Genomic DNA, 144,179 nt, shown 5'->3' with positions numbered 1-144,179 from the left:
AAGTGACACTAATACAATTATAGATCTGACCGTGATCAGTTTTGATCACTTCCAGATACTATAAAAGTACAAATGCTGATTAGCGATACGCTAATCAGCGAATAACGGACTGCGGTGCGGTGGGCTGGGCGCTAACTGATCGCTAACTACCTAACCAAGGGACCTAAACTATACCTAAAACCTAACGGTCAATAACAGTGAAAAAAAAAAGTGACAGTTTGCACTGATCACTTTTTTCTTTTCACTTGTGATTGACAGGGGTGATCAAAGGGGTGATCAAAGGGTTAATTGGGGTTCAGGGGGGTGATCAGGGGCTATAGTGTAGTGTTTGGTGTACTCACTGTGTAGCCTGCTCCTCTGCTGGATCCAACCGACGAAAAGAACCAGCAGAGGAGCAGGCAGCCATATAACAGATCATATTTACAAATATGATCTGCTATCTGGCACTTTGATTGGATTTTTAAAAAATCAGCAACCTGCCAGCCACGATCATTGGCTGGCAGGTTGCTGACAAAATACTTCTGTGCGAAATGCCGGCGCGAACTGCGCATGCGCGCGCGCATAGTCGCGTCATCTCGCGTCTCGCGAGATGACGCGTATATGCGTGACTGTGCGCAGCGCTGCCACCTCCGGAACGCACATGTGCGTTAGGCGGTCCGGAGGTGGTTAAAGAGGGCAATGCTCCTGACATATGACATCGACACTACACAACCTGGCAATATGCCAATAACCCTGTGAAAAAGGCAAAGGGAGTCGCCATAGCGATTTAAAGGTCTTTGCCTCACTGGGTGCTGGACTGCACTGTCGATCCTGAGGCCAGGTAGTTGAACCTCTCACTACTTATTGGTGGATGTGAATTCACCTTTCTTAATGTCTACGCCCCCAACCAGAACCAGGCCTCCTTTATCCTGGATCTGGTTGATAAAGCCCTTCCCCTGATCTGTGGAACGGTCATTCTCTGTGGTGACCTTAAGCTCGCACTTGACCCTACACTTGACAACTCAACCGGACATGCTTCCCTTTCCTACTCCACTATTAAAAAAGTCAACCGGGCACTGCTCCAATTACTACTCCACGACCCATGGTGCCTCCAGCATCCAACAGATAAAGATTATACTTTTTACTATGCCCCCCCCCCACTCTGCCTATAGCCACATAGACTACATTCTCCTCCAACAATCGGCTCTATCGTGGTTGGACACACAAATTGGCAATATTCTATGGTCGGATCACGCTCCCATTTTTTGCTCCTGCCATTTCTCACAAAGACTAAGTGGAACTGGTGCTTGAATGAGTCTCTCCTTCTTGACACGGTGTGCTCTGCAGATCTCACCAGCACTGTATCGAATTTTCTGTCTGATCATAGTGCGGAAACCACTCCTCTCCTAATGAAGTGGGATGCCTTGAAGTGCGTCCTGGGAGGAATCTTTATCAAACATGTCTCCCGCCTCAAGAAGGAGGAAGCTCATTCCCTCAAGCTTGCACTGCAAAAAGTCACCTCTCTAGAACTTGCCCATAAGCGCACTCTCTTTGCCGACTCTTTGTGATCTCCAAAACACACGCTTAAAAGCCAAACGTCTTCTAGAAGTGTCTTACAAACGCATGATCCAAGTATGTTGTAGCAAGTTCTACGAATACGGAAACAAGAGTGGACGCATGTTGGCAAGGGCAAAATGGCTGTTTCACACATCCCAGATATCAAAAACCCCACAGACCATATGGTACACACCACCACAGATATTGCGTCTTCCTTACACTCCTTTTATTCGGAGCTCTACAACTTGCCCCGAGCCCCTCTAACACAAGCAGACCATACACCTAAACCCCCCTCCCAGCTCCCCAAACTATCTGCTACAGAATCCGCCAACTTAGAGACACCATTTAAAGAAGTCGAGCTCCAAATGGTTTTCAAATCATTACCAGGGGGCAAGAGCCCAGACCCTGATGGACTTACAGCCAGGTTCTATAAGTCCCTGGCGACTTCCCTTTCCCCTTTTTTTACTTCAGGTTTTTAATGCGGTGTCCCCTAATCTCCCTTTCCCGGCGCAGACCACTGAGGCCCATATCACAGTTATCCAAAAGCCTGGTAAGGACCCGCACTTATGTGCTAGCTATCACCCTGAATGTTGATCTTAAAATATATGCCAAGCTATTGGCTAACAGACTAAACGCTCTTCTGCCCTCGATTATTTGCCCTGACCAGGTGGGGTTCGTGCCGGGGCGGGAGGCTTGGGATAACACCCTTAAAACTTTGGACATCATCCACCACGCAAAAGTAAATAAAACCCCCCTCATTATTTTATCCCTGGATGCTGAGAAGGCCTTTGACCTCATATCCTGGCACTCTATACACACCGTTCTCTCTCACCTAGGCATAGGTCCGTGTTTTCTGTAAAAAATCCTCAGTCTATATCAGCACCCCTCGGCGTTAAAGTTAGTGGCACTCTTTCACCTTCCTTCTCCATCCATAACAGGACATGCCAAGGCTGCCCGTTGTCTCCCCTGTTTTATATTTTGGTCATGGAGCACCTTATGTCTTCCATCCGAGCATCTCGGAATTAAAGATTGGAGACAGAGAATACAAGTGTGCGGCCTTCGCAGACAATCTTTTGATCTATATCATTAACCCTCACATCTCCCTACTATCTCTGCTCCATGAAACCAGTGACCTGGTTTCATCTCTCAAAACCTCCTTCCCTTTTTCTTGGCCGTCCAATGGTATAACATATCTAGGAATAAAAATCACTGCAGACCTGACACAGCTCTTTAGATTAAATTTTACCCCTCTACTCCAATAATTCCAGAAGGACCTGGAAGCCTGGCTGCTGACGGGACTTCTCCTGGTTTGGCAGGATTAGTATTCTGAAAATGACCCTGTTACCAAAATTACTTTATCTCCTACAGACCATCCCCCTTCGTATTCCATCCACTTTCTGGTCTCAAATTCGCCGGTGTTTCACACAATTTGTGTGGTCACCTAGTAAACCACGAATAAAATAGGAAACAATGACCCGTTCCAAGGAGACGGGGTGGGGGTCGGGGTCTCCCGGACTGTCAATTATACTATCATGCCACCATCTTTTCCCAGCTGTTGGACTTGACTCGCACTGACACTTCCCGGTCCTGGGTCCATATTGCCCGATACTCCTCCCCCTGCTCTATAGCAGTCCTTCCACGGCTATTAGGCGTACCTCACCCCACTCCCTCTATGCTATCTTTTACACACTCACAATTGCAAATTTGGCATCCATTAGTTGACATGCTTCTCTAATTGATCCTAAGGGCCCCTTAGTTCCAATACCACCCTCGCTTCCCCCCGGGGCATTCGTCCCAGTCCTTTCTCCAGGGCACGAAGACTCGCCCATTGAGATTCCATCAAGCCCTTTCTGGGTCCTCGCTGAAACCCCTATCCCAATTGCTAGGGACCCCTACCCCATCAACTCGTAACTCTTGAGTACCTACAACTTAAGAATTTTCATTCCGCCATATGTAAGACCCACGCACTGACCCGATCTCTCACAACATTCAAATACCCCTCACCCCTCAGTGGTCTTTAGACCAATATCGACTATATACAAACTGCTGATCCAGCAATGCTCCTCACACCCATCTCCGTTTTGTCAGGCCTTACACCATCTCAATGGAATATAAGTTTTCTTCTAACTCACAAAGCACTGATTCTATCCAGATGGTAAAGAGTACCTGCATTGCTTCATAAATGGCTCTCCACGTGTCAGACAGATGCTGGAGATGTCAGACGGAGGAGGGCACGAAGATACACATCTGGTGGCATTGTACTACTCTGCGTCCCTTTTGGAATTCTGTACAAAAGACAGTTAGAGAAGCAACAGTCATCCCTATCCAGGACACACCTGAAGCCCTCCTATTGTTCGTACTTGACCTGAATGTCCCTGCCTATAAGAATTCACTCCTGAAATATATGATCCAAGCAGCAAAGGCAGTCATACCATGACACTGGAAATGTACCTCCCCTCCTTCGTTAGAAGAATGGTTTGAAGAGATTGCTCTATATCAGAGAATGGAGGATCTAATTAGTGTGACACCTCTAGACGCTTCAAGATATCTGAGGACATTCCGTTCCTCAGAAACCTTCCGACACATACAAATGTGATCTCCACATATCTAGCTAGTGTTACCCGCTCACCGTCCCTTCTCTCCCCCCTCCCACCGTCTAATGTCTTCTCTGCGTTTAAATGTATATTTTTTGTTTTGTTATATTGTTGGTTTCCACACTGTAGCGTGAATTATTATATTGAGCACTAGTTGCGTCATGTGCTCCAAACCACTGCATGAACACATGGTTGTATCAAATGATACTGTAAGAAAATGTTGTACTTAAACATTTATAAACTTTATTCCATTTTATCACCTTTTTCTTTCTTACTTTTATTCATTAACCAACATTGCACCTTACACACCAACAGGGAATCACAAGCTTCGCTCTGTCCAATCCTGCAACCGCAGGTGCACACACCCATTTATATCCTCCACAGCTCCATTCATAAAATCACACTCCGCTCTCCGCCCCAGACAAATTCACGTCCTTCTTAGTCCTACCACACAGGTAGGTGGCTACTTTCACTTCCTATCATGGGGAGCCCTTTCGCAAAATGTATTAACCTATTCTACAATACACGGTGTCAGGTCGAACTCGACATTTAATCCTTTTGGTTGAATTGTGTCTAGCTCATAGAGCCACTTAACTTCTCGGCGATCCATCTATGTCACAATCTTTCCCCCGCCAGTTACTCTTTACTACCTCTATTCCCACGAATTTTAACCCCTTTGGGTTCTTTTGATGGACCTTTTTATAATGCAAAGACACCCCGTGTGTTTCTAGGCCCTTTTTTATATTTCTTATTTGTTCCTGCACTCAAATGTTTTGCTTCCTAGTTGTCCGGCCGACATACTGGAGGCCACACGGGCACTCCAGCATGTAGACTACTCCTGACGTTTCACATGTTATTTCCCCCACTATCCCAAAATCCTTATCCCTTGTCTTGGTATGCACTATAGACACCGATCTTCCTTCCTTGTCCTTATTTCTATTCTTATATGGGAGGCAAAAACCACACCATGTGAACGTGTCTCATCCTTTCTTATTATTATTCACAGGAATGCAGAGGGAATATAGAGAGGATTACAATAGAGGGGAAAATAAGTACAGAATTATAATAAAATGGAAGTAGCCCCAGGCAAACAAAATTTTCCCCACCAAGGAATAAAAGGAATACAAATGAACGAAAAGGTGGAAAGGAAGGAAGAAGAGATATTATTAAGAGGAACGCCACAAAAACGGGGGCATATAGAGAAAAGAGGGGGGGAGCAAAACCCAGAACAAGAAAAAAGGGTATTAGGGAGAGGCTTTAAGTTTGCTCCTACTAAAGGATTGAACAAATTTGAGGCGTTCCTAGACGTTCACAAATATATAAGGAAACTCAACCTGGCTAAGTATTTTGTGAGTAATCAGACACTGGCATTCAAGAATATACTGTAGAGCAGGAAAGTGGGGTTATCCACACACAACTACATGAAAGATCAAAATTATGTGTGAAAAATATAAATAATGAGTGCATAGAGGCATTTAAGAGAGGAGTACTAAAAGAAATAGAGAATATAAATGCGAAACCGAGGATATACAATTTAACAAAGGAGGAGAAAATGGCACTGGAAAAATTGGAGAAAAATCGCGATATAGTGATAAAACCAATGGATAAGGAAAGAGGGCTGGTGATAATGGATACATCGAAGTATGAGGCGGAGCTTCAGAGACAACTAGGAGATAGGGAGACTTATCTTCCATTAAACAATAACCCAGTAGTAAAATATAATTCAGATCTAGGTGAGCGGTTTCAAAAAGGTTTTAAAGAGGGAGTCATCAATAAAAAAGAATATCAATATTTAACCATCAAGTCCCCAGTGACACCTGTAATTTACCATCTACCCAAAATTCACAAAAGCCTCATAGACCCCAGGGAGACCTATAGTCTCTGTGATCAATTCCCTAACCAAAATATATTGATTTTTTTCTACAACGGTATGTAGTGGAAATACCGTCCTATTTAAAATATACAGGGAGCATCATTGAATTAGTGAATGGGTTGGGACCTTGTGTGATGACGTTTGGTTGGCAACAATAGACGTCACCTCCTTATATACAGTCATCCCGAAGGAGCTGGGCTTAAGTGCAGTAAGGGAGGAATTGAATGGAGATCCGAACATGTCCACATTGCAAGGTAGCTTTATTGTTGATTGCATAGAGTATTGCCTGACCCATAATTATTTCTGTGTCAGTGGGGGCTTCTATTTGCAGAGGATCGGGACGGCGAGGGGGGCGAAATTCGCCCCCCAGTTTCGCATACATTTTCATGGGAGCTTGGGAAAAGAACTACGTTAACCCAATCCTCTCCAAGTATACAAAAGTGGGGACTTTGAAAATATGGCGAAAGTACATTGACGATTATTGGCCCTATACTTATCTGAATTGGTGCAGCCAGCGTCAGTGCTACATAAAATGACTTAGGCTACTTTCACACCTGCGTTCAGGTGTCCGCTCGTGAGCTCCGTTTGAAGGGGCTCACAAGCGGCCCTGAACGCAGCCGCCTGGCCCTAATGCATTCTCAGTGGAGGCGGATCCACTGAGAATGCATCCGTCTGCCAGCGCTCAGCCTCCGCTCCGTTCAGTGAGCGGACACCTGAACGCTGCAAGCAGCGTTCGGATGTCCGCCTGGCCGTGCGGAGGCGAGCGGATCCGTTCCGACTTATAATGGAAGTCAATGGGGACGGATCCGCTTAAAGATGACACCATATGGCTCAATCTTCAAGCGGATCCGTCCCCCATTGACTTTCAATGTAAAGTCTGAACGGATCTGCTCAGGCTACTTTCACACTTAGAAAATTTTTCTAAGTTATAATGCAGACGGATCCGTTCTGAACGGAGTCACCGTCTGCATTAATATGAGCGGATCCGTTCAGAACGCCTAAGGGTGCTGACGCACAGAGCTTTTTTGGACAATTTTTATACTGTGTTTTGAGTCAAAGTGGGTTGGAATGGAATGAGTAATGTTAAGCCTTTGGCACAAAAAACGGCCACAAAAACTTTCCAGCACCCTTACACTCTTTTTAGGATGCTTGCAATTAGCTGCCTGAGTTGGGTCCAGCTGCCTTAACTCCCAATGATGTCTAAATGAATGTCTTATCACTAGGGGAAGCTGTGAGAGGTCACCTGCAGCTACATAGAAGATTTGGGATTACGTATCATTGAAATATACATAAAATAATGGATAACTTTGTAAATATTTTGGGGGACATTTACTAGTCTATGTCCACTGCCACTTGATGTGCCTAAGTTATGTAGAACTGCTGGCCGGAAAAGTCACAGATTCGTCTGCGACCAAATCTGCGACAAAAGTATGCCAAAAGTGCCTTACTACTCATAATTAATTACCCCCTTTATTTTTTTGCATTTATGCCAAATGCTAGATTCAGAATTCTGCTGGTGTTAAGGTTGCCAACTGGCAAACTGGAATTACAGGAAGGAGGTTGATGATGTATTTGATTTTTTTTGCAGGCAAATACAATTGCCAGTAATTTTCAGTGGCCAAGGAGGTATGAGAAACCTTCTTGCTACTAAAAATTATATCTCACAGTGCTAGCCACTAGTGTTTAGCGAATCGAGGTTCGGATCATAGATGTAAAATGTATTGCCTGTGCAAAATTCTACATTTTTAAAAACATTTCAAATTCAGAATCCAAAGTCGGATTTAGAACAGGCTGGTACTAAACCTGATTTTGGATTGCTAATTTGAAATGTTTTTAAAGATGTTGAACCGAATACCGAATTTATTCACGAAAGTCTTGCAAGACTTCAGATGAAACAAAGTTTGCCTCAACGGAGGTAATACATTTTAATGCTGTACAGAGACAGGTCTCCGTACAGCATTAGAACAAAGTGTTAGAACGAATCGACTTTGGATCTATGATCTGAAGTTTGATTCGCGCAACACTACTAATTCATTAGTGATGATTCGCTCAACTACACTCATTAGTGATAATTTGGCGGTGTAAATGTGCCCACAATTACCTGATGAGTGAACGAAATAGGATCGTTGGTGAAGTCACATTAATCATTGTTTGCTATCAGTAGAACATGCTGTTTAAACAGCCTCCCCTGCCAGCAAACAATAATTATGCATGTAAAAATAGTGGTCTTCACTGAAGATCAGGCAATTGTCAGGAAGGAATGTTTCCCTCTCGACAATCGTCTGCTCCATTGGGCCATGTACTCAATACTAATGCTAACAGATTGTTAGGTACAACAAGACCCGGCTCATACCTGTATGTGCTATACAAACCTGAGATATTCCAGGTTGAAGCAGCCTCTTACCCCATGCAGGGTGTGGCTGGCTGCTTTGGCAGCCCAAAGCCTTATACAGGACTCTGAGACCCAGCCCTCAGGTTGTTGTCATAGGTGAACTGCATAGGTGAATAGTGCAAAACAGACAGTTCCAATGCAGTACAATACAGTATTTATTGTACTACTTTGTAAAACGGATCAGCTCCTCAAAAGTTGAAGTTTCCTAGTGGGACAAAAATAAAACGCAAAAACAAAAGTTTTATTAAAATAATGTTACAAGGAAAAAAGCACCCCTTTCCCCTTATCGAGCAATTCACTATTGAAAAAAAATGAAGGAAAAAATAGATATATTAGGTATCGTCTCCTTCATAAAGTTGGCTCTATAAAAATATCATATAATCTACCCTGTGAGGTGAATGCTGTAAAAAAAAAAAAAAAAAAAACTGCCAGAACAGGCATTTTTTGGGGTCAAGTGATCAAAATGGTATCAATGAAAACATCTCATCCCACAAAAAACAAGCCCCAACACTAGACCATTGCTAGAAAAAAATGATTCAACCTCCCAATGCTGTAAAGGGTTTTAGGGAATTTAGTGTACATTTGTAATTGTGTTCAGAATGAAATCTTACAAGGACTTTTTAAAGAACCAAATGCAACTAAAATGACATCAGTTGTTTTTGTAATACAGTATTAAATGTTTTTTTTTGTGATTTCTTCATTGACACAATTATTCAACCCCTTAAAGACTACCACTCTTAAGAACAGAGGTTCATTCAAGTGTTTTCGATCAGGTATTGAAAACACCTGTGGATGTCAAGGAGCAGCAATCAAGCATAATAAGCACCAATTAGGCAGATTTAAAAGGACTGTGATACTCAGCTCCTTCTAGACATTTACTGGTGTGTTTACTAACATGGTGAAGTCAAGAGAATGGTCCAGGAAGACAAGAGAAGAGGTGATTTCTCTTCACAGGAAGGGCAATGGCTATAAGAAGATTGCAAAGATGTTAAACATACCAAGAGACACCATAGGAAGTATCATTCGCAAATTCAAGGCAAAGGGCACTGTTGAAACGCTACCTGGTCGTGGCAGAGAAAAGATGCTGACTTCGACTGCTGTGCGCTACCTGAAGCGCAAAGTGGAGAAAAGTCCCTGTGTGACTGCTGAGGAACTGAAAAAAATTGTCAGATGTGGGTACTGCCGTTTCAGCTCAGACAATAAGGCACACACTGCATAATGAAGGCCTCCATGCCAGAACTCCCAGACGCACACCCTTGCTGTCTCCAAAGAATAAGAAGAGTCAACTGCAGTATGCCAAAAGTCATGTGGACAAACCCACAAAAGTTTTGGGATAGTGTTCTGTGGACTGATGAAACAAAATTTGAACTGTTTGGGCCCATGGATCAACGCTATGTTTGGAGGAGGAAGAACAAGGCCTATGAAGAAAAGAGCATCTTGCCTACTGTGAAGCATGGCGGGGGGTCAATCATGCTTTGGGGCTGTTTTGCTTCTACAGGTACAGGGAAGTTTCAGCGTGTGCAAGGTACCATGAATTCTCTTCAGTACCAGGAGATATTGGATGAAAATGTGATGCAGTCCGTCACAAACCTGAGGCTTGGGAGACGTTGGACCTTTCAACAGGACAATGATCCCAAGCATACCTCCAAGTCCACAAGAGCATGGTTGCAGATTAAAGGCTGGAACATTTTGAAGTGGCCATCGCAGTCACCAGACTTAAATCCGATTGAGAACCTCCTGCGGGACTTAAAGAGGACCTTTCACCGATCCTGACATTGTGAACTAAGTATACAGACATGGAAAGCGGCGCCCGGGGATCTCACTGCACTTACTATTATCCCTGGGCGCCGCTCCGTTCTCCTGCTATGCCCTCCGGTATCTCCGGTCACAAAGTTATGGTAGGCGGAGATTTCGGTCACTAAGTTATGGTGGGCGGAGTCTGCCCTTGTTCTGATCTAGCGCTGGCCAATCGCATTGCAGAGCTCACAGCCTGGGAGAAAATAACCTCCCAGGCTGTGAGCTCTGCGCTGCGATTGGCCAGCGCTATAGCAGAACAAGGGCAGACCCCCCCACCATAACTTAGTGACCGAAATCTCCGCCTACCATAACTTAGTTACCGAAGATACCGGAGGGCATATCGGCAGAACGGAGCGGTGCCCAGGGATAATAGTAAGTGCAGTGAGATCCCCGGGCGCCGCTCTCCATGTCTGTATACTTAGTTCACAATGTCAGGATCAGTGAAAGGTCCTCTTTAAAGAAAGCAGTTGCAGCGCGCAAGCCTAAGAATGTGACTGAACTGGAGGCTTTTGCCCATGAAGAATGGGCGAAGATACCCGTAGATCGCTGCAAGACACTTGTGTCAAGCTATGCTTCATGTTTAAAAGCTGTTATAACTGGAAAAGGATGTTGTACTAAGATTGAATGTCACTTGGGGGTTGAATAAAACTGATAATGATGTGAGCACAGAAAATACATTTGTGGTTATTTCATTATACATGTTATGTTATATTTGTCTGACTTACAAGTGCCTCTTTGATTTAATTGTAAACAAGATGACTGAAATAATCAAAATCAATGTCAAACTGGCCAAAACACTCAATTTCAGTGGGGGTTGAATAATTTTGAACAGAACTGTATATCTATAGGGTGACACAAAAACTTTTTTTTTTTTTTTTAAATGCTTTTATTGTGTAACATTAAAACAATCAATAAACATATTAGGGTATCACTGCGTCCGTAACGACCTGCTCTATAAATATCACATAATTTATCAAGTCAGTGGAATGCTGTAAAAAATAATGCCAGAACAGCCATTTTTTGGTCACCTCACTTACAAAAAGCATATTGAACGATCAAGAAGATGTATATACCCCAAAATGGTCTAAATGTAAACGTCACCTCATCCCTCATCCCTGACACAAGACCATCGCTGGAATGTTAGAGGCATGAATGATTGTGTGAAGTGCACTCTGGTCCTGCAATGACATTCCCCTGATAATGTGTCCCCAGCAGATGTATTTATAAATTTTTGACTTTGCGCAAAACCTGGATAGAATGGGGATATCAGTCTACTTACACACATTCCTGTGGTCTGTTTTGATTTGAAGGACAGTAGATTTCTGTCTTAACCTGTTCGGGACACATAACGTACCGGTACGGCATGAGCTCCCGGTACTTAAGAACACATGACGTACCAGTACGTCATGTGTAGGTTCAATCACCGCTGCCCAGCGGGCGGTGATCGGAACAAGGTGCCTGCTCAAATCATTGAGCAGGCACCCGGGGACAATGCGCCTGTCAATTCAGACCTGCGGTTTGCGGCTTTTACAGGTGGCGGCAGGCGGCGGTGCCATCGGGTCCCCGTGCAGCTGTAGGGGGGACCTGATGGCATGGAAGGCAGCGCGATGCCTTCCTTAGGCATCGGCGCTGCCTTCCTGTGACGAGCCTGTGAGATCCAGCCCCCTGGATCTCAGAGGCCGGAAGCTGTATGAGTAATACACATTGTATTACTCATAAAGCTAATGCATTCCAATAAAGAAGTATTTGAATGTATTGTAAAGGGGATTAGCTCCCAAAAGTGGGACAAAAAATAAAGGGAAAAAAAAGTTGACAATCAAAAAAGTACAACAGCAAGTGATCAAAAAGGCGTGTGCCCACCAAAATAGTACCAATCTAACCGTCACCTCATCCCGCAAAACATGAGCCCTTACCTAAGAAAATCACCCAAAAAATAAAAAAAACTATGGCTCAGAATATGGAGACACTAAAACATCTTTTTTTTTGTTTTAAAAAAGCTGTTATTGTGTAAAACTTAAGTTAAAAAAAGTATACATATTAGGTATCGGCGCGTCTGTAATAACCTGCTCTATAAATATATCACATGACCTCATGACCTAACCCCTCAGGTGAATACCGTAAAAAAAAAGTGTAAAAAAAAATATATATATATATTTTTGGTCACCTTACATCACAAAAAGTGTAATAGCAAGCGATCAAAAAGTCATACGCACCCCAAAATTGTGCCAATCAAACCGTCATCTCATCCCGCAAAATTCATACCCTACCCAAGATAATCGCCCAAACACTAATAAAAAAACTATGGCTCTCAGACTACGGAAACACTAAAACATGATTTTTTTTTGTTTCAAAAATGAAATCATTGTGTAAAACTTACATAAGTAAAAAAAAGTATATATATTGCCACATCTGTAATAACATGCTCTATAAAAATATCACATGACCTAACACTGGAGGTGAATACCGTAAAAAATGCCTTTTTTTTGTCACCTTACATCACAAAAAGTGTAATAGTAAGCAATCAAAAAGTCATACGCACCCCAAAATAGTGCCAATCAAACCGTCATCTGATCCCGCAAAAATCATACCCTACCCAAGATAATCGCCCAAAAACTGAAAATAGTATGGCTCTCAGACTATGGAGACACTAAAACATGATTTTCTTTGTTTAAAAATCATTGTGTAAAACTTAGATAAATAAAACAATTGTATACATATTAGGTATCGCCGCGTCCGTGAAAACCTGGTCTATAAAAATACCAAATGATCTTACCTGTCATACGCACCCCAAAATAGTGCCAATCAAACCGTAATCTGATCCCGCAAAAATCATACCCTACCCAAGATAATCGCCCAAAAACTGAAAATAGTATGGCTCTCAGACTATGGAGACACTAAAACATGATTTTCTTTGTTTAAAAATCATTGTGTAAAACTTAGATAAATAAAACAATTGTATACATATTAGGTATCGCCGCGTCCGTGAAAACCTGGTCTATAAAAATACCAAATGATCTTACCTGTCAGATGAATGTTGTAAATAGCAAAAAATAAAAACTGTGCTAAAACAGCTATTTCTTGTTACCTTGCCTCAGAAAAAGTGTAATATAGAGCAACAAAAAATCATATGTACCCTAAACTAGTACCAACAAAACTGCCACCCTATCCCGTAGTTTCTAAAATGGGGTCACTTTTTGGGAGTTTCTACTCTAGGGGTGCATCAGGGGGGCTTCAAATGGGACATGGTGTCAAAAAACCAGTCCAGAAAAATCTGCCTTTCAAAAACCGTATGGCATTCCTTTCCTTCTGTGCCCTGCCGTGTGACTGTACAGCAGTTTACGACCACATATGGGGTGTTTCTGCAAACTACAGAATCAGGTCCATAAATATAGAATTTTGTTTGGCTGTTAACCCTTGCTTTGTAACTGGAAAAAAATTATTAAAATAGAAAATCTGCCAAAAAAGTGAAATTTTGAAATTGTATCTCTATTTTCCATTAATTCTTGTGGAACACCTAAAGGGGTAACAAAGTTTGTAAAATCAGTTTTGAATACCTTGAGCGGTATAGTTTCTTAGATGGGGTCACTTTAATGGAGTTTCTACTCTAGGGGTGCATCAGGGGGGCTTCAAATGGAACATAGTGTCCAAAAGAACTGTCTAGCAAAATCTGCCTTTCAAAAACCGTATGGCATTCCTTTCCTTCTGTGCCCTGCCGTGTGACTGTACAGCAGTTTACGACCACATATGGGTTGTTTCTGTAAACTACAGAATCAGAGCCATAAATATTGAGTTTTGTTTGGCTGTTAACCCTTGCTTTGTAACTGGAAAAAAAATATTAAAATGGAAAATCTGCCAAAAAAAGTGAAATTTTGAAATGTTATCTCTATTTTCCATTAATTCTTGTGGAACACCTAAAGGGTTAACAAAGTTTGTCAAATCAGTTTTGAATACCTTGAGGGGTGTAGTTTCTAGAATGGGGTCATTTTTGGGTGGTTTCTATTATGTAAGCCTCACAAAGTGACTTCAGACCTGAACTGGTCCTTGAAAAGTGGGTTTTTGAAAATTTCTTAAAACTTTCTAGATTTGCTTCTAAACCTCGAAGCCTTGTAACATCCCCACAAAATAAAATGTCATTCTCAAAATGATCCAAACATGAAGTTGACATATGGGGAATGTAAGTAACTATTTTTGTAGGTATTACTATGTATTATAGAAGTAGAGAAATTGAAACTTGTAAATTTGCCATTTTTTACAAATTTTTGGTAAATTTGGTATTTTTTTTATAAATAAAAATTTATTTTTTTTACTTTATTTTACCAGTGTCATGAAGTACAATATGTGCCGAAAAAACTATCTCAGAATGGCCTGGATAGGTCAAAGCATTTTAAAGTTATCACCACATAAAGTGACACTGTTCAGATTTGCAAAAAATGGCCTGGTCCTTAAGGTGAAAATGAGCTCGGTCTTTAAGGTGTTAACCTTCCTGGCGGTATGATTATGTCAGGAATTTTCTACCAAAAGTGGTACCATTTTTTGCATGAAATTTGGTGTTATGTATTGTAGGCTTGCAATTTTTAGTAATTACTTACTTAAACCTGACCAAACAAGACTTTAGTAGACATCCCAGATGTGATAAAGTTTCAAACACCAAACCATGAATTATAATCTAATAAATAATATAATTTTATTTAATAATGTAATAAAAAATAATGACATTTGTCAAACAAAGAAAATTCAATAAACATCCTGAGTGTGATAAAATTTAAAACTTGGGACTGCGCAAAGTCCGACGTCACAATCAGGACAATGGAGCCTGGTTTCTTTTCAGACTTTCTTTCTATTGCCATCTCTCTTTGGGCAGCAAACCACGCACATCCTGGTAGGTGCTGCCTTTTTTGCGGTTGGCGGGATGTAGTCCTTAAAGTGACGACCAGTCAGGTGTTCTGGGTTGACAACGTCAACAGCACGACGTCCAGGTCTGTTCACAGCTACTGATGGCTTCTGGTGGTTGACAAAAATCCGCTCAACCACCTTCTATATAAACTCAGAATGAACAAGAGGCTTGTCACTCTTTGCTCTGTGCAGGATATATGCATTCCAAAGGCATTATTCCAGAAGATGCCTGAATATCTTCTTATAATATTTTTTTTGCTGTTTGCGCATAGCCGGATAAAATGTTATTGTCTGATCGGCTCTGTCAACACCTCCCATGGTGTTATTATAGTCTATCACGACTTGCGGCTTTAGCACATCTTTCCTACCTTTTGTGTGGACCATGGCAGTAGAGGTATTGTGCACAGTACTCATGAGACACACGTCCTCCTTGTCTCGCCATCGCATTGCCATCATCTTACCCTTCTGCCAGGCAACCTCCGGTTTTGAGTTTTTTCTTGGCAAACCGATGTGACATAGATGGCATGTCACGTCGGTTAGGCCTAACGGTACCATATGCATCAGTCTTGTTTTGTACAAAAACCTCATACAGTTCCAGAGACGTGTAGAAATTGTCCGTGGTCACACAATATCCCTGGTTCAGCAATGGCTCCAGCAGTGTAAGGACAGATTATGTGGCCATCCCATAGCCGCTGTACCTGGGGTTCAACTTCGTGCCTTTACCGGTGTAAATGACCGAATTCCAGATGTACCCAGTAGATGACTCGCAGAGCATGTAGGATTTGTTGCCAAACTGCGCTCTTTTGGATGCAATGTACTGTATCCAGCTTAGGCTTCCCTTGTAGGCCATCAAACTTTCATCTACACTGATGTCCCTTTCTGGAATGTAGGTCCGCTGGAAATTGGTCACAATAATTTGCCATACCTCCCAGATTTTTTTTGTTTGGGCGCAGGATGCATTCTTCATTGTTCGTGAAGTGGATATACTTCATGATGAGGTAAAACCGGTAATCTGACATCACGGTGCCAAAAAATGGAGTGGCCAGTAACTTATTGGTGGTCCAGTACCATTTCTGGAGCGGTTTCCCCATCACCCCCTGAAGAATGATGAGTCCCAGAAACTGCCACATGTCCTCTTTGGTCACCGGTTCCCACTTTCTGCTTCTGGAAAACGTGGCATGCAGCATAACGAATTGCTACTCTTGGTAGCGATTTGTCTCCGTGACAATTTTTTTTCAATTACCTCCTCAGTGAGAAATAATTGCAGGTATGCCAGAGGGTTATATATATACTGAACTGAGTATGCCTTATTATTTGGAAGTTAAGATATAACTTTTATTTATTTCTAATAAATGAGACACTAAAGTAAAGTGAATTACTGCACTAGTTGGGAGGGAAGACAGGTTCTATAGTCACATGAATGGCCTAGTATGGTTCCTTGTATACAGGTGGAGGGGGGGGGGGTAGCCTAGTGATGAGGCAAGTAACTCTCTCTAAGTGCTCACCCTGTGTCACCTAGTCTATGGGCAGGAAATCCTTAATGGCTGTAATCGGTGCACTCGTCCTAAAAAGGACGACCCACAGCCTCTGGAACCTCTGGGCCTGTGCTAGAGTTCCCTAAACTCTTACCTCCCTAGTAGATCTTTTTTGTACCATCATCCGACGCATTTCGCCAAGTGAAGAATTGGCTCTTCAGGGACATGGATAAATTGGAGCACCATGGGCAGTGGTAGTGCTGCGTTTGTATGTTGCGGCAGTGGCAATGTGTTCATTCACTGGAGTCTCTTTAAATGTAAATTAGAATAGAAAAAGTGACTTTTAAAAATACCTTTAATTACGATAAAGAGGATATAGGTATGTATATACCAACATTGTGTACTACAGTTATACAATAATTTCTTTTAAAGGGGAGTAGTGGCCCCCAAAAGAAAAAACATTCATTGCTGACGGGATACACAACACAGGTTCAGGAAAAAGGACCAAGGTCTAGTGAGAGGCAGGGTAAACACACTTACCCTAAATGCACTATAGACTGCTTAGCCCAGGGTGACCACCTGATGGTGGAGGCTCCCTGTCCCCGAACCTAATGCTATCCAGTCCCTAAGAAAACCCTAATCAGGGAAATGATATCCACAGAAAATACATAGAGAGTGGATGGTGGGCAAGAGGAATGGACGCCACCAGCACTCTCTAGACTAATAAACGAACCCTGACGCGTTTCGCCTGAGACTCGTCAGGCTCATCAGGAGGTGAGTATATTATCAGGATGAATAAAACACATATGGTAAATAAATATGATGCATAAGTGATACTTAGCTAAGAGGCCAGATGTCAAAGTCGCAGGTTTTTGGGTCACCAGAAAAAGGGAACAGATCCCACTAGTGATACCTATGAAAATACATGAATAGAGAACAACTACTGGGGGGGACAGGGGGGTGAACACTCATCTCCCGTGCCACCAGGACCACAGAGTCGTACACAGACAATTCATCCCAGCAACCCCCTTATCAAGGTGTAGCTACCAATGTCTCTATACCTGCCTCAAACTCCACTTTTCCATCTTCCTCCTCCTCCTCGTCTTCTTCTTTTTTAGCCAAAGGCCAGGCCTCTTACCAGCTAAGGGACCGCAACAGGAACAACTGACAGACCAACTACAGGTAATTAACCTTTCAGACCATAATTTGACTCCTGCTGAGACGAGTCTCCTACAGAAGGGTCTATCTTTTGTGCCAAGGACAAAATACGACACTTTTACGTGGGTGAAGGATTAGAATTTATTTAGTAGAAAGTTGAAATGGCACAAATTTTTTAGAAACTGTAATAAAAAAACGTGCCTTGACCTGGGAATCAACCCAAAGGACTTCCCTGACTTCCAAAATCGAATGGAACTCTTGGAAGAGGGCACAAGAACACCCGGAAAAGGTCCCTTTACGGAACTACGATCACGGAGTACCAGGCTGCCACCTTTGGCTAACACTGAACATATCAACATTTTCTTGCACCTGGTTATTTCAGATATTGAACAGATACAAAGTGATTCCCACCACTCTAATTTGTCTGTGTCGGAGTTCCAGGCACAAAGAAATCTGGAGAGTAATAAAAATGTGATCATTAAACAATCAGATAAAGGTGGCAACTTGGTACTTCTTGACCATCACAAGTACCAACAGATGTGCCTGACTCTATTGAATGATATAAATAGCTACAAAAAAATCTCCTCCGATCCTACCGAGACTTTCCTTGAAGACTTGACCAGAATTCTTGGTCAGGGCTTACAGCAAGGCATTGTCAATAAAACTGAATTTGACTATCTACTTCCCAAAGCCCCTCAAACAGCCACCTTTTACTGTTTACCAAAAATACACAAGGGGGTACATCCCCTTAGGGGTCGTCCAATTGTATCCGGCATTGATTCCCTAACACATCACAGTGGAATCTATTTGGACAAGGTACTTCGTGATTTTGTCCTGACTCTACCATCTTTCACTAGGGATATAATGGACTTTCTTCGCAAGATAGAAACCCTAACAGTCAACCCCAATAGTATCCTGGCGAGCAAAGACGTGGAATCGCTTTACACGTCCATTCCACACGATCGAGGAATTGGAGCTGTAAATTACTTCTTCAATACCAGAGGAACTCATTTTTCCCAACATAACGATTTCATTCTACGGCTGTTGGAATACACCCTAACTCACAATTTCTTCCTGTTCAATGGCTCTTTCTACCAACAGCTCAGGGGGACGGCAATGGGGAACTCATGTGCCCCTCCCTTTGCCAACCTCCTCCTGGGCTGGTGGGAGGATAAATATGTCTTCCCAGATCAGCACCATTGGTGGAACGAGAATATCACCTTTTGGACTCGTTACATCGACGATGTGTTTCTGATCTGGGAGGGAAGCCTGCCCGCTTTTCACAAGTTTATTAACACCATAAACCAAAATGATATCGGGCTGATCTTCACTTATGAGACCCAAATGGAACAAATCACGTTCCTGGACGTGGTAGTGAAAAAAATAGAGGGGACTTTAAGTACTTCGGTCTACCGAAAACCGACAGCCACCAACAGTATCCTTCACTGGGAGAGTCACCATCCCACTGCCGTAAAGAGGGGGATCCCCAGGGGACAGTACCTGCTGGTCCGCAGAAACTGTTCCTCGGGAGGTAGTTTTTATCTTGAATCAAGAAAACTTAAAAACAGACTGAGAGAGGGGGGCTATCCTTTGACCATCTTAAGGGAGTCCTTCCAATTCGCAGAGTCGAAGAAAAGGGAGGACCTTTTAATAGCAAGGCTTAGGGACAATTCAGACAAGGGTCTGATACGCCTAATCTCGACCTTCGACTCTGGGAATAAGGAAGTAGTATCCATCCTGAAAAGACACTGGCCAATACTCACGATGGACCCTGATTTAACGTAGGTGATTAGGGAATACCCCCAAGTGACTTACCGTAAATGAAGGAGCTTACGGGATCGTCTAGTCCACAGTCACTACGAGGGCCCCAAAAAAGAGGGCACCTGGCTAGACCGCAAGCCTTTGGGCGTCTTCAAATGTGGATTGTGCAAGTCCTGCAACTTTATCAACACGTCAAAATCAATAACCTGTTCTGTTATGCAACGTTCCTTTGTCATCCGGGACTTTGCAAACTGTAGAACAAAAGGCGTAGTCTACATCTGCCAATGGAGTTGCCCTATGGATTACATTGGCAAGACTAAAAGAGAGTTCCGCAGAAGGGTCTGCGAGCATTTAAAGAATATTAAAATGATATAAAAAAAATGTTTTTAAGGTACTCCTGTGGCCCACCATTTTAACAATTGCCATATGGGCGACGTGGGCTCTGCTCGCTTCTCTGTCTTGGAGGTGGTCCCCCTACCTGAGAGAAGAGGTGACTGGGAAAAGAAGATCCTTAAAAAAGAATCTTCATGGATTTACCGTTTCCAGTCCCAGTCCCCCTTGGTCTAAATGAAAGACTTAATTTTGCATGCTTCATCTAGAATTCCCTATTTGCCTAAATACCTACTGTCCCTCAGTAATAATTTTAATGTTATTGGTATGCGACCCATTAATTTGGCCTAATTGATGCGAGAAGCATCTTGATCTTGGGTGAACAATTATCAGTTCCTCACATCCCTATTTAACCTGGTATCCTCTCCTCTCTCTTATCAATATTATGGAGATGACCTAGGTGACCACTACCTTCTTTATCTTTAATTATCATTTGAAAAACCTTTTTTGTGTGATGGCGTCCTATTGCCTCTGGCTTTGTTTGTTTGGGGCCACTATTTTATATTCCATAAATGCCGCATTGAACCGTTCGATATATCTAATCTAGGCTCCGATGTGTTTTTATCCCTGATGCATCCTGCCTCCTGTCCGGCATTCTCTTGGAACTGCTATCTTTGTTGTTGCGTTCCACTAGCAACTTCCGGTGTCGGCATCGAGCCCCATGCGGCTCACGATGCGTGTCACGACACCGGAAGTCACATAGACAGGAAGTCTTGTGCGCTCCAGAGTGCGGTCCGGATGCCGGAAGTGGGTTACCGGCATCCGGATGTGTACACCTGAGGGAACGCTGAGTATAAATAGCCGGCGCCCTCACCGCCAGAGTTAGCTTGGCCCCTACTACCTGTTTTTTGTGGTAAATCCACCAGCCTCTCTAATTGTAAGTAAGTCCTGTTTATCTTGCTGGCGCCCAGATGTATCTTTGTGCGATTGTAGCTTCTGCAGCATGTTGGCTTCCCACTGATATGTTCTCTATTCATGTATTTTCATAGGTATCACTAGTGGGATCTGTTCCCTTTTTCTGGTGACCCAAAAACCTGCGTCTTTGACATCTGGCCTCTTAGCTAAGTATCACTTATGCATCATATTTCTTTACCATATGTGTTTTATTCATCCTGATAATATACTCGCCTCCTGCTGAGCCTGTTGAGTCTCAGGCGAAACACGTTGGGGTTCGTTTATTAGTCTAGAGAGTGCTGGTGGCGTCCATTCCTCTGGACCACCATCCACTCTATGTATTTTTTGTGAATATCATATATCATTTCCCTGATTAGGGTTGTTTTAGGGACTGGGTAGCATTAGGTTCAGGGACAGGGAGCCTCCACCATCAGGGGGTCACCCTGGGCTAAGCAGTCTATAGGGCATTTAGGGTAAGTGTTTCTACCCTGCCTCTCACTAGACCTTGGTCCTTTTTCCTGAAACTGTGTTGTGTATCCCATCACCAATGAATGTTTTTTCTTTTGGGGGCCACTACTATCCTTTAAAAGAAATTGTTGTATAACTGTAGTACACAATGTTGGTATATACATACCTATACCCACTTTATCGTAATTAAAGGTATTTTTTAAAGTCACTTTTTCTATTCTAATTTACTCTAAAAACTATTGTGACAAGATATCCCGGAAAAAATCCTAATCTTTTGTAGTAATTCTCTTTAAATGTAACTTTTTGGGCAGATTTTCCATTTTAATAATTTTTTACCAGTTTTAAAGCACAGGTTAACAGCCACACACAATATTTATGGCCCTGATTCTGTAGTTTGCAGAAACACCCCATATGTGGTCGTGAACGGGCACACGGCAGGGCGCAGAAGGAAAGGAATGCCATACAGTTTTTGAAAGGCAGATTTTACTGGACTGTTTTTTTGACACCATGTCCCATTTGAATCCCCCCTGATGCACCCCTAGAGTAGAAACTCCAAAAAAGTGACCCCATTTTAGAAACTATGGGATAGGGTGGAAGTTTTGTTGGTACTATTTTAGGGTACATATGATTTTTGGTTGCTCTATATTACACTTTTTGTGAGGCAAGGTAACAAGAAATAGTTTTGGCACCGTTTTTAATTTTTGTTATTTACAACATTCATCTGACAGGTTAGATCATGTGGTATTTTTATAGAGCAGGTTGTCACTGACGCGACAATACCAAATTTGTTTCAGCTTTACATAACAAAGCATTTTTATTAAATGATTCTTTAGTGTCTCCACATTCTGAAAGCCATAGTTTTATTTATTTTTGGGGTGACTGTCTTGTGTAGGGGCTCATTTTTTTCGCGTATGAGATGACGGTTTGATTGGAACTATTTTGGGTGCATATGACTTTTTGATCGCTTGCTTTTTTTACACCGTTTTTATTTTTTACGGTATTCACTTGAGGGGTTAGGTCATGTGATATTTTTATAGATCAGCTTATTATGGACGCGGAGATACCTAATATGTATACTTTTTTTTATTTATGTAAGTTTTACACAATGATTTCATTTTTATTGTTTTAGTGTCTCCATAGTCTGAGAGCCATAGTTTTTTTAGTTCTTGGGTAGGGTATGATTTTTGCAGGATGAGTTGACGGTTTGATTGTGGTGTGGTTTGATGGTGCGTATGACTTTTTGATCGCTTGGTATTACACTTTTTGTGATGTCATCTGACAAAAAATGGCTTTTTTTACACTGTTTTTATTTTAATTTTTTTACAGTGTTCACCTAAGGGGTTAGGTCATGTGATATTTTTATAGAGCAGTTTATTACGGACACGGAGATACCTAATATGTATACTTTTTTAAATTTACTGAAGTTTTACACAGTAACAGCATTTTTAGTGTCTCCATATTCTGAGCCATAGTTTTATTTTTTGGGGCTCTTTTTTTTCCGGGATGAGGTGACGGTTAGATTGGTACTATGTTGGTGGGCATACGTCTTTTTGATTGCTTGCTGTTGTACTTTTAGTGATGTAAGGTGACCAAAAATTGTTTATTTAGCAGTTTTTATTTTTTATTTTTTACGGTGTTCATCTGAGGTGTTAGGTCATGTGATATGTTTATCGAGCCGGTCGATACGGACGCGGCGATTCCTAATATGTCAAGTTTTTTTTTCACCTATTTTCTACACTTTTTTTTTTAACTTTATTTGGGGAAAATGACGTTTTTGTTTTTTTACTTGAAACTTTTAATTTTTGGGGTGGAAAACGTTATTTTTTCAACTTTTTTTCACTTTATTTTTTGTCCCACTTTTGGGGGTCTGATCCCCTTTACAATGCATTTGAATACTTCTGTATTGGAATGCATTGGCTGTATGAGTAATACAGTGTGTATTACTCATACAGCTTCCTACCTGTGAGATCCAGGGGGCTGGATCTCACAGGCTCTTCACCGGAAGGCAACCCCGATGCCTAAGGAAGGCATCGCGCTGCCTTCCCTGCTATCGGGTCCCCATTACAGCAGCATGGGGACCTGATAGCCACTGCACTCCTGCACTCGCCGCCCGAACCACCCGGAAACGCTGCAAACTGCAGATCTGAAATCACAGGACCCCCCCGCGCATTGTCCCAGGGTGCCTGCTGATTGATTTCAGTAGGCACCTAGTTCTGATCAGTGACATCATATGTCCTTAAGTACCAGGACGTCATGACGTACCGGTACGTCATATGTCCCCAACAGGTTAAAAAATGATTTTGGGAATTTTCTTGAAAATTGAAAAAATTGCTTCTAAAATTCTAACCCTTCTGATATCCTAAAGAAATAAAATTACATTTACAAAATTATGCCAAAATAAAGCAGACATATGGGGAATGTTTATTGATAACTATTTTATGAGGTATTATTTTCTGTCTTAAAGTAAAGAAATTCAAATTGAGAAAATTGTGAATTTTTCAAAATTTTGGGTAAATTTTGCATTCTTTTATCTTGCACAAGGAGTTTTTTTTTCCATTTACGTTCCTTTTTTTTTGCGTTCCGTATACGGAACCATTTATTTCAATGGATACGCAAAAAAAAGGAAGGTACTCTATATGCTTTTCCGTTTCCGTTTTTCTGTTCTGTTCAAGGATAGAACATGTTCTATTATTGTCTGCACAACGGACAAGGATAGCACTGTTGTATCAGGGGCCAGATGGGGGACGTCAACCGTATTTTTTGCGGACCGCAAAATACTGAAAAAGTACAATGTGTAAAAGCGTTCCAAAATGATTATCACATAAAGTGACGCATGTCAGATTTGCAAAAATCGTCCTGGGATTTAACATGAAAAGTGGTTCGGTAGTGAAGGGGTTAAAAAAACATACCAGTATGACAAACAAGTGCAAACTGTGCTCCTGCATAGGGCTACACGGTTTAGGGAAATAGGTAAAATAAGAGCTCATAAAAAGGAAAACTCAAAATACGATCCAAACATTTATGTCAAAATAACACCACTGTGTTAAGCCACACCCCTTTTTTATACATGTAAACTTGGCCCGTATTTTTTGTTGGGCAACCCTAGCTGGTTTTCTAATACCAGAGTTGGTATTGTGTTGTGTGATCTCAGTTTACTGTAACCAAGTTAGAGCTATAAACTGGTTAGGTAACATGTTGTTTTCAGGGGACTAAGTATTAACCTGTTGTCTGTTTCCAAGGGCAACCAACAGAATTTTTAAAGCTGCTTTTGATAAAATATAAAAATTTGATACTCAAGTTGGTGCATAAAGAAAACACCAAATTTTTTTTTTGAAAATGAAACTACACTGTAAGGCCTCTTGCACACAACCGTATGGCTTTTTTAGTATTTTGTGGTCTGCAAAAAACGGATCCGCAACAAATACGGATGACGTCCGTGCGCATTAAATTTTTTGTGGAACGGATTAGCTGGCCCCTGATAGAACAGTACTATCCTTGTCCGTTATGCGGACAATAATAGGACATGTTCTATCTTTGAACGGAACGGAAATACGGAAACGGAAGGCATACGGAGTACCTTCCGTTTTTTTGCAGATCTATTGAAATGAATGGTTCCGTGTACAGTCCGTATACGGGACGCAAAAAAAGGAACGTAAACTGAAAAAAATTGTTTGTGTGCAAGAGGCCTAAGTGTGTGAAGTTTTCTAATTGCATAACACACTATTGTGCAGTTTCTGTGGTCATTTGGATTGTTAACATGCTTTGAAATATCTGGCATTTTATTTGGGCAGAAACATTTAATTTATAATCACATCTTGTCAGAAGGAGCTTCTAATGTTACCAATATTAAAATGGAAAGAATTTGGAGCATTCCCCATTGGTAGTGTCCTGCCAGCAGCGGACTACTGTCATGGAAGCCATAAAGCTTTGTTTACTATGGCCTACGTTTAACAAGACAAGTGACTGTTCTAATCCAGGCAACCATTCTGAAGACCACCAACGTGTATATGTATCGCACAAGGCGATGTTGATAGGTCCCAGTGCCAGGTGAAGGGTTAACGTCAATCAAAGTCTTGTCCTTAAAGGACCCTGTTTTATGTGAATCCAATGCAGAATTTGACAAAGCGGCAAATTAAGCGTATTAACGTTTGTGTTCACATAGTTGGCAATATCTAGGATAGGCGCTAAGCAACTGGGAATGTTGTTATTAAAAGTTTGCCCTTTGTGCACAGGGGGAAACAACAAGAAACATGTATATGAGCACTGGAGAAACTGAACAAGACCTTATACCATTAGAAGCAGGAAAAAGTGTTAAGGAACCAAAAACTAGAGAGAGACACAACCCAAGCTTCTTGGATGAAAAGCAGCTGGCATAAAGTGGCTTTGCAGTCCAACAAGCCTCCATTTTTCAGTTTTCCAATGGGGTTTAGATTGTGAAAGATTAACTGATTGGTCAATGACTTGAAGGGAACCTGTCCCGGGATTTGATGTATAGAGCTGAGGATATGGGTTGCTAGATGGCCGCTAGCACATCTGCAATACCCAGTGCCCATAGCTCTGTGTGCTTTTATTGTGTAAAAAAACCCCGATTTGATCCATATGCAAATTAACCTGCACCATGTCACAAACATGACAATGAGTTCACTGTACTAAAATGGCCCCCACAGTCACCAGATCTCAACCCAATAGAGCATCTTTGGGATGTGGTGGAACGGGAGCTTCGTGCCCTGGATGTGCATCCCTCAAATCTCCATCAACTGCAAGATGCTGTCCTATCAATATGGGCCATCATTTCTAAAGAATGCTATCAGCACCTTGTTGAATCAATGCCACGTAGAATTAAGGCAGTTCTGAAGGCAAAAGGGGGTCCAACACCGTATTAGTATGGTGTTCCTAATAATTATTTAGGTAAATGTGTGTGTGTGTATATATATATATATATATATATATATATATATATATATAACACAAAGAAAGGACAGCAGCACTTGTAGATGAAGCCGGGTGCAAAATCCTCCTTAGGCTGTTCGGTCAAAATAGTTGTAGATTTCTCAAAGAAGAGGCAGCACTCCAGGATAAAAGTGAAAAGCGACCCGCTATTGAGAAATCTAATATATATATATATATATATATATATATATATATATAAAAATATATATATATACACATATAATTTCCATATACATATATATAGAAATCAATTTTAGTTAGGTAGTGTTAGCATAGATTTTTGCACACACATAATACCTGTGTGCGTGCATTCTGCACCTGCAGAGCGCTGATCAGAAACATCAATTTTTCTGATCGGTCTGCTCAGTTTACTGTGCAGATAATTTTTTTTTGTGTAGTTAGTTTTGTGTATATATATATACAGTACAGACCAAAAATTTGGACACACCTTCTCATTCAAAGAGTTTTCTTTATTTTCCTGACTATGAAAATTGTAGATTCACACTGAGGGCATCAAAACTATGAATTAACACATGTGGAATTATATACATAACAGAAAAGTGTGAAACAACTGAAAATATGTCATATTCTAGGTTCAAAGTAGCCACCTTTTGCTTTGATTACTGCTTTGCACACTCTTGGCATTCTCTTGATGAGCTTCAAGAGGTTGTCACCTGAAATGGTCTTCCAACAGTCTTGAAGGAGTTCCCAGAGGTGCTTAGCACTTGTTGGCCCTTTTGCATTCACTCTGCGGTCCAGCTCACCCCAAACCATCTCGATTGGGTTCAGGTCCGGTGACTGTGGAGGCCAGGTCATCTGGCGCAGCACCCCATCACTCTACTTCATGGTCAAATAGCCCTTACACAGCCTGGAGGTGTGTTTGGGGTCATTGTCCTGTTGAAAAATAAATGATGGTCCAACTAAACGCAAACCGGATGGAATAGCATGCCGCTGCAAGAGGCTGTGGTAGCCATGCTGGTTCAGTATGCCTTACATTTTGAATAAACAGTGTCACCAGCAAAGCACCCCCACACCATCACACCTCCTCCTCCATGCTTCACGGTGGGAACCAGGCATGTAGAGTCCATCCGTTCACCTTTTCTGCGTCGCACAAAGACACGGTGGTTGGAACCAAAGATCTCAAATTTGGACTCATCAGACCAAAGCACAGATTTCCACTGGTCTAATGTCCATTCCTTGTGTTCTTTAGCCCAAACAAGTCTCTTCTGCTTGTTGCCTGTCCTTAGCAGTGGTTTCCTAGCAGATATTCTACCATGAAGGCCTGATTCACACAGTCTCCTCTTAACAGTTGTTCTAGAGATGTGTCTGCTGCTAGAACTCTGTGTGGCATTGACCTGGTCTCTAATCTGAGCTGCTGTTAACCTGCGATTTCTGAGGCTGGTGACTCAGATGAACTTATCCTCCGCAGCAGAGGTGACTCTTGGTCCTCCTTTCCTGGGGCGGTTCGCATGTGAGCCAGTTTTTTTGTAGCGCTTGATGGTTTTTTGTGACTGCACTTGGGGACACTTTCAAACTTTTCCCAATTTTTCGGACTGACTTACATTTCTTAAAGTAATGATGGCCACTCGATTTTCTTTACTTAGCTGCTTTTTTTCTTGCCATAATACAAATTCTAACAGTCTATTCAGTAGGACTATCAGCTGTGTATCCACCTGACTTCTCCACAACGCAACTGATGGTCCCAACCACATTTATAAGGCAAGAAATCCCACTTATTATACCTGACAGGGCACACCTGTGAAGTGAAAACCATTTCAGGTGACTACCTCTTGAAGCTCATCAAGAGAATGCCAAGAGTGTGCAAAGCAGTAATCAAAGCAAAAGGTGGCTATTTTGAAGAACCTAGAATATGACATATTTTCAGTTGTTTCACACTTTTTTGTTATGTATATAATTCATTAATATATTGTGTTAATTCATAGTTTTGATGCCTTCAGTGTGAATCTACAATTTTCAGTCATGAAAATAAAGAAAACTCTTTGAATGAGAAGGTGTGTCCAAACTTTTGGTCTGTACTGTATATATATATATATATATATTTTATATATATATATATATATATATATATGTATGTATGTAGAAAAAAGTTGAAGAGCAGCAAACAAATCCAAACTGGTGCAATTCCTTGAAGCAGACCAAGGACCCGGTCCTATTAGATATGTGTAAAAAGGCCAAGGCAGCACTCAAATATCCGTGAAAAAAGGGTATTTTAATCACCCATGTGGTAACAGCAATGTTTCAGCTCACTCCATAGAGCCTTTGTCAAGCCATAATACATAGTGCAAAATCAAGTGCTTATATAGCATACATGATTAACAAAGTGATTACTTAATTATACATCAATCTTTACAAAAAGAATGTTAAAAACAATATATATCAAATGTGCATGATTAGCTCTCACTAAAAACAGGCAATAAGTCATAAAGTGCTATGTGCCAAAAATGTGTCCATAAATTCATATGATTACAGTACATAACATCATTATTCAATATCACAAATCAGGTGTACATAATCGTGTTGCTTAAAAACAGATAATTCATCCAATAGAAAGTTCTCACATGTAGCTTGAGACGGCAGGACCCGGTCGGCGTCCGGAATTGAGTAGTGCGAAAGGCGTGAAGAACTCCTCATCCCGCGAGACTATCTCTCACATAAAAGACATAGGCGCCCACATTCACGATGGTGACCTGGCACTGAACATCGACTGAGCATGCTCATTCCCAAAGTAGGGTGGAAACAGTCTGACACACACATCTCACATGACAAAGTCACATGACCGCCATTCAGTAATCATTAAAGAAATGGTGCAGTATGATTGGTCCGGTATGAATGGCGGTCATGTGACTTTGTCATGTGAGATGTGTGTGTCAGACTGTTTCCACCCTACTTTGGGAATGAGCATGCTCAGTCGATGTTCAGTGCCAGGTCACCATCTTGAATGTGGGCGCCTATGTCTTTTAAGTGAGAGATAGTCTTGCGGGATGAAGAGTTCTTCACGCCTGCGCACTACTCAATTCCGGACGCCGCCCGGGTCCTGCCGTCTCAAGCTACATGTAAGAACTTTCTATTGGATGAATTATCTGTTTTTAATCAACACGATTATGTACACCTGATTTGTGATATTGAATAATGATGTTATGCACTGTAATCATATGAATTTATGGACACATTTTTGGCACATAGCACTTTATAACTTATTGCCTGTTTTTAGTGAGATATAATCATGCACATTTGATATGTAGTTAAGGCTGCCGTGCAGCCTGTATTTGTGGGAGGGGCATAGGCCCCGCCCCCTGGCTACTTATGCTGAGGAGTGCAAGGGACGGGACGTGCAGCCAGGTACCTGTTACTTCCGGTCACGTCTGGTGTCTGCACGTCGGTCTGGTGGCTGTGTTCTGGTCGGTTATCTAACGTCTCTCACCATTCCAAGGATTCCTTACTTACAAGTAGGTGGCACGTCCGGAGTCCCATACGAGTTTGGTATGTGTCACGGGGGTTTGGCTGCAGGCACGTTCACACGTCTTCCATGTCATGCCCGCCGCACCAGTGGCATGTGGTTCCCCTTGGCACGTCCAGGTTGTCACACCCGTCTCCCGTTGCTCATTTGCTTGAAACGTTCAGGCGCTGTTCTGTGGGCCACCCCGGGACTCAGGTCTCTCCCTGGAACGTCCAGGTTGTCACTTTGTCTGTGTGTGGTACGTCTGCTTGAAGCGTTCAAGCTATGTTGCATTTGTCTCTTCTGTGGCATGTGGTCCTGCTCTGAACTCCAGGTTGTCACTTTGTTCATTGTGGGTCGCCTGTTTATTGTGGTACGTCTGCTTGAAGCGTTCAGGCATCGTTGCGTCCGCCACTCCGGTGGCATGTGGTCCTGCCTGGAACCCCAGGTTGTCACTTTGTTTATTGTGGTACGTCTGCCTGAAGCGTTCAGGCAATAGTACGTCCTCCACTCCGTGTCCTGCCTGGATCTCCAGGGTGTCTGTTATCTCATGTGGTACGTCCGCTTGAAGCGTTCAAGTGTTATTGTGTTGGTCACTCCGGGACAGCGGGTCCCGCCTGGAACGTCCAGGTGCCATACTCGTCTCCTGTTACACGTCTGCTTGAAACGTTCAGGCAAAGTATGTCTGCCACGCCGGTGGCACGTGGTCCTGCCTGGAACGTCCAGGTTGTCATATTTGTCTCCTGTGGCATGTCTGCTTGTAAACGTCGGTCAAATGTTACGTCCGCTACCCCGGTGGCACGTGGTCCTGCCTGGTACGTCCAGGTTGTCTGCCTCGTCTCTTGTTGCACGTCTGTCTGAAGCGTTCAGGCAATGTCGTGTGTCTGGTGTCCTGTCTAGCACGTCCACAGGGTCTTTTTTCACCAAGATTGGCGCACATCCACCCTTAGCGGCATGCACAACCCAGCAGCACGCCCGGGGGGGCATATCATCCTGGTTGGTGGCACTTCAGTCCTCAGCATTTTGCCTAAAACGTTTAGGCCATGTTTTTTCGTTTTCCCTCAGGGGTAGACGGTACAAGCCTGTCGCAACCAGGTTGGTAATATTCCGGTGCATTTAGATTTCATATTTGTTTTTATTTGTACGGCAGCACGTTGGGGGTCTCAGTGCCTTCGGCTTCCCGTTAACAAGGCATCCACCTTGGTCAGTGGTACGAGCCTCCAGTACGGTATCGGTACCATTTTCATCAAATTCTATAACCAGGTGAGTATCAATTCTGGTCCATCAGGCCGGCCTTAGGCCGGGGGCGGTCTTACTGATAGGGGTATAAAGGGGGGGGGGGGCCACCGGGATGTCCTAGGCACGCCTGGTGTCCACACGAGTAACAAGGGTTTTGTCCTCAGGCGATATCCAGGGCATAGAATTATCACAACACGGTCAACATGTCCCAGGCCTCAGACATCAATGACGCCTCGTCCATCTCCGGGTCTGTGGTTTCCGGTCTGGCTGGCCATGGATCCCTGAGGAACTGGACCATTCCGAAGCTCGTGGCAGAATTGAATAGAAGGGGCATCAGTCACCCGGCTTCGGCCAGGAAAGCCGAACTTTATAGGCTGCTGGTATCTAGCCCGGTTCCACCCAGTGAGCAGCTGGCAGTGCCTACCATCCAGTCATCACTGGCTCAGTTAAATGCCACTATGGGGAGTCTGGCTGCCTCAGTAGCGGACATCCAGCACAGGGTCATGGAGCTGGAGTCCAGGGCCGCCACCACTTCACAGGCGGTGGCACCCGTGACTGCGGTATCATGGCCATTGGCGGGTTCCCCAGGTATGTCCTCTACCCCGCCGGCCATTGTCCCAGCTCATTTTGTGGCCGAGAATATTAGAAAAGACATACTGGCAGGCAAAGAGGTTAACCTGGCATCTATCCTCATAGCATCGCACGATGCCAGCGAGCACAGAACAATTGATTGCGGGGAAGTGTCAGTGGTGATGAGGTCAAAAGATGCCCGGTTGAACCGCAAGTTATCTATACCAGAGTTTGTTCTCGCATTCAGCTTGTTCCGAGACGTCATCTGCTCGGCGCAGCCGAGTAGGAGGGAGGAGCTGGACGCTTATTTATATCAAGTCACTGATTTGGTTCCAGGGACATCGGGTGTTCCCAGGGGCCCGGCCCTCATGGACAAATTTGGCAGGCCTATTGTATATCTGGGCAAGAGCCAGATATGCAATAATTTCAACTTTGGTCACTGCATGTTCAGTGGGTGCAGGGCCCTTCATGTATGCATGGTCTGCTTTCGGGCACATCCCAGGTCTACCTGTCCCAAGAAATCTGCCAAGCAGGCATGACTGACCGACGTCAACGTGGATCTCCTGGAGGCGCTCCTGGAAGGTCATGACGACCGGCAGTTCGTGCATCATTTGATCTCTGGCCTGTCTCTAGGGTTCCACACGGGATTGGTGGCCCTGCCACATTCAAATTGGGAATGTGAGAACCTTCTCTCTGCCAGACAAGATCCTGAGGCGGTGCAAGCGGCATTATCCTTGGAGTTGGATAAAGGGTTCATCATCGGCCCATTCGACGCAATCCCCTTTGAAGTGTGGAGGGTCAACCCGATTGAAGTGGTGGCTAAAAAAGGCTGATCTACGATCTCTCGGCTCCTCATTCCTCGCATATCCCTAGTATCAACTCTCTCATACCATCAGAAGAGTTCAGCATGACATACTCCTCTATTGATGAGGCCATTCAGTTCATCCTCAAAGCAGGCAGGGGGGCCTGGTTGTCCAAAACTGATATTGCCGATGCCTTCAAGTTGCTCCCGATCCTCCCACAACTGTGGCAATATTATGGCATCAAATGGGCAGGCAAATACTACTTTGCCAATCGTCTAACCTTTGGCTCAAAAAGCAGCCCTTGGCTGTTTGACCGGCTGGCCCAGGCCCTGCACTGGATCCTGGTGGAGCATGGCCAGGCTCCGATGTGTATCCTCTACCAGGATGATTTCCTGCTGGTGGAATCCCCCTCCTGTCAGCCCTCCGGGTTATCCTCCCTGCTGGAGTTGTTTTCGGCACTGCAGGTTCCGGTCGCCGCGGGGAAGACGGTCGGTCCTTCCTCAACGATCACCTTCCTGGGGGTCATCCTGTTTTGTTTTAAAATTGTTTTTATTGGTTTTACAACAGTAGGACGTACAATCTTTGTTTGCCTTCAAAGGCGCAAATACAAGAATGCATCTGAGACAGTACTGTCGTATGATAAAGTGCAAAACACATAATAACAAACAATAAGGGGGGCGACAAAAAAATAGGAAGGTCTGAGGGGAGGAAAGGGTCGGAAGGGGGGGGAAGAGAAAAATCCCCATGTTACCACTTGGATGGACTATTACCAAATACTTGTTGTTGTGCTACCGTCAATGTTTGCGATAACCCTACAGCTGTACAGGTCAGATCGAGAAACCTCTATAGTCTTTCCAAGGTTTCCATATCGATTCAAATCTGTGTGGTGTTCGGGCCTCCCAGTGAGCTATCTGCTCCAGGCGGTACAACTGGTCACATCTAGTGACCCATTGTTTTAAAGGGGGAATCTCCGTCATTTTCCAATAAACTGCAATAAGTAATCTGGAGGCCGCCAGTAAAATTTGGCTCAACTTTCGCGTGTCTCTAGGGCACCTGAGATCCCCGAACACCCCAAAGAGGCAAACTTTCGGAGAGACCGGAAATGGTATCTTGCATATCTCAGACAAGACTCTACATATTTTCTGCCAATAGGGAGTAATCTTTGCACACTTCCACCATAAATGGCTATGATTGCCTATATCCTGTCCACATCTCCAGCAGTTTGGGCTGCATTCAGGGAACATGCGGTTAATTCTTTGTGGCGTATAATACCATTGAGTGAGTACCTTATAGCTATTCTCTTGTAGTTTGACACACCTGGACACTCCGTGAGGAGCCATTAATACACAATGCAATTCTTTCGCTGAAAACTGAATACTTAACTCACTCTCCCACTTAGATATGAAAGGAAACTTGTCTGGGCGGGATAGGGCGATTAGCAGGCTATACAATTTAGATATCTTACCCTTTGAGTCTTTTAATTGCAGAGCCATTTTTTCAAAAAGGGAGTTTTCTAAATGGGCACTTAAGTTTTTAAGATGGGATCTCATGGAGTGAAGAAAATGTGCTTTCTGGAAGTCCGATAGGCACGCTACTGTCGGGTGGTTTTTCAGATCTTCAAAAGTTGGGACATCATTATTTGGGCATAACGCCAAAACCGGAGTGGTAATAGCTTTGGCTCTGTCCGATACAGTTTCCCAAAACTGGGTCGAGGAGTGGCAGAGTACATCCCGAACCTGCATTAGAATGAGGTAATTAGACAGTAGATGCTGTGTCCATTTGGAATCTTTCCATATGTCCAAAGCGTATTTAGTGATGCTGCTACACGTTTGTAGTCTGGCGTGTTTTGGGGAATGATCCAAAAAAATGAGAGAGTGAAGCGGGAGATTTAGCATATTATCCTCTATATTCAAATCTAACCGCTCTGAATAAGGTCTCAACCACTCTAGGCATCTAAGTGCAATCACTGCTTTATGATATGTATACAGATCTGGGATACCCAAACCCCCATTCCTAGGGTGTTGCACCATGAGAGTGAGAGGTAGTCTAGCTCTCTTTCCACCCCAGAGGAACTTAGATAGAATTCCCTGCAGTTTTACAAAATAAGTTTTGGGGATCGGAATCGGCAATGCTTGTAGGTAGTATAGAACTGTGGGTAGCAGTATTGTTTTAATCAGTGTTCTTCGCCCGAACCAGGACACAAATGGTATATCCCAAGAACCCAGAAGATCCTCTAAACGTTTTGGCAGTGGTTGGAAGTTATCCCGAAACAAGTTTGAAAAGTTTGGGGTCAAAGTTATCCCCAAGAAAACTATGGATTCATTGGTCCACTGGAATGGGGTGGTTTTCTTTAATGAAGCCATAGTTTTCGCCTTCAGGGACACGTTTAGCACTGTGGATTTTGATAAATTCACTGAGAAGTTGGATAACAAGTGGTAAGTTTGAAGAGTAGACATAATTGCTGGAAAAGCTCGGACTGGGTTGGTGATGAGTAAGAGAACATCATCAGCGAAGGCGGCCGATTGGTGTATAACCGTACCCAATTTTATTCCTTCTATTTCAGCATTTTGTCTGAAAGATTGTAGAAGCGTTTCTATGACCAATACGAACAATAGGGGTGAAAGGGGGCATCCTTGGCGCGTTCCATTAGAGATCGCGAATACAGGGGACAAGGTACCATTCACCAGGATGCGTGCTGTTGGATTGCTGTACATTGCCATAACCCCCCGTATGAACATATCTGGGATCCTGGGGGTCATTCTGGATTCGGTAAAGTTGGATGCAAGACTCCCAGAGGAGAAATTACAACAGATCCGGTTGGCCATCCAGGAGGCGGCAAAATCCTGCTTCCTGACCAAGTCAAGTCTCCAATCATTGCTGGGCCGGCTGAACTTTGCCATGAGGGTCATGCCCCAGGGGCTCACCTTTGTGTCTCGGCTCTTGCTGCTCCTACCATCAGCCTTCGGTCTTCTCCCTTGTTGGAGATGTATCCAGTGGTGGCAGCAGCTCATGTATGGGGTCACGTTTGGTCAAACTCAAGGGTACTATTCATTACCGATAGTCAGGACTTGGTCGACATCGTCCGCAATGGCAGAGCCAAATCCCCAAAGATCATGTCTCTTATGCGTAGGCTGGTGTGGTTGTCCATGGTACACAACTTTTGCTTCGAGTGCTCTCACATTCAGGGTTCCAAGAATACGGCTGCTGATGCGCTATCCAGGTTTAACATCGATGTCTTCTTTCAGAACATGCTACTCGCAGACGTAACAGGGGCGGACGTTCTGGCATACAGCGACCTGGTGTGGGACTGACATCGTTGATCAGCAAAGCAAAGGACCTGTTGCATCGGAGCTTGTCTGAGAATACAATCAGGAACTACCGTACGGGCTGGAATTTGTTTAGGAAATTTGCCGAGAGTCACCCACAGGGCGATGTGGATGACGTGTCATTTATCATGGCCTTCATCGCACATTGCCATGCCAACCTCGGACTCGCTCACAATACCATCCGCCTGTATCTAGCGGGAGTGCAACATCAGTTCACATTGGACAATCCGGCCTGGATTTCGTTCTTTACATCACAAGCCATCAAGGCCACGCTCTGGGGAATTGAGAAATCCGGTGCAAGCAGGCCGGTGGTCCGGCAACCCATGTCCGGCTCCTTATTTAGGCAATTGTCCCTGGCTCTGGATAGTGATCCTTTTGGGCCATTAATTAGCACAATCATCAAGGCCGCCCTTTATCTAGGGTTTTACGGGTTCCTTCGTCCAGGGGAATTCACCACCTCCGTCCGCAACGGCCGTCATCTCCAGAGGCAGCACTTGTCCTGGCACCACGATCTGTTTGTGCTGAGCATTCCATCTACCAAGACCTCCCAGACAGGGCCTCCAACCCTGATGTCTTTCTACCCCTCACACAAAAGCCTGGTGCCCGGTCAAGGTGCTGCGTCAGTTATCTGTGGCCCTGCAGGCGGCGGCAGCTGACAGCCCCCTACTTCCCTTCAATGGAGGGCCGTTATCCACGCCTCAATTCATGTCACATGTGCGTTCTTTAGTGGCCGGGTTAGGTCACGACCCCAAGGGCATCTCGGGAAATTCCTGGAGGTCATCATGTTTCGCTAGGTATGTCCCGAATCCCCAATCCGAAATCCGTGATGCTTTCTGTTCTCTTGCCCTGTAATGATATAATAAAGTATCTATGGTACGATTGTGTCTCCTTTTTGGCCCCTTTTAGGCCTATCCTCGTTACAGTCTTCCGGCATTCACCAGCCAGAGGTTGGCGCTAGCTCCTTCATCCAGGGACCGTCGCCCTGACCACAAGTAGTTAAGGCTGCCGTGCAGCCTGTATTTGTGGGAGGGGCATAGGCCCCGCCCCCTGGCTACTTATGCTGAGGAGTGCAAGGGACGGGACGTGCAGCCAGGTACCCCTCCCTCCCTTCCCCTTTTATTAGCTCTTCCCTTAGGCTAGGCCCCCTTTTAGGCCTATCCTCGTTACAGGCTTCCGGCATTCACCAGCCAGAGGTTGGCGCTAGCTCCTTCATCCAGGGACCGTCGCCCTGACCACAAATATTGTTTTTAACATTGTTTTTGTAAAGATTGATGTATAATTATGTAATCACTTTGTTAATCGTGTATGCTATATAAGCACTTGATTTTGCACTATGTATTATGGCTTGACAAAGGCTCCGTGGAATGAGCTGAAACGTTGCTGTTACCACATGGGTGATTAAAATACCCTTTTTTTCACGGATATTTGAGTGCTGCCTTGGCCTTTTTTACATACAGTCATGTGAAAAAATTAGGACACCCTTTGAAAGCATGTGGTTTTTTGTAACATTTTTAATAAAAGGTTATTTCATCTCCGTTTCAACAATACAGAGAGATTAAAGTAATCCAACTAAACAAAGAAAACTGAAGAAAAGTCTTTTCAAGATCTTCTGTAAATGTCATTCTACAAAAATGCCTATTCTAACTGAGGAAAAAGATAGGACACCCTCACATGTATTCCCTCTTAAATTGGCTCAGATCTCACACAGGTATATCACACCAGGTGCACATAATTAGTAGATCGTTACTCTGCATGTTGAATGAGGCTTGCCCTATTTAAACCTCAGACATTTAGTTTGGTGTGCTCCTGACTGTTGAAGTGAGAGTGAGCACCATGGTGAGAGCAAAAGAGCTGTCAGAGGACTTCAGAAAAAAGATTGTAGCAGCCTATGAGTCTGGGAAGGGATTTAAAAAGATCTCAAAAGATTTTGAAATCAGCCATTCCACTGTCCGGAAGATAGTCTACAAGTGGAGGGCTTTCAAAACAACTGCCAACATGCCCAGGACTGGTCGCCCCAGCAAGTTCACCCCAAGAGCAGACCGCAAGATGCTAAAAGAGGTCTCCAAAAACCCTAAAGTGTCATCTCGAGAACTACAGCAGGCTCTGGCTACTGTTGATGTAGAAGTACATGCCTCTACAATCAGAAAGAGACTGTACAAGTTTAACTTGCATGGGAGGTGTGCAAGGAGGAAACCTTTGCTTTCCAAGAGAAACATCGAGGCCAGACTGACATTTGCCAGAGATAAAGTTGACAAAGACCAGGACTTCTGGAATAATGTTCTTTGGACAGATGAGTCCAAAATTGAATTATTTGGACACAACAGCAGAGGACATGTTTGGCGTAAACCAAACACAGCATTCCAAGAAAAGAACCTCATACCAACTGTGAAGCATGGAGGTGGAAGTGTCATGGTTTGGGGCTGCTTTGCTGCAGCAGGACCTGGTCAGCTCACCATCATAGAATCCACGATGAATTCTACTGTGTATCAGAAGGTGCTTGAAGAACATGTGAGACCATCAGTTAGAAAATTAAAGCTGAAGCGGAACTGGACCATGCAACATGACAATGACCCAAAACATACTAGTAAATCAACCAAAGATTGGCTGAAAAAGAAGAAATGGAGAGTCGTGGAATGGCCAAGTCAAAGTCCAGATTTGAATCCCATTGAGATGCTGTGGGGTGACTTGAAAAGGGCTGTACGTGCAAGAAACCCCTCAAACATCTCACAGCTGAAAAAGTTCTGCATTGAGGAGTGGGGTAAAATTTCCTCAGACCGATGTCGAAGACTGGTAGATGGCTACAAGAACCGTCTCACTGCAGTTATTTCAGCCAAAGGAGGTAACACTCGCTATTAGGGGCAAGGGTGTCCTATCTTTTTCCTCAGTTAGAATAGGCATTTTTGTAGAATGACATTTACAGAAGATCTTGAAAAGACTTTTCTTCAGTTTTCTTTGTTTAGTCGGATTACTTTAATCTCTCTGTATTGTTGAAACGGAGATGAAATAACCTTTTATTTAAAATGTTACAAAAAACCACATGCTTTCAAAGGGTGTCCTAATTTTTTCACATGACTGTATATATATATATATATATATTCCAGAAAATGAGCGGCACTCCGGTAGGTTAAGAACAAATGATTCCTTTAATCACCCATACGGTGCATACTCCTTAGCACCGTATGGGTGATTAAAGGAATTGTTTGTTCTTAACCTAGCCGGAGTGCCGCTCATTTTCTGGATTATTCACTGGGGTAAGAAGTCTATTCCCTTGGAACGTGCACCCGATTTTTCTCACTGTTGCCAGTGCCGCCATTTTTCTTTGATATATATATATATATATATATATATATATACACAAACCGGATTCCAAAAAAGTTGGGACACTAAACAAATTGTGAATAAAAACTGAATGCAATGATGTGGAGATGGCAAATGTCAATATTTTATTTGTAATAGAACGTAGATGACAGATCAAAAGTTTAATTTGAGTATATGTATAATTTTAAAGGAAAAATACGTTGATTCAAATTTCCACGGTGTCACCAAATCCCAAAAAAGTTGGGACAAGTAGCAATAAGAGGCTGGGAAAAGTAAATTTGAGCATAGCGAAGAGCTGGAGCGAAGACCAATTAACACTAATTAGGTCAATTGGCAACATGATTGGGTATAAAAAGAGCTTCTCAGAGTGGCAGTGTCTCTCAGAAGCCAAGATGGGTAGAGGATCACCAATTCCCATAATGTTGCGCAGAAAGATAGTGGAGCAATATCAGAAAGGTGTTACCCAGCAAAAAATTGCAAAGACTTTGCATCTATCATCATCAACTGTGCATAACATCCTCTGAAGATTCTTGCATCTATCATCATCAACTGTGCATAACATCATCTGAAGATTCAGAGAATCTGGAACAATCTCTGTGCGTAAGGGTCAAGGCCGTAAAACCATACTGGATGCCCGTGATCTCCGGGCCCTTAAACGACACTGCACCACAAACAGGAATGCTACTGTAAAGGAAATAACAGAATGGGCTCAGGAATACTTCCAGAAACCATTGTCAGTGAACACAATCCACCGTGCCATCCGCCGTTGCCAGCTGAAACTCTACAGTGCAAAGAAGAAGCCATTTCTAAGCAAGATCCACAAGCTCAGGCGTTTTCACTGGGCCAGGGATCATTTAAAATGGAGTGTGGCAAAATGGAAGACTGTTCTGTGGTCAGACGAGTCACGAGTCGAAGTTCTTTTTGGAAATCTGGGACGCCATGTCATCCGGACCAAAGAGGACAAGGACAACCCAAGTTGTTATCAACGCTCAGTTCAGAAGCCTGCATCTCTGATGGTATTGGGTTGCATGAGTGCATGTGGCATGGGCAGCTTGCATGTCTGGAAAGGCACCATCAATGCAGAAAAATATATTCAGGTTCTAGAACAACATATGCTCCCATCCAGACGTCATCTCTTTCAGGGAAGACCCTGCATTTTTCAACAAGATAATACCAGACCACATTCTGCATCAATCACAACATCATGGCTACGTAGGAGAAGGATACGGGTACTGAAATGGCCAGTCTGCAGTACAGATCTTTCACCTATAGAGAACATTTGGTGCATCATAAAGAGGAAGGTGCAACAAAGAAGGCCCAAGACGATTGAACAGTTAGAGGCCTGTATTAGACAAGAATGGGAGAGCATTCCTATTTCTAAACTTGAGAAACTGGTCTCCTCGGTCCCCAGACGTCTGTTGAGTGTTGTAAGAAGAAGGGGAGATGCCACACAGTGGTGAAAATGGCCTTGTCCCAACTTTTTGGGGATTTGTTGACACCATGAAATTCTGATTCAACATATTTTTCCCTTAAAATGGTACATTTTCTCAGTTTAAACTTTTGTTCCGTGATTTATGTTCTATTCTGAACAAAATATTAGAAGTTGGCACCTCCACATCATTGCATTCAGTTTTTATTCACGATTTGTATAGTGTCCCAACTTTTTGGGAATCCGGTTTGTATATTACAGTATATATACTGTATAAAAAATCTCCATATACATATATATATAGAATTTAATTTTAGTTAGGTAGTTAGTGTAGATTTTTGCACACACGCAACATCTTTGTGTGTGCATCCTGCAATTTATTTATTTGTAAGTTTTTTTTTCTACTCCTTTTCTCTATATTTAAAATTTATTACAAGCACCTTCAGGTGTGAAAACACAACATACACAACCCTCACACTAAATAAAGGTTTACACATTTCACACGTCACACCCCAATAAAATAAAAATGGCCTGTCCGTCCCAACGAGTATACTCAGCTGAAGAGGCATACACCATGCTTGCCTCCGATACTGAGTCTGCCAGTGAGGGAGAAGAGAATGCCACTTTGCTCTACTCCTCTACCCCCTCATCATCTGCTTATGAGGGACCCTCTAGAAGGCGCCCCAGAACAACAGCTGAGGCAGTCCTCCAGAGTGAACCCTTATGGACCCCACCCCCTGACGATTATCAGCCCCAAATTCTGGATTTTGAGGGCAGCTCCGGAATACAGATAGACTGTGCGGGCTTCACTGAGCTAGATTTTTTCAAAATCTTCTTCTCTGAAGATTTTGTAAATTTAATAGTGACCCAAACCAATTTATACACCCAACAATTTATTGATCAGAACCCTACATTGGAATATGCTAGACCCCTAGGTTGGACCCCAGTAAGTGCAGCAGAGATGATGAAGTTTTGGGGATGCGTACTGCATTTGGGCATTGTAAAGAAGTCAAATGTTAGACAATATTGGAGTTCGGACATTTTCTATCAGACTCTAATTTACAGTAACACCATGACCCAGAAACGATTTGAGTCAATTCGGGAATTCCTACACTACAATGACAATGCACAGTGCCAACCCTAAAACAACCCGACATTTGATTGTCTGTTCAAGGTTAGTCCTGTCATTGACCACTTTAAAACCAGGTTTGCTGAGGTTTACAACCCAGATAAAAATGTCTTTGTAGATGAGTCCCTATTACTTTTCAAATGGAGGATTAGATTCTGCCAATACCTGCCTAGCAAACAGGCAAGGTATGGCATAAAGTTATACAAACTTTGTGAGTAACTCCCGGTACACCACAAGTGTGGGACTTACTGCACCCACTTCTGGATAACGGATATATGTGGATAACTATTATAGTTGCATACCCCTATTCATGTCCCTAACTGCCAGAGGTACTGTGGCTTGTGGCACAGTGCCCAAAAATCAGAGAGGCCTCCCTAGATACCTGGGAGGGCAACCACTGAGAATGGGCAAAAGTAGGGCTCTCCGCAATGAGAATATGCTGGTGGTTAAGTACAAGGACAAGAGGGACATCCTTGTACTAACCACCATTCACACGGACAACCACACCGGCCTACGCCCATATTTTTCATTTTTACTGGCAAGTGTGCGCCCATATTTTTCATTTTTACTGGCAAGTGTTTCCTAATTCTAGGAAAGATCTTTGAGGTCAAAGTGCTCACTATACACCTTGAAAGATTCCTTGAGGGGTGAAGTTTCCAAAATGGGGTCACTTTTTGTGGGTTTCCACTGTAGGGCCAACTCAGGGTGTCTTCATATGTGACATAGCTCCCAATTACCATTCCAGCTAAATCCGCTCTCCAAAAGCCATATGGTGCTCCTTCCACTCTGAAGCCTGCTGTGCACTCATACATCAGTTTTTGAGCACATATTGGGTGTTTCTGTAGACTCCAGATTCAGGGTAATAGATTTTGAGTTTTGTTTGGCTGTTAACCCTTAATGTGTTGCAGAAAAAAAAAGATTCTCACAAGCGGCCCCGAACGCATCCGTACTGCCCTAATGCATTATGAGTTGATGCGGATCCGCTCAGAATGCATCAGTCTGGCACCGTTTCTCCTCCGCTCCGCTCAGCAGGCGGACACCCGAATGGATCAGTCCAGACTTACAATGTAAGTCAATGGGGACGGATCCGTTTGAAGTTGACACACTATGGCTCAATTTCAAACGGATCGGTCCCCCATTGACTTTCAATGTAAAGTCTGGACGGATCTGTGCAGACACCAGACGGATCCGCTCTGAACGAAAGTGTGAAAGTAGCCTAATCCCAAAAATTACAGTCTCTGGCCATCAAGAAATAGTAACTATGATCTTTTTTTCCCAGTATTAGGTAGTTTCCCATTAAATTACTGTAATACTCCAGGTATAGATGAGTTTCAATGTGGTTTTTAGACTGAAGGGGTCATTGTTCTTTAAAGAATGATTTTTGCTTGATTCCAGTATATTCGGTTGCTTTCTGCCAGCTGAAACAATACCAACTGCTTGATTTTCCTCGACAGTTTGGAACACTTTCCTGTTTTGCTCAGAGAATTGGCACTGTCCCTTAATTCTCAAACCATATTTTGCCTGGAGACCCAGCAAAAGGATTAGAATAAAGAAGCGGCTATCTCTGATATAATAAAGTTGATAGAGAATCTCTGGAAAAATGCAAGTGTGATGCTGAGTGATTTAATCACAGCCAGGAACAGCCCCATTTTTTTTTTTACTCTTCTGATGACATAAGCGTCAGGATCAATTATATTGTAGAAGGGAAATGGAATAGCTCCTTTGTAAAGCATTTTAATAAAATGTAACCTGGGTGCCAGGAGGTTTTGTTCTTCTCTCAATATCATATCTGATTTTAGGCATTAAATATTCTTCATATAGGTTTTTGTGATGTGTAAATGCACAAGGACTAGGGATGAGCGAATTTTATATTTTGAAATTAATTTTCGTTTCGTTTTGTGGTATTTACTGAATTGCACTATGGATTCCATTACCACGGACCATAACGCAATTCCATGACAGAATGCCTTTAGAGGCATTCCGTTATTCATTCCGTCATAATAGAAGTCTATGGCCTGCATAACGGATGCATCCGGTTTCCATTATGCTGGAGTCCTCTAAAGGCATTTTGTTAGGCATTCCGTCATGGAATTGCGTTATGGTCCCTGGTAACAGAATCTGTAATTCAATTCAGTAAATACCACAACACGAACCGTAAACGAATGTCAAAATATGAAATTCGCTTATCCCTAACAATGACTTTGTGAGATTGAGAAACCGTTTTTTAACATTTGAATACTGTTTGTGTGGACTAAGAAACAAGACTGTTATTTTGCTGTTTGGCCACAAGAGGCCGTTGTTTTCTCTCACAGCTAATATACTGCTGGATTTAAATAATTATGAGAGGTGGGGTTGAGAAGCTGGATAAGATGCAGGAAGCAGAGGAGCAGCAGACATCTTAGAAGGAGCCAGACAGAACAACACTGTGAGCAAATCGAATCTGCTGGCATCCAAGTGTCCAGGCTGATCAAAGTCCAAGTCCCAGAGCCTGTCCGGAGGAAAAGGATCGCTTCCAGGAAGGCTATTAGGACCTTTGGAACAAAGCGCTATCTTCTCTGCAGGGCCTCATGTGTGCTAAAGAGCTGCTGTCCATGTTAAAAACATCATCAAATGAAAAACATACCCGGGTCAGTAAAATCATGCACGCATTACATTGTAGTATTGGCGCCTGAAATACCAGTGACTGAGATTAGACCTGCTGTTAGATAGTTAGTTAGAGTCTATATGTGTGACAGGCCGTAGAGGTTGTTGATTATTCACCACAAGGACTCACCACTTCAAGTTATAGTTCTCACCGGAGATCAGAAAAGAACTTTACCTTTACTCCAGCATTTTGATTCGGAGTAATACCAGGCACGTGCCACTGAATCATTTATGGGAAAGGATGGGGGAAATACTGTATAGACCGATAAGATTGTAAGCTCTTGTGCTGTACCGCAGGAAGCCTGTACCTCGCACCCCAAGCAATTGCTCCTGCCTTTAGGGTAATAATAGGTACGCAAGGCAGTGGTAGTGTCATGCCTTGCTCGGATGGTGTGCGGAGGTCTGTCAGATTGGCAGCACGTGTCTAACCTTTTGTTTGTTTTGGAATCATGCTGGATCCGCCTTCCTTCAGGTGCTCTGGGTGGGGTCATTGGCTTAAATTGCCTTCAATCCCAGAGGGCTGTGCGGGTTATACAATTCATTCTGGTCTTGGATTCAGGAAGGAAGGATTGTCTGTTCCAGCTCAGATAAGTTTTGTTTCTGTTTGTGTTGTTTGCGGTCTAGGCTATTTGTGTGTCTTCTGCCCCTTCTCCCCTTTCACCATCTCAGGGATTCTAGGGTGTTTTGCAGTCCAGGCACGAGGACACTTCATACCTACCATCAAGGTCTGAATGTGGGCTTAGCAGCATAGTGAGAGAAGTCAGGGATGTGCTAGGAGGTGACCTGTCCCCAGCATCTAGCCTAGACACTTGTGTATTTGGTTGTCTGTGTATCTGAGTTCCTGTCCGCCGTGACATTATAACCCACCCTACTGTGACTGCCATTACTCAGCGGTTTTGTGATGGCGTCAATTGATGCACTGGTTGACCGCATGCAGGGATTATCCCTAGAGGTTGCGGATCTGCGTAGTTTGGTCACACAGTGTCAGTGTTCTGGCATCAGGTGCACGTCAAATTGGTGGGGAGCCTAAGGTCGCTCTTCCCGGGAAAGTTACAGGGGGTGCGGATGATTTTATCCACTTTAAAGAGTCATGCAAACTGTATTTTCGACTGCGTCCATTTTCGTCAGGTGATGAAAATCAGAGGGTTGGTATCATCATGTCTCTGCTTAAAGGGGACGCGCAATCCTTGGCTTTTTCTCTGCTGCCCGGTTATCTGGCCCTCCGGTCGGTGGAGGAATTTTTCAAAGCCCTAGGATTGATTTACGATGACCCAGATTGGGTCTCGATGGCAGAATCTAAATTGCGTAACTTATTAAAGGGTGAACATACTGCAGAGGTTTACTGCGTAGAGTTTAGGAGATGGGCTACTGAGTCAGGTTATTTGAGAGGTTGAAAGATGCCTTGGCTTTTTATGAGTACCCGGATACTCTAGAGCAGGCATCCTCAAACTGCGGCCCTCCAGCTGTTGTAAAACTACAACTCCCACAATGCCGTGCTGTAGGCTGATACCTATAGGCTGTTCGGGCATGCTGGGAGTTGTAGTTTTGCAACAGCTGGAGGGCCGCAGTTTGAGGATGCCTGCTCTAGAGAATGCCATGTCTTTGGCTATATGGTTGGATAGACGTATCAGAGAGAGGTGTAAGTGTCCCTCCGCGCAAGGGATCCCTTCTGCGTGTGGTTTCGTCTCACCTGCTGCCCAGGGTGATATTACTTATAACTCTGGGGTAGGGGAGGAACCCATGCAGTTGGGTCAAATATCTTTTCGTTCTGATAGGAAAAACTTTAGGAGATTACATAAACTATGTTACTACTGTGGAAAAAGTGACCATTTTGTTTTTGCTTGTCCCTTTGTTAAACCGCATGATGATATGAAAGAAAAAAAAAACGTCCTGACTCTTGGTAGCGTGAATGGAGTAGTGGAACAAGTATGCAAGCTCCCTGTAATTCCCGTTTTCTCGCGCTAGACATAATTTCTGTGGAGGTATTCATTGACTGTGGTGCTGGGTTAAACCTCATTGACTTTCTTTTTCTTCAAAATCTGGGTCTAAGTACGTGCACTTTAGAAAGAGATTCCGGTGTTTGCAATAGATTCTTCACCTCTCTCTCAAAGGAGTCTCACTCATATTGCACATGGTATTCAGTTGAGGGTGGGTGATTCACATGTAGAGTTTATATCTTGTTTTGTCACGAGGGATTTGCCTGCTCCTATAGTCCGAGGTTTACTGTGGTTGACAAAACATAATCCAATTATTGATTGGCAAGCAAGACAAATTATTGGTTGGGGAGAATTTTGTTCGGAGAATTGTCTTGGCACATCTATCTCTGGGGTGTCCACTGCGGTTCTACCTCAATATCTCTCAGAGTTTGCGGATGTCTTTTCGGAGGGTGGGACCCAGGAATTGCCCCCTCATCGTGACTATGATTGTCCAGTTAATCTCATCCCAGGAGCTAAGTTGCCAAAGTCTGGCCTTTACAATCTTTCCCAACCTGAAAGAGAGGTCATGCGAAAGTATATCGCCGAGTGTTTGGCAAAAGGTCATATTAGGCCATCTAAGTCTCCGGTGGCAGTAGGTTTTTTCTTTGTCAAGAAAAAGGATGGATCACTGAGACCGTGCTTGGATTTTTGGGAATTGAACCGTATTACGGTCCGGGATCCGTATCCCCTTCCTTTGATCTCTGACCTTTTTGATCAGATTGTTGGTGCCAGGGTGTTCTCCAAGTTGGATTTGAGAGGGGCCTATAATCTGATCAGAATCAAGGAAGGGGATGAGTGGAAGACGTCCTTCAATACGCATGAGGGTCATTTTGAGAATCTGGTTATGCCTTTTGGGTTGACGAACACGCCAGCGGTATTTCAGCGATTCGTCAATGAAATTTTTTATCACTTGGTGGGGAGGTTCGTGGTAGTTTACTTAGATAACATTTTAATTTACTCTCCTGATCTGAAGACCCATCAGGATCATGTGAGGCAGGTTTTGACGATCCTTCAGGAGAATAAGTTATATGCCAAATTGGAAAAATGTGTGTTTTCTGTGCAGGAGCTTCCGTTTTTGGGATATCTGCTTTCCGACTCTGGTTTTTGTATGGACCTTGAAAAAGTCCGGGCGGTTCTGGAATGGGACCGACCAGAGAATCAGAAAGCTTTAATGCGGTTTTTGGGGTTTACTAACTATTATAGAAAATGTATTCTAAACTATTCCACCATTGTTAAATCTCTGACTGATATGACAAAGAAGGGCGCTGACGTCTCTGTTTGGTCGGAGGAGGCATTGCAGGCCTTTTCGACTATTAAGGAGTGTTTTGCGTCTGTTCCCATTCTGGTGCAGCCCAATGTGTCTCAACCATTCGTGGTGGAGGTGGATGCATCAGAAGTGGGTGTGGGAGCGGTACTGTCGCAGGGTTCTTCTGGCAAATGGGTCCCGTGTGCTTTCTTTTCCAAGAAACTCTCGGTTGCCGAGAGGAACTATGATGTGGGAGATAGAGAGTTGCTGGCTATAAAGTTGGCCTTTGAGGAATGGCGTCACTGGTTGGAGGGGGCTTCTCACCCCGTTACTGTTTATACGGATCATAAGAATTTGGCTTGCCTGCAATCTGCCAAGCATCTGAACCCTAGACAGGCCAGATGGTCACAGTTTTTACCAGGTTCAATTTTGTTGTTACTTTTCGTCCGGGGATCAAAAACATCAAGGCAGATGCGTTGTCTCACAGTTTTCCTGGGGGAGGTGATTCAGAGGATCCTGCTCCGATTTTGGCTGATGGGGTTGTGGTTTCCGCTCTGTATCCCGAATTGGAGATGGAGGTGTTGGGAGCCCAGGAGGGGGCTCCTGGTTCCTGTCCCCCAGGGAGGTTGTTTGTTCCCGAAGAACTGCGATACAAGGTTTTCAAGGAACATCACGATACTGTCCTTGCCGGACATCCTGGTGGTAAGTCCATCTGTGACCTTGTGTCTCAGAGGTTCTGGTGGCCCAGGTTACATAGGAGCATTGAGGATTACGTGGCAGCGTGTGAGATCTGTGCACGATCTAAGGTTGCTCATACTCGACCGGCTGGTTCACTCCTTCCTTTATCTATTCCGTCTCGTCCTTGGACGCACTTGTCCATGGACTTTATTACGGATCTGCCGAGCTCCTCGGGGAACACAGTAATTTTGGTGGTAGTTGATCGTTTTAGCAAGATGACTCATTTTATATCGTTAACTAGTCTGCCTAATGCCAAGACTCTTGTGCAAATTGTTGTTGACAATATCATGAGATTGCATGGTATTCCTTCGGATGTGGTTTCTGATAGGGGCACACAGTTTGTCTACAGGTTCTGGAGGGCGTTCTGCTCTTGGCTTGGCATTCAACTTTCGTTCTCTTCGGCTTTCCATCCGCAGTCGAATAGACAGACAAAGAGTACTAATCAGAACCTGGAGACCTACTTGAGGTGCTTTGTGGCGGAGAATCAGGAGGACTGGTCCTCATTCCTGCCCTTAGCGGAGTTTGCTTTGAATAACCGTAGACAGGAATCCACGGGTAAGTCGCCATTTTTTGGCGCATATGGTTTTCATCCTCAGTTTGGTACCTTTTCTGGGACTAGTTCCTCTGGGATGCTAGAGGAGGAAAGGTTTTCTTCTACAGGTCCTTCTAAAAAAATTAGCATATTGTGATAAAGTTCATTATTTTCTGTAATGTACTGATAAACATTAGAATTTCATATATTTTAGATTCATTACACACCAACTGAAGTAGTTCAAGCCTTTTATTGTTTTAATATTGATGATTTTGGCATACAGATCATGAAAACCCAAAATTCCTATCTAAAAAAATTAGCATATCATGAAAAAGTTCTCTAAACGAGCTATTAACCTAATCATCTGAATCAACTAATTAACTCTAAACACCTGCAAAAGATTCCTGAGGCTTTTAAAAACTCCCAGCCTGGTTCATTACTCAAAACCGAAATCATGGGTAAGACTGCCGACCTGACTGCTGTCCAGAAGGCCATCATTGACACCCTCCAGCAAGAGGGTACGACACAGAAATAAATTTCTGAACGAATAGGCTGTTCCCAGAGTGCTGTATCAAGGCACCTCAGTGGGAAGTCTATGGGAAGGAAAAAGTGTGGCAGAAAACGCTGCACAATGAGAAGAGGTGACCGGACCCTGAGGAAGATTGTGGAGAAGGACAGATTCCAGACCTTGTGGGACCTGCGGAAGCAGTGGACTGAGTCTGGAGTAGAAACATCCAGAGCCACCGTGTGCAGGAAATGGGCTACAGGTGCCGCATTCCCCAGGTCAAGCCACTTTTGAACCAGAAACAGCGGCAGAAGCGCCTGACCTGGGCTACAGAGAAGCAGCACTGGACTGTTGCTCAGTGGTCCAAAGTACTTTTTTCGGATGAAAGCAAATTTTGCATGTCATTCGGAAATCAAGGTGCCAGAGTCTGGAGGAAGAGTGGGGAGAGGGAAATGCCAAAATGCCTGAAGTCCAGTGTCAAGTACCCACAGTCAGTGATGGTCTGGGGTGCCATGTCAGCTGCTGGTGTTGGTCCACTGTGTTTTATCAAGGGCAGGGTCAATGCAGCTAGCTATCAGGAGATTTTGGAGCACTTCATGCTTCCATCTGCTGAAAAGCTTTATGGAGATGAAGATTTCATTTTTCAGCACGACCTGACACCTGCTCATAGTGCCAAAACCACTGGTAAATGGTTTACTGACCATGGTATTACTGTGCTCAATTGGCCTGCCAACTCTCCTGACCTGAACCCCATAGAGAATCTGTGGGATATTGGGAAGAGAAAGTTGAGAGACGCAAGACCCAACACTGTGGATGAGCTTAAGGACACTATCAAAGCATCCTGGGTCTCCATAACACCTCAGCAGTGCCACAGGCTGATTGCCTCCATGCCACGCCGCATTGAAGCAGTCATTTCTGCAAAAGGATTCCCGACCAAGTATTGAGTGCATTACTGAACATAATTATTTGAAGGTTGCCTTTTTTTGTATTAAAAACACTTTTCTTTTATTGGTCGGATGAAATATGCAAATTTTTTGAGATAGGAAATTTGGGTTTTCATGAGCTGTATGCCAAAATCATCAATATTAAAACAATAAAAGGCTTGAACTACTTCAGTTGGTGTGTAATGAATCTAAAATATATGAAAGTCTAATGTTTATCAGTACATTACAGAAAATAATGAACTTTATCACAATATGCAAATTTTTTTAGAAGGACCTGTACCTTATCCTCTATCTGGCGGAGGATACAAGTGAATTTGGAGACGATGGGTGAGAGATATAAGCGAATGGCTGACAGGAGACGTGTGACTGGTCCGGACCTGTGTGTGGGTGATCTGGTGTGGTTGTCCACTAAAAACATAAAATTGAGAGTGCCATCTTGGAAACTGGGTCCAAGATTTATCGGCCCGTACAAAATATCTGCGCTGATCAATCCAGTAGCGTTTCGACTGGATCTTCCGCAGACTTGGAGGATCCATGATGTGTTCCGTAGATCTTTAATGAAAAAAAATGTGAGACCAGTGGAACCATCGCCATTGCCCCCTCCTCCTGTTCTGGTCGATGGGAATTTAGAGTTCGAGATCTCCAGGATTCTTGATTCTAGAGTTCTTCGGGGTTCCCTTCAGTACCTGGTACACTGGAGGGGATACGGCCCCGAGGAGAGGATGTGGGTTCTGGCACTGGAGGTCAACGCCAGCCGACTGGTTAGGGCTTTTCACAGAGCCCACCCAGATAAGGTTGGTCCGGGGTGCCCGGAGGTCACCCGTAGAAGGGGGGTACTGTCATGCCCTGCTCGGATGGTGTGCGGAGGTCTGTCAGATTGGCAGCACATGTCTAACCTTTTGTTTGTTTTGGAATCATGCTGGATCCGCCTTCCTTCAGGTGCTCTGGGTGGGGTCATTGGCTTAAATTGCCTTCAATCCCAGAAGGCTGTGCGGGTTATACAATTCATTCTGGTCTTGGATTCAGGAAGGAAGGAATGTCTGTTCCAGCTCAGATAAGTTTCATTTCTGTTTGTGTTGTTTGCGGTCTAGGCTATTTGTGTGTCTTCTGCCCCTTCTCCCCTTTCACCATCTCAGGGATTCTAGGTGTTTTGCAGTCCAGGCACGAGGACACTTCATACCTACCATCAAGGTCTGAATGTGGGCTTAGCAGCATAGAAGTCAGGGATGTGCTAGGAGGTGACCTGTCCCCAGCATCTAGCCTAGACACTTGTGTATTTGGTTGTCTGTGTATCGGAGTTCCTGTCCGCCATGACAGGTAGTTGTGCCCGCAATAGGTACATTATCGAAATTGTTTTTTTGGCATCCATCTTAGGGCACCGTGCTGTGCAGCACAAGGGTCTCGGCCTCCGGGCTGAGTGTATGTAACCTCAGCTTATGTTTCTTGCATTTGGGATTGTGTTTAACCCCTTAAGGACTTAGGACGTACCAGTATGCCATGTTTGCCGAATCATTTAGCAGGCATCCTGTCACAACGCCGGGAAGGGGGGGGGTCACCCCCCCGCATCGGCGATCGCAGCAAACAGCAGGTCAATTCAGACCTGCGGTTTGCTGCATTTCCGGTCCATTCGGGTCTCCAGTGAACCGGAAAAGGACGGTGATCAGTGGTGTGATTACACACCACCAATCACAGTCCGAGCATTTGGGGGTGACGGTGCTGTCCTTGGTGCTGGCTGTGCTGTCCTTGGTGCTGATTGGTGTGGGGAGAAAGGCGGGAGATTCAAACTCCCGGCGTTCCTCTCTCCCCTCCTCTTCCTGCTGCACCTGCACCGTCCAGGACCGTTCTGCACCAGCTCCTGCAAACCACCGTTGGCACCCATCACCCTCCTGCACCCATCACACTCCAGGTAGGTTAGGGTCAGTGAGGGAGAGGCACGATTAGGCAGGGATAGAAGGGAGAGTTAGTTAGAAGGAAAGAAAAACTTTATCTGATTTATTGTCTCTGGTGGTTGGGGTCCACAGCACTTAGCTGTGAGACCCTAGACCCACCCAGGAGTGCTGCCACTTGCCCCCCCAGCCCCAAAATGTCATATGCACCCTCAATTAGTGCCAATAAAACCGCCATTTCATCCCGCAAAAAATGAGCCCCTACATTAGATAGTCGCCCAACAAAAAAAATAAAAATGTAGCTCCTAGGCTATGGAGATACTAAAATAAAAAAATTTTGTTCCTAAAATGATAATATAGTGTAAAATCTAAATAAATTTTAAAATGTAGACATATTAGGTATCGCCACGTCCGATGCCCTATAAAAATTATATTTGACCAAACCCCTCAGATGAACAGCGTTAAAAATATAAAATAAAAACGGTGCCAAAACACCAATTTTTTGCCAAAATTTCCATTTGAATCCTTTTTTTCTCGTAATAAAGCAAGGGTTAACAGCCAAACAAAACTAAATATTTATTGACCGGATTCTGTCGTTTGCAGAAACACCCCATAAGTGGTCGTAAATGGCAAAGGGAACGCCATATGGTTTCTGGAAGGCAGATTTTGATGGACTTATTGACTGGTTTGTCCCATTAGAAGCCCCCCTGATGTAGCCTAGACTAGAAACTCCCAAAAAGTGACCCCATCTAAGAAACTACACCCCTCAAGGTATTCAAAAGTTACTTTACAAACTTTGTTAACCATTTAGGTGTTCCACAAAACTAAATAGCGAATGTAGAAACAATTTTAGAATTTACATTTTTTGTTACCTTGCCTCAAAAAAGTGTAATATAGAGCAACCAAAAATCATATTTACCCTAAAATAGTCCCAAAACAACAACCACCTTATCCCGTAGTTTCCTAGATGCAGTCACTTTCATGGAGTGCTATTAACTCTTGTGGAACACCTAAAGGGTTAACAAAGTTTGTAAACCCAGTTTTGAATACCTTGAGGGGTGTACTTTCTTAGATGGAGTAACTTTTTTGGAATTTCTATTCTAGGGGTGCAACGGGGGGCTTGAAATGGGACATGGTATAAACAAAACCAGTCCTGCAAAATCTGCCTTGCAAAAACCATATGTCGTTCCCCTCCTTTTATGTCCTCCTGTTTGGCCAAACAGTAGTTTAGGACCACATATGGAGTGTTTCTGCAAACTACAGAGTCAGGGCAACCCATATTCAGTTTTGTTTGGCAGTTAAGCCTTGCTTTGTTCCTGGAAAAAATGGATTATATTGGAAAATTTTCCCAAAAATCAAAATTCTAAAATTTTATGTCCATTTGCCATGAAGTCTTGTGAAAGACCTATAGGGTTAACAAAAATTTTAAAATCTGTTTTGAATACCTTGAGGGGTGTAGTTTCTAAAATGGGGTCATTTTTGGGTGGTTTCTATTACGTAAGCCTCACAAAATGACTTCAGACCTGGACTGGCCCATAAAAAGTGGGATTTGGAAAAATTCTGAAAAATTTCTAAATTTGCTTCTAAACTTCTAAGCTATGTAACATCGCCAAAAAATAAAATGGCATTCCCAAAATGATACAAACATGTAGACATATGGGGAATGTAAAGTCATCACCATTTTTGGGGGTATTACTATGTATTATAGAAGTAAAGAAACTGAAACTTTGAAATTTGCTAATTTTTCCAAATTTTTGGTAAATTTGGTATTTTTTATGCAAAAAAGTAATTTTTTTTACCCAATTTTTGCAGTGTCATGAAGTACAATATGTGACGAAAAAACTATCTCAGAACGGCCTGGGTAAGTCAAAGCGTTTTAAAGTTATCAGCACTTAAAGTGACACTGGTCAGCAGGGGCGTAGCGTGGGGGGGGGCGTTGACCCGGGCACCAAATTGCAGGGGGCGCCCGGCAGCAGGCATTTTCTAAAGGAGGAAAGCAGGCATTTCCATTCTGCCTCATAGGTTCAGGACAGGTCTAGAATGTATTGGCTTCTTAGAGGGAATGATGTCATAAGATCATGTGACCGCTTCCTCCCGCCCCTTACAGACTGAGCCAGATGCAGGAAAAGGGCTGTAAGGAGAAGCAGAGCAGGGAGAGTGCAGGCCCTTACAGCAGGCTGTGGTCAGTGGTTTCTGGTGAGGGGGTTGGGGGCTGTATTTCTATGGAGATTGTAGTGGAGTATATGAGGGGTGTGAGAGCTGCTAGAAGCTTTTATAAAGTCACCCACAGTTACAGTGCTCACCATACAGTACATCCCCTTACATTAGGTATTTTAAAGGGAGTCTGTCATCAAAGTTTCACCTTTTTAACCCTTCCCATAGCTTTCTAGCAGCCTTACAGTTAATAAAAACGTTACCTTTATGAGCAATCCTGGACTTATAAAACCGGCAAAAAAACACTTAGTAGCATATGCAAATGAGGGCTCGCAAGTGCCCAGGGGCGGCGTTACCCTCGTAGGTGCCCAGCTAGCTCAGCCTTATTGTCGCTTCACCCCGCCCTGTCTTTCCCTCTGCTCGCCCATCCTTTCCCTCTGACCGCCCATCTACTTACTTCTTGTTTCGCCGAGATCCCGTGCCTGCGCACTAAGTCTGTCGGCCGGCGCATGCGCACTGCGATACCCATTCCTTGTACGGCATCACAGTAATTAATGGACTAAGTGCGCAGGTGCAGGATCTCGGCGAAGCAAGAAGTAAGTAGATGGGCGGTCAGAGGGAAAGAATGGGTGGGGGGAAGCGACAATAAGGCTGAGTTAGCTGGGGACCTACGAGGGTAACGCCGCCCCTGGGCACTTGCGAGCCCTCACTTGCATATACTACTAAGTTGTTTTTTGCCGGTTTTATAAGTCCAGGATTGCTCATAAAAGGTAATGTTTTTATTAACTGCAAGGCTGCAAGAAAGCTATGGGAAGGGTTAAAAAGGTGAAACTTTGATGACAGACTCCCTTTAACTCCATAAGGTGCTTTTGCCTCGTCTGTGCGCTCTCCACACTGTGGGTTTTGTCTCCTCTGTGCCCCCTCCACACAGTGGTAAAGATGAGCGAATTTCAGATTTTGAAATTTGTTTACACTTCGTTTGGTGGTAGAAGCAGAGTTGCAATATGGATTCCGTTACCACAGACCATAACGCAATTCTATGACGAAGAAAATGGGAATAAATGCTCCAGCACCGCGGTGGATGATATGAAAGTCCCGGTCTTTATTAACACCATAAAAAATCCAGGTGAGTACAGCAATCAATGACAAACACTGGTGGTCCCCGGTACCCCGGATCTACGCGTTTCGAACTATTGAGTTCTTAGTCATGATCCTAGGTGTCTCCCATGTTCCAAGCCTTAAAATACTATCCACCCGCCATCATCCCCTCCTAGTAAGGGAGGAGCATAATGGAACAGGGCGGGCAGCAGAATCGGCTGGGCCCATGGGAGACACCTGTGTAAACCCAATCACATGTTGCACAATCAAAATCCCAATAGTATTACATGGAAAAAAATATACATAAAATAAAACATCTCTCTATATTTAACTAACTAATATAAAATCCTCTGTAGGCCGTCTCTCCAAACATACTTGGCATAGTATTCTAATTCAACATGAGTTGTGAATGAATAGGTGTAATATTCAAAAGACAAAGATAAGGATAAACACAAGATCTCCGAGTCTCAGTCGGCGCACAAAAGCAATATTTTATCTTATTATAATGTCCCATTTGTATCACATATTGCTTTAGTTCCATACATTGATCTTTTAATTTCTTCATTCATCCGTTATACTGGAATATTTGGTTTTCTTCATTATACTCAAAAAACGCATTGTATGAACCGGGGTCAATCTTTGAACTGAAAGAAAGAACCGCTTTTACCGGACACAATATATTCAATGATTGATCCATATAACAAATCCACGGCGTATCATGTATCATGGAATAAATTGTTTGATAGATGTAAAACAAACATTTATATATATAAAATATAAAATATATATATATGGTGGTCAGAAGTTGCTACTAATCCCATCTCATTTTTAATGCAATTGAGTTTTTGTTTCCAAAAATTGAGACTTTGTATTCCAAATTCCTTTGATATATCAGATAGACCAAAGGAATTTGGAATACAAAGTCTCAATTTTTGGAAACAAAAACTCAATTGCATTAAAAATGAGATGGGATTAGTAGCAACTTCTGACCACCATATATATATATTTTATATTTTATATATATAAATGTTTGTTTTACATCTATCAAACAATTTATTCCATGATACATGATACGCCGTGGATTTGTTATATGGATCAATCATTGAATATATTGTGTCCGGTAAAAGCGGTTCTTTCTTTCAGTTCAAAGATTGACCCCGGTTCATACAATGCGTTTTTTGAGTATAATGAAGAAAACCAAATATTCCAGTATAACGGATGAATGAAGAAATTAAAAGATCAATGTATGGAACTAAAGCAATATGTGATACAAATGGGACATTATAATAAGATAAAATATTGCTTTTGTGCGCCGACTGAGACTCGGAGATCTTGTGTTTATCCTTATCTTTGTCTTTTGAATATTACACCTATTCATTCACAACTCATGTTGAATTAGAATACTATGCCAAGTATGTTTGGAGAGACGGCCTACAGAGGATTTTATATTAGTTAGTTAAATATAGAGAGATGTTTTATTTTATGTATATTTTTTTCCATGTAATACTATTGGGATTTTGATTGTGCAACATGTGATTGGGTTTACACAGGTGTCTCCCATGGGCCCAGCCGATTCTGCTGCCCGCCCTGTTCCATTATGCTCCTCCCTTACTAGGAGGGGATGATGGCGGGTGGATAGTATTTTAAGGCTTGGAACATGGGAGACACCTAGGATCATGACTAAGAACTCAATAGTTCGAAACGCGTAGATCCGGGGTACCGGGGACCACCAGTGTTTGTCATTGATTGCTGTACTCACCTGGATTTTTTATGGTGTTAATAAAGACCGGGACTTTCATATCATCCACCGCGGTGCTGGAGCATTTATTCCCATTTTCTTCTGCTTACAAGGGACTGGCTTGAGTCCGCCCCGTGCACCACTGTGCAGGACGATGAGGTGAGCTGGCTACAATCTTTCTTTATATTACGCAATTCTATGACGTAGAATGCATAACGGGATGCCTTTAGAGACATTCCGTTATTCCTTCCGTCATAATAAAAGTCTATGGACTGCATAACGGATCTGTCCCGTTTCCGTTATGCAGGGGAGTCCTCTCCTGCATAACGGAAACGGGACAGATCCGTTATGCAGCCCATAGACTTCTATTATGACGGAAGGAATAACGGAATGTCTCTAAAGGCATTCCGTTATGCATTCTACGTCATAGAATTGCGTTATGGTCTGTGGTAACGGAATCCATATTGCAACTCTGCTTCTACCACCAAACGAAGCACAAACAAATTTTATAACAAATTCGCTCATCCCTACACAGTAGTTTTGCCTCCTCTATGCCCCCTCCACACGGATTAGAATATATAATGGCCGCCTCTGTATTATTATAATATATAATAGCCCCCTATGTATTATTATAATATATAATAGCCCCCTATGTATTATTATAATATATATAATAGCCCCCTATGTATTATTATAATATATAATAGCCCCCTATGTATTATTATAATATATAATGGCCCCTCTGTAATATTAGTATATATGAGTGTGCATCAACTCTGGTCCTCCTATCTGTCTGGCTCTACCACAGTATTGGGGGGCAGCAGGATAACAGTGTTGAGGTACAAGGAGGGGAGGATGATAGTAAAGTGAGGAATCTAAAAATGCTTTCTGTGAAACTGTAGAGGCGCAGCTGAAAGGTGTCATGGCGGTCTTATCTCCGAATAAAGACGTTAAGGAAAGTCTACATCACAGGAGATGTCACTGGATGGATGAGGTATGTGGTGCTGTATTATACTGTATATTTTGTAGTGATGTATGTAATGTCCAAACACATATTTGTTTCATGGTAGGGTTCAGGGGGTGGATTGAGAATTTGGCCCACCCTGCTGCATCCTGGCCCCAGACTTCAGCTCACACTGTGCGTGTTCTGAATTCTGGGGCCTTATACCCATCTACTACATCATCTGTACTTAGAGAGTTACCACCATGTTATCTGTGGTGTTATATAGGACTGCTACATTATCTGTAAAAGGGGCGTGTCCACAGGTTGGGGGGGGGGCGCAATACATGGCTCGCCCTGGGTGCTGGCAACCCACGCTACACCACTGCTGGTCAGATTTGCAAAAAATGGCCAAGTCCTTAAGGTGAAATAGGGCTGAGTCCTTAAGGGGTTAATACCCAGTTTCAGTAAAAAGCCTGTTTTACAAAAGCTGGTGTCAGAGTTGCTTTCCTCGTTCATGACTTTGCTGTATCCTTGTAAAATGGCATATAACTTTATCAGCAACTATGAGAAACTAGTATAAAGTCAGCCCTCAAGACACCTAAAAGAATAGTAGTAGAATATTCAGTTATATAATACAATAAAATAAGGTAAAAAGTAATATAATGAATGCCAGCAATCTATGCCAACAGAGATGAATAGCTGCTGGGCCCTAGCAGCTTTCATTTATCCAGTTCACAGAATAGACATCCAGCACCATTCAGAGTGCAATGATTGCAAAACTACTGACAGATTCCCTTTTAAAATACAGGTGTTTTCCCATCCAGACATCCCTTGTCCATATGTTCTATTAATGGAGGGGGTGGGGTCCACTGCTTTGGATCCCCCTCTGTGACCAAATAGACTTGAACTGTCCATGTCATGTGAATGACTGCCATGTAATGCTACATTGCATGCTTATTACATAATGTTACAAGATAAATAAGTAGCTGGTTGGATTTTTTTGAAATGTAGACAGTGTACATGTTAGCTTACATTGGTTGGTGAGGATTGAATAAAGGGGTGATTTCAATCAGACATCCCCTGTCCATATGCCCTGTTGGTGTATATGGACATCACAGAAGGTATTCTCAATTTAGGACTCCTACAGTACTCAAACTAGATATTGTACATGTTAAGAAAAATCAGCTCCTCTGTTGGACTTGGCCTGGCCATATATTGACTATTCACGGGGAATATATGGCCAGTAGGAATTTCGCACTGCTGGCTCATTGCTGAATTTCAACCAAAGAATGTTCGTTGATCAAAACAAACGATTTTAACTAAAACAAATGTTCTTTGGTTGAAATTTAACAACGAACGATCGTGTTAGCCAACCGTTGACAGACTAGTATCTTTTGAAAAGAAGTCGGCAGTGTTTAATATTTTCATCCTATGAGTCAGAAGAAAAGTGTGTATTGCTGCTGGATAGTGGCATCCAGTGAAGCATACTTTTCTTCTAACTCGATAGCCGTGAACAAGGTCCTGGGAAGGACCAAAACGTTGGCCTTGTCTAAGTAATATAACTATATGGAATAATAAATGTATACCTCTGCAACTTTTTACTGAGTGCTGTGATATATTCTACATTATATTTCGAAATCACCCTACCACTGAGCACCAGAACATGACACATTGGAGTGCCAACCATTTTCTTAGGTTAATTGGCTTCCTGTGTAATTGGGCCTAGTGTGCATGTACTGTATCTCATAAAAATTAATGCAATTGAGCGGAGATTGACAAAGTGTATTGGTCAATGATCACTCAACCAAGATAGTGCACCTATTATTTTGTGTTCTACAGCAGGGTATATGTTGAGGAAGGGTCACATTGATACTGGGCAGCATCTCCCCTTGCTGCGATAAAGGCTACCACTCTGGTAATTTGGTAACAGTCATACAGATGCTGGATATCCTCCTGCAGTATGTCATTCTAAGTTCTTTCAACTTGGACTTGTAGTTCAGTCAAGGTAGTTGTTGGTTGCTATGCATGGAAGTTCCATTGCCCTATCCAGTCCTAGACATTCTCGATGGTGCAGAGATCCGCCAATCGAGCTGTCCAGGGAAGCTACTCCATTTCCTGAAGAGCATGTTGTTTAGTATGGGCCGAGTTAAAACAGGCAGTAGGACGAGTTGCATGATGTTCTGGACATGCCAAAGGCTAGCTTTCTTCCTATGGACAATGGACCCAGAACTAAGGAGACCCCTTACCTCCCGCTCATTATTCTACAAAGGGAAAAATGGGTAGTTTCTGCCTGTGAGTGATTATGTTATCCCATTTTGTTGATTAATTTTATCACATTTGGGTGTTTTTTGCCTATAACTGCATGTGATTGGTTTATGTAAGAAACTGTCTCAGTCTTCCACAAGGTCCCCCATAGGAGTGTCCCTTCCTGGAAGACCTGCATAAAAGTCTGACATGTTGCCCCATTAAAGTGTCCTGTTCTATCCTTCATGAAGTCTGGGCTCATGTTTGGGGGATTGGAGAGCTACACTCTGGGGATTGCTATAATCATTATACTCTCCAGAGTATAATCCCTAGCTCTTGTAAGAGCTGTTCCTGTTCCTGCATCGCTCTCTGAAGGAAGAGAGGTGCACCCACTGGAACCTGGAAGCCTTTTCATAGGTCCAGGGTGGGTAGAAGACGACGAGATCCCAACCAAGCTGCAGTGGTTCGTGGGGTTGGCAGGGCTTACGGTGTCAAGTGGAGTGCTTGGAATCCTCGGGAAGCACTAGGAGCATCCATTAACGGAGGTACCCAATCGGGGTACCAGGAGATCCGTTACAGTGACATTATACTGTATGGGGCCACAAAATGACATTATACTGCATGAAGCCACAAATACATTATACTGTATGAGGCGGCTGGGGACAAGGTGACATTATACTGCATGGGGTGGGCCAAATGGTGACATTATACTGCATGGGCCCCCATACAATATCTATTCAGTGTCTGCATGGCATAAATAGCTGAGGGCGTTCTTGGCTTTGTAGTGCACTTAAGGCTAGAGATGAGCGCATAAAACTTCGTTCTAATACTGTACGGAGCAGGAGCTTCGTATAGTATTAGAATGTATTGACTCCGATAAGTCAAAGTTATTGCTTCGCGAAGTCTCACAATTAATTTATACTGTAAAAAAACATTTCCCGAACTCGGGTTCGCTTCCAAGTGGTGACATCTCCTGTGATTTCAACGTTTTCTTTCCTCATCTTCTCCGTTAGGACCAGACAACACATGATGACATCTATTCATGTTCTGTCTGTGCAATTTGACACACGTAGTGTCCTCAAATTTCCATCATCGTCTTATGGTGTCTCAACCTTGTCATCCTGCCGCTACCTTCAGTACTAAGCCGCTGTGCTCCCCAAAGCCCCCAAATAATATACTGTAGAAAAAAGCCCCTCAGTACTAATAATGCCCCCTATAGTTCCCCCAGTAACAATAATGCCTGCCCCAGCAAAAACAATGCCCCTGATGTGCTTCCATTATTAGTAATGCTCCTGATATTGACATCAGTAATAATAATGCCCCTACAGTACCCCTATAATTCCCCCAGTATTAATAATGCCCCCACAGTGCCCCCAATATTACTAATGCTCCAGTATTAAAAATGCCATATTCGTTCCCCCAGTAATAATAATAATGACCCCAATAATAGTGCTTCAAGCAATTATGCCACCACAATGTCCTCATTATTAATTATATTATGTATTTTGCCTTCAGTGCCCCTATAGTTCCCCCAGTAATAATAGTCACCACAGTTCCCCAACTAATAATAATGCACCCAATGCCTCAAGCAATAATAATGATCCAGCATCAATAATATTATGTACGTCCCATATTGTGCCTCCGGTAATAATGATGCCCCTCAGTGTACTCAGTAACATCCCTTTAGTGCCCACAGTAATGCCCCCAGTAATGTCCCTATATTGCTCACAGTTATGCCCCCTGCCCATAGTAAAATTCCTATAGTGCTCACAGTAATGCCCCCCTTGCTCCCAATAATGTTCCTATAGTGTCCACAGTAATTTCCGTATAGTGCCCACAGTAATGCCCCCAGTAATGTCCCTATAGTGCCCACAGTAATCTCCCCCTTGCCCCCAGTAAGGTCCCCTCTAACAAGTAATGCCCCTATAGTGGCCACAGTAATAGCCCCCCCCCCATTAAGGCCAAGTAGAAAAATAAAAATAAAAAGTAATCTGATCCACCCCTGATTTTGAGTCACTCCCAGCCTGTCAAGCTACTGTCTATGCTGCACACGGTCATAATAATGTGACTTGACTGTATATATAAGCAAAATGAACTCTCTCTATGTGTGCGTATGTATGTGTATTGGATTTTTTTCTTCTTGGAGTGCTGTCCATCTTTTTTCTGTTTTGTATTTATTGGATTGGCTTGTATCCTTATTGGGCCAGCTGCACCCTTCAGCTTACATCAGGGACGGTGCTGCCACTTTTTTCTTTTTATATATACAGTACAGACCAAAAGTTTGGACACACCTTCTCATTCAAAGAGTTTTCTTTATTTTCATGACTATGAAAATTGTAGATTCACACTGAAGGCATCAAAACTATGAATTAACACATGTGGAATTATATACAAGAAAAAAAAAAAGTGTGAAACAACTGAAAATATGTCATATTCTAGATTCTTCAAAGTAGCCACCTTTTGCTTTGATTACTGCTTTGCACACTCTTGGCATTCTCTTGATGGGCTTCAAGAGGTAGTCACCTGAAATGGTCTTCCAACAGTCTTGAAGGAGTTCCCAGAGATGCTTAGCACTTGTTGGCTCTTTTGCCTTCACTCTGCGGTCCAGCTCACCCCAAACCATCTCGATTGGGTTCAGGTCCGGTGACTGTGGAGGCCAGGTCATCTGGCGCAGCACCCCATCACTCTCCTTCATGGTGAAATAGCCCTTACACAGCCTGGAGGTGTGTTTGGGGTCATTGTCCTGTTGAAAAATAAATGATGGTCCAACTAAACGCAAACCTGATGGAATAGCATGCCGCTGCAAGATGCTGTGGTAGCCATGCTGGTTCAGTATGCCTTCAATTTTGAATAAATCCCCAACAGTGTCACCAGCAAAACACCCCCACACCATCACACCTCCTCCTTTATGCTTCACGGTTGGAACCAGGCATGTAGAGTCCATCCGTTCACCTTTTCTGCGTCGCACAAAGACATAGTGGTTGGAACCAAAGATCTCAAATTTGGACTCATCAGACCAAAGCAAAGATTTCCACTGGTCTAATGTCCATTCCTTATGTTCTTTAGCCCAAACAGGTCTCTTCTGCTTGTTGCCTGTCTTTAGCAGTGGTTTCCTAGCAGATATTCTACCATGAAGGCCTGATTCACACAGTCTCCTCTTAACAGTTGTTCTAGAGCTGTGTCTGCTGCTAGAACTCTGTGTGGCATTGACCTGGTCTCTAATCTGAGCTGCTGTTAACCTGCGATTTCTGAGGCTGGTGACTGGGATGAACTTATCCTCCGCAGCAGAGGTGACTCTTGGTCTTCCTTTCCTGAGGCGGTCCGCATGTGAGCCAGTTTCTTTGTAGCACTTGATGGTTTTTGTGACTGCACTTGGGGACACTTTCAAAGTTTTCCCAATTTTTCGGACTGACCTTAAAGTAATGATGGCCACTTGTTTTTCTTTACTTAGCTGCTTTTTTCTTGCCATAATACAAATTCTAACAGTCTATTCAGTAGGACTATCATCTGTGTATCCACCTGACTTCTCCACAACGCAACTGATGGTCCCAACCCCATTTATAAGGCAAGAAATCCCACTTATTAAACCTGACAGGGCACACCTGTGAAGTGAAAAACATTTCAGGTGACTACCTCTTGAAGCTCATCAAGAGAATGCCAAGAGAGTGCAAAGCAGTAATCAAAGCAAAAGTTGGCTACTTTGAAGAACCTAGAATATGACATATTTTCAGTTGTTTCACACTTTTTTGTTATGTATATAATTCCACATGTGTTAATTCATAGTATTGATGCCTTCAGTGTGAATCTCCAATTTTCATAGTCATGAATATAAAGAAAACTCTTTGAATGAGAAGGTGTGTCCAAACTTTTGGTCTGTACTGTATATGAATAAGTCCATCTAGAGACTAATATAGATTGTGTTAATAAGTTATAGATTGACACTGTTATAGTCTAATGGCCAATGTGTATTTCAATTAATCAACTCCAGTATTCACAGAGTATTACTCACAGTTCAGTAGTTGATTATGAGGAGCAGGGTGTTGTACCTCGGCGTGGCGTCCCATGTGGTCACTGGCACAAATATAGCTTACCTTCCCTTCTTTTCATCTCACTGTGAGCACTGTGGATGCGGCGTTCAGCTCGCTGCCCTGTGTTGTAGATCGGGAGTACGGTGTCTCACGTGGTCTGAAGTTAGTGCAGTCAATGCTGACCTAGTGATGAGGGGAGCGTCCCACGTGACAAATGGAGCCAGTCCTGGATCCTTTCAGATAATAACAAGATGAAGATCTTCATGGAGCGCTCCACTTTATTTTGATTTCATAAGTGCGATCGGCAGGTAAATTGTCATAAGGAGGTCCCCAGCTTTATCAAACGTGTTTCGGAACTATAAAAACCGGTTATGTCTGCCCATTTCTGAATAGATTGTGGTCCCTTCTGGTTTATTTTTATGGTTGCGGCTACTTTTAAGCCTAAGTTTGGGGCTTTTTTAAATGTTATTTGGGGAGTAGTAGGGACATAAGGACCTATAATTTTGTATTTGAACACATAGTGCCAATGTTTCATAATAACATTTTGAACTTCTTTATAATGTGTATTGTACGGCAGGATGATTCTTATCGTATCATCATTAGGTTTGGTTTGTTTTATCTGATCTTTGCTGAAAAATGACTGCCTGTCCATGTTTCGTACCTTATTTAGTGATGCGTCTATCAATGTGGATGGATATTTTCTTTTATTAAAAATTGCTGTCTCATTTTTTCAGCTTCCTCTTCAAATTGATGTTCATTAGTACAGTTTCTTTTTATTCTCCAAAATTGTCCCTGTTGTATATTTAGAAGCCATCTTGGAAGGTGGCAGCTTGTATATAGTTTAAAGCTATTCTTAGCTATAGGTTTCTGATAGGTGTTACAAATCAATTTCTCATTATCTATTGAAATTCTAAAATCTAGAAATTCTATTGATATTTTGTTAATAGTTGATGTAAATTGCAAATTATATATGTTTATATTGATTTCATTCAAGAATTCTTGAAGTGAATTTTCATCCTTTTGCCATATAAATATTATATTGTCAATATATCTTTGCCAGAGCACCAGGTCCACCCCCAGTTTAGGGGCAATGGTCTGATGTTCCCATTGTGCCATTAATAAATTGGCATAACTGGGGGCGAACTTGGTGCCCATGGCAGTACACTGTATCTGTCAATAAACATCAGATTCAAAATAAAAATAATTGTGATTTTAAATAAATTCAACACCTTCTGCCAAGAAATTGATTTATTCCAGGGGAAGTTGACCATCTGTCAATAGTTCTTTCATAGCTTCTATCCCTTGTTTATGGTTGATTATAGTATACAAGGAATGAACATCTAAGGTCCCTATAATCCAATGAGTCTTAAATTTGAGATGTTCCACTATCTGAATTATTTGTGTAGTGTCCTTGATGTATGATGTCTTCTTCACTCTCGGCTGTAATAGTTTATCAATATATAAATTTGATGTGAGTGAGCAGATGCCAGAAATTATTGGGCGTCCCGGTGGATTGTGTTTATTTTTGGGTAATTTGGGCAGACAGTATAAAACTGGTAAACGTTGTGTATTTAGTTTAAATTAGTATTGAATTAGTATATATAGTGTGTGTGTGTATATTATTTATATATATATATATATATATATATATATATATATATATATATATATATATATATCAGCAGTAAGTAATCCCTGGCAGCAATCTATGAGGACATCCTAGAATAGATATGATCCATGGGGTGGACAATATACTGTAGAATTCTAGATGCCATTCTAGAATCCAGTTACAATATTTTGCTGCCAATAAATAAAAACTTGGATACACATTTATAGGAAATAACCCAAATAGGTGCCAGCAGTGATTTTCTAGGCACATTGGCTACCTGGCTCCAGGGGTTTGTCACATCCTATAGTAAACTAAAGTAATTATTTTTAACATACATTAGTGTAGCATTAGGATAATATAAATCCACTTCACCTTTAAAAGTGGTTAGCCGAAATGCTCATTCAATTTACCAGAAATTGTACTGAGAAGAATTGTCTATTTGACATGTCAGTAAAAGCCAGGAATCTCCATTATAGCTCCCAGTGAAATAAAACACAAGTAGGATTGTATTATATACCTTTTATTTTGGGCAGTACATTTCGATCTGCCATTTATTTCCATAGATGTTGGACAGGAAATATTAAGCCAGGTCTTGTGATGAATAACAGTCCAGCCCTGTCTGAACTAGCCTGCTGCCAATTTGGAGCCACAAAGGTGTCTAAATTAGTGGAGTAGCTGAAACATCGACACAGGAAAAGGCAACCAGCTTATTAAACAATGTATCCTGTTTTTCATGCCAGGAAATTGTGAAAAACCCTATCACTCGAGTTCTAGATGATAAAGTAAAAGTCTGAAGTATAGTTACAGAAATTCCAGTAAAAGTTTCCAAAAATTTTCTAATTGAGTCATTGCCTCAGTGGCTGGTGTAAAAGTAAATAACCATGAGTAAAAAAATAAAAAAAAGTGAACAAAATATTGTAGCATTAAAAGAGTATACTGAAAAAATGTATTTTTATCTAATATCTGTAGCCTGCCTCTTGAAACAGAAAATTCATACCTGCCACTCCAGTCCTCCATGTTGTGTCCATTTTCCAGCCCCGAAGTGTTTACATCCAAAATTATTTTAAAATGTTAAACATACAAGCATGATTTAAACAATAGGTAATTTTGTGACGACACATGCCCTTTAAAGGGGTTGCCCAGGAATAATTACTTCTTATCTAATGCTGGAAGCCTGCCTCCTGAAACAAAACAAAAATCATGCCTGCTACTGTGGTCCTCAATGCTGCCTCCGGTGTGTCCATGTTCCGGTCCTCGGAGTGTTTACTTCTGGAGCTGCAAGGATATGGTAACATGCTATGCTGCAGCCAATGACTGGCTTCAGCGGTGACATGGCCACAAATGGCACATCACCACTGAAGCCAGTCTTTGCTTGCAGTGGAGAATGTGACCATGCTCATGCAGCTCCAGAAGTAAACACTCCAAAGACTGGAACATGGACACACCAGAGGCAGCATCGAGGACCACAGTAGCAGGCATTCATTTTTTTTGTTTCAGGAGGCAGGCTGCCGGCATTAGATAAGAAGTAATTATTCCTGGGCAACCTCTTTAAAAGGCATGTATCGTCACAAAATTACCTATTGTTCAAATCATGCTTGTATGTTTAACATTTTAAAATAATTTTGGTGGTTATTTTTAATTTTACATGTCAGTATATTTAAACAAAAACCATAAATACTGCAGTTTTCACGTTTGCCACTAATCCTGATAATAGGCACCGCTTCTTGGTCTGTACAGATTATTTTACTGCAGTTACCAGCTTAGCTATCATGATAATCCTGCCTGTAATGATAACACCTCTATGTATAGATAAGACAGGATCCACCATTCACAATAGGTGATTGTCATAGCTATTCACAATAGGTGATTTACCCAGTGACACATTTCATTTAAGAAGTCAGTCATTTTAATTGAGGAGCAGCCATAGGTGTAAGATGCTATAGAAGATACCAATCCACAGAGGTTGGCAACCCATAGAAAAAATAATAATAATAATAAAAAAAAATATATATATATATATAGCAGTTGAACCTCAGTAGATCTTATTATTGTGTCCAATGGTTTATGCTGATATATTAAAGCTGAGTAGCATTGATTATAGAGTAAATTTACTAATCTACTGAGATGAGCCTTTTGAGATGTGGTTGGAAAATGAGAAGGGCATTATGTTTATAACTGCTAGGGCTTTATGAGTTCTGCATTGGTAACCAATCATAAATTAGCTGGAGAAGAATGCAGAAGCAGTTGGCATTATCTTCTGTGGGAGTCTGTCAACCATAAAGAATGTCTTTTGCTTTGGAGGATCTGGCTGTCCTAGCGATGCATGGACAGCCAACTGATATTGATTTAAATGGGAACTCTGTAATCCTTTATTTCCCTCATGGTGGTGCTGCAGGGGAAATGAACAGTTGCAGCCAAGTTCTCCTAAAGGTTTGACCGAGATAATTAAATATCGGTTCTCCTGCCTCTATATGCTTACCAACAGTGATTTGCCTGGATAAGGCATGTGACCGCAGCAGGCAATTACTGTAGTTGATGATGCAATCCCTGTATCCCAGTAAGTCGCGGTCTATGTCACAGACACTGTCGTGCCTAGATATTGTACCTTATCGCTTCAATTACAGTCCTCAGCTGTCTGTAATAATTGACTATTGCGGTCACATGCCTTATCACTGCTGTTTTTAAACATACAAACAAATCTGTAATTATCTTATTGTCTAGGAACTTTCTAACAAAAAATGTGCAATTGATAAATGTTAACATTTTGAGTAGACAAGACAGTAGTCAGTCTCTAGGATAAAGAGAGTATTTTTATAGTGGAACAAACTGCTACATCCAGGAATTTTTACTTTTAAATGTAATTTTATATTTTTTTAAAAATCTCATTCTGTTCTCAAATGAACAATTTCTCCATTTTTCCAATGTACCTTGACCCTAAGCTATTAAAAAACAGAAATGGCTACCAAGATGTTTTCTTTCCTGCATTCAAATGGTCACAAGGTCCAGAGACTACAGTTTGCACCTTAACAAAAGTGTTATTTTTGTTAATAGTTTCTGGTAGAACAAGGCTTTTTTGTGTCCAGGTTATTGGGTAAAAAATTTTTTTGTTCTTATTGTGTGAAGCTGAAACAATTTGGATAATTTTCCACTGTGACTTTGTAGTCATAGATACGTGATAAGAAATGTACTTTGAAATGCTGTTTGGTGACCGACGCCTTTTATAAATGCCAAAGACACAAAAGGAGCAATTTGAACTATTGGCAGCTGTGTATCACTGTGTGTCGTCAGCGTTGAGAAACTGTGTCCAGTGCCCAGTTTATGCAGGTGAAAGCATTCCAGTTGGCATTGCTATGTGAACGCTAACGAGCTTGTTAGACTATCAAAAAAAATTGACACGTAGTAACCAGTCACATTGTAGGTTTTATTTTCCAAGCACAGGTTACAGAAGGAAGTCAGAAACAAAGTATTAAAAAAATAAAAAAATACGTAAGCACAAAAACTTTTATTATGTAAAATACCATAGAGGTAAACTTGGAGCTCCTAGAAATCTGTAATATGGTGCCCACCCATGATGTATATTATACTGTCTTCTTCTGTAGCAGAGGAGCCTTTGGATTCCCTTCAACACTAGTGTATGAGTGCAAATGCTGCCACTGAACCCCCTATGGTTAGGCTTCTGAATCCCTTCAGTACCCAGCCATTTTTGACCTTAAAGGGGTTGTCTCACTTCAGCAAATAGCATTTATTATGTAGATGAATTTAATACAAGCAACTTACTAATGTATTGTTATTATCCATATCGATTCCTTTGCTGACTGGATTTATTTTTCAATTATATTATACGCTGCTTGTTTCCATGGTTATGACCACACCGCAGTCCAGCAGCGATGGCCGTGCTTGCACACAACAGGAAAAACACCTGCCTATGTCTGCTCCCACTGACCTGGCCACCAAAGAGGCCGACAATTTTTCCTGTATTGTGTAAGCATGACCACCGCTGCTGGATTGCAGGGTGGTCGTAACCGTGGAAACGAGCAGTGTATAATGTGATGAAAAAATGAATCCAGTCAACAAAGAAAGCAATATGCATAACATTATATTAGTAAGTGGCTTGTATTAACTTTCTCTGCATAATAAATGCCACTTGCTGAAGTGAGATAACCCCTTTAAGGACCAGGCCAAATTTAGGAAATCTGACATGGGACACTTTTACTTATCCAAGCCATACTGATATTGTTTTCTTGTGACACATTGTACTTCATGGTAGTGGTAAATTTGAGTCGATATAAATCATCTTTATTAATAAATAAATAAATAAATTTACAGAAAATTTTGAAAAATGTGCAATGTTTCTAAGGCCTCTTGCCCGCGAACGTTGTGCATCCGTTCCGTGCATTGGGGACCGCAATTTGCAGTCCCCAATTCAAGGGCAACATCCATGCGGCCGCCGGGTCTGATCGAGACCCATTCAACTTGAATGGGTCTGTGATCCGTCCGCACAGCAGAAAAAATAGAACAAGTTCTATTTTTTGGCGATGAGGAGGCATGGACAGAAACACCACAGAACACTCTGTAGTGATTCCGTGAGGTTCCGATCCGTGCTTCCATTCTGCATCTCTGTGATTGCGGACCCATTCAAGTGCAATACGGCCATGGGCACTCAACGTTCGTGTGCATGAGGCCTAAGGCAGATAGTGATACCTCACAAAATAGTTCATACTTTACATTCCCCATATGTCTACTTTATGTTTGCATCATTATGTAAATATAATTGTATTTTTTAAGACATTAGAAGGTGTGAGGAATATGGATTAATATTTACTGTCAGCCATGTCCCCACACCAGCCATCAGCTGAAAGGTACCAGAGGTAGTGAGCTCCACAGGGGGGCCCTGCTTTAAAGCCAGCAGATGGCCAAGGACCTCTAGCAGTCCACCAGTGTTTACAACTTTTCACACTTCCATTCTGCCAGGAACCCCAGCTAATGGAACAGGAAAGACCTCTCTGCAGGAGGTCTAAGCCATTCCCCAGTTCAATCAAATCTAGCAGACAGCATTGAACCGGTGATTTACAAGGAATTATGAATTGTCCAGCCATCACAGGCGCAAACCGGATACATATTTGTGTCACTGTGGCCACGATGAACAGGCCCGTGGTCATAGTCTGGCGGTGGCAGTCCAGGGAAGGGAGAGATACATATCTCCCCACATAAACCACACAACGGTACCAGGTTTAGACTCTACTTGTAGCCGGGACCCAGGCGGGTCTGTTGGTCCCAGAACAATCTCCCTGTGACCTTCTGGTCCTAAGCTATGAACCCTAAATGGTTTTGTGGGTTGTTGATCTGCCAGCATCAGCAGGGAGGCGGGAAGAGGAGGGGCTGGCTACAGTTTAAAGGGCTTGTGCCAGCAAGCGGGCGTGTCTTTTCTCTGCAGGAAGGTCACATTGTGCCATGTGTTTAGAAGGACCTGCATATATCTCGTAAACTGACTTATTGTTCTGCTTAACTACCTATTGTACCCAATTAACTGTATTTGTAACATCAGACCACTGTATATATTCTTTGTGTATAGTGTGTGATCTAGTGAGCCCTTAAGGCGATTAAATATATAATTTAATCGTGTGCTGTCTTGTATCTCGATCACGAATCCCCACGTCCGTGTTTCAGCCTAGCAATACGCCACCGCTGGTTGGTTTCTCACCCTATATAATCCAGTTAGCCGACCGGGCTTATATCAAACAGGAAACTGGTGTCAGTCTTTCCGGGCTGAGAACTCGCTGTTTCACTGAGGCAGTAAAAAGGCTCTCTCAGCTTGTTGCCTCTCTGTGCCCGTGTGGATAGGAGGAGTCTGGGAAAACTGTACCAAGACTGACCTTACCCGCTCCTCCAGGAGGGCGTAACGTCACGCCTTGGTAACCAGTGACCATACTGTATCTCGTGAGCTCGACGTAGTTGAGGTCTGAAATCAGTCCGGGTACGAGGGGTGGTATTCGTCACATATGGTTTAGAATTTTAGAAGCAATTCTTAAAAATTTAAAAAAAAATTCCAAAACCCACTTTTTAACCACTTCACATCCGGGGCCATTTCCCCCTTCCTGACAGAGCCTAATTTTGCAAATGTGACATGTGTCACTTTATGGCCTCATGCACACGACCATTGTTTTGGTCCGCATCCGAGCCGCAGTTTTTGCGGATTGAATGCGGACCCATTCACTTCAATGGGGCCGCAAAAGATGCGGACAGCACTCAGTGTGCTGTCCGCATCCGTTGCTCCGTTCTGTGGTCCACAAAAAATATAACATGTCTGAATCTTGTCTGTTTTGCAGACATGAAAGGGCAGTTATATCATTGGCTGTCCGTGCCATTCTGCAAATTGCGGAACGCACACGGACGCCATTCGTGCTTTGCGGATTCGCAATTTGCGGACCGCAAAACACACGACGGTCGTGTGCATGAAGCCTATGTGGTAATAACTTTGGAACGCTTTTACTTATCCAAGCCATTCTCAGATTGTTTTCTCGTGACACATTGTACTTCATGACAGTGGTAAATTTGAGTCGATATATTTCACCTTTATTTATAAAATAATCAAAAAAAATTCGCAATTTTCTAAATTTCAATTTCTCTGCTTTTAAAACAGAAAGTGATACCTCATAAAATATTTATTACTTAACATTCCCCGTATGTCTACTTTATGTTGGCATTATTTTGGAAATGTCATTTTTTTTTTTTTTTAGGACTTTAGAAGGCTTAGAATTTTAGAAGCAATTCTTTAAATTTTGAAGAAAATTTCCAAAACCCACTTTTTAAGGACCAGTTTAGGTCTGAAGTCACTTTGTGGTGCTTACATAATGGAAACCCCCCATAAATTACCCCATTGTAGAAACTACACCCCTCAGGTTACTCAAAACTAATTTTACAAACTTTGTTAACCCTTTATGTGTTCCACAAGAATTAAAGGAAAATGGAGAAAACATTTCAAAATTTCACTTTTGGCAGATTTTCCATTTTAATCAATTTTTTTATTTAACACATCGAGGGTTAAAAGCCAAACAAAACTCAATATTTATTACCCTGATTCTGCGGTTTACAGAAACACCCCATATGTGGTCGTAAACTGATGTTAGGGCACACAGCAGGGCTCAGAGGAAAAGGAGCGCCGTATGGTTTTTGAAAGGCAGATTTTGCTGAACTGGTTTTTAGATGCCATGTCCCATTTGAAGCCCCCCTGATGCACCCTTAGGCTACTTTCACACTTGCAGCAGAGTGATCCGGCAAGCAGTTCCATCGCCAAAATCTGAATGCAAATGGAAAGCATTTGTAGACTGATCCAGATGCAGATCTGTCTTACAAATGCATTGCAAGAACAGATCCGTCTCTCCATATGTCATCCGGAGAAACGGATCTGTTATATATTTTTTTTCACATTTTTACCATTGTCATTCCGGCAATTGATCCGGAATTTTGGACGGCGATAATACCGCAGCATGCAGTGACTGAACTGAAGACACCCCGATACATCCTGAACAGATTTCTCTCCATTCAGAATGCATGGGGATGAAACTAATCAGTTCTTTTCCGGTATTGAGCCCCTGTGACGGAACTCAGTGCCGGAAAAGAAAAACGCTAGTGTGAAAGTACCCTTACAGTAGAAACTCCCAAAAAGTGACCCAATTTTGGAAACTAGGGAATAAGGTGCTAGTTTTATTGGTCCTATTTTGGGGTACATATTTTTAATTGCTCTATATAAATTTTTTGTGAGTAAAGGTAACCAAAAAATGGCTGTTTTGGCACTGTTTTTATTTTTTACAACATTCATCTGACAGGGTAGATCATGTGCTATTTTTATAGAGCTGGTTGTTACGGACACAATGAAATCAAATATGTCTTTGTTTCATTTTTGTACCATTTTTGGGTACATATGATATTTGATCATTCATTATTACACTTTATAGGGCAAGGTGACCAAAAAAATTTGTTGTTTTAGCACAGTTTTTAATTTATTTATTTTTACAGCGTTTACCTGAGGAGTTAGGTCATATGACATTTTTAGAGAGCAGATCGATACGGATGTGGCAATACCCAATATGTACCATATTTTTCGCCCTAAAAGTGGGGGGAAAATAGCAGTGCGTCTTATGGGGGCGAATGCTGCGGCCGTCGGGTGTATCGGCTAAGAGGGAGGAGGGGCTGGGGGCCGGCATCTGGTTCTGTAATGGCAGCGGGGCCTGGTGCAGTCACTGTATTCTACTACATTGGGCCCCGCTCACAGTAGTATCATCAGATCTAGGTATTGTTAAACTATTCAAATATCATCTGAAATCCAGCGCTTTACTTACTACTAACTTCGTAGAAGTCAGGAGGCCGGACGGCAGCGTAACTCACTACGTCACGCGCCTGCTTCACCCACTTTATGAATGAAGCAGGCGGAACAGAGTGCCTGCTGAAATCATTCAGCAGGCACTATGTGACAATGCCAAGGGGGTCCTGTGACCCCCCACCCCGTATCGTCGATTGCAGCAAACCGCAGGTCAATTTAGACCTGCGGTTTGCTGCGTTTCCGGGTCATTTAGGTTAGGTTTAGGGAAAGGTTATATTAGGCAGGGAAACTGAGGGATAGTTTGGGGGGAAAAAAAAAGGTTTTTTTTTGTGCTTCACCCTGATCGGGTGTCTGGGGTCCACAGGACACTCAGCTGTGCAACCCTAGTAGACCCCACCAGGGGTGCTGCAGCTTTCCCCCTGCCCCATTTTTTGGGATGCAAGCGCTTTTTTTTGTGTGCGTGCGCTCACTGTGGCCGGCGCTCTTAGCGTCCAGCCACTGTTAGTGTATCGCCCACCCCACCGCTGAGAGACAGTTCAAATCGTTTTAGTTTTTTTTTCAATTTTTTGGGGCTTTTTTTCCCCATTTAGTTTTATTTATTTTTTTGTTAGGTTTAGGGTGGGTTAGGGTAGGGTATAGGTGAGCGTGAACACCCGTCCCCACACACACACACATTCCCCTATGGCCCGCCGGACGTTCTCAGCCGAGGAGGCATACGCCCTGCTGGTCTCAGACTTGGAGAGCCCCAGTGAGGACGAGGATAACCCCACCTTCCTCATCATCTAATGATGAGCCCCCAAGGAGGCGGAGATGCCACCAGGCGAGCCAAGGGGACCCCATGCCGGGGACCCTGTGGCCCACACTAGTATGGGCAGCCCTGGGGCTCGTACTAGTTTTCTGGACCACCAGATAAGTCCACCTGAGCCCCCTACCAGTGAACTTGTCTGGTGTACCCCAGAGGGTTTTGAGCCTGTGATTCCTGACTTTGTTGGCCAACCAGGAATCCAGATTCCCAGAGTGTGCTTCACTGAATATTTTTTTTTTTTTCAGTGACCACTTTGTGAATCTGATGGTGGAGCAAGCGAAACTTGTTTGCCCTTTGCTCAACACCCGGGCTCCTTTTTGGCTAGGTCCGGTGGCTGGACTTCGGTCAGTGCAGCCAAGATGAGGACGTTTTGGGGCCTCGTGCTACACATGGGCCTAGTTAAAAAAAAAAAAAAAAACTGGTACGCAGTACTGGAGTGGGGTCGTCCTCTACCAGACCCCACTCTATTGTCTGGCCATTACACATTCCCGTTTTGAGGCCATTCAGAAATGCCTGCATTATGCAGATAATGAAGCATGGTTCCCCCAAGGTGATCCTGCCTATGACCGCATGTACAAAATCAGGCCGTCATCGATAACTTCAGGGCCGAATTTTTGGAGGCCTATGTACCTGGAAGGGAGGTCGCTGTTGATGAATCTCATTGCTTTCAAGGGGAGACTCGTTTTCTGCCAGTATGTTCCCTCTAAGCTGGCGAGGTATGCGTGAAGCTGTACAAACGTTGTGGGAGTACCTCAGGGTACACTTACAAGTTTTGTGTGTACGAGGGGCAAGATTCCCGTATTGAACCCCCAGAATGTCCCCCCCACTTTGGGTGTTAGCCAGAAACTTGTGCACCCACTGCTAGATAAGGGTTACCACCTGTATATGGATAACTTTTATACTAGTATCCCCTTGTTCCAGTCCCTCGCCGCCAGATCCACGTCCGCTTGTGGGACCGTGCGGAAAAATCAACGCGGCCTCCCTACCCACCCCCTCCAGGTACCTATACCCAGGGGTGAGACCTGTGCCCTTACTAGTGGAAACCTGTTGCTGGTCATATATAAGGACAAGAGGGATGCCCTTGTACTGTCCACAATTCACGGTAACGGCATCACCCCTGTCCCTGTGCGAGGTACCACGGCAGCAGTCCTCAAGACCGATTGTATCGTGGACTACAATCGGTGTATGGGATGGGGATGGTACAAAAAAGTTGCAGTCTACTTGATATAGGTTGCCTTGTATAACTCTTTTGTGCTGTCCCGGAGCGCTGGCAACACAGGGATATTCCTGCAGTTCTATGAGGCAGTCCTCAAGGACCTGATCTTTTCTGACTGGGAAAGAGCAGGCCGGAGTACCTCGGGAACTGGAGGCGCCTGGATTGTCCCTGGCCAACACTTTCCAGGTGTGGTCCGCCATACTGGAAAGAAGGGACGATACCAAAAAAAGTGCAGTGTGTCACAGGAGGGGGATACGGAAGGACATTACTACTCAGTGTGACATGTGCCCCGATCATCCGGGCCTCTCCATTGATGGTTGCTTCAGGGAGTACCACACTTCCATGGAGTACTAAATTTATAATCCCCTTCCCCAATTTTAATTCAGTTTGGCCATAGACAAATCGCCCAGAAAAAAAATAAATAAAAATTTTTATATATATCTCAGACGTGACACTAAAACAGTAAAAAAAAAAATCTAAAATGATATTTTGTAAAACTAAAATAAATAAAGTATACATATTAGGTATCGCCACATCCGTAATGACTTAACCCCTCAGATGAACAGTCAAAAAATTTAAATAAAACCAGTGTAAAGAAATGCCATTTTTTGGCACCTTACATCACAAAAAGTGTAATAGTAAGCGATCAAAAAGTCATATGCCAATAAAACTGTCCTTTCATCCCGCAAAAAATGAGCCCCTACCTAAGACAATCAGCTAAAAACAAAAACACCAAAAAAACTAAAAACCTGACTGACTATGGAGATACTAAAATGTTTTTTGTTTAAAAAAAGATGGTGTAAAACCTAAATAAATTGAAAAAAGTAGACATATTGGGTATTGCCGCGTCCGTAAGAATCTGGTCTCTAACAATAACACATGACCTAACACCTCAAATGAACAGTCAAAAAAATCAAATCTGTGCCAAAACAGCTAATTTTTTTGTCAAATTTTCAATTTTTTCCTGTTAAGTCAAGGATTAACAGTCAAAAAATACTATTTATTGCCCTGATTCTGTAGTTTACAGAAACACCCCATACATGGTCGTAAAATGCTGTATGGCCAAACGGCAGGGCACACAAGGAAAGGAGCGATATATGGTTTTTGGAAGGCAGATTTTGCTGTCCTATTTGAAGCCCCCCTAGAGTAGAAACTTCATAAAAGTGACCCCATCTAAGAAACTACACTCAAGGTATTCAAAACTGATTTTTACAAACTTTGTTAACCCTTTAGGTGTTCCACAAGAGAGTTATTGGCAAAACTGCCACCTTATCCCGTAGTTTCCAAAATGGGGTCACTTTTTCGGAGTTCCTACTCTAGGGGGTGCATCAGAGGGGCTTCAAATGGGACATGGTGTAACTAAACCAGTCCAGCAAAAACTGCCTTTAAGAAACCATATGGCGTTTCTTTCCTTCTGCGCCCTGCCGTGTGCCTGTACAGTAGGTTTATGACCAAATATGGGGTGTTCCTATAAACTACAGAATCAGGGCAATAAATATTGAGTTTTGTTTGGCTGTTAACCCTTGCTTTGTTACTGTAAAAGATTGATTAAAATTGAAAATTTGCAAAACAATTGAAATTCTGACATTTCATCTCCATTTGCCAATAACTCTTGTGGAACACCTAAAGGGTTAACAAAGTTTGTAAAATCAGTTTTGAATACCTTGACGGGTGTAGTTTCTAAAATGGAGTCATTTTTGGGTGGTTTCTATTATGTAAGCCTCACAAAGTGACTTCAGACCTGAAATGGTCCTTAAAAAGTGGGTTTGTTGAAAGTTTCTGAAAAATTGCAAGATTTGCTTCTAAACATCTAAGCCTTGTAACGTCCCCAAAAAATAAAATGGCATTCTCAAAATGATCCAATCAAGTAGACATATGGGAATCTAAATTAATAACTATTTTTGGAGGTATTACTATGTATTATAGAAGTAGAGAACTTGAAACTTGGAAATTACAATTTTTCCAAATTGGTCAGATTTGCAAAAAATGGCCCGGTCCTTAAGGGGTTAACATGCTGAGTGGTTAAATGGCTTTCTATGGGATGAACTCTAGTGCATTTCTGAGATAAGGAAATTAGAAGCTAAAGTGAATGCCAACAGCTCTGCAGAATATGATATCACTATATATGCAATCATAATAAACCATTTACAAGTGATTGCAAACGTATCTTTCCATAGTAGGGTATGGTTGTAAGGTGTGACTGCCATGTCAGTGTGCCCCACACAGATATTTTAGATGGCCTTGAACAACTAGAGGGAGTTTTATCGGTGATGGACCCCAAAATATAATAGTTGACTATCCTGAGATTATCAGACGCATTCCTTAGGAGTTAGGTGATGTAATATGCAAGTATTTATCTATCGTCCCGTCCGGGATTTCCATCAGAAGATTGCTCACAGGCTGCCAAATCCCTCTTGTTGAGATAATTTCTTTTATTTGCTTAACTCGAGGGCCTTTTATAGAAACGGCGCGAATAAAAGCAAAAGGAGTCAGCTTAGGTCAAGGTGAATTTATTGCCCAAACAGCATTCTTATTCCCCTCAAAAACACATTTCATGAATCCATCTTGAAACTAAGTCAATTAACATGTTAATAATACAAAGGCAACAACTTTAACACTGAACAGACAAGACCTTTCCCATATGTAATTGACTACACAGCGATCAGTCTTCCCCACCATAGGAAATCTCACGTACGTTCTAAAAAGTTCATTAATTTAATTCTACACTTGCTATTGTTCCCTGACCATGTAATTGTCACAATTTTTTTTAGTTTTCTGATTTCTTACATTTTTCTTAAAGTACATTGTGAGAGAACATCGACTTGATATGGCATCACACTCTATTAAAGCAACAAGAAAATGAGACAGTTGTGCAGAGTGATTGAGGTACTTGCTGAAAATAAATTAGACAAAACATCCACTTGCCACGGGGGGGGGGGGGGGGGGGAGTGTTTAGGGCATTGACATATATCAAAATGAAGAAGAGAAAAATTAGGGCCAGCAGCATCACCTTCATCATAACATTTGGTAATATTCAGTATGGAACACTGGTCACTATGAAACTGGTTATAGGGTCAATAAAAACACCTAAGCTGTTGTAAAGGGATTACACAATAGCTCCTATCAAGTGACAAAGGAACAGTCTTGGCAAAATGGATACCTTATTTGATCTAGTGGAGGCCCTAAGGGGCAGTACATGACATTCAATAACACAAGAGAATCCCGGTGTCATATGCTGCCCTCTTCGACCCTGCACTAGACATAGCACAGCATCCATTTTGCCCGCAATGTTGCTTTAAAATTAACTTCACGTTTATGGTCACAGGTTATATCTCATCCACAAGTCAGCGTTTTGGTCAGTGATTGAGCCAAAACCAGGTGCGGCTTTAAACACAGAACAGGTGCAGATCTTTCCCTTATGCCTTATGTCTGGAGGATCCAATCCTGGTTTTGGCTCACAATCACTGATCAGAATCACTGACCAAAACACTGACGTGTGAATGAGGCATTACTATGAAAGATTATGTCGGATAGGATTTAAAAAAAAAAGAAAGAAATTCACCGTTTTTAAAAAGTTGGAAATTTTCTAAGAAAACTTTTTTTTTCCTTTTGCACAACTTATAATAAATGCCCCCACTGTTTATTAAAGAGCAAGTGTAATGGCAACGATCAAATGGATAGAAATTTGACAAGCCCCCATTGTGGCCAATGATCTTTATAGCAGAACAGATCAAAGTCTGTTGCCCCGACCCCCAAGATCTGATCTAAATGATCAACATTTAGCCCTCAAAAACTCCACAAACTGGGATCCCGTAGCCTATGGCAAATGACACGTCTTTAATGTGCTTTGGACAGTTGGTGTCATTTTACTGTAAAACGTAAAAATTATCAAACACATCAACTTTGGAAACAGACAGAAGGGAAATTGTGCACAAAAGTCTCCCCCCCCCCCCCAAATCCTGCCCCATAAATAGACCTATAATGGACATTGGCAGCTTCTACTTTTCCAAAAACACTGGAATTTGGCAACTTGCTGCCACTGAGTTACCAATAAATAGCGTGATGTCATATGAAGACCTTTTTTTTCCCTCTGACTGCTGTTTGTGTATCATTTTGATAGAGTAAGCTTTGGAATTTCTAAAGATTAGATTACTCCACTTACAAATCAAAGTTGCCATGAAGAAAACACTTGCAAAAAACCATCAGCCATATTAGGTTTTTTTTCTTTGTCCGTTTACACCATATGATTTTTTACACAATGCCTGCTGGAATTTTATTAATTTTTTTTTATTCTTTCTTTCCATTTCAAGCAGCAATACATAATAGCAGTCTTAGATCAGCCCTCAACACCACATTTCAGAAGGTCAGGCTTTGGCAAACTTTAAAGTGTACCCATTATATATCCACAGTGGAGGCCGCCATTTTACTGTAGGGGCAGAAGAAGTTGGAACCTAATTGATAGCAGATTCCTTCATAACTGTTGCAGGCACAGCCCTCTTCACCACCACTGTGTGTATACAACAGATAACATTTTTATGAAATACTTTAAAAAGACACAAAAAGAAAAACAAATTCAGATATTCAATTTTAAAAAAATTTAAATTAAAACATGTTTCAGCATTTACACAATTACCACAAAAGTCTAGTACATTTTATAAAGTCCTAAATTAGGCTATGGCTAGCCGAAGCCCACACAGAGATTGTCGCTGATCACAAAGCTCTCTGAGACTTGTAGTTCAGCAACAGCTGATAAGGCACGGATTCCCTACTTGTGTCCTAAGTACAGTTTTTCTGCTACGTAATGATTAATAGGTCACAGACACAAAAATGTGATAGAAGCCCTTGTTCTTATTGGCTTAAAGCCAATATACAAGGTTATTATGCTGGTGAAATTAACTAAAATTAAATTACCTAATAAAGTCTCTTTCCTGCCAATAAGCAGAAATCTTGAGGAACACCTTTTGTATCACTTTAGGTAAACACCCTTTAAATCCCAGAAGATGATTTGTAAGTACTTGCTTTATTTGACTTTTAAATGGCCATGAAATTGCGACCCACCTCGGGTTACAATAGACCAAATGGGAAAGGTACAAAAGTGATTTGTTCCTCACCCTACAGAGGCCAAAGCAATATTCATGCCTTGAACTTCCTTATTAACCTCCCTCTACAGTTCATAGCAAGATTGGATCTGGGGAGTCTAGCAGCTGGTTAATAGCTATATACTTTAGTATATAACTAAACTTCTTCCAATCCATAAATGCACACAATGTAACTTTTCATTTTACAAAAAAAAATAAAAAATTTAAAATCACTACTGTAAAAATGTTCTAACTGATGCTATGCTCACCAAAGCGGTTTGTGAAATGCCATACATATCCATAAGAGCGTGAGATTTGAGTATCTTCATGTCTTTATATACATAGTATGCCTTTCCCTTAACTCCTAAAACTAGTATATAAAAGGTCATTTTTTTCTTCCTAAATATGATAATGACAACTTTAACTGAATATTGCGCCCAAAAAAAAAAATATATTGTAGAAAAATGGTTAATTTTTTTTTATTATTCTGAAAACCATATCTTGCTTCTCAATCCATTTACTTTTGCTCCCCCGAAGAAAAACTAAGACTTCAGCTGCATTTATATTAAAAAGCAGCCTTTATAATCAGCCCAAAGCCTTCAGAAAAAGTTTAAAGGGGCTCCCTACATATCTAGTACCTTTAACTTACAAACGGCATGATGTCACGCACATCAAATAGGGACAAGCCCTCTATATCTAGACGGATCAGGAACATGCTGTAATGAAGTAGTATACCTTAACTGGCTTGCAGCCATTTTGAGCAGATTTATATGGCTCACGTGACTTGGCCTAGACATCTTCTACCCTATGTATATGCATCAGAAGCCATTCCAGCAGCATTTGTTCATGCTAGGGTCCCCATCGTGATCACTGCAGCATGTTCATCCATCCTGACTGGCCATATGCATGCTCTAGAATACAGCACTGGGATTTATGCAATTCCGCTGTCCCCTGCTAATCTGACAAACTGAAAAGGGAAGGAGTAGCAAAACGTCAAGTGCAAACACAGATCCCAGCTGAATTTGCACCATTGCACAAGGCTCCCAGAGGAAAACTGTAAAGTGTGAGGTATTGTGAGAGCAGGAACCATTCTGTATCCAGTAAACCTGAGGTAAGTCTACCATCTTTAGCGGGTGTGATCAGAGAAGATAGTCATTGACACACTATTTGAAGAAGATAAAAAAAAAAAAGAAGACCTGTACAAGGGCATTTCCAGTAATCAAAAATCCTCATATGTCAACTTAACCATCTACTTACTTCAGGATTGGAAATTTTAAGCAGTAAAATAATATATTATAAAAATGTTTATAAAATAGCAGCACACTCAGTGAAACAATACAGCCAAGTACTGTTAATGTGAATAACGATGAAACAAATCATAGCTCCTTAGCAGCGCAAAAAAAATAAAATAAAAAAATATATATATTCACTTAGTCCTCATATCGCCAACACATGGGGAAAAAAAACCCATTTAATTGTCTTTACTTTTAATTTTAAAATTCCAAAATAAACTTGCAAACATTTTTAAGCAACAGCTCAACAAATGTGTCAACTGTCAAACAGTTGTGCAAAAAATAAAAAAAAAAGTTGCAACAGCATTAAAAGAAAGCAAAAATTGCCGAATTGCTGGAGCAACGTAATCTAAGGAGAATTTTTTTTCAAGTACAATGGTATTTATCATGCAACAAAATATCTAGATGTCTACAGTTTGTCGCAAAAAAAAAAAAAAAAAAAAAAGCCACGATTTGGATTGTACCCTAGTGGGCCTAGGGAATTACTAATAAAGACAACTGAAGGGGTGGACATTGTCCAACAATATTTTTGTACATACTCGGAATGTTGTTCAAGGAATGTCATCCAAGGCAGGTGTGGAAAAATCCAGCAACTCCGTAATTCGGCAGTGTACGGAGGCTGAAAGGACGCCACGTGGTCAGCACAATTTTCATAAACCATCCCATGTTATCCCTTAGGAACAAGTGTCAAAGTGCTTTTATGAATGAAATGGTTTACAATAATGCTACTAGCAGACCAACAATATAAACCACTAGTGACGACATAACACATGGGGTCGTAGATTTTTTCTTTTTTTTATGGAGATATCTACTTTTTGTCCATTTTAAATAGACTTTAGCCATGAATAACGTAGCTAAAATATCTGCCCATAAGCAAGTAGCAAAGATTATTTTTGTTTTTATTTGGTTAGACCTGCTAAGTAACGTCACATGCATTTTTGGATGCCCTTTATAATCATATTTATCTTTATGTATTTTTCATAGCCAAGACTTTTTTTTTTATAAATCCTTTAAATTTTTTGGATGTGTAGTCGGAGTAAAAAAAAAAAAAAAAAAAAAAAAGGAGTGAAGGAGTACCTTTCTTTTTAGCTTACCGGGACTATTCTGTTTAAACAAAAAATAAAATAAATCTAAAATACATTCTTTTGCAGTTTATAAGTCCACAGCTGGCTAAGCGAGCCTCCTTCAAATCCCAGGCATGCTTGTTATGAACATTTATGTGGGAACAAAAACTAGGGAATCAAAAACATTTTAGGAAAAAAAATAAAAAAATAAAAATCACCTGCCTCAGTCTTGCAAAAATAAAGCATTTTTTTTCGGTAGCAGCTACCATAGACAGCAAAAGTAAACAGAACTAAATAGGAGATTCAGAAAGCACCTCTCTTTATATTTAAAAAATAAAATAAAATAAAATATGATGAAATAAAAAAAATTACATGGATCCCAAATCACCCAAAAATAAGCTTCAGTCTCTTTAGGGATCGCACTTTCAGTTGCCCTCTAGAATCCATTAGTCTTTTGCTTTGCAATCTACATATAAAAACCACATATATGGCGCCAGACATCCTCTCTGACATCTATAGAGAGGTGTAAGCGACTACAAATATAAAAAGTTTACCTACGTTTCATCCCACTGCAGGCTTGCAATTTCTCTAGCTATGGTTTATGCTTACACAAGCACTTAAATTTAACAATATATAATAATAACAGCAATTATCAAATATATTGTGGGATTCCCTTCTAAAAAGGACATTAGAGGCACCAAAAACATTATTTTTTTCATTTTTTTGTATTTAAAAGAAGTTTAAATTTTTTTTTCTCTAAGTGGGAGAACAGATATAAAACAAACAGGTTTGTTCTAGAAAATACAGAACAAAGGAAAGACTCTTGCTGCAGAACTCCTCACAGGTTGATGTCCCGCACATCTGTAGGGGTGCTGGCCTGGTCCAGTTCATCCACAGACTTAACACCGTTCCTTTGTTGGGTTGGTGGTCTGTTTTGTCTGAGGCTGCTGACTAGCACGGATTCGATCTGTTCTTGACAAGCTTTAAGGCAATCCTAAAAAAAATAAAAAAAATAAAAATGATATAGATATATAGAGATTGTGTATATATATATATATATATATATATATATATATATATATATATATATATATACACACACACACACACACACACACACATACACACACATCATTTGTAAAAAATAAAAATATGATTCATAAATCAGGTAATTAAGAGATTACTGTATATTAGCCTCCAGGCTGGGAGGTATTTTTTTCAACTCTACAGGATAGGGCGATAACCATTAGATCTGTGGGAGTCCTACCGCTGCAACCCCCTGATCACAAGAATGGGCCCCCTTACCCCCTGCCACCCCTCTGAAAAGGCAGCTGCTTTATTCATTTCTACGGGACTTCCATAGATGGCCTTCATTCCGTTCTTTGCAAGGGGGTACGGGGTTCTCGTGATCGGTGGGAGTCCCAGCAGTAGGGACCCCCCAGTCTAACAGTTATCCCCTCTCCAGGGGATAATTTAATACAGCTGGTTTCAGGTGGCTGTAATGTGACCACGTTTGAATATCTGAAATCACAGCCACAAGACCCAGAACCACCAAAACTGAACACAGATCCAAAGTTATTGTATGGTGTAGAGCCATTTTTATTTTATTTTTTTCATGAAAGCAGTCATGTTCATGTAATCCTCTACAACCGCTTTGAACCTTTATGAATAGCTTTTACCCATATGGGACATTTCTGCCATATTGATAAAATATGCCTTAAAACATCCAATGGATGTGGATCCCACCTCTGGGACCAGCTCCCATATCAAGAATGGGAACCTAGGTACGAGACAAGGTTGCCCTCTCTCTCCATTGTTGTTTGTGCTGGTCATTGAAACTCTTCTGCAATCTTTTCGACAACATGAGGAGATAGCTGGACTATCAGTGGGATCATCGGTACATCAGACGGCGGCCTTTGCTGATGACGTACTGCTGTTGGTATCCAACCCTATAATTGCCTTTCCAGCCATCATGTCGACGCTTAAAACTTTTTCTGACTTGTCAAATTTTTCTGTAAATCTGGCCAAGTCAGTTGTACTTTATATGTCTGTAGCGCCCGGAGATTTGGAGGTACTTAAGTCGACCACACCATTTGTATGGACGACAACTCATATTACTTTTTTAGGGATAAAACTCACGCCAGATTTCTCCAGGTTATATCACGAAAACTTTGTACCCCTCCCGAAACGTTTAGAAGACATTATTAGCTCATGGGATATCCCATATGTTTCCTGGTTCGGGCGCAGAACTCTAATCAAAACTATTCTTTTGCCTACCATCTTGTATTATATTCAGACTCTCCCGATACCTATCCCCAAATCATTTTTCAAAAAAATACAAGATATTATGTTGAGATTCCTTTGGGGTGGAAGAAGGGCACGCTTACCTTTTAAACAGATTACACGGCACCCTATCCACGGTGGTTTGGGTATTCCAGATGTGCATCATTATCACAAGGCGGTGTTGTGCCTTAGGTGTTTAGAGTGGCTAAGGCCTCATTCAGATCGGTTGGATCTGATGGTGGAACAAGCCATGTCGTCTGTCCCATTGAGAGCATTCTTATTTATGGATGGTCCCCAAACCTCCAAAAATATTAGAACCCAAAGTTCAATTACTAAATACGTATTGAACGTGTGGGTGAAGTCTAACTGGAGATCTACTTTGATGCCTAATTTCCTGATATTAATGCAAATTAGAGATGTCTTTTTCCAAGCATCCACTGATTTTCTGCACACTCTTCCGGACAGTGTGAAGCAAGGTGTATCTCCGTTGTTAGCTATTTGCCCGGATAATGATATCCCTTCAGCATTAGATCTTTATAAACACCCGCTGATGAAAGATTGCTCCCCGTTCCATATCAACTATTGTATCAGATATTTAAAGCAGTACCTAACACGTCTACCTACGGTAATAGTCCACTCCTCATTCGAGAAGTTAGTTACGCAGATTAAAGATCCCACAGGAAAAATATCTAAACTATATGAGATTTTGATGTCCGCATCTAAAATAGACAGCCCAACCTTTCTTCAACAATGGGAGTTAGACTTACAAATCAAATTTACAACTGCTGAAAGGAAACTCGCTTTGCTCTCCCCGGCTAGGGTGTCCAGGTGTGTCAAGGTACAAGAAAACAGTTATAAAGTCCTAACTAGGTGGTATTTTACACCCCAAAGACTCCACCGTATGTTTCCTGCTACTACAAACCCGTTGTGTTGGAGGTGTAATAGGGAGGTGGGTACTCATGCACACATTTGGTGGTCTTGTGACCAAATTGCGCCCTTTTGGGAAGCAGTATGTAGAGTTTTATCAAAAATGAGTGGGATACCTGTCCCTGTGACTCCAAAACTTTGCCTGTTTGGTTTGTATAATGATATAAAGGGTCCAAAGAATATGAAAATTTTGTGTACGGCTTTGCTGGCCTCTGCTAGACTTCTCATTGCGACATGCTGGAAACAACAGGGAATGCCTCCGATCCAGAAATGGTTTGTCAAATGTGATAACATATGTAGACTTGAGCAGATAGTACATTGGGACTCTGGATCCCCACTCAAATTTGAGGCTATTTGGAACCCATGGAGATCATATAGGCGCTTTACTCTACAGTGATTGCTTTAGTTGGGATATTACTTGATATATTTGAATGTTTGGCCCTGGCATGAAGGTGAGCGGTTCGGAGTTCATATGGATGAGACTTACAAGGCACGAGTTTATATCATCTGACTGTCCTTAATATGGCAGGGTCCCACGGTTGTTGGGAATATCTCACGCACCAACTACAGGTTTTACCCTCCCCCCGCCACTCTTCCCCTTATTCTACCTCACCCCGCTTTCCTGTGTTTGTCCACTACTGCTTGTTATGTATGTGGATGTTATCTAGATGTTCTGAATTTACATGCTTATACTTGGATGTGTTACCGGAATGTGGAGTATGTCCACTATCTTTGATACGCATTACGACATCTGGTATCTGTATCTCAGTCTTATGTCATTTGCATCCGAGTGACAATGAGTATGTTTTTATTGCTGATAAAACAATAAAAAAAGTTTTGAAACAAGAATGGGAACCTAGCATAAACAGAGAGCATGCCATGCCCATGAGCCATCCATCCTCTCCATTCACAGCTATGGGACATCCAAAAAAAAACTAAAAATAGCCGAGCCAGGGCTTGGATATTTTCGGAAGATATGAGGTACTCCCATTTGTATTCTTGGGCTGCCTCTTTAAGTGAGACTTGGGGGGGGGTACTAGCTCTCCTTGGGAAGAGAGCTCTTTAGTCGGCGTGAGGAGACCGTTAAGCCAGTACTCTATTCTCTGCACTGAAGACGGCAATCACCCTGAAACAGCATTCTGCAGATGAGGTTCCTGGCTTATTTAATATCCTAGTCATGTCTCAAGGCCTATTTAAAGGGTGAAAATTTGACTTCTAGAATAACTCTGGTGACATTAAAGGCAGAGCTTGTTAAGAGGTCATTTGCATTCCTTTCTTCCCTTTAAGTCATCATGATATATTGTTAAAAACCATTGCTATATGTGGGAGGGATGTTATTATGTATCAGAAGCTGTCACTTGACACATGAAGGCTGATCATACACTCTAGATAGCTGTCCCTCCAGAAACCCTCCACACCCTTAACCAAATGCTTTGGCCAAGAGTGTGTTCTTAATTAGGAAAAGGTGAAAAATACCGACACCTACGGCCATGGCATATCACCACTTGGAACAAAAGGATCGGCAATGTTGAAATCCAACAGCTTGATCCATCTTTCTTCCAAAAAGAAGCCCTTTTTTCTATTCCTAAACAACTGTTCAAATGTGTAAAACTTAATTGGGGAATGTCATATTGGTGTGCCAGTCTGTCACTGTAGTTTAACAGACCACATAATTTCCAACACATTCATGTCCTTCGTGACAGTCACACTCCAGAGGTCAAGATTGTGCATTTCACACCTGAAATACTGACTATGAGGCAGAGTACCATACTATCCAAAGTCTGTAAAATGTATTCTGCCCCGCTTTCTACAGTGTTAACCACTCAGCTATACGAAAACCTCTGACGACATTTACACTCATCGCCATCTGTAAATTGAATTTAAAGACATTTAAATCTATACGCCAACATCTAAAGCAAATAATCAGTTGATTTAAGATACAATAGGCTGTTTAGGAAAGGAAGTAGAACAATGACACATAATCCCTCTAGCGCCCAGTTATCGTAGATCTATAGAATAGGGGATTAGGTATTGTGCGCCTGGCAAAATACTTGATAGATATTCTATTGAGAGTTGGTATAATCAGTCTCTTCCGGCAGAATCCCCTCATCTTTTGGGCTCATAAGGCGACTGAATATTTGTATCTGCATCCGTTCTGCAATTTTGTGGAACGGATGTGGACCCATTGATTTCACTGTCCACTTAAGTACTTCAGTTATGTGGTCCTGCAAAAAAAAAAAAAAAAAAAATCATCATGTCCTAATCTTGTCCATTTTGCGGACACGAATAGGCATTTCTATCATACGGCTGGCCAGTCTGTTCCGAAAAATGTGGAACACACATGGCTGGTAGCTCTGTTTTGTGCATCTGCAATTTGTGGACTGCAAAACAGATAGTCGTCTGAATGAGCCCTTACTAAGATGATGTGATGTGAAGTAAAGGATCCCAGCAGACGTGACTGGATGCTTGTAACACATTTATTGTCAAAGTAACAATATGTCCTGTATTCTAGGACACGTTTCGGCTATAGTAGCCTTTTTCAACAGATGTTGAAAAAGGCTACTATAGCCGAAACGCGTCCTAGAATACAGGACATATTGTTACTTTGGCAATAAATTTGTTACAAGCATCTAGTCACGTCTGCTGGGATCCTTTACTTCATTGCACATGGAAATTGATCCTGGTCCCGTGCGGCGTGCATCCAAGCAAGTGCTGACCAGCTTATCTTCACTTACTAAGATGATGTCAGGCACGCACATCATACCTCATGTCTGGCATGTTGAGCCTCGACTTGAATCATATTGCATTTTACACCTTGTGAACCTAATTATATAAAAACAAAAATTACCCGATTTTGCCAATCCTCTGTTTTTGCACTAAGACGCTTAAAAATAAGAAGCAATTGTTTTAAAAATTCCACTCCTAGACAGCCAGAAAATGAACCCCCACCCTTAGGGTTAAGGGATTTGGAGGGAAGGGCGTGAGGGGTTTACCTGCATTTTGTAACCTATTGGGTTCCAATGGTGCCCTAAAAGGCAGTATGCCACTATTTATGTCTTAAGAATATAGAGGGAGCTGAAAGAGTTAAACATCTGACATGTCTTGCATCAACTTTCATGATACAAGATAAATGAGATTCCAGAGATTCTTCAGCATTATTTGCAACTAGAATGGATCTTGTGAACAAGCGTGGGAACGGTGCTGTGTGCACAGCTCCCCAGACTGCTAGTTTAACAAAGATTAGGGCATGGAAAACTCAAAAAATAAAAATAAAAATTGCTGGTTTCTCCTGAATGCAACTTTCTTATTGTGAGAATATGAAAAAAAAAAAAAAGTAGCAAAAAATTAAATAAAACATAGTAATGTGTATATTACTGATGCAGGTTAAATAAAAACAATATTGTAATATCTTAAATTATTAACAACATTTTTTTAAGTTATGATACAGATACCCTGGTGTACTGGAGTATTTCATTCAGAAAGCCATTCTGCAAATTCAACTCCACATACAAAAGAAGAAAAATAAGTAGACCGGTGTTTAAAATTGCCCATACATGAATAGTCAGTGAGAAAACCCATCTCTACTGAGGCCCATTTATGATGTGGGAATAAAGGAGGGGCCTTCACTCTGACAAATATGTAATATGAGGAATTATAAAAAGGGGTTGTCTTATTGGCAATGGCCACAAGCATTTAGGCTAGGTCTACACGACGACATTTGTTGCACCAATGTCGAGCGACAATTTTTATAGTCTATGGTGTCGCACTGCGACATGCTGCGACGCGACAGTCGCAAAAAATCCATTCGAAGGCGACACCATAGACTATTATAAAAATTGACGCACAACATTGGTGCGACAAAATGTTGCAGTGTAGTTGTGACTTGTCGCGCGCCACATGCCATCGTGTAGACCTAGCCTAAAGGGCTTGTCGAGTATTAAAGAAAAGCTGCTTTCTTCCAAAAACAGTGCCACACAAGCCCATGGGTTATATGTGGCATTGTAGTTCAGCTCCACTGAGGTAGGTGATGCTGAGCAGCCTCACACCTGTGGACATCTAAACCCTGTCCATATGTCCCATGAGAGTCCTGACAGACTGAATACTTCCCCAGTAGCTGACAACCTCTTCTAGGAAGCTAGACCTTTTGCAATCAGCTGATTGGACCAGTGGTTCTTGCATTAAATATATGTCCCTTTTAATGAACTAGAAAACTCCTTGTAATCCCCAAATTGCCATTTTTTCCTACTGAATCTCCTCCACTAAGGGCAAAAGGCAAACTGTGAGAAGTAGTCATGGCCATACTGCTGTTAACCAGCTTCCACAAAATGAGAACTTAAAGGAAATGTGTCACCAAAAATGTTAGCTGCCAGTTTATTCAAGATAGAAAGATCTGTTTTTATCCGATTGAAGATTTTTTAAATTCCATTTCCTGGACATTATTATGGGGCGGCCATTTTGACTCAGCTGTTCTTAACGGCATTTAGAAAACTTAAAAAAGAAAATTGCTTTACAGCAGCCCCATGGTCCATAGACACAATAGTCTGAAGCAGACCCTATTGACTTCTATGGGAGACTTTTCTGGGAATGCTCTGTAACTTGTGCAGAGGTCATTGTACGAGGCAAGAACAGAGAAGATGTTATAATCGCCTATTGTAAATAAGGGTTGGGCGATATCAAAAGTATTCCCACGATAACGATATATATCGCAATAAATGCGCATTTAGAAGAAAAAAAAACACTTGGGGCCACAAGGAGACGCCATAAGAGACACGGACGCAGATTTTAAAGCGGTTAGCGCACATGACTGCTTCTATAACGTGACAAAATATTGCGGTTATTAGGAAACTGCGATATCGCTGTTTCCTAATACCGCCAACACCGGTATATTGCCCAACCCCATTGTGAATGGTGAATCCGGTCTTATCTCTACACAGAGGTAGTATCATTAGACAGGATTAGAATGCCAGATAAGCAGGTAACTGCGGAATGTTGGCACTATATTAAATATTATTATTATTTTTTTTATTATTATTATTATTATTTTTTTTATTATTATTATTATTTTTTTTATTATTATTATTATTATTATTATTATTTTTTTTATTATTATTATTATTATTATTATTATTATTATTATTATTATTATTATTATTATTATTAAGAATAGGCACGTATTAGTTGACAGTGGTCAGTGTGAAAACTGCAGGATGTCACGTTTAAATATAGATATTGACATGGAAAATTTTAAAAAAAGGTTTAACTTTACATTAAAAATTCTATAACCAGCTTAGAACTAGGCATACATTGTTCATAGGTGAGCACCAAAGCTTCAGTCCTACCACACACAGCTTAGCTCTGCCCACCAGCTGACTTGTAGCACATACAGCCCTGGTTGCTCATACTGTAAATACCATTCTTCAGTGACTTATTTCCTTGTGAAATGCCAGTAGTTTCCTGACGCGTTTCATGTGGTTGTGGTTTGATTTTCATTTTTAAGCTAAACATATGCGATTTTAAAAACACTGGATACTGGAAAAAGGCCTAAATTATTTTACTTCTACAGCTACTTTCAAGGACAGATTTAGGGGGGGGGGGGGGGGGGGGGGGGTTGGTCCTCCTCATTCTGATCCTCCATCATATCATTCTGAACCTGCTCATATTATCAGGGGGACTGCCTGGCTGAAGAAGGGGATACGTCCGGGTTTAGCTCTGAGCACGGACAACCCCTTAAAGGGAACCCGTCATGTGGATATTTGATTATAATCTAACTAATTATATACAATCATTAACTACTAAAAAGTACCTTAGATTTATTCACTCACTAGTGTGACAGATGGTTACCTCATAATATACACACAAAGATGCCGCATGCTAATGAGCTGATTCGAGTCCGGCGTGATGTCATTGAGTCCAGCGTATATTTAATTCAGAGCTATAGCCACTCCCCTGTCCACCTGCTGCTGATTCCTATGGAAAATAACTGTCAATCAGCAGCAGGTAGGCGGGAGAGTCAGGAGCTCATAAATATTCAGGACTCATCATTATCAGCTGGAGCTTTTCAATACAAGATGTTGGCAGATTGACTGGGTCAATTAAAGAAAGTGACCCAGCATTTTGCTAAAAGAATCAGTCACTTATTTATGTTGCCCTTAGTTAGGACACCATACAACTGGTGACAGGTTCCCTTTAAGTTTGAAGAACACTATGCAATGCTTCATATTCCCTGTGGTGGCACTGCAGAAGAAGAACTAAAGAGCTTGCCGCCAGGATGCCTACAAATTACATGTCAATGCTAGGGGCCCTAGCAGTGGGAAAACCTGTGATCATCTCATTTTCGGGGGACCCATCTAAAGAAAAAGCACTGTAAATATTGGAGAACTTCTACCAAATTAATAATCCACAGGCCCCTTTAAAAATTTCTAATCTAAAAAACCCGTTTACATGGGCCATCTGAGCAGGCAGCTCTTTGTCCCAGACACCAAAATCATTGTTTCTGGGCAATAGATCAGTTTCCAGGGCACAATCTGTGGTTCAGAAATGATGACTTAGGTGACTGCATCAGCGATGCCTTCATTCAATGAACGGGTGTTTGCTTGGTGATCGGCCTGACTATTGGGAAAGAGCATTTGTATGAATAGTTGTTCCTAATAAATCAGTCCAATAATTTTCCCATATAAAAAAGGGACGTCTCACTTCAGCAAAGGGCATTTATCATGTAGACAAAGGCACTTACTAATGGATTGTGACTGTCCATATTGCCTCTCTGGTGGATTGATTCATTTATCCATCACATTATACACTGCTCATATCCAGAGTTATGACCACCCTGTAATCCAGTAGTGGTGGCCACGCTTTCACACTAAGAAAAGGTGTCGGCCTTTCTGATGGCTGGGACCGTGGGTATGTGCAAAGGCCAATGCTTTTTCCTGCAATGTACAAGAACGGCCACTGTTGCAAGATTGCAGGGTGGTCGTAAGTCTGGAGAACTGTGGTCATTATGATGCAAATCCACTCCAGATGAGCAGTGTTCATAATAGGAAAAAAAAAAAAAAAAAGTCCTTTTTTAAAAAAAATAATCTTCCTGTACGATGTACCTACAATCAGCCGATGCAGCAAGATGAGGCAGTGTATTACACAGCTGATAGAACTGTGACCACATGGATACAGGCAACTACATGAATGCAAAGGATCTCCACCCACATTGACAAAAAAAAAAAAAAAAAAAAAAAAACACACACAACACACCTCACATCACTGGGAACCCATAGGAACCAATCAAGTTTCTGCTTCACTTCCAAAAGGACTTCAGAAGAAGGAAAGCTGGATTCCAACTGGTTGCTACCGATGCTCTACTTTATTACCTACATTTACATAATCCTGGAGGACTCCTTTACGCCATTAATCTCAATGAGGTCATTACATAGAGGCCTAGTTATTCTGTTTCATGTGATTTGTCATGTTGGTTGGAATAGACTGTAGCGCTCTTTATTCCCCTGTGGCAGGCGAAAAGGGTTAGACAAAGTGCATGGGAAATGCTAGGAGGCTTCAATATCCTGTTCTAAGATCACAAGGAAACCATGCGGCAGGGCTGTGAAGCGGGGAATGTGATTTGTTTTCTCCTGACATTATCAAATTACTGCTAAGTGCTCTATTATTTCCCTATATCACAGAAGCTCTGAAGTGCCGGGGTAACATTGTTCGCCTCACTTTACCTTTGGCAGCAGAGAATGGAAAAAAAATAAAAAAAAATACAAAATTTGTCCCAATTAATTCACACTCTTGAATTAAAAACCACATAAAAAGTCCAAAAATAAAATTTCTTAAAATGCACCTGACAATTGTATGTATGGTTTAAAGTTAATGCTTACCACTACAATCCTGTTTGCCTTGATCTAAATTGGTAGAATCTATCTAATATAGAATCTTCTCATATCAGTCCAATATATAGCTATAACTATCATCTATTAAAAATCTATGTAATATTCATTTTAGGTCATATCTAAAATCAATCATTATCGGGGGGGGGGGGGGGGGGCAGTTTTCAATGCACTCAGCGCTACATGGAAGGTATTTAGTGCATCACTGAGTTATTTGTTGAGCGCTGCTCAGGAGGCATTTGATGCTGCTGGCGAGAGTTATGTTATGATGCACGGTGGTGTTATTTTGACTCTGCTGAAGAGGTACATTTTGCTGCACTGTAGCATTAAGTGGCTGTGATGAATACCACCCCTCGTGCCCGCTGACGTCAACCACGTCGAGCTCACGAGACCTGGTATGATCACAGGATTTACCAAAATGTGAAGTTACGCCCTCCAGAGGAGCACGCAAGATCAGGCTGGTATAGTTTACACACACACCTCCTGTCCACGCGGGCACAGAGAGGCAACAAGCTGAGAGAGCCTTTTCACTGCCACAGTGAAAGCGGCACGCCCTCAGCTCGGGTAACTGCCACCAGTTTCTCGTTTGATATAAGCCCGGTCCGCTAACGGGATTATATAGGGTCAGAAACCAACCCGCGGTAGCTTATAACTAGGCCAAAACACGGATGTGGGGATTCGTGATCGAGATACAAGATAGCACAAGATTAAATTATAGATTTAATCGCTGTAAGAGCACACTAGATATAACACAGTATACACAGACAATATATACAGTGGTCTGAGGTTACAGATTACAGGGTATATGGTTACAACAGGGTTAAGCAGTGTAAAAGTCAGTTACCGAGTATGATGAAAGTTCCTTGGAGATGTTCTTCTGCTGCAGTTCACATGAAGGGCCATGGACTCAGCTATTTCCTGGGTCCCTCTAAACACATGTGTAGGATGTGACCCCTCTTCAGAGAAAGACGCGCCTACTTGCTGGCACCAGACTTTTAACCTGTAGCCGGCCCATCCCCTCCCTGCCACAGGGAGGGGTCAACTCCCCCTCTTCCGGGCTGACCGCAAATGACCCACAAAACCCTTTAGGGTTCATAGCTCCAGACCAGAGGGTCACCGGGAGATGGTTCTGGGACTAATGGGTTCCGGCTACAATTAGAGCCCAAACCTGGTACCGGTATGTGGTTTCTATGGGGAGATATGAGTATCTCCCTACCCCGACTGGCGCTTCATAATTCCTTATGAGAGGTAGGTGCCAATATGTCTGGGAAGTCTCATTGATCCGGGGCAAGAGCAGATACCCACAGCAGGGGGTTTTCCTGCAGATTCAGGTGGCTCCCAACTGCTGCACAGAGGTGTGAACTTCTCCTTGAAGCTTGGACCCCCTGAGGGGTGTCTTCCTGGCCAACTGACACTCAGTTGGCTGGGGGGGGGGGGGTGGAAACTTATTTTGCATGTACACTGAATCATGCCAAGGAGGTGCATCAAATTACAATCAGGGCTGGGGGCTTTGAAGCAGGGAAATCCTGCAGTTTCCCTACCTCTGCTGTCTGTCAGCAAATTGGGGGGGGGGGGGTGAGGACATGGCTGACAGTAAATATTAATCCATATTCCTCACAGTGGCGTTATGGGATAATATGGTTGCAGAACGGTAGTATTTGATAGCTGTGCGGGCCCCGGCATCACCATAGATTGGAGATTATATACACACACACACACACTTTCTCTTACCCATCATACTAATATAGCAAGAACCAGCCTAACACTTCGCATTACAAAGCATAGCGTGCCATTCGCACAGTTAAAGCTCACTCCATCTTACTCTTCATCTATCTATCCATCCAATCTAATTATCATATAATTCCAATTCTGTCCATCTACCCTCTTATTGTTATACCTGCAAATATATAACAGAATAGCAGTAGACAGTGCTCCACTATCCACAAAGCCCTATTTATATGTATATGTCCTGTAGATATTTGTATGAAAGACAGATCGGGATGTTCAGGCCTAGGAACCTGAATGCATCTTTAAGATGATTAATTAAATACTCCGGTTTCTTGAACCAAGCCATCTGGGGTTCTGTATTTAGCTTCTGCCAAAAAACTAATTATGCTAAAAATAAAACTAAGTTTATCTGGATACAAATCTCCACTGCTTGTAATAAATGCTCTTTGTCAGTGCAGAGAGAAGGCATCTGCTGTGCTTGTCATAGGGACAAGCATCAAACCCGATGATTGTAGCTCGCTAGTAGATCATGGGGCGGAAACAAAAGTATGTGTACTGCCGCTCATTAGTTGGGGCCCTTACTTCCTCTGCTCGTTGGCTCCGTCACAAGCCATGCACCCTTCACTGGACTTATGAATGGGGACGACGGAACTCCAGCATCAGACTGCAGTGTATCTGCATCACCCCATTGTAACCACACACGCAAAACACTCACTGGGGAACAAAAAGCTGAATGAACTTGGAGCAGCTGCCAAATCAGGCAAAAAACAACTTAGGAAACTATCTCATTATCCCTTTCTCTCCAGGGTTATTCTGTCTGATGTTTCCTTGCATACAAAATACGACCTGACACCAGAGGCAGTATACAGGCTTTTAAAAATGGCAGCTTGCTTATGCCACCCACCGATAAGTATACAAGACTTCATTTCTGAAGGTTCTTGATCCTTGCTGAAGAATTATATATCATTTTCTACAGCTGGCTAAAAATCCAGAGTATCTGATGATCTGCCATTAATGCCAGATTAGAGAGATTTCACTGTATGCAATAATACTTCTTTAATCCAGCATCAATGGTAACAGTCAGGTTTGGCGATTATTAAATATTCTGGCTTACCAGACAATTGTAGAACAATTTTGTCTGAAAGTTCAGAATATATACCACCTGTCTGTTATTCATTCTGGAAGGTATTTAAATTGTATACATCAGAATTACTGTATTTTATGGACTACAAAACACACTTTTTCCCCCAAAAGTGAAGGAAAAATGGCAGTGTGTCTTATAGTCCGAATGCTAATGACCGCTTCATTAGTATGCAGGAGGTACGTGGTGTGGTAGGGAAAGTTCTGCGCCGGCTGTACTGCGTACGTGTCAGGAAGTAGTGCACATAGGCATGCACTATGACCTGACATGGTGCAACGTCAGATCACAGAGCAGCGCGGGCCAGAAGGAAGACAGCGAGTCCCGAATCTGCAAAGTAGAAACGCCGTTCGGCGCAAGCAAGGCAAGTTTATTTATTTTTAATGTCTGATCTGAAGCTGATTGAGGTTGGGGGGTCTGATGAAAAATATTTTTTCTTATTTTCCCCCTAGGTGCGTTTATAGTCCAAAAATATGGTACTTGAATCTGGTATTAAATAGCAAACTATTAGATGATCAGACAGCTATAGAAATTATATACAGTTTATCAGAAAGGATGGATACTCTTCAGAAACATAAAAATGATGGGGGGAAAAAAAACTGAGGAAATCCATAATGAGTTCTCTGCCTATTCAGTGGTCATAATATGGACACAATTGCAGTTCTGTGCTAGATTATCAGACTTTCTGATTTATTGGATTTTGAAGATTTTCATGGAGATGGCTTATGCTTTTTCCCCATGGGTCGTGGTTGACATGGTTTCCATTTTAATGGAACACTATAGCAGAACATTCAACTGAACCCCACTGACCTAACCTTCATTATATTGATGCTAACCAGCCATTACATACATAGGGGGTGCACTGCAACGTTTGGGGCAACACAAGACATGGCAGAAGTGATGGCGTGCCTGGGAATGTGTACCAAGCAAAGCCTAAATAGCGCGCCAATGGTAAGAAGCGCTGGGAGTCCTAGTAGTTCTAATCCACTACTAGGCACGATAAAGGGCATGTCATAAAGTTACCCGAAACATTGTAATGCACTTTCTTCTGTGGTTAGAAAATAATTGAGTGTGGCGGTTTTCTAATAAAGATAATCCTTCATTTAGTCTGTTGCGTTATTGTGCAAGAACTGTGAAGATACCATTCCGATGGCAGTATGGATTTATTAGGGACGTGCACCAATAAAAGGATAAGACAGGAGGCCAGTTGCACTTGTCTACAAGTGAATACGTAGAGAGGGAGCAGACACCGCCACAGGAACATAGATGACTGGAAATAGCCGCTTGTTATCAGGTGACAACAGCCAATCTCCACATCCTGCGTGATCTCACAGAATGTGGAAATCGGCTGTTGTCACCTGATACCTGCAGGAACTGTTGGCACACCCGGAGCCAATTCTGGCTGATATTTTATAACGTTATATTACAACACCAGGGGTTAAGAACATACAGGAGGACCAAGTTAACGCACAAAAAGACATCTGGCATCTGAAACCTAGGGGGTAAAGTTTGGGCCCGTACACACTGCAGTTCCACTATAACAAAAGCAAGTTTCTCTTTTAGTGAAAACGGAATGGCCAAGAGGCAGTGACACAGTTAATTGGTTTCTTCCTCTTTTTTCCCCCCTCTCACTCTTGCAGAAAGGAGTCTCTTGAAAGATCAACAGCTGACTTTATTTAAAAGCCCCTATGAGTCAGTAATACAGTATGCCGTTCTGTTCCAATAAAACTCAGACATTCAGTACATACAGCCTACTGACACGCAGGTGAATCGGTGTCACAGGCCTAGGGTATTATCTCACACAGTCATTCCTAGATCGTTATTAACAATTGGGGAGGGCCGGAACCACAAAAACCGCTACAATATTCAGGTTACTACTGACGGTAGGTTGACAATTTTTCAATGAGTCATTGACAGGAAGCAGCCCACACACTGATTCTCTTAACAGCAGTACGACGAAAGAGACCAGAATTTCCAGGAGTTCAGGACCCCCCCCCCCCCCCCCCCTATGTGGTGAAACTTTGGTATCATAGGTTGCTCAGAATAGATGTTACAGAGAACAGAAAAAGGCTCCACATAATGCATAACATGACAATACGCACACTTATAAAACATACAAAAAGTTTAATTTTTTTTTTTAAATGCATAGTAAAAATGATCAACTATAGGAAAGCTTTCAAGGGAAACCAAGAGAACATATTTGACCATATTGTCTGTTGCTTCAGCCTATAATGTTGGTTAAATCGTCAGTCAACAACCCCAAGCTGGCAGCTGACTGAGGGATGGACCAAAAATTTTACCTGGCTACTCAGTTTTTACCAAGTGCCTCCAGCCCGCTTCCGTAAATGGAAGATTCATGCTTACCCAAAGACATACTATGCCAATGCAGTGCAGGAAGAAAACAATGCCAGAACCAGGATGTGGACACAGGGTGCTTCTATTTACAAAGGCAAGCTGCAGGCACTTGATAAAAACCAAGTGAACTCCCTTAAAAGGAACCTGTCACCAGGATTTTGGCCATAGAGCTGGGGACATGGGCTGCTAGATGGCCGCTAGCACATCTGCAATACCTAGTCTCCATAGCTCTCTGTGCTTTTATTGTGTTAAAAAAAAAAATGTTTTGATCCATATGCAAATGACCGGATATGAGTCCTGTATCCGGAGACTAGTCCAGCGGAAAGGAGCCCAGCACTGCCCCGCGTCCTCAGAATCTCCTCCTTGCTGGCTGACGTCACAGAGCTGGACAGCCGAAATCTCGCGATGCGCGAGCTAGCGCATGCGTAGTTCGTTCCCTGTGCTGATGCCAGCACAGGGAATGAACATGATGCCGACACTGCGCATGCGCTAACACGCGCATCGCGAGATTTCGGCGCTCCAGTTCTGTGACGTCAGCCAGCAAGAAGGAGATTCGGAGGACGCGGGGAGGTGCTGGGCTCCTTTCCGCTGGACTCCTCTCCGGATACAGGACACATATGAGGTTCATTTGCATATGGATCGAAACTTTTTTTTTAACACAATAAAAGCACACAGAGCTATGGGGACTGGGTATTGCAGATGTGCTAGCGGCCATCTAGCAGCCCATGTCCCCAGCTCTATGGCCAAAATCCTGGTGACAGGTTCCCCCCTAAGGTATTTGTTCAGCATCAGATTTTGACGAGACTACAAAAATTGTTCTAAATAAGACAAGCCCTTTAATGAAAAATCAACTTAAAAGGGTTGTGCAAGAATGGAGGGGGGGGGGGGGGGGGGGGGGAATAAAACAAAATAAACCCCACACTTGGCAGGACCTGTAAATGGAAGTCTTTTAAGGCTACTTTCACACTAGCGTTTTCCCTTTCCGCTATTAAGATCTGTCATAGGATCTCAATAGCGGGGGAAGCGCTTCCGTTTTGTCCCCATTCATCGTCAATGGGGACAAAGCTGAACTGAACTAAACGGAGTGCACCAGAATGCATTCCATTCCGTTTGGTTTGCGTCCCCACTGTGGACAGAATAACGCTGCAAGCAGCTTTTTTTCTGTCCGATGTGGTGAGAGCAAGACGTACTGACACACAATAGAAAACGTATCAGTCCCCTATTGACTTTCAATGGTGTTCATGACGGATCTGTCATGGCTATACAAGACATCATACAACCGGATCAGTTCTTGACGGATGCATTGGGTTGTATTTTTTAACGGAAGCGTTTTTGCAGATCCATGACAGAAAGTAGCCTTACCTGCTTCCTGGCACTGGCTCCCTAAACCTTCTCCCGGCCTGCGATGCTGCGTTGGGCTCCCTTGCTTTAAAACATCCGGTTTGACTTTACCTGCAGCCAATCACTTGCCATGGCTGCGACCAGATGCCCTTACGTCATGTGACCATTTGTTCCTACGCGCTGTAAAACGCCCGACGCCCCAAGAAGTACAGGAGCTTCTTTGGGGCGTCTTGTCGTGCGTTCCCATACATAGACTTCAGCGGGAACGCGCGACAATGGGCGTTCGCTTGTCTCTGTATGTGCGATTGCAAACGCCCGTACAATCGCGCATACAGAGCGTACGTTCAGTACGCTCAGGTCTGAACCCAGCGTAAATGAGAAGCTTTTACCAGAAAAAAGCCCTTTAAAAGACTGGTGCCTTTAAAGGGGTTTTCCTTAGGCCGAGTGACGACACGTTCCACTCAGCCCCATTCACTTGAAGCCGTTAGTCTGTCCGTGGTGGGTTCTGGTGAACTCAGTTTCGTTCAGTTTTGTCCCCATTGACAGTAAATGGGGACAAAACAAGCATTTTTTTCCGGTATTTAACCCCTATGACGATCTCAATAGCGGAGAGGGAAAGCGCAAGTGTGAAAGTACCCTTAGTGGTCTTGGGTAACTCTTTGGGGGCTAAAGAACTGATGGCTACAAAGGCCCCTCCTTTCTGTAAGCTCACAGCCAGTCAGCAGAGCTAATTTGGGGAGGGGGTGTCACATGACAGTTCCCTGCAGGGACAACAGAAATAGTAACAAAAAATATATATATTTTTTTAAAGGGGAATGCCAGTCAGAATAATCTCATTTTTTCTATATAAAGAAATGGTAAAGTCTGACCTCAGGCTGTGCTATGTTAACCTCATGGGACAAAGTGCAACATTTCTGTCACTGGAAACTCAATTCATGTGCCGGTTTCACTAGGCTGTGCCCCTTTAAACAGGATATCATGTTCTGGCCCTTTAATAGAAGAGGATAATTCTCCCATAAGCGGCATCACCCTAGCTGTCACCCGTCTCTGGAGAAAACTTTGAAGGTCTTTTTCAAAGTCAGTAGAACCTTGATAATAGAAGCCAGGCGAGGGACATTTTTTCCTCGCTGCCAGCCGCACTATACCAATATAGACATTTACCTCACATGAACTGTGCTGTCTTCAGTCTTATGACAGATACAGTATTCAAAAAAGGAATACAAACATTTTGCCAATTAGAGAGTCGGCTCGTTCCAAGAATGATTAGAATTTAACATCTTGTGGCTCTTGGCGGCAGAGATAACTTTAATGTGATTCTATTTCTTGTATTTTCCCTGTGGATTTCATTATGTAGTCTTTGCCATATTCTACAGATAATCTACTAAATGTTTATGCCTCCAGGAAATTACTCTGGTACATAAAGCTGAGAATTCTAGTTTTTTCATGCCACGATTCATGTAAAAACATGTAAATTACACATCATATGGTATGTAATGTATTTTCTAACAAAGCTAGAACCAGTCCTGCACCTCACAAGGATCCAAAGATCTCCTCATGCATTGATCCAATTGGGCAGCTACGTTTTCTTTAGGCTGGCAGTAGCCGCCAACAGTAAATATGGTTGTGGTAGTTAAAGGATAATACTGAGCACATGCGACCACCTCAGTAGGTGGACGTGCACATTACTATACAGATTAAACACTAGGGGATGCCACTATAAATGAAAGAAAAATCTCACAACTGGAGCAATTTTGTAACAGTAAATTACAAAAGCAAGTTGTTTTCCCATGCTGAATTATATTAAAATAGCATTTAATGATGGTACAACCCCTTTAATGGGAAGTGTCCTATATGGTGAAAGGGGGAGTCCTTTTAGCCATAGAAAACTGCAGCTGCAAAGAGGTTCTGTGACCACCTGCTCTTGTGCAACCCCTTCAAAGTAATATTATCTTAGGATAGGTCATCACTATTAAATTGGAGCAAAGCTGGCCTCTGGGATCGGATCCCACTGATCCTAAAAATGAAGGGGGGACATCACTGGTTAAATTTTCCATGCACAGTCGAGAAAGCTAAAGCAGTGTTGCAGCCACTTTCTCCTCAGGACCAGTGGGGGTCCCACCCAACAAATTGATAGCACATCATTTTCTAAGATGCGAATATCCCATTAGAGCCCAATTCCACTAAAAGCATTAAAAATCTGATGGACTGTATCCAACCCCAGTGTCTCACTATCCACATTTCACATTTAAAGGGTTCCAGGAAGCTTAGATAGCTTGTTGGGGTTTGCTTGTGACATGGAGGAATCAAGGTGGTTACCAGTTAAAGGGCATCTGTCAGCAGATTTGTAGCTATGAAACTGGCTGACCCGTTACATGTGTGCTTGGCAACTGAAGGTCTATGTGTTGGTCCCATGTTCTTATATGCAGTCATTGCCGAGAAAAATAAAGTTTTAATATATGCAAATGAACTTCTAGGAGCAACAGGGGCATTGCCATTACTCCTAGAGGCTCTGCAACTACCAAGCACTCTGAACTCTGATAGATCCAGGCAGTGTAAATATGATAACACCTGGCCCTATCAATCAATGTGGAGAGGGAGCGGCAGTTAGAGAGCACAGAATCTCCAAGTGTAATGGTAACCCCCTGTTACTCCTAGAGCAGGGATGCCCAACCTGCGGCCCCCCAGCTGCCAGCAGATGCCTTCCGCTGCCAAGTGCACATGCAACAGGTTAGCCAGTTTCATAGGTACAAATCTACTGAGAGATGCCCTTTAACGCTCACCCCATCATAACAGGGATAGAACCATCTTTCTGGTAGGCAGGGGAAGGAGTAAGTCGGTGACCAGCCTACCCCTCTAGGTAACAAAACAGTAAAGCACCTCTCCAGTGTGTGAACCCCACCAAACAACCTCTCAGATCTGATCTTTCAGGGCGTAGAAACTGCAGTCACACCTTTTCAGGTTATCAGTGGAATTAGGTTTCTTGAACGCTGAAGTAAGAAGAGGCAACCATATTGCAAGATGAGGAATTAGCAAACGTCAGCTATAAAGTTTTAGTGAACTGAAAATTTTGTGTGTTCAGACCACATTTTGGCTGCCCCCCGTAAGGAACATTTCCTCACCATAGGGATAAACCCCACATCACACAATGACCGTAGCCACGTGTCTGTGCTGGGAAAGGGGAGGATTAAGCAATGTTCAGCACCACCCTTGTCTATGGGTTGTGTCAAGTATTACAGCTCAGCTTCATGGACTTTTAAGGGGTTATACAATGATTAAAGGTAAAAAAAAAACAAACAAAAAAAACACACCTCTCAAATCTAGAAGCATCCCTGTACCTCACATGGATCCAGAGCTCTCCCTATTCATTGCTCTGTTAGGCCTCTTTCACACAACCATATGGCTTTTTCAGGGTTTTGCGGTCCGTTTTTCACGGACCCGTTCCGTTTTTTATTTCCGTTGCGTTTTTCCGTATGGCATATACAGTAATTACATAGAAAGAATTGGGCTGGGCATGAAACTTTTAATAGATGGTTCCGCAAAAACGGAACAGATACAGAAGACATACGGATGCATTTCCGTATGGGTTCCTTTTTTTGCAGACCTATTGACTTGAATGGAGCCACGGAACGTGATTTGCGGGCAATAATAATAGGAAATGTTCTGTCAACGGAACGGAAAAATGGAAATACGGAAACTGAATGCATACTTTTTTTGCGGAACCATTGAAATGAATGGTTCCGTATACTGAACGCAAAAAACGGCCCGTAAACGAAAATACAAAACTGTAGTGTGAAAGAGGCCTTAAAAGGGGTTTTCCAACACTTTCTAAAATGATGACCTATGCTGATTGGTGGGGGGGTCCGACACCCAGGACTCCTGCTGATCAGTGGTTTGAGGAAGCACTGGCGCTCTTGTAAACACTGCGGCCTTCTCATAGCTTATTCTAGGCCAGTGCCATCAAGTTAATCGGTCATGGGGCCTAGGCGCAGCTAAATCGCATTGAAGTGAATGGGGCTGAGCTATATACAGTGCTCACAGGAGCGCCGATACCTTCTCAAAACAGCTGATCGGTGGGGGTCATCAGTTAGAAAGAGTCAGAAAATCCTTTTACATTTATTTCAAGCTGGAAGCTCAAGAGGCATGTCTGAGCATGTGCGACCACCTCAGCGAGGTAGACAGAGGGATGATAGAAAGAACAAAATGGTGGCAAAATACAAATACATTTTACAGAATAACTCAGTGGCTATTCAAAATTTTTAATTACATGCAATTACAAAAGTAATCAGAACCAGGTGCCGGTTTAAAAAAAAAAAAAAAAAAAAGAAAGTTTAATATTTGTGGCACATCATCCACTTTAAAAGGAGACGTGCTACAAGACCAGACACATCCAGTGGACACGAGTGGCACTCTTTAATTTAGAAAGCCATAAAACAAAATGCAACTAGTCCAGGATCTTTCTAGGATCAGAGTGGCTACTGGTTTTGCGGCAATACATCTTCTTGCTCCTGCATAACTGGAACCATGTGCCGTTAACGGTTTAATAAACTTTACAAACTCTGCAGGAATAGAAACACTGCCGTTCTGGTTTTCACTTAGCTTTACCAAGTGTCAATCTTCCATAATAATGGGGCCTCAGGAAACCATATTTGCATCTGGTCATCTTCTTGGGCAGCATTCACAGGATATACACTAATTTGTGGGGAATGTCCTGAGCGTGAATCATCCAGTCTTTATGGTCGGCTGTATTTTTTTTTCCCTATCCTAAAAAAAAGGCTTACAAAGAAAGAACTTTCCAGAAATTATCTGATTCATAACAAACCCTACACAAGTAGCAGAATGGATAGCAGGTAAAGTGGAAGAGACCACCTGGGGCGTGCACTCGCTCACTCCGCCATATACATTCTACCAAGACCGGAAACACTCGCCCTGCAAGTTAATGACCCCTCTCCATTTATTTGAACTTCTTCTAAAAAGGGACTGTTTGCCAATTTCAAGAGTGAAGGGTTCATCTAAAATTAGGAATGACTGTAAACAAATGGCATTGTGGGAAGCAAGAGGTTACTGTTCAAAGGTCGGATCTGGTAGGGGGGGTGATGCTACGGGATTGTAGTTTAATTCCTGGTAATATAGTAGAATTCTGCTGGCCTCATTGTTAAAAACCAATGCTCAGCCTCCATAGTTAGGCAGTGTATGGGACAGGACACTTGACACTCTAGGAAACAACCCCTGTAGATGGGTGGCTGCAGTATTTCTATGGAGGAAACTATGAATGCCAAGGCAGGTTACCACTGCCCATACGGAACGGCCTAACCACCTCCATAGATCCAATTGTCGCTGCCAAAGCTGTCTTTATATTACATACACCCTGATGTTCATAACATCTGTCTAATTATTTTTATTTACTTTGCGATTTCAAGGTTTAACTTTTTTTTTTTTTTAAGTTCTCTGCTTGCTTTCAGTGAATGATCAGAGTGAATTTTTGGCTTCTAGATGTGAACGAGAATGTTCTCGTTCAGTGACAACAATCGTAGCTCTTGAAAACGGAATTGAATATAGCCACAAGTAACCATTTTTATACAGGTTGTATCAATGTAGTAATGCTTTATAAGTAATAATTTTTGCACTGTGCCTAGTGTAATCAACTGACGGCCTGAACGGGTAACCTCTCATGCCAGCCTGTTCCCAGAGACAGATTCCTATGAATACCAGTTTGTGAACCGTGCGGTGTACAGCGATTCCCCCTCCAGATGTGTTTTGGAGCCACGTGTGAAATTCCAGGTGTCCAGAAACTTTAACATGTGACATGTCAGGCAGCTTCTGGCGGGTGTTCCCCTTTAAGCGTTGGTTTGTACAGGAGACAGTCTGTGCTAGGCTGGGTTAGCAGCCGGCTGCTCCGTGCCAAATGACAAATGCTCTTTTAAGGGCATTGATTCAGCAGTAAGAAATACTGCACCTAACTGAAACGCAAGGCGCATCAAAAACTTAAAGTGGCAAAAACAGCCCCTGAAAGCAGCTGCAGATACAACATGGAGGCCCAGAACTATGGGGTAATAATGGATTTTTTGTTAATTATGATGGAGGAAAAAAAAAGATACTCACCACATCTGTGTTAGTGATCTTAGCCAAGTGCTCCGTCAGACTATCCCCGGAGAGGTGGCTTTCTGCATCGTCCAACTGCAGCCCACAGATTGCAGCTCCCACGCTTCCAGTCGCTATCATAGATGGTGGGTACAGGGCAAAATTAAAATCTGAAAACAGCAAAACACCCAGTCAGGAAAAGGCAGGAAATATTTGCGGTGTGCCAAGATGAGGATTAACCACTGTGGAACAAAGTTTTACTTATAGATGTAGCAGAGCTGAGGAGGTTTGGCGCTCGATATCTTACAGGAACACAACTGTTGTGCCAAATTCTGGGCCTGTGGGGGCAGTGCAGGACACATGGGCTCTCTCTAATGTTCTGGAAAGCTATGTGTTGCTCTTCACCCCCTCAGGTGTTGTAGCAACCACAACACAGTGAATAAGTCTTACCCTTTAACAAAAATAAGAAATTTGTTCGTAGAAGTCATCTTAAAATACAAGACATGTAATTATATTTGTTTGTATGTAAAGAAAAAATATAGATAATAAGGTATATTGGCAAGTTTCTACTGATGTTTTTAAAGGGGTTTTACAAAATTCTTCAATTGGCCGACGTCAGTCTAATGTGTATGGTTACGACAGAACAGAATGCACTTTTTCAGGAGCAACAAAGGATCGACTGGATCAAAACCTTTTCTTGATTTACACCTCTTTCCACAATGGAGAGGAACGGTCAGACATGGTAACAGGCCATTATGACATGACAAATTCAGCTCTGCTACATCTGTACATTTAGATGCAAAGACTTTACAGCTTTTCTTGCTTATAGGAATATTCATGTTACATAAGAATGTGCTCGCCAGCTTCAAGAACTGCCAAATCTAATGCATTATAGGATATGTAACTCAGACTGTAATTCTTGTCTGGCATAAAAGAGTCACAGTGCCTATGCCAGCCAGCACTGCTGTAGGTCCCACTCCACGTGTGGTCACAAGAGACCCCGGCAAGGTCCAATCACCTAGTTATCCTCCTTAATGTCATTCAGAATGCAAATGAGACAGCGAGCGAATGGCGAGAGGCCCAGAGTGACTAGGGATCAGCATTCACAAAGTCCCTGCTCTCCTCACGCTAACCGCTCCAGCAAGCGCCATAAAGTTGGCCATCAAAAGCTCACACATGCCTCGCCTTTGTTGGACAACAGGCTGCAATTTGTATCAACGGCTCCTATTTTTTAGCATATTAATTAAGTGCTGCAAATGGGGCGGCAAGTGTCTGAGTGCAGAGTGTGGCCCCCATTGTGAAGAGTCTCCTTACCTCCAGCTATGGAGAAACTCCAGACAATAAGAATCCAACCTGACAGCCCCCACAGGAAAATACTTTTTTTGTGTTATTTTTTTTTTAACTTTATGTAGGGGGCACTACCCCTCCTGCACAATATAGGCCTAGGGCATACTAAATTGAGACATTTTTCCAACCAAACCTTATTAACATGGGCAGGAGGAGATCACCATTAGACTACACAGATCTGTATGCAGAAAATCTGCATGAAAAGAAAGATAAAAAAAATAAAATAAAAAAACCACACACATAAATCCGCACTTTTTATTGCGGATTTTGTGGGGGTTTTATGCTGTTTTTGATAAGTATTTTCTGTGTACTTTAACAGCCATGGAGACACATAAACAATTGACATGCTGTGGACTTCTAAATCTGCACTGCAGGTACATTCTACACACTGCGGACAGATTTAGCACATCTCATTTAGTTTATTTGAACTGTATTATGCTGCTGGATCTGCCACATAAAACATGCACAGAAAACCTGCGTGCAATCCGCACCGTGTGCAGGTACCCTTATAGATTTAGGCATAGGAGAGGTCGCAATAATGCCTGTACAAGCGTCAGACACCTAAACAGGCAATTTTACACACAAAAAAATAAATAAATATACAAATAAGTCTCATGCGTATTTCTATGTGTGAGACTTTCTTTGGGCCAGAGCGCTGGATCACCGCAACCTGTGAGGTCTGTTCATTCCCTGCTGCCCACAGGGAATCCTGGTGCTGGCGGCAGGGACTGAAGAGACTTCACAGGATGTGCTCCTGATTACCGTTGGATATTGCCACTGAAGCCAGGATCCCACTTTAACGGGATAACTCTGCCATGACTGTAGGTCCCCCCCCCCCCGTGAACATGTAAAAAATAAAAAAGTGGATTTTTTTTTCTATAGTAAAGCACCTTTGGCAGAGATTACACCCTCCAGTATTCTTGGGTATGATGCCACAGGGTTTGCACACCTGGATTTGGGGATTTTCTGCCATTCATATCTGCAGAGCCTCTCAAGCTCTGTCAGGTTTAATGGGGACCACTGGTGGCTAGCAATTTTCAGGCCTCTCCAGAGATGTTTAGTGGATCTCAAATCAGCCCTCCCCCCAATGATTTAGTTTGGATGGGCATTCAGCTCTAAGAGTCCTGGATGTTCCAAACTTCTTAGGTTAATTAATTATGGAGGTCACTGTGTTCTTGGGAACCTTCTGTGCAGCAGAAATTGTTTGTGCACTTCTCCAGATCTGTGCTTCCACACAATCCTGTCTCTGAGCTCTACAGGCAGTTCTCCTCCTCATGGCTTGTTTTTATCTCAGATATACATTGTCAGCTGTGAGACCTTATGTAGACAGGGGCATGTCTTTCCAAAGCATGGACTCCAACTAATGAGTAGAAACATCTCAGATGATCAAGACACTTGACTTGAGCTAAATTTCAAGGTCTATGTACAATTTTAGTTTATTTTATTGATCATAAATTAGTAAACATTTAAAAAATTCTGCTTTCACTTTCTCTTTATTGGGTATTGAGTGCAAAACGATGGGGAAAAATTGGATTTTTTTATTTTAGCACAAGGCCGCCACATAACTGAAAGGATCTGAAGACTTTCCAAATTAACTCTATATATTCAATCGGGCTGAAATGTGTACTAAAATGATTTCATTGTATGGATGAAAGGCACTTGGCGGGTTATCAAATATTCTGAGTTACTGGATGGCTTTAAAAACTATCTAAAAAAGGAATTTGTGATTTAGTGAACTACTAAAGAGCAGTTGTATGCAGGAAAGGGGTGGGTTATCAGACTTCCTGGTTTACAGGATGCTGGATTAAAGGGAAATCACAGTATAAAAATAATGCAAGTGTCTTGCGTTATATGCATTTTAACATCTTGAGTCCAGACTTGTGCCCACAGTAAGTGTGAATATGTTAGACTTGCTCAGATCACAAAAAGTGGCAGTCAAACTAAATGGCTTGTTGGGGATATTAAAAACAAAACAAAACAAAAAAAAACAACACAATGTCACACCTCTCCACAGGCTGTGTCTGGTATTGCAGGTGAGCTCCACTGCTGAATAAAAGCAGTCATGTTCAGGTTCTGTATACTTCAAGCAGACATCTAAGGAGCCTGCAAAGCATGGAGATAGCATACTGCCTTATAATTTATATCTGACTGTCACAGTAGGGAGTGGGGAAAAACTCCCCACCATATAGCGTGGGTAAACGGGGAAGCAGCTAGGCCTGGACACCAGGAAAAGGGAGCAGGACACCTCCTAAATCTGCCCTAATCCTGGCCCCGACTCCTAACCTTATGAGCGGACCCAGATGGGCTCATACACAGGAATCTCGGACCCCGAGTCGCCCTGCCGATCCCTGAAATAAGGTCAGGAACTAGAGACGACCTGTTCCTCCAGAACACCGACGAACAGGAGTCTCACAGGCCAAGCAGCAAGGATAGGGAAGACAGTGAACAGCTATTGGGATGGCAGATAAGAACCCAATGATACGACAACACACCGGAACAACAAGCACTTACCTGCTGCAGCAACAGGATGAAACACCAGCACCAAGACTACCTGGACCCCCATGCGGACCGAATGCATGGCGGCCCAGGCAGAGCTGCTCACTGGCTAGTGGTCCCCCCTCCAGGGAACCCAGGGGCGCTCTCACCAAAGGCACACACAGATAGGGAAAAGTCTAGCAACCATGCTGGACAACACACCAAACAGACCAGACATGGAACATAACACTAGACAAAACAACCCACCCTGTACATAAACCCTCACCAAACATATACAAGGGAAGGTAGGGTAAAATACATAAAGATGACATCGGATGACCTTGATATCTAACCAGGTGGCCCTCACACTGGAAAGATGGAAAATCCAAGACAGGAGCATAGCTCCAGCACAAACAGAGGCTGGAGTACCACTGACCCCATCTCAACACCCAGAACACACCTAGCCAGGAAGTTAACCCCTCCAGCACCAGACAGGGAAAGAACCAGGAGAAGTAGGAAAGCACAAACATGCTGCACAACAACTGTTGCCCCTGGCAACCAGTATGCATGGCAAACATGTGACGGCGCACAACAAGACAGTGACACGGACATTGGGCAATTCCAAAAACGGACCCTAAATTATAATATGTTTATTAAGTCGTGTTTTTGTTACATTGGTCTGGGAAACCTGGGTAACAGCCAGTAGAGTGTCCATTAGAACTTTCAAGCTTTCCCACATCCCTGAATTTGGTCTCGCTGTGCCTTGACATATCTCCTGCTCCCATCATACAGCACAACTAAACAGATTTGCCATTGAAGGGGTTGTGTCACTTCAGCAAATGGCATTTATCATGTAGAAAAAGTTACTACAAGGCACTTTCTAATGTATTGTCATTGTCCGTATTGCTTCCTTTGCTTGCTGGATTAATTTTTCCCATCACATTATACAGCGCTCGTTTCCATGGTTACGACACCCTGCAATCCTTCAGCGGTGGTCATGCTTACACACTATAGGAAAAAGCACCAGCCTCTCTGGTGGCCGGGACTGTGGAAGTTCACGTAGGCTGGTGCTTTTTTTCTATAGCAGGGATGGCCAACCTGCGGCTCTCCAGCTGTTGTAAAACTCCAACCATGCCCTGCTGTAGGCTGATAGCTGTAGGCATGCTGAAAGTTGTAGTTTTTCAACAGCTGGAGAGCCTCATGTTGGCCATCCTTGTTCTATAGTGTGCACAGGCACCGCTGCTGGATTATATAGAGTGGTCGTAACCATGGAAACGAGCGGTGTATAATGTGATGGAAAAACAAATCCAGCCAGCAAAGGAGGCAATATGGAGGATCACTATACATTAGCAAGTGCCCTCAATTAACTATCTACATACAAAATGCTATTTGCTGAAGTGAGACAACCGCTAGTGTAAGGCTACTTTCACACTTGCGTTCAGAGCGGATCCGTCTGAGACGGATCCGCTCATATAATGCAGACGGTGGATCCGTTCAGAACGGATACGTCTGCATTATATTGTAAAAAAAAATTCTAAGTGTGAAAGTAGCCTGAACGGATCAGTCCAAACTTTACATTGAAAGTCAATGGGGGACGGATCAGTTTGAAGATTGAGCCATATTGTGTCATCTTCAAACAGATCCGTCCCCATTGACTTACATTGTAAGTCTGGACGGATCCGCTTGCTGAGCAGAGGCTGAACGCTGCCAGACTGATGCATTCTGAGCGGATCCGCGTCCACTCAGAATGCATTAAGGGCTGGACGGATGCGTTCGGGGCCGCTTGTGAGCCCCTTCAAACGGAGCTCACAAGCGGACACCCGAACACTAGTGTGAAAGTAGTCTAAAAAACTGGATGGAAAAATAAAACGTTAGGTTTGTCTTACACTTTACATAGTGAAAACTTCTATAGCCAGTAAATGCGATGACTGTGCACAAAGCTGAAATTAATGCAGATTTTGGTTAACAGTTTGTATGTGTGAGGTTTCACAATATTCCAGGAAAAAGAACAAAAAAGATCTGACTAATATAAATCTTTCTTTACTGCTCAGCAAGCTTAGTGTTAAAAGGTGTAAGTTTGGTTAACACTGAGCCCCACCTTTCCTTTTTAAGAATACAAATGAACTGACATTATTAGGCTGTGTTCACACTGGGTTTTAGGCCACAGCTGGGCTTTGAGTACCCCAAGGTTGGTATTGCGCTGCCCGATTATCGTGCACTGTGAGCACCAATGGATGGCAACACAGCTATCAGCACTCTTTTGCACCAGCCTGATTACACAAAACTAAACTGAATGAAGGAGGAACATTTTGTTTCCCCCTAAGGCCTCTTTCACACAAGCAAGTTTTCTGTCAGGGTGCGCGACACGTGAAGCAAAAAGCATAGCAGCTGGACTAAAACCAGGCCTATTCATTTCAATTGGTTTGTACACATGAGTGTGGTTTTCCACGCATCATTTCTACATTCAGAAAAAATGTAATAAAAAAAAAAAAATTGCATGTTCTAAATTCTGCGTTTTTCACGCAGTCCCGGTTTCATAGAAGTGAAAAACAGACTGCATCCGGATACAATGCGTTTTTCACCGATGGTTGCTAGGAGATGTAGATTGTTATTTGTCAGGTTTTTTTCACAAGTGTGATGAACGCATCAAAAACGGATTGCACTCACGTAAAAAACTGAAACACTGACAAAACTAACTGAATTTGCGTGCAAAACCATCAGACTGAGAAAATCTGTAATACTTATGTGAAAGAGTACTAATTCAGTTCTATTCCTGATCGACAGCAACTCCCTGATTACACAGGGATGTGCTGCCGATAATCAGGCATCTTTCATCATGATACAAGATGCTGATCAGTCATGAGGCAAAAAAAATTAAATAAATCAGTCTAAGGCCTCTTGCACACGAACGTATTTTATTTCCGTTTCCCTTCTTGTGGCTTCCATTTGCAGTCCGTATGCGGAAGCATTAATTTCAATGGTTCCTCAAAAAAACGGAATGTACTCGGTGTGCATTCTGTTTCTGTATATTCGTTCCTCTAATAGATAGAACTCGTTCTATTATTGTCCGCAAATAACGTTCCGTCTCTCCATTCAAGTCAATGGGTCCGCACAAAATATGGAATGCATATGGAACACATCCGTTTGTCATCCGGATTTTACGGATCCATGCCCACGTGTTTACTGTTTACAAACATTACAGTAATTATTACAAATTTTATGTTTCATTATGCGATCCGCAAAAAAACGGATCGCATACAGAAGCCATACGGAGATGTTTTTTGCGGAAATACGAAATGAAAAAATAAATAAAATTATGGAACGGATCTGTTAAAAACAGACCGCAAAATACATACGGTTGTGTAAAAGAGGCCTAAAGGATTCAACGTTCGATCATTTGTTTCAGTCTATTTTTCCCCCTGGACAGAATAGTGCAGTGTACAACGTTTTGAACTTGGACATGACTAACCCTTCTTTCCACTGATATCTGTCGGAGGAGAGTCAGAAGCCCCAGTACACAAACTAGTCGGCTTAAAGGCAAAATAGGAGGGTTCAGTCAGCTTTGCTCTATTGCGTACATGTCTTAAGGCTTATGCACACTAGGCAGTTTCATGTGCGGGTGCCATCTAAATTCAAAACATTCAGCGTCCGCAGTGAAAAACGGACCTGATAAAGTCAATGGACATCTTCTTTCACAGAAATTAAAAATGCAGTATTTTCTATCTTTTGCGTTCTTCACACAAGATGGGCCCCAAAGAAATGTGTGCACCAAAAATGCAACTAAACACAGGGCATGTATTTCATTTTTCAAGTTTTTTTATGCATTTGAAAAACACATGAAAACTGATTACAACCGCTCACACAAAACATGCAAGAACTTATCAGAATTGCAGAAAAAAACTGAAGCAAACAGAAAAATTTAAATTTTTAGGCGTATGCGTGATTTTGAACAATGTGTAGCTATACCATATATTCTATTGGAGTGACATCACCACTCTAGATACAGTATACCACATGGCAGCACAACTCCCATTACTTAACAAGAATACTATAAAAGAGAAACCATGAATATAGACAGACACTTCTATGTGTGGATAAAACAAACATCGCGACTGAACAGGGGGAGGGTGGGTGGGGCACGGCATTTGAACTCTTCTGCGCCCTAACTGACACAAAACACCAGATAACCGGGTTTAAATAAAGGAATTGGAGATGACGACAAATCACAGCTGTCAGATTTTCCCGCTCTGGTTCAAACATCCAATAAAAAACCCTAGCATCCAGAGGCAGATTAGAACAGGCCCGATCGGACCTCAAGTTGACCCCAGTTCCTCAGGTTCAATTACCTGCAATAAATGACTCTATAGACATATACGAGAATGGGGATGGTGGGAAATAGCGAGAAACCCGAAAAATGTACAACCATATACATATAATTCCGAAACCGCGAAAAATAGCTTATTGGGAGTGTGCCGCCATGTGTCCCCATGAGCAAAAGCTCTGAGGGGGCCCTTACATTCTCTTACAGTGACATCACCACTCTCTAAACAGATAACATATTGTACTGGAGTGACATCATCATTCTTCCAATATAGATGTTCTGTTAAAGTGACATCACCGCTCTCCTGAAAAACCAGATATACCAGGGCTGGCCAACCTGCGGCTCTCCAGCTGTTATAAAACTACAACTCCCACCATTCCATGCTGTAGGCTAATAGCTGTAGGCAGACAAAGCATGCTGGGAGTTGTAGTTTTGCAACAGCTGGAGAGCCGCAGGTTGGCCAGCCCTGAGATATACTATTGGAGAGACATTGCCACTCTAGAAAATGACATCATAAATACATATTTTATAACAGATTCCAACAGATATGTAGGCTATTATATTCAGCTACAGCAAAAGTAACCCAGTGGTTAAAAAAATAAATAAATTAAGTGGTGACTCACAATACCCAGATTAAAACACCCCGGCTTCTTGGCTAAGAATACATAGAAAAATCCTGTTTAGTTAGCGCAGACAGGCGAGAGGCCCGTGACATTTTATAGATCCCTCAGCGCTTTCAGTAACTTAACACAAAACATGTCCAGTTGACTCCACTGACCTCATCTACAATTAAAATAAAACCGCCAATTAGTGCCAAATGTCATCGCCATGTGATTGTCACATACACAAAAATAGACAAAATGGGTTATTTTTAGCATACTATGATGTCATGCCGCAGAAATAGATGACATGTAAGTTACTGTAAAGTGAATTGCTGTGAAGCACTTATTTCAGGCCACTAAATAAATAATAAAAATTTCAGGCCACCAATAAATATACCAAATAAAATTATTTGTAATATAAGCAATGTAAAAATTCTATGCTACCTGGCAATAAGGGCCATTACAAGGTCTGTGTAGTCCTCTGGCCAAATTGTTCTTGACAATGTCCAAATACCACCATACAATACACAAATAATGCCATCGTAAGTTGCCAAAAGAGGTAGGTAGTCCCCAACTCAAACTGCCATACAATGCCCTAAAAATACAAACACCTAAATAACAGCGCTTATACCAGAGTCATAGAAAAGCTTTTCTTTTTGCTGACCAAGCCTAGTATCTAAATACCCTGGTAAGCAGCATCATGCTAGACTAAACTGGCCATCCAGACAGTCCATTTTTTTTTTTTAAACCTGGACGTTCACATTTTTGGCTCATGGCCATCACAAACGATTGCTTCCAATAATTTTTTTAATGATAGTTAGCCAAAATCATCCATTTTAGATAATTTTAATCTTGTGCTTATGGTTGGCTTAATATAATGCCCGGAGATTCAGAGACTAAGGGTCCATTCACACGTCCGTTTTTTTCTTTCCTGATCTGTTCCGTTTTTTACGGAACAGATCAGGACCCATTTTCAATGGGTCCTGGGAAAAAAAATCGGACAGCACAATGTGTGCTGTCTGTTTCCATTGTTCCGTTCCGCATGTCCGTTTAAATATAAAACATGTCCTATTATGTTCCTGAAAAATCGGATCCTGGTACAATGCAAAGTCAATGGTTCCGCAAAAAACGGAAGACATTCGGATGTCATTCCGTATGTCTTCCGTTTTTTGCGGAATCCGTTCCTGGAAACACATAGCAAATTTTTTATTTTTATTTTTTCAATTTTTTTTCAAAGAAATCCAAACAACTTTATTTGATTATTGAAATGTATACATGTTTCCGTTTTTTGCGGATCCGCAAAAAACGGATGACATACGGAAACATTTTCAGGAACAACGGATCCGCAAAAAACGGACCGAAATTCGGATTATAGAAAAATACTGACGTGTGAATGTAGCCTTAGTCTTGCTATTAAATCTCCAGAGGGTGGCAGAAGGAGGCATTTCGCTTCTTTACCCTCCCAATGATCTGTCATGGAGTAGGCCCTGGGACACTCCACCCACAGTGATGAAACACTGTCAGTGTCACTTAACATACAAGTGCCATGTGGAGGATACATTCCCTTCCATATTTTGTGCAGATGTTAAGCTCCATCACACTAGATTCCATGCACGTATAGATCAGTACTTACAAGTCTGCTGGTTGCCTACAGAAACTGACTACATTCCAAAGTCAATCACGTGACTTGAGTTAACTTGACTATATGACATCTGAGCCACCACAATGTTTCCTGGTAACAGGAAAGTAACTAAAGTCTAAACTCCATTTTGGATGTGAATGGAGTTTGATGAGAAATGATGGCCTGAAGGAAAACAACACTATGGTGAGAAATTTTGAAGTCTTGTCTTTTGTACCCTGATCATCTGATAAAACCAGGCCTGTATACTTTCAACAAAAAAATAAAATAAAAATATCAGAGACATCTATAGGAAACAAATTAGGCTACTTTCACACTAGCGTTAAAATTTTCCGGTATTGAGATCAGTCATGGGGCTCAATACAGGAAAAAACGCTTCAGATTTTGTCCCCATTCATAGTCAATTTGGACAAAACTGAACTGAACAGAATGCATTCTGTTCCGTTTAGTTGCGTTCCCAGACCGGAGAGCAAACCGCAACATGTTGCATTTTGCTTTTCGTCCTGGGGATGCGGAGCAAAACGGATCAGTCATGACCCCAATGCAAGTCAATGGGGACGGATCAGTTTTCTCTGCCACAATAGAAAACTGATCCGTCCCCCATTGACTTTCAATGGAGTTAATGACGGATCTGTTTTGACAACGTTAAAAATGTGTTATAGATAATAGAAACCATCTGGATCCGGTTGTATTATCAGTAACGGAAGCGTTTTTGCTGGACCCTGCTGGATAGTGTGAAAGTAGCCTAATGAAACTGATCACATTCAGTCACCTAACGAGGGCCACCAAACCACTGGTCTCCGGGACTTGACTGGACATCAAGCAGTACTCAACCGGTTAATATTTTGAGAGCCCATAATATTACCATAATAGAGTCCTTGTCAGCAGATATTCTCTTGGAAGGCAGTCCTCCTTTCCAGTGGGCACATTTCCCAGTAGAAGACATATCTCCCAGTCCATATTTGTTTTATGAAACCACAAAAACCAGAAGTGGAAAAAACATAACTTGTTGACAGTAAATTAGCCGATTTAAAATGGCAACTTGTTCTTTACTTGAGATATCCAATCAGAGGATATCATAAGGATTAAGTACCTATGAACAGAACCAAGAAACCGATCCTTCCTCCACTGGAAGGCAGACTGCATGGAAAACCGGAGCACCGGAACAGGAACTAAAAGATATTGTAGGTCACTGCAGCCGAATCTATACTTGCTTTTACTTCACTTAAAGGGGACCTCTCCGAACAGAAAAAGGGCTCTAAAATTGTGAGAGAGAGCAGTGTTGTCATGGAGACCTTGTAAGAGCCCAAATCAACCAACACATCAATGTTCACACGCCAGATTCTATGTAAGCCAGGAAGCATGGATATGTTATTTTTGGTGATTTGAATACACAAAAGTTTATAGAGAAACGCTGCACTGGACAGAACGCAGAAAGGGACAGTTATCAGAATCACCCAGTACTCCAGCATTAGGCCGGCAACTACATTTTTTTTTATTTAAAGTTTTCCTATTTTTGTCTTTTAAATCCTTATCATGTTCTTAAAAGGGTTGACTGGCTGCAGTAGACATGTGACTGCTGCGGCGTTCATGTGACCTGTGTCAAACAAAATGTTGACGTGGGTAGACCCTGGACCAGCAGTGCCGGAGGGGGGAGAGATGGAACTGGATCCTAGGGTTGGGGACCAGATTAGTATGCTCACCACTGTGGGTCCGGCCATGTTGGTGGGGGTCTTAAAGAAAGCACACCAAAAGTAAGCAACCCTTTTAAGTTGTTTCGATATGGCCTAGTTTATGATAGAGGCCAACATCCTGAAAAAGCACTGAAAAAGCTCACTTTTGTCCCTTAAAGAGGACCTTTCACCAGAATAAAACTTCCAAACTAACTATACAGACATGGAGAGCGGCGCCCAGGGATCCCCCTGCACTTACTGTTATACCTGGGCGCCGCTCCGTTCTCCCGTTATAGCCTCTGGTATCTTCATTGTTAGGCTCCACCCAGGGGAACCTGCTGGCGCCTCCTTCTCCCATGCTGCAGCGCTGGCCAATCACTATGAAGATACCGGAGGCAATAACGGGAGAACGGAGCGGCGCCCAGGTATAACAGTAAGTGCAGGGGGATCCCTGGGCACCGCTCTCCATGTCTGTATAGTTAGTTTAGAAGTTTTATTCTGGTGAAAGGTCCTCTTTAATGGTCCACAAATTGTGGATCTGCAAAACACGGATACCGGTTGTGTGTTCCACATTTTGCGGATCACCACTTCCTGCCCTTAAAAATTTATATTCTTGTCTTAAAAATGGACAAGAATAGGACATGTTCTATTTTTTAAGATTTAAAAAAAAAAAAACCACACGGTTCAGACGCAGACCGAAAATACAGTCATGTAAATACCCCCTTCCTCCATGATGGTACTGCAGGAGAAGCAAATGCATACTGCTAATGTCTGTTGCAGATCAGTGGGAACCCTGGCAGCAGCAACTCCTTGTTATTGGCTTATTTTCAGGGGGGACCCTTCTACAGGACCGTTATAAGACCGATACATATAGGTAGTATGTATAGGCAATGCTCAAGGACTGCAGTGACATTAAGCATTCCTTCAGTATTCTTCTAAGAATGAGTACCAGGACCACTACTAGTCACAATGTCCTAATTTCTTTGTGCTTTTTACACAATTTCAAACCTTTGGGCAGCACGTGGCTCAGTGGTTAGCACTGTTGCCTTGCAGCGCTGGGATCCTGGGTTCGAATCTGACCAATGACAATATCTGCATGGAGTTTGTATGTTCTCCCTGTGTCTGAGTGGGTTTCCTCGGGTCACTCTGGTTCCTCCCACACTCCAAAGACATACTGATAGGGAACTTGCGCTCCACTAGGGACAGAGTGATGGAGAATATGTCAGCGCTGTATGAGCAAGTAAAATAATAAATTATAATAACGAAAGGGAATATACCTTATTGGGAATGAGATTCCATTATCTCACTGATCAGTCTGGTGCCCCTAGTCCCGCCTTCGAAACACCCCAAATTCTTGCCAGCTTTTATAGCAATAACCTTGAGTATCAAGTATCATTCTTTAGTTCAGAAATATCACTAAACAGATCCTGTAGAAGCAGAGGCCAGACACTGTTTTGCAGAAAAAAAAAACAAAAAAAAAAAATGGTCTTGGCAATCCCTTTACGAGTGGTAATACAACTTAAATGATCCAATATTGGCATTGGTGATCAAAAGGAACAGAAAAAAAAGAATTATATAATATAAAACTCTATAAACCCCATCTTCCATTGTGCTAGGTGGCCTTAAAAGGGCCAGTAAACAAAAATGTTAAAAAGCACTAAAAACTAAGCAGACTGCGCAAGTGAAAGCTATCTTAAAACATAAATGGTCTCCATGAGCGAGGTGACACAAGGCGGCTTAGATGAGAGGTACTTTCGTACTTTCAACTGGGTACTCATTCTACAAATGAGTAAAGGGGTTGTGCAGGATTGGAAAAACTGCACCACGCCTCCTATCCATGGTACATGTCTGGTAATATAGGTCGGCTCCATTTAAGTGAAATGGGTTGATCTGAAATACCACACACAACCTATGGAGAACTGTGGTGCTGCAATTGGAAAAAGCAGCCATGTTTTTTTCTAATGCTATGCGATAGGTCGAGGGAGCCGCCGTGAAGACTCAGATCAGCCGAGTCTGGCACAAAAATTAGAGTAAAACTGGAGACTTAGCGGAGTTACAACATGGGCATGTAGGTTTGTCTCACAGATCCACACAAAAGCTTCGTTTCTGGGCGATAGTGTTTATGTTCACTTTTCAGCATGAAAAAGGGTAGGTTCACATGCCGGAATTTTCTTTTCACCCAAATTTTGGTGCATATTCTGAGGCCAAAATCTGCATCAAATCCACACCCCATTGGTTGTACTTCTTGATACAGTTTGCACATCTAAACCATCATTGGTTGTCCATGGATAAGCCCATTAAGTGGTCAGCTTCAGATACAGGCTGTGGCTACCTCAGCAGATTCTTCCACTTGGAAAATCTGCTGTGTGCACATACCCCTAGCTGGATGACCTTTTAGTTACATTACTTATTTTGTACTGACCCAAGTTACACCTTGTGCTAAGCTTCAGAGCTGCATTCAGAACTCTGCAAATATCAACTCAGCTGCGCTCCCATATTGCAGTGGGACAGCAGATTACTGTACATGGTCAGGCATAAGAATGACACTTCCCAGAGAAAGTGCTGTGTAGACATTTAGCAGACAAGGGATGCTGGGAGATTTCAGCTCTGAAGCCTGCAGAATTGTGAATACAGCTCAGCAGTAAAATAGACTAATTTTCAGGATCAGCACAAGATACATCATGTACGTACAATGCGAGTCAGCTTTTTATGTAGAAATCTCTATGTAAATTGGTGTTCAAAGGTGGACGTGTGCTGCGAGTTTTAGCAGAAATAAATCTATGCACTCACACATCTATATAGGTGTTCAGGTATGGTAACTGCATCTTCTAGACGGAGGTATATAGGAAGCTTGGATTCTAAATTCTGTTTTTGTAGGCCAAGAACCACTACACCCTTTATTTCTGCACTTACACAGGTTACAATCCAGCTTTTCCAGGCATCTAAATGAGACACTTTGCCTAATTATGGACTGCTATGAGCCTGGGGGATTTTCCACTGAATTAGGGATCATGCACAAGACCGTATGTATTTTCCAGTCCACAAAAACTGATCCGCCAAAAATACGGATGGCGTCCACGTGCATTCCATATTTTGCGGAACGGAATGGCTGGCCCCTAATAGAACAGTACTACCTTGTCTGTAACGCGGAAAATAATAGAACAGGTTCTATTTTTTGGTGGAACGGAAGTACGGACACGGAATGCACATGGAGTAACTTCATGTTTTTTTGCAGACCCTTTGAAATGAATGGTTCCACATGTGGTCTGCAAAAAAAAGAGTCATGTAAACAGAAAGAAAATACATTTGTGTGCATGAGCTCTTAGGACTCATGCACACAGCTGTGTCCGTACTGCGGTCCGCAAAGCACAGATAAGCAAAACAGACACCTTCCATGTGGAATCCGCATTATTCTCAGATTAATGCAGCCTAGGAGAAGGAGACGCCCACAGGACAAGGGCAGACACCGCCTACTATAACTTAGTGAGCGAAGATACCGGAGGGGAGAACGGAGCGGCGCCCGGGGATAATAGTAAGTGCAGTGAGATCCCCGGGCGCCGCTCTCCATGTCAGCATACTTCGTTCACATTGTTTTTACAGGTGAAAGGTTCTCTTTAAGGACAAGAATAGGACAAGTTCTATAAATTTGCATAACGGACATACGGATGCAGAGTACAGAACACGGATGACATCCGTGCAGGCTTTTTTGTGTGGACCTGTAGAAATGAATGGGTCCGTGTGCAATCCGTAAAAAAGACGGATCAGATACGGATACAAAATATGGCCTACGGCCATAAAAAGACCATTTGCCATTCACGAGTTTAAGAAGGTTAGGTGACAACCACTAACAGTTAATACTGGTTGTCACCGGGGGTTTCCCACGAACAAATATAACTGAAAGTTTCTGCAGCAGAGGATTTTTAAAGTTTTTAATTTTAGAGCAATTCAAGATAGAAATGAATTCTGAAATGAAGGGTAATTTTGTAAAAACACGCTCTCACTGGTCTGTTAATACGACATTTTAAAAGGCCACTGTGGTACGCTGTCCTCACCACTACTTACAGACATTAAAATGTGGTCTGTGTTTCTGTGAACCTGGACTGTCAGACTTCATAATCTAGACTTTGCCTGTAACCAAAGTTTAACATACTCCATGCACTTTACACACAGTGTCTGACTTCATGTATCGCTGTGACTTGCGTTACCATAAAAAGTAATACATGACTATGCCCTAACTAGAACTATAGAATTCGTGCACATTTCTAGATTTAAAATTTAGAAGAAAAAAAAAAAAATCACTTCTTATCAGGTGCTGATCCTCAACTAGGGCCCAACGATCGGGACAATTATCACGGAGGAAATTTTCCCATCAATGCCAATCTCAATAAATGTTAGTGGGCAGCAGATCTTACTCTGTAAACCAAGATGTGTTGCCCACAATGAATGAAAAAAAAATATTAGATTTATGCGCAACTCAATGACGGGGATCTAGCAATTTGTTCCCGATCATTCCCCAGTCCAAAGGCTCTTATATGGCAGAGCTGAAATTTCCTAGCATTCCTCTACACAGAACTCACTCTGGTTATCTTTACGCTGAGCACTTTACAATACCTGTCCCCTTTCTAGAGTTGTATCCACTAGCATAGCTATAGGGGAAGCAGCAGCTTTGGGGCCCTGGCCCAGAAGTGGCCCATCCAGGAGGAGAAGGACTAAAAGATATTGTCAGGGCCCCCTCAACAGTATTACATAGTGAAATTACTGTATATACAGTGACAGTATAGACAGTGTATAAAACAGATGGAACAGCTGCCAGGCCTGGTCTGAGAGCAATCTTTACTAGCCACAGGAATGAGGGCCCCTATTCAAAAATTTGTTGTGGGGCCCAGTCATTACTAGCTACACCACTGGTTGTATCTATCAACAAACTTACATTGCTTCCAATCACAACCAGCAGAATTGTGAATGCAGCTCTGGAGTTTAACACAGACAGAAACATAGGATCCGTATATGTAATTTTGAAGACAACAATGCTATATTTAGAAAACCTGAACCCTATCAGTACTCATAGAACGAAAGGTGTCTAAATGACATGCGCTGTACTCCATTACTGCAAGCTTTTCTGACATCATAGGCAATTACCATTACATGAGTGTTAAAGGGAATCTTTCACCAGCAATCTCCATTTAAAACTGTTTGCATAGACACATAGCTGTGGTTCAAGTGATTAAAAAGCGGTTTTTCTTTGGTTAATCCGAGGCTCCGTTCCCGAGTTATGATACTTTTTCTTAGTATGCGAATTAGGCCTTTGGTGCAACGAGGGAGTCACCAGTCCTCTAGGTGCACCCAACCTCCACTCCTTACTGTGACCAGCCCCTCCCTCACTGCTTTACCTCCTACTGGCCCTGTCAATCAGGGCAGAGGGGGAAGGGATGGCCACAGAAAGGAGCAGAGCTTGGGTGCAACAAGAGCAATGGTGATGCCCTCATTGCACCAAAGGCCTAATTTGAATATTGAGAAAAATCATAAAACTCTGGTATGGAGCCTCAGCCCAACAACAGTCTGAAAACAGCTGGATAGGAAGGTCATCCTGATTCAGAGTGGTCCAGTTGAACAATCAGATTATTAGTCAGGCTAATTTGCATATTAGTCACTAAAATTTACCAGAACTGCATTTCTCCTAGCCAGAGAAGGGATTTTTTTATTTTTGAACCTATCAGGGTCAACTTAAAAACGGAGACCTGAGCTCATACAAACAGCTGGTTGTATGCTGCATCAACCATGGAAGTACAGTTGCTTTATTTGGCACCAAAAGGGTTAAGTATGAGGAAATGCAAACCTCAGTATTATATGTGGATAAGAGCTCTAGGTGTGGTAGAGAAATATGCGCCCTCTCCGCCACACCTATCCATTCTCATAAAATTTCTGCAAGCTATTTATTTGCTGCAGTCAGATGCCTTTCATCATATTCTCCTGACATTAAGGCAATAGCTTGCCTCAAATACACAAACTAGAAGGCAGCCATCTTTAGTTGTGGACCAAAACTGACCACCACAGGTCTGACTCCTGACACCAGCCACAGCCCGGAAGATGTGTCCCCTGTAGCGGCTGCTGCAGGGGAAATGTAGTGTTGAATGGCAGCGAGAGACGCTGCTTCTTAGGGGCTCTTCACAGACAACCACTGTCCACATGTTCTAATAAGGCATATGGACATCAGATGAGCCACACAGCGATTCCCCAACATATCCATATTGATTGCTTCCATAGCTCCCATACTCATGAATGGCACTCCTAGCTCTCCATTTAACCTCCCTTTAGAACGTGGCGACCACCTCACCTGGTGGAGGTTGGGAGACTGCACTTCTCACAATACCGGGGGTCCTTTGGCTCAATATGGTGAGGTGTAAAGATCTCACAAATGTAGTAAGACTGGTTTCACATATGCAGTTTTCTGAGCCAAAACCAGAAATAGATCCAACAGGAAGGAGAAGTCTTTCCTTTACATTTCCCACAACTTCAAATCCACTTCTGACTTTGGCATAGAAAACGGCATAAAAATCTCCACGTTATTCTGGCCTTAAAGGGAACCTGTAACCAGGATTTTGTGTATAGAGCCGAGGACATGGGTTGCTTGATGGCCGCTAGCACATCTGCAATACCCAGTCCCCATAGCTCTGTGTGCTTTTATTGTTATATATTTGATACATATGCAAATTAACCTGAGATGAGTCCGGGACACGACTCTTCTCAGGTTAATTTGCATATGTATCAAATCTGTTTTTTTTTTTACACAATAAAAGCACACAGAGCTATGGGGACTGGGTATTGCGGATGTGCTAACGGCCATCTAGCAACCCATTTCCTCAGCTCTATACACAAAATCCCGGTGACAGGTTCCCTTTAAGGATCTGTTCACACTGCGAATTTAGTCCCCGGACACAGACAGCACCAAATCTTCGGTGCCAGCAATGTGGTATCTGCCTCCTATTGTTTTCTTTGGGAGGCAGCAATGCACCAAGAAAGGACACGCCCCGTCTTGGCGCAAGGTGTGGACAGCCACCAATTGAAGCCGCGACAGATGTCAGTTTGCAGTATACACAGCAGATTTTGACAGTCTCAAATTCTGCTGTGTAAACAGACGCTAAAGGCACAGTTTTTATGTCATTTTTGCCGACTTGCTGCCTTGAAATGTTAATGTAAGTCTATGGGAATTAGGAATAACAGCATACACATGCATTTTTAGGGTTGTGCTCTGACTATGGCTTTTTTCCCCCCCATGGATTGCAATTATTTTTTTTAAGCAATGGGAAAAACGCATGTTTTAATGTGTACTGCATTTTATGTAATTTTTATATTACATTTTTTCACAATGGTTTTTGTTAAAAAGATCTATAGAGAAAGTGACTACAAAGCAGGCTACATACTTTCCAGTTAAAAATGGGAAAAAAAACAAAAACAAACACCTAAATGCATATACTAAAACACACTTAAAACCACAAAAATGTAAAAAAAAAAAAAAATACTGGTACCTTAAAATTGAATGTAATGTGAAAAAAAAGCATGTGGTTTTTCAGGTGTTTTTTGCACTGAGAAGACACCAAACCATTATATGTGAAAGGAGCCTAAAGTGGTTTTCAAAAATCTCCACTTGCAGCCATTCATAGAACAGTCATTGTTTATTCCCAGGGATTAAAAAAAAAAATAATCTGTCTTGGTCATGTGACGGACACACAGGTGTCTGGTTCGTTAAAAGACACAGCTCTGATCACATGACCAGGGCAGATTTTTATCTATAGGAAGTAAACAATGAAGGTTTAGGCTTCATGCACACAAACGTATTTTCTTTCTGTGTCAGTTCCGTTTTGTTTGCGGACCGTATACGGAACCATTCAATTGAATGGGTCCGTGTGCATTCCGTTTTCGGATGTCCATTCCGCAAAAGAATAGAACATGCTTCTATTATTGTCCGCATTACGGACAAGAATAGGACTGTTCTATTAGGGGTCTGCTGTTCCGTTCCGCAAAATACTGAGTGCACATGGACGTCATCCGTATTCTTTGCAGATCCAGTTTTTGCGGACCGCAAAATACATTACGGTTGTGTGCATAAGGCCTTATACTGTAGGACAGCAAGCAGAGATCTTAAAATAAAATAAAAAGAAACCGATACAGAATGTATATTGAAAAATTTTACAACTTTTCATTAAACAAAGGAATACTTGAATACTTCTTTTAAAGGGTTGTTCTAGAACTAAAAAAAAAATTAAATAAAAAATAAAAAAAAAAGTGACATCTGTCCATTGACTTCTACCACTTCTCATGTCTTCTACTGCATCCTGTTGAATACGGATTAGCTGCAATTCCAAACACAACCTATGGACAGAAGTGGAGCCGTTTCTGGGAAAAGCATCAAACCTTTTTTTCTCATCATGGACAACCCAAATTTATAGAAAAATTACCAAGCAAAAACATACAAGTTTCCCCGTGCTTACCTGTGGCACAGAGTGCAATAAATGTCTGTGCATGCTTCCGAACCATAAGCAGTTTATCTTTAGGTAATGGCAGCTTTCTTAATATATGTTCAATAAAGTCATGTGGTGTGACGGCAGCAAGGTTCCACTTCAATTTTCCTAGCACCACCAGTTCCCACTCCTGGAATCCAAAAAAAAATATAATCCTAATTTATTTACGTTCCAATTTTCTGTGAGAACATGAAGATATGTTACTGAGGTACCAATTTCTTGCTTTATTAGACTGGCCTCCAACAACTGACCGCTACACGTGATGCCTTTTTTCGCCTTTATGTGCACCCATGTGAGCAAACTGTTGTAGGCAGCATTTTTCTTATGTTCATCAGTTTACTGACTTGTCTACTAAAAAAAATAGAGAGGCCTAAGCATTAGGCCCAACCCATCAGTTGCCCTTTGTAACGTCATGTCTATGATACAGCAACATCTTGCGCATCTCATAACTGCAACGGCACTACTCCTTCAGCGCAGCTCTGCACATAAACTTATCAGCGGCACTAGTTTGATAAAGGCCGAAACGTTACACCGGATTTATACAGCCGCATTTCCAAATAAAATCTCACAAGTTTTCATCTAAATTCCGGGAGTTTCTCTTTTATATACGTCCAGGGTGGGAACCTGACTCCCAGGAAGAGTAAGCAGAGTGATACAAGGTTTACTTGGATGATACAGCAACATCATATCCTAAATCTGTAAGCAATGAAGTGCAAAACACAGTGTGAGGACCACTTGATATGGACCATTGTAGAGTGCTTGGTTCTCTTACACCTGCAGGTGTCTGATGTTGAACGGGAGAGTCCGGTGACCACAAGTCTATAAACAGCTAGTGAAAATGACACATCCTTCCTAGATAAGCCTATTAGCCAGAACTCCAACCACCATATACCCCATATTTAGCTCTCTCTCCGAAGCTGGACCATGTGTCCAAGTCTAGTTTCAAGGAGAAACCATGAGAAGTCTATATATCAGTCTACAGAAGATACCTAGATGTGCTTAGGTATAAACTACTGACAGGTCCCCAGATAAAGCAGATTTTTTTTTAAAAATTGCTGGGCACCCTCCAGCTTCTCGCTACACAGCTCAGCTCGATGGAGAGTGTATACATTGGAGTCTAACTAGGTGGACAGAAGCTTTTTTTTTTTTAAACAATTGGGGTCATTTACCTGGTGCAAAGTAGAATTGGCTTAGTTGCTCATAGCTTCCAATCAGATTCCACCCTTCATTTTTGACAGCTCTTTTGGAAAATGAGAGGTGGAATCTGGTTGCTATGGGCAACTAAGCCTGTTCTAGTTTACACCAGTTTGATACATGACCCCAAATGATTTCTCCAAAATGCCACTGTGTTTCAGGTTGAACATAGTCCTTTGAAATGGCTAGAGTAGCATGAAACAAATGGCACGTTCCCTTTAAGATCTGGACACTGCTCTAGGGGATTATGGCTGCATGAAACCCATTGATTGAGATTTATTAAAATTAGCACAATAGAAAAACTGAAGCAGTTGCCCATAGCAACCAATTAGATTGCATCTCTCATTTCTTTCAATAGGTTGTCTCATCTGAGACATTGGTGGCATAACCTCCACCACTGGTGGCAGTCCCCCCTCCATTCATTTCTATGGGAGTTCCAAAAATAGGTGAGCCCTGGCCCGAATATTTCTGGCAGTCCCATAGAAGTAAAAGTGGCTGCGCTTATGTAGTGCACTCTGCTTCTCTGTGTCAAAAATAGCAGTGCGCTCTCCTTCACTTTCAGAGGCTCATTGTAGAGATAGGTGCGGGTCCCACCTCTGAGACCCATGCCCATACCCATCTGACTTTAATGGCATATCCTAGTGATATGCCATCAAAGTCCCAGATGATACAACCCCATTAAGGCCCTCTCAAATAAAAAAAGAAGTTGACACCTAATTAGTTGCAATGGGCATTTTTTTTTTTCCCCCATTAGTTTTATCACATATGAATTTAAATGAAAGTCTCAAAAAAGGGGTCCTGACTATGGCATCCATTTGACCTACGACACCCCCAGTTAGTACACCATAAACACAATGTGATCACCAAGCAGTGATATTATTCTGTTTTCCCACCTATAGTATACAGTGTGGGTCTGTGTCTGCTGTTTTCAGTGAGCAGTGTTGGCCATCTGCATTTTAGTCCAGGGGAGAAACATAACCATCTACTAGGTGGCGGATCCACCTCTTAGATTGCCTTTGCGGCTGGGAAGCAGATTCCACCAAAAACCATGGAGAGAAAAGTCCTGCATGCAGGACTGTTTCTCCGCTAAAATAGCAGACTCCCAAACGGATCTCATTATAGTCAATGGGATCTGTCTGGCTCCGATGGGGTCAGTTATACGCCATATCCGTCACTTTCAATGTTTTATTTTCAATAGCGCGGGTGTGAACTGACCCTAAAGTGCGCAGCTCCCAGGCTCTCCGCTTTACAGTCTGGAGGAGACACTTGATTGAGAGTTCTGACTTTTCCGTTACACAGTTATTTATTAAAATGATAAAAGCTCTTGGAAAATGCATGCAAAGCACTAACAGTTTTGTGTTTTGCAACCCATGAACAGATAAAAATCAGCTGTTTATATTGGTATAGCTTACAGCAGCTGGTTCAAAGCTAGTTCCTAGTTGCAGTCTTAAAGGGGTTGTTTGGCTATACATATTAATGACCTATCGTCACGATAGTTCATTAATATCTGATCGGCAGGGATCAGACACCTGGCACCCCCGCCGATTAAGGCTCCATTCACATGTCCGCAATTGTGGTCCGCATCCGTTCATTCTCTATGGGGACCTATTCATTCTCTATGATGGAATGGATGCGGAAAGCACAATGTGCTGTCCGCAACCGCATTTCCAGAGCGCGTCGCCGATCTTCCAGTCTGCGGCTCCGGAAAAAAATAGAACATGTTCAGAATAGGCATTTCTATGGGGGTGCCGGCCGGGTGTATTGCGGATCCGCAATACACTACAGACGTGTGAATGGACCCTAACTGTTTGACACAGAGGCAGCGCTCGCATTCCTGGTCTTTACACTATGCGTCATCTCCTGTGGAGCAGCAATGTAGTGTAATTACACTGCACTTCAGTGTAATGTACAGGATGAGGTGCTCGCATGGAACGCCGCCTCCTCTTCAAACAGCTGATCCGCTGCCACTAGTAATGCAGATACATACATGGAAGCCTAAGGCTCATATCCATCTAGGATGGGAAACAGACAGAAAAAATATGCATTTCTGGGCTGTTTTTTGGTCATTATGGAATGTTTTGTGGCTCAAAGGGTACCTGTCACGTTGAACATTTTGTTGGAGCCGAGTAGATCGATATATAGTTTTCGATCTACTTTAGTTTTACAATCCATACTTTATTCCTTTACTGTCTATCCCTGCTCATTCTGGGCTTTGAAGTCCAGGAGGCTGTACCACAAGTGATTGACAGCATTCCCTCTAGGGCTGTGCATACACAGATAGCTGTCAATCATTGATAGGACCGCCTCCTGGACTTCAAAGCCCAGAATAAGCAGGAGTTGAAAGTCTTACTGAATCTTTTCCCATAAAACTATATATGAATCTGCTCAGCTCTTCTGTAATATCAAAATGTCCTCTGGTTTTTCTAGACTCTGTATCTGATAGGTGGGGGGGGGGGTCCCACCTATCAATTGTTTGAGAGGGCAGGGGCACTACAGCCTTCTCTCAGTTCAGCAATCACGGTGTCCAGCATTGTACAGTGGCCATGTTTGATATCGCAGCTCAGCCTCATTCACTTCAATAGGGCTGAGCTGCACCTAGCCAGTGATGGCTAACCTTGGCACTCCAGCTGTGGTGAAACTACGACTCCCAGCATGCTCCATTTATTTCTATAGAGTTCTGAGAGCAGCCAAGCAAGGGGGGCATCTTGGGAGTTGTAGTTTTACCACAGCTGGAGTGCCAGAGGTTAGCCATCACTGAATTCCTAGACCATGTGACCAATGAACGTGATGTCACATGACCTTGTGAATGCAGCAAGAAGGCTGCGGCACTACTAATATCCAGAGGATAGGTCATCAGTTTAAAAGACTTGGAAACCCCCTTTAAAATTGATAGCATGTCACCATTTTTCTCCAACCACTGAACATTCCCGTCGTACCTGACGATAGATGTCATTACAGTTACTGCACATAGGCCCTTATACACTGGCAATGTAGTTTTAGAAGAAAATCAAATAAAAAAAAAAAAAGATCAATTTCCATTAAATATCTTATCGACTTTTAGCGATTATAGTGATGGTCTCAGTATCGGCATTGGGCATCTCAATGCCTGTGTGCTGTCAGTTGCTCCATTCTGTGGCCCCACAAAAACAGAACATGTCCCATTCTTGTCCATTTTGTTGACAAAGAAAGGACATTTATGAAGGATTAAAAAAAAAAAAAAAAAAAATGGTGGCAGGCTCTCAGCTGGTATTCATGTTTTGCTGATCCACGATTTGCAGACCGCAAAAACGGCTATGGCCATGTGCATGAGCCCTAAGAGGAGAAAGTTGCTGCTTCTCCTTACCCAATCAACTGCGCGCTCAGCTAGGCCGTGTGCATGTGTCATCAATAGGGATGGCATTCAGGCTACATTTTCTTCACCTGCTGCTGAAGGTGCCTGGAAGCCATTAATCTACCAGTCTATATATACTTCACCTAAGCACAGAGGGTAATAGAGACTGACAATTACCAGCCCAACAGATCTCACCACAAGACACTTGGCACATGATTACTATACATGACCAAGTCATACAACACTTTAGACAAACTATAGTTGCCCATAGCAACCAACCAGTTACTGAATAAAACAATTATTTCTTGCATTTTATTGGTTGCCATGGGAAGCAATGACACCATGTCATCTAAACGCCCCCGCCCCACCAAACTACAGTTACCATTGTAGGGTGAAAACATCTAAATTATGTAATTTGTATATTTACAACAGTAAAATGCACCGAGAGGACCCCCTCTGGAGTCCTCTCTATTATAAGCGAGAGCTGAAAAATTATATATATATATATGTATATCTTCTAATGCGCTATAAAAGTTTAAAAACTTTGAAAAACCCAACAATGCACACAAAAAAAAAAAATGTACACTATTTAAAATCTTTTAACCAAAATATGTGAAATAATAATAATCAACCTCTTCATGAAAAGAAAAAAAAAGGTCTGAATAAATCTGTGCACCACTAGGTGGCAGCAGATACCACAAAAGGAAAGAACAGCCTGTCACCATATGAGAAAGTATGCCTTCCACATAAATGTTTATAAAAAAAAAAAAAAAATGTGTAAATATAGCTATTAAAATGAAATGTGCTCATTGACGTTTTTTTTACTCGACATTGAATACCTGGATTTGTCTATATACCTACCGGTCAGTAAAGAATCTCTCATTACATTTTATATTTAGAAATGTATTCTAAAAATGTGTAAAAAAAGAAGAGAAAAAAAAAACATCAGTGTTAAAATACAGATGCCTTTCCCATGGAAGAACACAAAAGGCTGTAAACATTTAGTTTAGCAAACAGGGGCTGCTTACCAGCAGCTCTTGGGGTTTGATTGAATTGTCAGTGTATATGCAAAGTTTCTCTGCAGTTAATGGAATAGTCTCTTTGAGTTTGGATGCTAAGAACATGCAGACAGCCCCCAGGAGTTGCAGGTGACATTTTCTGGTGGGAATAACAGCTAAAAACCTGTCCAGATAGTTCATTGCCAATGGGAATACTTCCTCCTCACACTTCTGCTCTTCACAGACCTGTACAACAACAAAAAGAAAGAAAAAAAAGTGAGGGAGGTGGGATAAAGGGGGGGGGGGGGGGTAAAGTAAGATTGAGGGGGGCACTAAAATTTGGGAAGGGGAAAGAAACATGGACAGGGAGTAGAATTGATTAAGAAAAAAAAAAAAAAAAAGGAAATGGGGACATAAATATTAATCAAAAGTAAAGAATTAAAACAGCAGAGAGGACAGAAGGAACATTTTAAGATGAAAATTGAAAAAAAGGCAAAAAAATTAAAACATTAGAAAAAGGTGTTTAATTGGAAAAAATAAAAAATAAAAAAAAGATAAAATGAAGTTAAAATATTACACAATAGAATAAAAAACTAATTAGCAGCCAAGCAGAATGGAGGGGCACAGAAATGATGGCATGAAATGGAATTATAATGAAAAGGAGCAATTGGGGGGATAAGTGGAGAACAGGTAGAAATTGGGGAGTTTTAATAAATTACAGAGGGGAGTCTGGGTTAGAGGTTTAAAAGGAAAGGTCCAGAGAAAATGGAGGAAACAGAGACAGAGAGAGAGAAGAGGGAGGGACAGGGTTAAGTAATGCACTTCAAAATGGCATTTAATTGCAGCATTTTTATTACAATGACCGACCACATGATGAGGGTCCCGATGAGGGGGTCTCGGGGTGGGAGCTCCACATCCCCCTGCACCCCTGACCATGAGGCAGAGAGAGGAGCCATAGATTCAGGTCACACTCCACCCCAGACATTGGGACAATTTCTGATTTCGTCATTTTTTCAAAAAATATTTAAAAATACTTAAAAAATACCCAGGCGCCCGCTTTTTGCGGGGACCGCAAGATCAGACCCCCCTGCATCTTTCCCGACAATTGAGGGAAGCCTGGGACCATGTTTTGGGGGTCAAAAGCACCGACGAAAGGGGTGCAGGAGGTCCCAGGGCTGAGCAGAGCATGGCTGCTGCAGGAGGGAGGGGGGAGAGGAGGGCTGGGATCGTTCTGTTAATGAAGGAGGAGAGGGGATAAAGTATGTGAGGCATGACTATCGGGGGGTACACAGGGGGGGATGTTAGAGGTCACCCCCAAATTAGAGTCAGAGAAGGGGGGATACGTATTAGAAACCGAACTTGGAACTGCAACCTCCTCCCTATAGAGGATAGGACACATCCTTTTACAGAAACGAAATGCACCCTAATATTTGTATAACAGCCCCCCACAGTGGTCGTCAGACACCCCCACATTGGGCAACTGTTAACCCTTCAAGTGCCAGAACGCCATATTGATGCCTTTCCCAGCTGGGAGGTTGGACCCTGGTTCTCAATGCAATATATGACACATATATATATATATATATATAAATATACACACACAGCAGTGCACCCCAGTATTCACACGACCCCCCCCCCCCACAGTCGGAAAGCACAAGTCCTTCCAGTTCCGGAGTGCCACATTCATGCAGCTGCACACCAGCCAGGCGGAAAAGGAGGGGGGGGGGGGGGGGGGGCCTTAACGATTGCTTCATAAAAATGGGGGTACAGGGGGGGCTGCAACTTATAGTCCACAATAACAGACCCCATTCTTCCGGGGAGAGACAGTGAATTACATTGCAGGATGGAAGCACAATCCCTTCCTTTGCCTAGACAGCCCCCCCCCCCTCCTCCCTGCGCCCCCAGGCAAACAGGGGGTGACCACCAGAGCAGAGAGGGAGATCTCCCACTTTCTAAGCACCAGAGATTCAATGACCGAGGGGGGACCATGTGCGGGACAGGCTGCAAGGACTAGTCCAGCAAACATGGCGCAAAGTACCATGCAGCCTGTGTGCATACGTGGGCACCAGCAGACTCCCCAACATCGCCTGCTGCAGCTCTGCCTCTAGATATACCACCAGCTGTGCCAGGTCTGCACCCCTCTACTAGACAGATTCCTTTCGTGACTCCACCAACCTCCAGCATCCAGGTGGCCACCATCTTCCTCATGAAGGGCTGGATGTCCTTCTGGACACACTTGAAGTAGGAGCACTGGGGCAGATACCTCTCCTCCACTGTTAGAAGGTTTTGCAGGACCCGGTCATCGAAGAGCAATGTGGGGTCAGTCTGAGCCCTGCGGACAGTATCCACCTCTGAGCAGAGCAGCTCCATGGGTCCCAATGTTGTATATCCAGTGGGTGCAGAGCAAGGAGCTGGGGGTCCTGATGGCTGCACTGCACAGGGGTCTGTCTGTGTTCCCAGGCTCCCAGCTTGCTGCACAGTGACGCAGCTTGCACTAGGGCTGGCCCAGCCACTTGGTGTTATTATGTAGAACAGCAGCTGGCCAGACTTTTAAGTTTTTTTTTTTTTTTTTTTCCTCTCTCCACTCCTAGCTAGCAAGAAAGCAGGAGGCCCTCGTTCAGGGCACACATGACAGCTCTCCTCGTAGGCCCTCCCCGTCCTGGCTTTAGGAAAAATCGAGGTAATTAAGTCACTGGAGGTGTTATCAAGTGCATGCAACAAAGAGAAAACGACTTGTGAGAGGTGCAAGCTTATAAAGCTCCTGCAAAGGAAGGGGGTGTAGCTGGAGGAGGAGGAGGAAGAGGTGAAGGCAGCTGATGCCTGGCCTCTAGACCTACACATAGGTACAGTCTGTGAAACAATGGCCAAAGTGGGCACTTCCAAATGATCAGTCTTTCATTGGCCATTTTTCACGCAAGCAAGCATTCGATTTTAGGCTAGGTCTACACACTGCGCAACTTTTTAAAAATAATAATAGTCAATAGTGTCGCATGTGGCGACTGTGACACGACAGTCGCAAAAAATCCATCAAGTTCGATTTCTGCATAACTGTTGTATTCGCATGTCATAGTGCGACACCATTGACTATCATTACAAAAAAATGTAGGATTTTTGTCGCACAACATATGTCGGCGTGTAGCCCCAGCCGTAGCTGGACATTGCTATTTACTGGGGGGAGATTTATCAAAAATAGTGCAAAAGAAAACTAGCTTAGTTGCCCATAGCAACCAATCAGAGTCCACCTTTCATTTTTCAGAGCTCCTTTGGAAAGTGAAAGGTGGAATCTGGTTGCTATGGGCAACTAAGCCAGTTCTACTTTACACCAGTTTGATAAATCTCCCCTACTGACTTTGGCCTATTGCACATGACCGTATGGCTTTTTCAGTGTTTTGCTGTCCGTTTTTCACGCATCCGTTGTTCCTTTTTTTGTTTCCGTTTCTTCTCCATTTTTCCGTATGGCATATACAGTATACAGTAATTACATAGAAAAAATTGGGTTGGGCATAACATTTTCAATAGATGGTTCCGCAAAAACAGAACGGATACGGAAGACATACGGATGCATTTCCGTATGTGTTCCATTTTTTTTGCGGACCCATTGACTTGAATGGAGGCACGGAACGTGATTTGCTGGCAATAATTGGACATGTTCTATCTTTCAACGGAACGGAAATCCGGAATGCATACGGAGTACATTTAGTTTTTTTTGCGGACCCGTTGAAATGAATGATTCCGTATACAGACCGCAAAAAACAGCCCATAAACGGAGAAAAAAAATGGTCTTGTGCATGAGGCCTTTATCATGCATTAGGTACGTTATACTTATAAGGGCACCTTGACATGCAGCAGAAAATTTGTGACTGGGGCAGCAAGCACATGGATTTCTACAAGCCCCATTTCTACAAGCCACACGGCGATCATGGTCATACAAGTGTCGTGCCCAAGGATCACAGTCCAGCGGTGCTAGCATGAATGGGGCTAGAGCGTGACTCGCATGTTTGCCGCAACCCCAGAATCGCAAAAAATCCAGTAGAGTTTTTTTTCTATGCTTGCACCGCTAAACTGTGATCCTTGGACACATCAGGGGTTGTGCGACCTAGATTGCCATGTGGCCGAACTCTGAATATAACTAAAAGGGGTTGTCTGATTTTTTTTTTTTTAAAAGAATCTACTTTAATCACAATAATCAAATAATATTTATATAGCATCAACATATTCCGCAGCGCTTGTGCAGAGATAGCGCCACTCTTGTGCATAGGTGGTGCCTGGTATTGCAGTATTCACTGGAAGGAGGCTTGGCTACACAACCTATGTACAGGTGGAAAACAAAAGCAAAGGAAAACCTGCTGGAAAAAAATTGACATTTGGTTTGACAAAAACACCAGTAAAAAACCCCCATAAAAAAATGCACATGGTATGGAAAAAAACAAAAAAACACAAGCACCTTTTATGGTTATCAAGAAATGGTAGAACAGATTAGTGTGTAGCTGTACAGTTTAGCCGGTCACGTGACCATAAAAAGTGCAGACTTCATAAGTTTAACTAGATCTCGCTGCACCCATACGGCTGCACAGTACTCCACTGCAGCGCGGTGACATGACCGCACCATGTGGTTGCACCATGTGGTTGCACCCTTAAGGCCCATATACAAAAAATTTGGTCTACCATTTTTTGACAGCCATAAAAGGAGCTTGCGTTTTTAATGGTGTTTTTTTTTGTGCCATTTTTGTCAAACCAAATGTCTGGATGCCATTTTTTTCCAGGTATCTTTTCCCTTTTGAAGAAATGGAAAAAATCGTGAAAAACAAAACAAAAACATTACTGCTTCTGAAAGACGGCAGCATATCAAAAATCAGCAAAGCAACAACCAAACAGGAAAAAACGTCACTAGGCAAAAAACACTTGTGTGTCCTGCATTTCATATTTCCCATAGACCTTCAGCTAACATCTGGACCCTGTGTTTTTGCAACAAAAAACGTACCACAAAATGCAGGTGCCAAAAATGCCACTAAAATACAAAATGAAGAAAAATTCAGCAAAATACAGCCTTGAGATCAAATACCAACATGTTCTCGGTTATTTTTGAGCCCCTCTAGGGTATGTTCAGATGTCGCATATGCTGTGGATTTTGCATTGCAGATTTGAATCCGCAATTGCGCCTACACATAACCTGACCTGCAGATGTTAAATCCACTGCATGTCAATTAATGCTGCAGATTTCCAAACCCACAGTATTTATGAGCCCTGCAACCAAATCTCCACAGCCTTACGTCAGACGCACAGTGGATTTTCCACCACGGAAAATCTGTGGCAGACCCGTCATATGTGGATATAGTCACTTTGGAGGTGAATAACAAAGACAGAATCCAAAACCTGGGGGTGACTGGAAAAGTAGAAAGTGAATGGGAAAACAAGCTATAAAGCAGTAATCCTAGCCTGTGGCCCTCCACATGTTGTGGAACTACAACTCTCAACGGCGGTGACAATGTAGGGAAGTGTGTTGCAATATTCTGTGAGTCCATAAACAGTGTCACACTGGTCCATTGGCTTTGTCTGGCATTGCAGCTCATTCTCATTCATGTGATGCAATACCAGACAAGGCCTGAAGACAAGAGTGGCGCTGCTCATGGAAAAATCAGACCCTTTTTCTGACCCTGGATGACTGATTGAGAAGTTCTCCCTGTGTAATACATCCTATATGACAGACAGCATTGTCAGCACAGTTTGGTCACATACGTCTGATAATGATCATCGGTTTAATTGCCAGCTCTGTGACCAGCAGTCTGCCCAGTCTTCCAAGTTAAAAACAGAACAAGTTTTAGCCACCATTTATTCTTATGTCACGCTGCAAGAAAACCTGTTCCGTTTCTGATTTAGTTATATCCATTTGTGGGAAAGCTGGGTGACCACATCTAAATCATGCAACGGGTGTTCCAGAATACTACATAGTGAGAGGAACATGAGATGGATCTCTACCGAACTATGCCATTATGGTGTCATGGTGGCCATATTGGTTGTCACCCAATTTTCCTCTGAAGAAAAAAATGTCTGACAAGGATGACTCAGCACTTCGATTTAGGTGTCATTTTATGCTTTTTGATGTATTAGCACTGAAATATAGACCTAAATACTATGGCATGGGATCCTCATGAGCTATTTTTTCCATGAAATATACAGGAAAGTAGTAAATAAGAAAATACATATAGGACAACAATTCTAAATACCTAATCATCAGGCACTAACGCGTTTTTTTTAGACTGAGGCCATTGGTAGCATATAGTCAGGACATATAGTCTATGACTGGTTGCTGCTGGTGATAATTCCTAGAATATTTGGCAGCGGCAGCAGCCGCTATCTTTTATTGCAGCAAATGTTCAGACTGATAGAGGCTTTGAGGAAAGCTTTGGCCATTTTTGACCGCAGTATTACTTTAGTGCTTTACCCTTTCCTCATGTCAGTATGAAATGATTCCAGGGGGTAACTATAAGAGTACACCCCCCCCCCCCCCCCCGAATCAATGAATTATCAGTAATTTTAAAGTCCTTAAAAAATGACACAGCGTTTTTTTTTTTTGGCCATGCATTGTCAATTTTTTTTTTATTACTGAGTTTCTGGTCACTAAAGGACCATACACTGCAAGAGATCGGCAACGAATAGAATGATATTTATTGTAGAAAATTGCTGCGGTTAGTGTTGTGCTCCCTGCGTCACAAGTAACGTTGATTCATTTACACATTTCTGTCCATTTTTGTAGCATACATGTAGTGGTAACATAGATGACTCGTCTGGGCACCTTTTACATATATCTGTGTCTAGGAAAGCTGGGTGGCCACAGGGGCTGTCAATCAATTTCCTAGATTGTATATACTGCGATTCAGGAGTGCGACATATATCACTACTTGACTTTCAGGAACCCAGGAAAGCAGGGTAAGACCCCTATGGCTGCTATACTAGTGCTGGAATTGGTGGCACCCAGCTTTCCTAGGACAGATATTACTGATATATATTATCTTTTTCCCAAAATACTTGTTTTTTTGTTTTATTTTTAATAGGATATAGACTTAAGGTTTTGTAAATTATTCTAAAAATAATTCTGAGAACTTTGTGACGGTCCGACCATGATACCCTGAATTATCAGCACAGGGGGTGTATAGATTTTGTTAGGTCTAAACATGTTCCTGTTGAGCTGAGACTACACACTTTGACATATTGGAACTTTTTCTAGAAGTAAACACCAGTCTATAAAAAAAAATTAGCAAAAATATCCAACCCCTAATGCAGTAGTCTACTACCTATACTGTGAGGAGCAGCATAACCCGAAAATATCACTTTAAGTGTGAGAAAGAGTTTAGCTTGCAGTTTACTCCACTCCCCCTGCTGTATTTGCATAGCCAATAGTTGTAGTGTGCTTGCTACTGCGCCGATGATTGTTACTGGGCAGATTTTTTTCTTTTTTTTGGCATGGGGGGGGGGGGAGCTTTCTCTCTATATCAGTAACTAAGACAGCGGAAAAAAAAACTTGCTGACTATCAGTTAGGCAATGCATTAGTTAATCTCTTGACAGGTTAGGAGAAATAAAGCCCCAAAAAAACGTCAAGGATTGTAGCAGAGAAATGACAGCTCACATGTGAAATTTCTGCAAAAAAAAAACAAAAAAAAAAAACCTTTTTTTTTGCATTTATATGATTCTGTGAGCCCTAAAGGATATGTATATTATTTTATTTTTTTATTCCATTTATTTTATATGCATGCATATTTTGTTTAGGTATATGCATCTGACTGCATTTTATGTATAGAAAATAACTTTCAAAGTTGAACAAAAGTACCGTATACAAATCCTAATTAGTAGAAGAGCAGCAACCCATACTTCTAACAGAACCATCTGACTGGTTAACCCTTCCACAGCTGGCCAGTAAGACATGCTTCCCATCATTAAGAAGACAGACCCTACCTATCCACGCCCCCTTCCCATTTATGAAGAAATGCAATGAACTTAGACCTACTCAAGCAGCATGCTCCTTTTACCAAAATGCTCTCAAGTTCCCAATTCATTTCCTTGTTCCTATTGCCTCACTGATCCCATATACAAGGAGTAGGTTGTTTAACACTTCAGTGCAGAAACACTATTGGACTGTATAACCTTTTAAGTGTAGTAGTGTTTTTTTTTTTTACTGGCGTGCATTACTAAATTCACAATTATAAAATTACACAATTAATTATATAATAAAATAATACAATTAATAAAAATTGTAAAAAATAATAATAATATAAATAACAAAAAATAGCTAGTTATGCCAAATTTTTCTTCTTTTCTTTTGAATAATACAAATAGTCAGGGGCTGAGGAAGTGGCTGTCTATTGGTAGATATCTTCAAGGAGCTAAACTGTTGTGGACAGAGCAACAAATGGGTTATAAATGATATATAAGCCCGCTATGGGCTATGCCTGATGATTAATAGGAATGTAGGCAGCAGATGTGTTATCGGTTTGGTCCAGTCCTTCATCCCCCAGATGTTCCATAAAAAAAAACTATAGGATTATTAAATTCAGTCCTGAGGCGACATATTTTGTGACAAATTTGCCAACAAAGCCAATTGTCTTACATTATTACATTCAACAGCCTTTTTTGTTTTCTATTATATGACAAAGGACAATATTCATCTTTATACTCCAGAAAAAAAAAATCACAACTCCCCCCCTCTTCCTCTATTCACAGGCTTCCCCTTTCCTGGGTGTGATTAGACGACTGCTTTCTGGGTGGCAAAAGGTCTGATCTCTTCACGGATATCCAGAACCCAACTCTTTGCCAAATTAACAAGAAGATGTTTAGTGACCCTGAATAACAGGCAGATCCCATATTATCTAAATGCATGAGTTGAATAAACACACCTACCTTCCTTTATCTCAACCTCCTGAAGGCCTTAATTATAATTTAAATCTTCTGCAACTCAATAGGACTTTAAGATATGTGTTTGAAGTCTAAAAGCTAGCTAACTACCAAATTCCATTGTATTATAGTCAGACCCTTTGGATCTTCCCAAGAAGTGTTTTTTCTACTACATCAAATATGGCCCCTTTATAATCAAATCTATAAAAAAAAAATGTAGAAATAACAAAAATAAAAACTATATAAAAATATATACCTCTTCCATAAAAAAAACCTGATGTATATGTATAACTACTTCCAAACACTTTTGCATCCCTGTTGTTGTTTCAAATATAACATTTTTTTCTTTTTTTTAATTAAAAAGTGGGAAACTTGGTGGTCTGATGTAAGGGTACTTAATTTTCATAGCTTGTTCACCCTTGGGGATGGGGAAAAAATAAAAAACAAACATAAAAAGACTGGCACTTTAATGAGGTCTGTTGAAGGAGATTCAGCCCTGTTAGCAGACTGCTGCAAGTTTATTTCCTTCCTTTAATCGCAAACTTTCACTTTGTGCAACTTCCCCCCCCCACACAGCATTTAACTCCTAACATACCACAGCGCTATCAGCTCTATTGCTTGCAACAATGCTGCTTTAAATACATTTTTTACATTCCTTCTTAATTCACATGAAAACCAGGTTTTATCTACCTCCACTCCACTTCCTGCCCTGTGGTGAAAGTTTTTTTTTTATGTGTCTTTTTTCTTTTTTTTATATTCAGCATAGATATTCAGCGTACTTTATCAAAGGTGAAATAAGTACTGAAAATACACATGGGAAACCCCTAGCCTTGGTCTGCTTTATCTTTTTTTGCATCTTTAGAGCCTTTTTACCTACATTTTGCTCAAAAAGGATTTAAAAAAGGCTCTGGGTGAATAAAACATTGAGAACATGATTCTAAAAAGTTGCTATTTTTTCTGTGTTCCATAAGATCTGAATATTTGCTTGTAAACAGTTAGATTTTTGTAGTCGACTATTAAATCAGCCATGTAAAACTAAAGGTTTAAGACCAGATTCACTAAGAATTCTGTAATGATTTTTTATAAACCTTACATAATACTAAGAAACAAAATAATTGTTAATTTTTTATACCCCATTTTGTGAGGTTAGTGATACTAGACGTCATTTTATATATATGGAAATACATTATACAACATAAATAACTGCAATCCTCACACTGGCTGCATTGCTGAATATAGGGAGGTGTATTTTTGGTCCTTTATTTTTTCATCAAAATCTATGATATCAACAAACTTTATATATGCGTAAAAAAGATTATCACTTAAAGCTACAAACGTTCAACAATCCATAGCTTATATAAAGAATTTAATCGAAAATTATTAATCATCATATTTTTCTAACCCCATTTATCAATCAGACCTAAAAATAATCCAAACATCCCTAAAAACAATTGGAACATTTATAAAAAGAGAATATTTGTTTAAAATATAGACGGCAGCTAAAAAAAAGGTAACGTTATAGATACATTTTGAAAAAAATTCAAAAGTATAAAATATGATTGATAATATAAAATTCTAAAATAAATTACAATTAAATGAAATACCACTTATAACATTAAAAAGAAAACACCATTTCTGGAAAGGGGATAGGTTTGGTGTGAAAACCTAAGCTGGAATCATGTTTTGTATTAAGATTTTTAAACATTTCATTGACCATTCCATAAGGCCCCAATGTGAGCAGAGGTCACAAGAACTGCTCTTTAAACTTCCTGGGAAGGAACTTGAAAACTGAACTTTTAACCCTACAACGCATATTTTTCCCTCTTACACTACCTGTAATTCAAATGTTTGCCTGTCTATAAAACTTTGCTAAAAGAAACCAAAAACACATTTTCAGTCAATAAAAGCTAAACACAAAGAATGTATTATCTCTACATGTTAAAAAATATATTTTT

General features: G+C 42.1%; 1 protein-coding gene across 2 annotated transcripts; it reads right to left on the bottom strand.

Annotated features, from left to right (window-relative positions):
- Positions 1-78,571: 78,571 nt before the first annotated feature.
- Positions 78,572-136,043, bottom strand: CCND2 (cyclin D2). 2 transcript variants are annotated; one of them, XM_044281286.1, is made up of 5 exons: positions 135,513-136,043; positions 133,368-133,583; positions 127,785-127,944; positions 107,260-107,408; positions 78,572-84,505 (listed from the first exon to the last, which is right to left on the bottom strand). In XM_044281286.1, exons 1-5 carry the CDS (start codon positions 135,705-135,707, stop codon positions 84,350-84,352), a joined length of 876 nt encoding a protein of 291 aa, XP_044137221.1. In that variant the 5' UTR covers positions 135,708-136,043; the 3' UTR covers positions 78,572-84,349. The 2 variants fall into 2 exon arrangements, with proteins under 2 accessions (XP_044137221.1, XP_044137220.1); XM_044281285.1 differs by lacking the exon at positions 78,572-84,505 and adding an exon at positions 88,648-88,946.
- Positions 136,044-144,179: the final 8,136 nt, after the last annotated feature.

Source organism: Bufo gargarizans, chromosome 2, assembly GCF_014858855.1.
Source record: "Bufo gargarizans isolate SCDJY-AF-19 chromosome 2, ASM1485885v1, whole genome shotgun sequence".
In the NCBI taxonomy this organism is placed as follows: domain Eukaryota; kingdom Metazoa; phylum Chordata; class Amphibia; order Anura; family Bufonidae; genus Bufo; species Bufo gargarizans.
The sequence above is the reverse complement of the archived record's forward strand: the minus strand, read 5'-3'. Positions and strand labels throughout refer to the sequence as shown.

Coding starts and splice junctions, on each gene's coding strand:
- CCND2 (XM_044281285.1), bottom strand. CDS start 135,707: ATGGAGCTGCTCTGCTCAGAGGTGGATACTGTCCGCAGGGCTCAGACT. Junction 127,945..133,367: donor TCAAACCCCAAGAGCTGCTG/GTAAGCAGCCCC, acceptor TTTGGATTCCAG/GAGTGGGAACTGGTGGTGCT. Junction 88,947..107,259: donor AGATCACTAACACAGATGTG/GTGAGTATCTTT, acceptor TTTTTTTTGCAG/GACCACATAACTGAAGTACT.